The sequence below is a fragment of the Antedon bifida genome, chromosome 5, assembly GCF_963402885.1.
Source record: "Antedon bifida chromosome 5, ecAntBifi1.1, whole genome shotgun sequence".
Lineage (NCBI taxonomy): Eukaryota > Metazoa > Echinodermata > Crinoidea > Comatulida > Antedonidae > Antedon > Antedon bifida.
Genome location: NC_136230.1, coordinates 22,681,440 through 22,825,618, shown reverse-complemented (window position 1 = coordinate 22,825,618; position 144,179 = coordinate 22,681,440). Strand labels below are relative to the sequence as shown.

Below are 144,179 nucleotides of genomic sequence, written 5' to 3'. Positions count from 1 at the left end.
AAATATCCACATAAATAATCTAGTTACTATACAAAATATCAATTAAATCTATATAAACGAAAAATGTATATCCCGCTCTAGCATGCATCCCGCTCGATCCATACAAAATAGCGCGACCGATTTCAAACGCGACCGATTTCAAACGCGACCGATATAATCAAAAGTATAGCTCTAGCGGCGCGCCATACAAAATACCGGAAGTTGATTTTATCGCGACCGATTTCAAACGCGACCGATTTCAGACGCGACCGATTTCATCGTAAACCGTAGCCCTACATCTGAGACAATAACTATTTGTTGTCTCATTTGTTGTAAAATTACAAAATCAGCAAGCATACTAGCCTAGCTAGGCCAATGCCTTCTAGGCTTAAACTAGTAAACCCTATGATTTGCCGACATTGATACTGCCTAGGTAGGCCTATAGGCTAATCTTAAGTGTAGTAGATACAACGTGTGATATGATCTATATACTCACCGTTGTCTACTTCTTGTGTGAATAATAATATAGTAATAGACAAGGTACTTCGTTTGTTCGTTATTAAAAGTTTGCCTTGCGTGTACTTTCAAAACGACCGCTAGGTAACGTATCGCAACTATACATAGCCAGCCAATCCCGGATCAGGGATCGCTGTTTTCATTCGATTAGGCCCTGTGATTAGATGTGATGTGGATGACATAACCACTAGCCAATCACCAGAAACTACAGTTTAAATATAATCACATCGATAATTAAGGAGATTTATGAAGAAACCACTGCTTATCCATATATTAAAAACACGATTGTTGTATGTGTGGACACAGGACACGCTAACAACATACATGGTCAAATGCATAAATTAATGTTCTATAGATTAACGCAATTTTTAATGACAGAAGATGGCAGGCTCATATGGTAATATCAAATGTAAAAATTGCATATTTTATTAATATCACCAACTACTTAAAATTAACAGTCGTAAGAAAGTGAACTTTTCGTAGTCCGATTGTGATGAAACTAAAACAGAATTGTTCAGCAATATATTGTTGTTGTCAATTAATCATCAACGCAGACATGTCAATAGCACATTCAGACTGCGCATACGATTTCTACATGGCAACGTTTTGTTCTTATAAAATGTAGCAGTTGATTCGCAGCGTTCTACAGAGGGCCGCGGCTAGAGACACGGAGTTCAATGAGCGTGTTTGTGTGAGTGGCAGCAGTGCTTTAGTATAGGCAAGCGCGTTGGAAAATCGTTTGATGTCACTGTCGATGCATATCCTTCTATTCTTTAATCCATGGTTATACCAAAATGCCAAACTGGGGCGGCGTATTTGTTATGTCCTGTATTCTTGATACTGACAAATATAATGTGACTACAAAAATAACGTTGCTCACACTGTGATAGCCATTTCTGAAGTGAGGTAACTCACTGTTTATTGACCAATAGAGGGCGGTATACATGTTTAATGTGTTTCAGTATTTCAGTATTTATTGGTACTCACTTTCGAATCAGTGGCACACACCTTTCGGTGGTGCGTCCATACAAATATAAACAACAACATATAAAAGGTAAATGATGATAAAACTTACATAATTAACTTACATTGGAAAAAAAAAACAAAAAACAAAACAAAAACAAATGTACAGTAGTAATTGCACACTTGAGTAGATACTTAAAAAAAATTGTATTACGAGCAAATCAATAAATCGATGCAATAGGTCAGTAGTAAATACACATTAGGGCCTACTTACAAAATGTCAGACAGAAAAAAAAAATACTTATACATAGTAAATAAAAAAAAACTGAAAAACAAAAAAAAAAGAATAAAGGTACAATAGGTGAACAGTATAAATAATACATAATCATGATAAAATTACTACATAAATCGAAATAAGCACAAATATATGTTTATATGTACTTGAAATTATAGATATAGCAAACTATGGCAAGCCTCAGCTGTCTGAAGTATTCAAAATAGTATATTATTATATCATTTTTTATTATATTATATATTGTATTGTAATGAATTATAGGTTTTGCGTTATATTACTTGGTTTTAGCATTATATTATATCTATTTCTAATATATTATGTGAAAAATGTAACAAATTATTGACTTTTTGTATTATATTATTGGGTTTTAGCATTATATCATGAACATTTACTATTATATTATTAATAAAATACATTATATTATAATATAATTGTATTATATTAAACGCATTTACCTTATTTTATAACATACAACATTATTATATTATACGGATTCGTTAGTTATATTATTATTTTGTATGATGTTATTTATACGTCACGGCTTATTTCACTTCTTCTAACTCTTTCTCTCCCTCCCCCTGTTCACTAGCAATCAGCGGCAGAATCTGAATTGTGTGACTGTTGAAGAATAACTAATTATCTTTACTACGTACTAGGCCTAGGCGTAGGCCTACTATTAGGGGATCTAGCCTAGACGTAGCTAGTTAGACAAGTGACCAATGACCACCGGACAGCTATAACTAATACTACAATACAATAATACTACTACAATAACTATAACTGCTACTACCTAGGCCTAGCTAGTAGAGTACTAGGTAGCCTACTACTAGGCTCTAGGGCGTATGTTATGATATTAACTACTAGGCCTAGGCCTACTAGTACTAGGCTAGGCCTAGACTTAAGTTGTAGTAGGCTAGGGCCGGGCCTGCTGCCTTAGGCTAGGCTACTACTGTACTACTACTACTAGGCAGCCAGCCCATGATGGGTACGAGTAAGCCAAAATGTTGGATTTATAAGTAAACCAAAATGTGGGTACGAGCGAGTTGGCATGGCCCGGGTACAGGTTGACCTGTATCCTTCTAGCTAATCGTACTAGGCCTAGTCCTCAAGTAAGTCTACGCTACCCAGTCCGGCTACAATATGGTCTATTTTGTTTTACAGCTTTATTAATAGCTGGGTTCAAATCTGGGTTGGGACGGCTTTTTCTCATTCTAAAACAGATTTCCTTATCATAAAATAATATATGAATTTATTTGTAATATTGTAATGTATACATAATATAAGTAATTGCCATTGCATTTATTATTATTAATTATATATTATACGGTTACACCTTAATTATACTATAGTATAATTTCCTTGTTATATTTTACAATATTTTCTTCATAATTCTACAATTTTGTCTTTCACAGCACAAATTTATCATACTGAATCATCACACACCAAGTCTCATAAATCTCTACTGTATTTGTCCAAGCTACTCCAGCTACATGGTATTGCCTTGAGGCTAAACTACACACGGTATACTGGCACTACCATCATTCCTGGCTCGTCAACCTGGACAACATAAGCACAGTTTCAGTTTATTTACCATTTCAATTTCTGAACATAAGAGATGAACAACTTATATGGATGGATAACCGTAAGACAGGACAAAGGTGCAATACATAACAAGACATGTGAACACTTGTGTTTGCAACCCCTTGGATAAAATAATATATTTATATAAAGGAGAAAGTTAGATATTATAATATTTCTTTTCGATCATAAAATGATAATTTTAAAATTACTTCCTAAGAAGTCATACTACTAATGCAAAATAGTGACTTACACCCTGTGGTCAAGGCTTTATTTTCTCTTATGCTTATTTCCTCCAACATACAGAGTACATAGGACTTTTTTTATTCATAACTGTTGAATTGCATCCCAATACATAGTACGTATTGGTATTATATCTAAAAATACAAAGGCGGCTAACACAGATAGTTCCATATATACAGTACTCTTTTATAAATAGATGTATCTCTCCAAACTACTCCCAACTACCTAATCTAATAATAGTAATATTAGCATACTACTATACACTTTGTAGACAAGAAATAAGTTGTATACACCTAGAGGACTTATGGTAGTACAGTCGATCGCCCTCTCACTGGCTCGGTCAACATAATCTATGCCTAGATTATTACAGTAATTAAAGTACATTATTACAGAGATTTTTTTTTTTTTTTTTTGCAGAAATCAAAGTTATGTGTATAGAAAGCAGTACTCGTATTAAAACTAAGCATTTTCAGGTCTTGAACGCAAACTGGCAGGATATTTTTTATTGTTGAAATGAATTGAATCCTAACTTATTTTCTACGAACTGGAGACGAAGACATATTATGACCCTTTTATTTAAATTTATTTGAATAGACCTCCATGTAAAGTCATTAAAGGCTACATGATTGTTTTATATTTTAATATGTGATAGTAGAAAATCATTGTGTATAATGAGGACTATGAATCTTATATTTACTTGCATTCTCATCTTTTTTAAATATTATTTATAATGCTGGTAATGAGTTTAAAATTTAATTATATTGACTATTTTTGATAATCATCATGTCCTTATAAATTCATTTATATTTCTTTTGTGTAATATATTTCATATATTATGTATTAAATAAATTGGTAAGGCCCTATACTGTTATTATTTAAGAAAAGTTTATATACACTATTATTTAAATGCCTACCAATATTAGTATTAATTGTTTATGTAAATATTTTGTCTAGTTGTCTTGATTTTTTGTATAGGCCAATGGCATCAATGTTTTTCTCAACGCAAATTAGCCTAATAATGCCACATTTAGACACATGATTCATTGATTTCTGATATTCTGTACTTGTGTTTGCATTACTAAAATAGTAGTTAATATATTTTATTTATAATGTATGTATAAACATATATTCATATTTTTTTTAACATTTTTAATACCTATCTACCTTTCTGATATTGTTACTATTATATAATATTTGTTGAGGCAGCAATAAAAAGAAAATTTAATTTGACCTATACTGTACTATGTTAGTTCAGGAGATAAAGTGTGTGTGGGCAGAAACTAGTGTGTTGGAAGTTGGTGGTGTGAGGTGTATAGTTGTCACTTTAAGACCTAAATTAGATGTTTTCTGAAGAAAAGAAGTAAGCGGATACGCTTTCAAACAACTCCAAGAAGATTCACACAAAAATAATTACTTTCCAATAAAATAGTATAACAGTGTATATTACAGTAGGCCTACATTGAATAAACTCAAGCGGAAAAATAACGCACATAAAAAAACATTCATTTTCTTGTCGAAAGTGCCCTCTCTAGTTTTCTATTAATTTATTAAATATTATTATTAATTAATGAGTAATATGAATATATTTTTAACATTCAATGCTGGAAGCTGGTTCTACTCCTAACAAAGTTTCATACCTCCAAATTTCATCAACGTATTCAAAGCACTTCAATATTAAATATCACATTTAACATAAAAAATCGGGTTTTGGATAGAATTTTGCTTAAAAACGTATACAAAAAACATCGATAAAAAATACTTTTCGTATTCAAAAACATTTGATACTTGGTATAAATGTTTAATATAGGTTGCTCTATTCACAGAAACAAAATTGCATCCATGAACGTTTTTTGTTGGTTGTTTTTTCAAAATCGTTATTAGGTTGAAAAAAATGAGTTGGAATTATATGGTCTTTCATAAGTGTACATTTTGTAAAAACGTAAATTAAAAAAAATCAGTGATATGGCTTGATAGTTATTTTTTTGCAATATGGATGAAGCAACCTATATTGAACATTTATACCAAGTATCAAATGTTTTTGAATACGAAAAGTATTTTTTATCGATGTTTTTTGTATATGTTTTTAAGCAAAATTCTATCAAAACCTGAATTTGTAATGTTAAATCTGATATTTATTTAAGTGCTTTGAATACGTTGATGAAATTTGGAGGTATGAAACTTTGTTAGGAGTAGATACAGCTTCCAGCCTTAAATGTAAAAAATATGTTCATATTACTCATTAATTAATAATAATTATTAATAAATTAATAGAAAACTAGAGAGGGCACTTTTCGAAAAGAAAATGAATATTTTTTTATGTGCGTTATTATTCCGCTCGAGTTTATTCAATGTACTGTAATATACACTGTTATACTATTTTATTGGAAAGTAATTATTTTTGTGTGAATCTTCTTGAAGTTGTTTGAAAGCGTATCCTTTTACTTCTTTTCTTCAGAAACATCTAATTTAGGTCTTAAAGTGACAAATATACACCTCGCACCAGATTCTGCCCACACACACTTCATCTCCTGAACTAACATAGTACAGTATAAGTCAAAGTAATTGTTTAAAATCTTTTTTTATTGAAAACAATCTGCCTCAAAAAATATTATACAATAGTAACAATATCAGAAAGGTAGGTATTGTAATAATGTTTAAATTTAAAAATGTGAAAAAAAAACTGAATGTTTATACATACATTACAAATGAAATATATTAACTACTAGGTTATTTTAGTAATGCATAAACAAGTACAGAATATCAGAAATCAATGAATCATGTTTCTAAATGTGGCATTATTAGGCTAATGCTTTGAGAAAAACATTGATGCCATTGGCCTATACAAAAAATCAAGGCAATTAGACAAAATATTTATATAAACAATTATACTAATATTGGTAGGCATAAAATAAGTGTATATAAACTTTTCTTAAATAATAACAGTATGGCCTTACCAATTTATTTAATACATAATATATGAACTATATTCCACAAAAGACATATACATGAATTTATATGGACATAATGATTATCAAAACTAGTCAATATAATTAAATTTTAAACTCGTTACCACCAGCATTATAAATAAAATTTTAAAAAGATGAGAATGCAAGTAAATATCAGATTCTTAGTCCTCATTATACACAATAATTTTCTACTATTAGTATCACATATTAAAATATAAAACAATCATGTAGCCTTTAATGAATTTACATGGAGGTCTATTCAAATAAATTTAAATAAAAGGGTCATAATATGTCTTCGTCTCCAGTTCGTAGAAAATGAAGTTAGGATTCCATTCATTTCAAAAATAAAAAATATTCAAAATATCCTGCCAGTTTGCGTTCAAGAGTACAACCTGCTTAGTTTTTAATACGAGTACTGCTTTCTATACACATAACTTTGATTTCTGCAAAAAAAAAAAAAAAATCTCTGTAATAATGTACTTTAATTACTGTAATAATCTAGGTATAGATTATGTTGACCGGGCCAGTGAGAGGGCGTTCGACTGTACTACCATAAGTCCTCTAGGTGTATACAACTTACTTCTTGTCTACAAAGTGTATAGTAGTATGCTAATAGTACTATTATTAGATTAGGTAGTTGGGAGTAGATTGGAGAGATACATCTATTTATAAGAGAGTACTGTATATGGAACTATCTGTGTTAGCCGCCTTTGTATTTTTAGATATAATACCAATAGGTACTATGTATTGGGATGCAATTCAACAGTTATGAATAAAAAAGTCCTATGTACTCTGTATGTTGGAGGAAATAAGCATAAGAGAAAATAAAGCCTTGACCACAGGGTGTAAGTCACTATTTTGAATCAGTAGTATGACTTCTTAGGAAATAATTTTAAAATTATCATTGTATGATCGAAAAGAAATATTATAATATCTAACTTTCTCCTTTATATAAATATATTATTTTATCCAAGGGGTTGCAAACACAAGTGTTCACATGTCTTGTTATGTATTGCACCTTTGTCCTGTCTTAATGTTGTCTGTAATGTCACTGCACTAACGGGTGACCGGTAAACGAGCTTCGCTCTTACGGTTATCCATCCATATAAGTTGTTCATCTCTTATGTTCAGAAATTGAAATGGTAAATAAACTGAAACTGAAACTGTGCTGATGTGGTCCAGGTTGACGAGCCAGGAATGATGGTAGTGCCAGTATACCGTGTAGTTTAGCCTCAAGGAAATACCATGTAGCTGGAGTAGCTTGGACAAATACAGTAGAAATTTATGAGACTTGGTGTGTGATGATTCAGTATGATAAATTTGTGCTGTGAAAGACAAAATTGTAGAATTATGAAGAAAATATTGTAAAATATAACAAGGAAATTATACTATAGTATAATTAAGGGGTAACCGTATAATATATAATTAATAATAATAAATGCAATGGCAATTACTTATATTATGTATACATTACAATATTACAAATAAATTCATATATTATTTTATTATGATAAGGAAATCTGTTTTAGAATGAGAAAAAGCCATCCCAACCCAGATTTGAACCCAGCTATCAATAAAGCTATAAAACAAAATAAACCATATTGTAGCCGGACTGGGTAGCGTAGACTTACTTGAGGCCTAGGCCTAGTACGATTAGCTAGAAGGATACAGGTCAACCCGTACCCATGCCAACTCGCTCGCTCATCATGGGCTGACTGCCTAGTAGTAGTAGTAGTAGTAGTAGCCTAGCCTAAGGCAGCAGGCCCGGCCCTAGCCTACTACAACTTAAGTCTAGGCCTAGCCTAGTACTAGTAGGCCTAGGCCTAGGCCTAGGCCTAGTAGTTAACATCATACATACGCCCTAGAGCCTAGTAGTAGCTACCTAGTACTCTACTAGCTAGGCCTAGGTAGTAGCAGTAGTAGTTATTGTAGTAGTATTATTGTGTTGTAGTATTAGTTGTAGCTGTCCGGTGGTCCTTGGTCACTTGTCTAACTAGCTACGTCTAGGCTAGATCCCCTAGTAGGCCTAGGCCTAGTACGTAGTAAAGATAATTAGTTATTCTTCAACAGTCACACAATTCAGATTCTGCCGCTGATTGCTAGTGAACAGGGGGAGGGAGAGAAAGAGTTAGAAGAACTGAAATAAGTCGTGACGTATAATAAACATCATACAAAATAATAATATAACTCACGAATCCGTATAATATAATAATGTTGTATGTTATAAAGTAAGGTAAATGCGTTTAATATAATACAATTATATTATAATATAATGTATTTTATTAATAATATAATAGTAAATGTTCATAATATAATGCCAAAACCGAATAATATAATACAAATAGTCAATAATTTGTTACATTTTTCACATAATATATTAGAAATAGATATAATATAATGCTAAAACTAAGTAATAAAATGCAAAACGTATATTTCATTACAATACAATATATAATATAATAAAAAAATGATATAATAATATAATATTTTGAATACTTCAGTATGGCAAGCCTCAGCTGTCTGAAGTATTCAAAATATTATATTATTATATCATTTTTTTATTATATTATATATTGTATTGTAATGAATTATACGTTTTGCATTATATTACTTGGTTTTAGCATTATATTATATCTATTTCTAATATATTATGTGAAAAATGTAACAAATTATTGACTTTTTGTATTATATTATTCGGTTTTGGCATTATATTATGAACATTTACTATTATATTATTAATAAAATACATTATATTATAATATAATTGTATTATATTAAACGCATTTACCTTACTTTATAACATACAACATTATTATATTATACGGATTCGTTAGTTATATTATTATTTTGTATGATGTTTATTATACGTCACGACTTATTTCAGTTCTTCTAACTCTTTCTCTCCCTCCCCCTGCTCACTAACAATCAGCGGCAGAATCTGAATTGTGTGACTGTTGAAGAATAACTAATTATCTTTACTACGTACTAGGCCTAGGCCTACTAGGGGATCTAGCCTAGACAAGTGACCAAGGACCACCGGACAGCTACAACTAATACTACAAGACAATAATACTACTACAATAACTAATACTGCTACTACCTAGGCCTAGCTAGTAGAGTACTAGGTAGCTACTACTAGGCTCTAGGGCGTATGTATGATGTTAACTACTAGGCCTAGGCCTACTAGTACTAGGCTAGGCCTAGACTTAAGTTGTAGTAGGCTAGGGCCGGGCCTGCTGCCTTAGGCTAGGCTACTACTACTACTAGGCAGTCAGCCCATGATGGGTACGAGTAAGCCAAAATTTTGGATAAGTAAACCAAAATTTGGGTACGAGCGAGTTGGCATGGGTATGGGTTGACCTGTATCCTTCTAGCTAAGTGTACTAGGCCTAGGCCTAGGCCTCAAGTAAGTCTACGCTACCCAGTCCGGCTACATGAATATGGTTTATTTTGTTTTATAGCTTTATTGATAGCTGGGTTCAAATCTGGGTTGGGATGGCTTTTTCTCATTCAAAAACAGATTTCCTTATCATAATAAAATAATATATGAATTTATTTGTAATATTGTAATGTATACATAATATAAGTAATTGCCATTGCATTTATTATTATTTATTATATATTATACGGTAATTACCCCTTAATTATACTATAGTATAATTTCCTTGTTATATTTTACAATATTTTCTTCATAATTCTACAATTTTGTCTTTCACAGCACAAATTTATCATACTGAATCATCACACACCAAGTCTCATAAATTTCTACTGTATTTGTCCAAGCTACTCCAGCTACATGGTATTGCCTTGAGGCTAAACTACACGGTATACTGGCACTACCATTATTCCTGGCTCGTCAACCTGGACCACATAAGCACAGTTTCAGTTTATTTACCATTTCAATTTCTGAACATAAGAGATGAACAACTTATATGGATGGATAACCGTAAGAGCGAAGCTCGTTTACCGGTCACCCGTTAGTGCAGTAACATTACGGACAACATAAAGACAGGACAAAGGTGCAATACATGTGAACACTTGTGTTTGCAACCCCTTGGATAAAATAATATATTTATATAAAGGAGAAAGTTAGATATTATAATATTTCTTTTCGATCATACAATGATAATTTTAAAATTAATTAAATCCTAAGAAGTCATACTACTGATTCAAAATAGTGACTGACTTACACCCTGTGGTCAAGACTTGCTCTTATGCTTATTTCCTCCAACATACAGAGTACATAGGACTATTTTTATTCATAACTGTTGAATTGCATCCCAATACACAGTACCTATTGGTATTACGGTATAACTAAAAATACAAAGGCAACTAACACAGATAGTTCCATATATACAGTACTCTCTTATAAATAGATGTATCTCTCCAATCTACTCCCAACTACCTAATCTAATAATAGTACTATTAGCATACTACTATACACTTTGTAGACAAGAAGTAAGTTGTATACACCTAGAGGACTTATGGTAGTACAGTCGAACGCCCTCTCACTGGCCCGGTCAACATAATCTATACCTAGATTATTGCAGTAATTAAAGTACATTATTACAGAGATTTTTTTTTTGTTGCAGAAATCAAAGTTATGTGTATAGAAAGCAGTACTCGTATTAAAAACTAAGCAGGTTGTACTCTTGAACGCAAACTGGCAGGATATTTTGAATATTTTTTATTGTTGAAATGAATGGAATCCTAACTTCATTTTCTACGAACTGGAGACGAAGACATATTATGACCCTTTTATTTAAATTTATTTGAATAGACCTCCATGTAAATTCATTAAAGGCTACATGATTGTTTTATATTTTAATATGTGATACTAATAGTAGAAAATTATTGTGTATAATGAGGACTAAGAATCTGATATTCACTTGCATTCTCATCTTTTTAAAATTTTATTTATAATGCTGGTAATGAGTTTAAAATTTAATTATATTGACTAGTTTTGATAATAATTATGTCCTTATAAATTCATTTACATTTCTTTTGTGTAATATAGTTCATATATTATGTATTAAATAAATTGGTAAGGCCCTGTACTGTTATTATTTAAGGAAAGTTTATATACACTTATTTTATGCCTACCAATATTAGTATAATTGTTTATATAAATATTTTGTCTAATTGCCTTGATTTTTTGTATAGGCCAATGGCATCAATGTTTTTCTCAAAGCAAATTACCCTAATAATGCCACATTTAGACACATGATTCATTGATTTCTGATATTCTGTACTTGTGTATGCATTACTAAAATAACCTAGTAGTTAATATATTTCATTTGTAATGTATGTATAAACATTCATTTTTTTTTCACATTTTTAAATTTAAACATTATTACAATACCTACCATTCTGATATTGTTACTATTGTATGATATTTTTTGAGGCAGATTGTTTTCAATAAAAAAAAATTTTAACAAACAATTATTTTGACTTATACTGTACTATGTTAGTTCAGGAGATGAAGTGTGTGTGGGCAGAATCTGGTGTGAGGTGTATATTTGTCACTTTAAGACCTAAATTAGATGTTTTCTGAAGAAAAGAAGTAAAAGGATACGCTTTCAAACAACTCCAAGAAGATTCACACAAAAATAATTACTTTCCAATAAAATAGTATAACAGTGTATATTACAGTACATTGAATAAACTCGAGCGGAAAAATAACGCACATAAAAAAACATTCATTTTCTTGTCGAAAGGTGCCCTCTCTAGTTTTCTATTAATTTATTAATAATTATTATTAATTAATGAGTAATATGAACATATTTTTAACATTCAATGCTGGAAACTGGTTCTACTCCTAACAAAGTTTCATACCTCCAAATTTCATCAACGTATTCAAAGCACTTAAATAAATATCATTTAACATTACAAATCCAGGTTTTGATAGAATTTTGCTTAAAAACATATACAAAAAACATCGATAAAAAATACTTTTCGTATTCAAAAACATTTGATACTTGGTATAAATGTTCAATATAGGTTGCTCCATCCATATTGCAAAAAAAAAATAACTATCAAGCCATATCACTGATTTTTTAAATTTACGTTTTTACAAAATGTACACTTATGAAAGACTATACAATTCCAACTCATTTTTTTCAAGCTAATAACTATTTTGAAAAAACAACCAACAAAAAACGTTCATGAATGCAATTTTGTTTCTGTGAATAGAGCAACCTATAGTGAACATTTATACCAAGTATCATCTGTTTTTGAATACGAAAAGTATTTTTTATCGATGTTTTTTGTATATGTTTTTAAGCAAAATTCTATCCAAAACCCGAATTTTTTATGTTAAATGTGATATTTAATATTGAAGTGCTTTGAATACGTTGATGAAATTTGGAGGTATGAAACTTTGTTAGGAGTAGAACCAGTTTCCAGCATTGAATGTTAAAAATATGTTCATATTACTCATTAATTAATAATAATTATTAATAAATTAATAGAAAACTATAAAGGGCACTTTTCGACAAGAATATGAGTGTTTTTTTATGTGCGTTATTTTTCCGCTCGAGTTTATTCAATGTACTGTAATGTACACTGTTATACTATTTTATTGGAAAGTAATTATTTTTGTGTGAATCTTCTTGGAATTGTTTGAAAGCGTATCCTCTTACTTCTTTTCTTCAGAAAACATCTAATTTAGGTCTTAAAGTGACAAATATACACCTCACACCACCAACCTCCAACACACCAGATGCCCACACACATTTCATATCCTGAACTAACATAGTACAGTATAAGTCAAATTAATTGTTTTAATTTTTTTTTATTGCTGCCTCAAAATATATTATAAAATAGTAACAATATCAGAAAGGTAGGTATTGTAATAATTTTTAAATTTAAAAATGTGAAAAAAAACTTAATGTTTATACATACATTACAAATGAAATATATTAACTACTTGGTTATTTTAGTAATGCATACTCAAGTACAGAATATCAGAAATCAATGAATCATGTGTTTAAATGTGGCATTATTAGGCTAATTTGCGTTGAGAAAAACATTGATGCCATTGGCCTATACAAAAAATCAAGGCAATTAGACAAAATATTTATATAAACAATTAATACTAAGTAGGCATAAAATAAGTGTATATAAACTTTCCTTAAATAATAACAGTAGGCCTATAGGGCCTTACCAATTTATTCAATACATAATATATGAACTATATTACACAAAAGAAATAATGATTATCAAAACTAGTCAATATAATTAAATTTTAAACTCATTACCAGCATTATAAATAAAATTTTTTTAAAGATGAGAATGCAAGTGAATATCAGATTCTTAGTCCTCATTATACACAATGATTTTCTACTATCACATATAAAAATATAAAACAAACATATAGCCTTTAATGAATTTACATGAAGGTCTATTCAAATAAATTTAAATAAAAGGGTCATAATATGTCTTCGTCTCCAGTTGTTGCAAAGAAGTTAGGATTCCATTCATTTCAACAATAAAAAATATTCAAAATATCCTGCCAGTTTGCGTTCAAGAGTACAACCTGCTTAGTTTTTAATACGAGTACTGCTTTCTATACACATAACTTTGATTTCTGCAAAAAAAAAAAAAAAAATCTCTGTAATAATGTACTTTAATTACTGTAATAATCTAGGTATAGATTATGTTGACCGGGCCAGTGAGAGGGCGTTCGACTGTACTACCATAAGTCCTCTAGGTGTATACAACTTACTTCTTGTCTACAAAGTGTATAGTAGTATGCTAATAGTACTATTATTAGATTAGGTAGATTGGAGAGATACATCTATTTATAAGAGAGTACTGTATATATGGAACTATCTGTGTTAGCCGCCTTTGTATTTTTAGATATAATACCAATAGGTACTATGTATTGTATGATAAAAAAGAAATATTATAATATCTATCTTTCTCCTTTATATAAATATATTATTTTATCCAAGGGGTTGCAAACACAAGTGTTCACATGTCTTGTTATGTATTGCACCTTTGTCCTGTCTTTATGTTGTCCGTAATGTCACTGCACTAACGGGTGACCGGTAAACGAGCTTCGCTCTTATGGTTATCCATCCATATAAGTTGTTCATCTCTTATGTTCAGAAATTGAAATGGTAAATAAACTGAAACTGAAACTGTGCTTTTGTGGTCCAGGTTGACGAGCCAGGAATGATGGTAGTGCCAGTATACCGTGTAGTTTAGCCTCAAGGCAATACCATGTAGCTGGAGTAGCTTGGACAAATACAGTATGATAAATTTGTGCTGTGAAAGACAAAATTGTAGAATTATAAAGAAAATATTGTAAAATATAACAAGGAAATTATACTATAGTATAATTAAGGGGTAACCGTATAATATATAATTAATAATAATAAATGCAATGGCAATTAGGGCCTAGGTACTATTACAAATAAATTCATATATTATTTTATTATGATAAGGAACTCTGTTTTAGAATGAGAAAAAGCCGTCCCAACCCAGATTTGAACCCAGCTATCAATAAAGCTATAAAACAAAATAGACCATATTGTAGCCGGACTGGGTAGCGTAGACTTACTTGAGGCCTAGGCCTAGTACGATTAGCTAGAAAGAAGGATACAGGTCAACCCGTACCCATGCCAACTCGCTCGTACCCAAATTTTGGTTTACTTATATCCAAAATTTTGGCTTACTCGTAACCATCATGGGCTGGCTGCCTAGTAGTAGTAGTAGTAGTAGTAGCCTAGCCTAGCCTAAGGCAGCAGGCCCGGCCCTAGCCTACTACAACTTAAGTCTAGGCCTAGGCTAGTACTAGTAGGCCTAGGCCTAGTAGTTAACATCATACATACGCCCTAACCCCCCTAGAGCCTAGTAGTAGCTAACCTACCTAGTACTCTACTAGCTAGGCCTAAGTATTAGCAGTAGTAGTTATTGCATTAGTAGTATTATTGTATTGTAGTATTAGTTGTAGCTGTCCGGTGGTCCTTGGTCACTTGTCTAACTAGCTACGTCTAGGCTAGATCCCCTAGTAGGCCTAGGCTAGGCCTAGTACGTAGTATAGTTATTCTTCAACAGTCACACAATTCAGATTCTGCCGCTGATTGCTAGTGAACAGGGGGAGGGAGAGAAAGAGTTAGAAGAACTGAAATGAGCCGTGACGTATAATAAACATCATACAAAATAATAATATTATAACTAACGAATCCGTATAATATAATAATGTTGTATGTTATAAAGTAAGGTAAATGGGTTTAATATAATACAATTATATTATAATATAATGTATTTTATTAATAATATAATAGTAAATGTTCATAATATAATGCCAAAACCGAATAATATAATACAAAAAGTCAATAATTTGTTACATTTTTCACATAATATATTAGAAATAGATATAATATAATGCTAAAACCAAGTAATATAATGCAAAACGTATAATTCATTACAATACAATATATAATATAATAAAAAAATGATATAATAATATAATATTTTGAATACTTCAGACAGCTGAGGCTTGCCATACTGAAGTATGGCAAGCCTCAGCTGTCTGAAGTACTCAAAATATTATATTATTATATCATTTTTTTATTATATTATATATTGTATTGTAATGAATTATACGTTTTGCATTATATTACTTGGTTTTAGCATTATATTATATCTATTTCTAATATATTATGTGAAAAATGTAACAAATTATTGACTTTTTGTATTATATTATTCGGTTTTGGCATTATATTATGAACATTTACTATTATATTATTAATAAAATACATTATATTATAATATAATTGTATTATATTAAACGCATTTACCTTACTTTATAACATACAACATTATTATATTATACGGATTCGTTAGTTATATTATTATTTTGTATGATGTTTATTATACGTCACGACTTATTTCAGTTCTTCTAACTCTTTCTCTCCCTCCCCCTGCTCACTAACAATCAGCGGCAGAATCTGAATTGTGTGACTGTTGAAGAATAACTAATTATCTTTACTACGTACTAGGCCTAGGCCTACTAGGGGAGCTAGCCTAGACGTAGCTAGTTAGACAAGTGACCAAGGACCACCGGACAGCTACAACTAATACTACAATACAATAATACTACTACAATAACTAATACTGCTACTACCTAGGCCTAGCTAGTAGAGTACTAGGTAGCTACTACTAGGCTCTAGGGCGTATGTATGATGTTAACTACTAGGCCTAGGCCTACTAGTACTAGGCTAGGCCTAGACTTAAGTTGTAGTAGGCTAGGGCCGGGCCTGCTGCCTTAGGCTAGGCTACTACTACTACTAGGCAGTCAGCCCATGATGGGTACGAGTAAGCCAAAATTTTGGATAAGTAAACCAAAATTTGGGTACGAGCGAGTTGGCATGGGTACGGGTTGACCTGTATCCTTCTAGCTAATTGTACTAGGCCTAGGCCTCAAGTAAGTCTACGCTACCCAGTCCGGCTACAATATGGTTTATTTTGTTTTATAGCTTTATTGATAGCTGGGTTCAAATCTGGGTTGGGATGGCTTTTTCTCATTCAAAAACAGATTTCCTTATCATAATAAAATAATATATGAATTTATTTGTAATATTGTAATGTATACATAATATAAGTAATTGCCATTGCATTTATTATTATTTATTATACGGTTACCCCTTAATTATACTATAGTATAATTTCCTTGTTATATTTTACAATATTTTCTTCATAATTCTACAATTTTGTCTTTCACAGCACAAATTTATCATACTGAATCATCACACACCAAGTCTCGTAAATTTCTACTGTATTTGTCCAAGCTACTCCAGCTACATGGTATTGCCTTGAGGCTAAACTACACGGTATACTGGCACTACCATTATTCCTGGCTCGTCAACCTGGACCACATAAGCACAGTTTCAGTTTCAGTTTATTTACCATTTCAATTTCTGAACATAAGAGATGAACAACTTATATGGATGGATAACCGTAAGAGCGAAGCTCGTTTACCGGTCACCCGTTAGTGCAGTAACATTACGGACAACATAAAGACAGGACAAAGGTGCAATACATGTGAACACTTGTGTTTGCAACCCCTTGGATAAAATAATATATTTATATAAAGGAGAAAGTTAGATATTATAATATTTCTTTTCGATCATACAATGATAATTTAAAAATTAATTAAATCCTAAGAAGTCATACTACTGATTCAAAATAGTGACTGACTTACACCCTGTGGTCAAGACTTGCTCTTATGCTTATTTCCTCCAACATACAGAGTACATAGGACTATTTTTATTCATAACTGTTGAATTGCATCCCAATACACAGTACCTATTGGTATTACAGTATAACTAAAAATACAAAGGCAACTAACACAGATAGTTCCATATATACAGTACTCTCTTATAAATAGATGTATCTCTCCAATCTACTCCCAACTACCTAATCTAATAATAGTACTATTAGCATACTACTATACACTTTGTAGACAAGAAGTAAGTTGTATACACCTAGAGGACTTATGGTAGTACAGTCGAACGCCCTCTCACTGGCCCGGTCAACATAATCTATACCTAGATTATTGCAGTAATTAAAGTACATTATTACAGAGATTTTTTTGTTGTTGCAGAAATCAAAGTTATGTGTATAGAAAGCAGTACTCGTATTAAAAACTAAGCAGGTTGTACTCTTGAACGCAAACTGGCAGGATATTTTGAATATTTTTTATTGTTGAAATGAATGGAATCCTAACTTCATTTTCTACGAACTGGAGACGAAGACATATTATGACCCTTTTATTTAAATTTATTTGAATAGACCTCCATGTAAATTCATTAAAGGCTACATGATTGTTTTATATTTTAATATGTGATACTAATAGTAGAAAATTATTGTGTATAATGAGGACTAAGAATCTGATATTCACTTGCATTCTCATCTTTTTAAAATTTTATTTATAATGCTGGTAATGAGTTTAGAATTTAATTATATTGACTAGTTTTGATAATAATTATGTCCTTATAAATTCATTTACATTTCTTTTGTGTAATATAGTTCATATATTATGTATTAAATAAATTGGTAAGGCCCTGTACTGTTATTATTTAAGGAAAGTTTATATACACTTATTTTATGCCTACCATTATTAGTATAATTGTTTATATAAATATTTTGTCTAATTGCCTTGATTTTTTGTATAGGCCAATGGCATCAATGTTTTTCTCAAAGCAAATTAGCCTAATAATGCCACATTTAGACACATGATTCATTGATTTCTGATATTCTGTACTTGTGTATGCATTACTAAAATAACCTAGTAGTTAATATATTTCATTTGTAATGTATGTATAAACATTCATTTTTTTTTCACATTTTTAAATTTAAACATTATTACAATACCTACCTTTCTGATATTGTTACTATTGTATGATATTTTTTGAGGCAGATTGTTTTCAATAAAAAAAAATTTTAACAAACAATTATTTTGACTTATACTGTACTATGTTAGTTCAGGAGATGAAGTGTGTGTGGGCAGAATCTGGTGTGAGGTGTATATTTGTCACTTTAAGACCTAAATTAGATGTTTTCTGAAGAAAAGAAGTAAAAGGATACGCTTTCAAACAACTCCAAGAAGATTCACACAAAAATAATTACTTTCCAATAAAATAGTATAACAGTGTATATTACAGTACATTGAATAAACTCGAGCGGAAAAATAACGCACATAAAAAAACATTCATTTTCTTGTCGAAAGGTGCCCTCTCTAGTTTTCTATTAATTTATTAATAATTATTATTAATTAATGAGTAATATGAACATATTTTTAACATTCAATGCTGGAAACTGGTTCTACTCCTAACAAAGTTTCATACCTCCAAATTTCATCAACGTATTCAAAGCACTTAAATAAATATCATTTAACATTACAAATCCAGGTTTTGATAGAATTTTGCTTAAAAACATATACAAAAAACATCGATAAAAAATACTTTTCGTATTCAAAAACATTTGATACTTGGTATAAATGTTCAATATAGGTTGCTCCATCCATATTGCAAAAAAAAAAATAACTATCAAGCCATATCACTGATTTTTTAAATTTACGTTTTTACAAAATGTACACTTATGAAAGACTATACAATTCCAACTCATTTTTTTCAAGCTAATAACTATTTTGAAAAAACAACCAACAAAAAACGTTCATGAATGCAATTTTGTTTCTGTGAATAGAGCAACCTATAGTGAACATTTATACCAAGTATCATCTGTTTTTGAATACGAAAAGTATTTTTTATCGATGTTTTTTGTATATGTTTTTAAGCAAAATTCTATCCAAAACCCGAATTTTTTTATGTTAAATGTGATATTTAATATTGAAGTGCTTTGAATACGTTGATGAAATTTGGAGGTATGAAACTTTGTTAGGAGTAGAACCAGTTTCCAGCATTGAATGTTAAAAATATGTTCATATTACTCATTAATTAATAATAATTATTAATAAATTAATAGAAAACTATAGAGGGCACTTTTCGACAAGAATATGAGTGTTTTTTTATGTGCGTTATTTTTCCGCTCGAGTTTATTCAATGTACTGTAATATACACTGTTATACTATTTTATTGGAAAGTAATTATTTTTGTGTGAATCTTCTTGGAATTGTTTGAAAGCGTATCCTCTTACTTCTTTTCTTCAGAAAACATCTAATTTAGGTCTTAAAGTGACAAATATACACCTCACATCACCAACCTCCAACACACCAGATGCCCACACACATTTCATATCCTGAACTAAAATAGTACAGTATTAGTCAAATTAATTGTTTTAATTTTTTTTTATTGCTGCCTCAAAATATATTATAAAATAGTAACAATATCAGAAAGGTAGGTATTGTAATAATTTTTAAATTTAAAAATGTGAAAAAAAACTTAATGTTTATACATACATTACAAATGAAATATATTAACTACTTGGTTATTTTAGTAATGCATACTCAAGTACAGAATATCAGAAATCAATGAATCATGTGTTTAAATGTGGCATTATTAGGCTAATTTGCGTTGAGAAAAACATTGATGCCATTGGCCTATACAAAAAATCAAGGCAATTAGACAAAATATTTATATAAACAATTAATACTAAGTAGGCATAAAATAAGTGTATATAAACTTTCCTTAAATAATAACAGTATAGGGCCTTACCAATTTATTCAATACATAATATATGAACTATATTACACAAAAGAAATAATGATTATCAAAACTAGTCAATATAATTAAATTTTAAACTCATTACCAGCATTATAAATAAAAATTTTTAAAAGATGAGAATGCAAGTGAATATCAGATTCTTAGTCCTCATTATACACAATGATTTTCTACTATCACATATTAAAATATAAAACAAACATATAGCCTTTAATGAATTTACATGAAGGTCTATTCAAATAAATTTAAATAAAAGGGTCATAATATGTCTTCGTCTCCAGTTGTTGCAAAGAAGTTAGGATTCCATTCATTTCAACAATAAAAAATATTCAAAATATCCTGCCAGTTTGCGTTCAAGAGTACAACCTGCTTAGTTTTTAATACGAGTACTGCTTTCTATACACATAACTTTGATTTCTGCAAAAAAAAAAAAAAAATCTCTGTAATAATGTACTTTAATTACTGTAATAATCTAGGTATAGATTATGTTGACCGGGCCAGTGAGAGGGCGTTCGACTGTACTACCATAAGTCCTCTAGGTGTATACAACTTACTTCTTGTCTACAAAGTGTATAGTAGTATGCTAATAGTACTATTATTAGATTAGGTAGATTGGAGAGATACATCTATTTATAAGAGAGTACTGTATATATGGAACTATCTGTGTTAGCCGCCTTTGTATTTTTAGATATAATACCAATAGGTACTATGTATTGTATGATAAAAAAGAAATATTATAATATCTATCTTTCTCCTTTATATAAATATATTATTTTATCCAAGGGGTTGCAAACACAAGTGTTCACATGTCTTGTTATGTATTGCACCTTTGCCCTGTCTTTATGTTGTCCGTAATGTCACTGCACTAACGGGTGACCGGTAAACGAGCCTCTTATGGTTATCCATCCATATAAGTTGTTCATCTCTTATGTTCAGAAATTGAAATGGTAAATAAACTGAAACTGAAACTGTGCTTATGTGGTCCAGGTTGACGAGCCAGGAATGATGGTAGTGCCAGTATACCGTGTAGTTTAGCCTCAAGGCAATACCATGTAGCTGGAGTAGCTTGGACAAATACAGTATGATAAATTTGTGCTGTGAAAGACAAAATTGTAGAATTATAAAGAAAATATTGTAAAATATAACAAGGAAATTATACTATAGTATAATTAAGGGGTAACTGTATAATATATAATTAATAATAATAAATGCAATGGCAATTAGGGCCTAGGTACTATTACAAATAAATTCATATATTATTTTATTATGATAAGGAACTCTGTTTTAGAATGAGAAAAAGCCGTCCCAACCCAGATTTGAACCCAGCTATCAATAAAGCTATAAAACAAAATAGACCATATTGTAGCCGGACTGGGTAGCGTAGACTTACTTGAGGCCTAGGCCTAGTACGATTAGCTAGAAAGAAGGATACAGGTCAACCCGTACCCATGCCAACTCGCTCGTACCCAAATTTTGGTTTACTTATATCCAAAATTTTGGCTTACTCGTAACCATCATGGGCTGGCTGCCTAGTAGTAGTAGTAGTAGTAGTAGCCTAGCCTAGCCTAAGGCAGCAGGCCCGGCCCTAGCCTACTACAACTTAAGTCTAGGCCTAGCCTAGGCTAGTACTAGTAGGCCTAGGCCTAGTAGTTAACATCATACATACGCCCTAACCCCCCTAGAGCCTAGTAGTAGCTAACCTACCTAGTACTCTACTAGCTAGGCCTAAGTATTAGCAGTAGTAGTTATTGCATTAGTAGTATTATTGTATTGTAGTATTAGTTGTAGCTGTCCGGTGGTCCTTGGTCACTTGTCTAACTAGCTACGTCTAGGCTAGATCCCCTAGTAGGCCTAGGCTAGGCCTAGTACGTAGTATAGTTATTCTTCAACAGTCACACAATTCAGATTCTGCCGCTGATTGCTAGTGAACAGGGGGAGGGAGAGAAAGAGTTAGAAGAACTGAAATGAGCCGTGACGTATAATAAACATCATACAAAATAATAATATAACTAACGAATCCGTATAAACTTATAATAATGTTGTATGTTATAAAGTAAGGTAAATGGGTTTAATATAATACAATTATATTATAATATAATGTATTTTATTAATAATATAATAGTAAATGTTCATAATATAATGCCAAAACCGAATAATATAATACAAAAAGTCAATAATTTGTTACATTTTTCACATAATATATTAGAAATAGATATAATATAATGCTAAAACCAAGTAATATAATGCAAAACGTATAATTCATTACAATACAATATATAATATAATAAAAAAATGATATAATAATATAATATTTTGAATACTTCAGACAGCTGAGGCTTGCCATAAATGTTGGTAATTTCTTATATATATCTAACCTGGTATCCCAGGCACTTTGTAGGTATTTTTTACAAGCCAAGTCAAAAATTTCCCCAAGAACAACGTTTTCATTATATAAATTGTCTAATAACAAATGTAATTTCATTTCAGAGGTTCCTTCGTAGAAAGATTTCCAATAATGTTCAAACCCGTTATTCATTAATTGTAATTTCATTGGGTAGAAGATTTCTTCTCTTAATTTACTAAATGTATTACATTCTAACATAAAGTGTGCGATAGTTTCAGTGTCATTATTGCAGAGTGCACACATACCCGTACTCATGGGTGACCATGACTGTTTCCTACCTTCAAGGTTTAGAGAGTTCGATCTCGCCTTAAATTTCAAACAACTTCTTTTAAAGTCATTTTTGTAAAGAAGGTATGGTTCTAGTATCGGTTTATTCTTGTACAATATATATTGTGTCAGAGATGATTTTGATTGTGCTCTCTTCTGCCATTCGTTATTATCGATATCTTTGTTCTTGCATTTAAATTGAGTTAACCAATTACCAGGTGATTCGTTGGTGAACATATCACCCATGTTACATTTATGTAAGGCTTCTTTAACTTGATTTAACCATCCCCATTTTAATTTATCTTCAAGAATGTTTATGGCGTTAAAAATCACATTGGACCATCTGTCCTTCTCCATGTTTTTTAGGCGGTTAAAATATTTAATCCGAGAGTAGTTTTGAAGCGATTCTAGTGATTGCCAGCCCAAGTCACCATATAGAGCCTCTTTTGCAACGTTACGCGGAGCCTTAAGAATGGTTCTCGCCATTAAAAACTGCAGGTTTTCAACTTTTGCCATTGTTGTTTTTCCGTTACAGTACCAAACTGAGCATGCGTAATTAATGGTAGGGATTCCGATAGATTTCCATAATAGGTCCCCGTAATAAATTCTGTTAAAATCATCTTGTTCATTTATAATGGATTTAATATACGCAATGATGCGATTACCCTTCTTGATAACTTCGTCTATGTGAAGATTGTCCGACAACGTACGAGAAATATATACTCCCAAGTATTTGTATTTATCAGTTTCTGTTATAGAATTGTTTCCTAACCTCCATTTTCTATATAAGTTGGTCCTTTGTCCTGTGATAAGGACATTTGATTTATCATAATTAAATGACATTTTCCATTCTTTAGCGAATTCTGTAGTAGTTTGTAGGAGCATTTTAAGTTCCTTCTCGTTTTCTCCTATTAGCACGACGTCGTCGGCCCATAATAAACAATTAATTTTAGTGTTAAAGATGTTAACACCTAGATCTGAGTTGTTAAGCATTATACGTAATTCATTGATGTATATTGAGAAGAGTGTTGGCGATAACGAGCATCCCTGTTTAACACCTTCATCGATATCAAATAACTCCGTCTCTAAATTAGCAAATTGGACCTTACATTTAACATTCTCATATAAATTTTGTACGATATTAATTAGGTTACCTTTTATACCGATTCGGCGTAATGCTTTTATTAGTCCTTCTCTCCAGACTGTATCGAATGCTTTTCGGAAATCGAGAAAAGCCAAAAATGTCTTTTTACCCTCGGCTTGTCGAGTAGCTATCAAGCTTTTAAGGGTGAAGATATGGTCTTCACATCGTCTATCTTTACGGAAGCCCCCTTGTGCTTCGGTTAATAAATCATACTCTTCAAGGAATTATTCGACTATAGATCTTAGCAATGCATGAGTTTAAGGTAATTCCTCTATAGTTATCTAAATTTCGCCGGTCGCCTTTTTTAAATATAGGAACTATTGTGCCGTTGTTCCATTCATCTGGTATACATTCGAGATGGGAGAGCCTTTTAAACAGTTTATACAGTGTTGCAACAATTGTGTTACCGCCGTTTTTTATCAATTCGTTAGAAATATTATCATTGCCCGGGCTTTTGTTGTTTTTACATAGGGAGACTGCGTATTTCACATCTTCACATGAGAATTCGAGTTTATCCAGAGTAGCGGTTTGAACATTTATGTTGTAGCTGTTAGCTAAATTGTCATTAAATAGACCATTCTCTACATCTAAGTTTTTCTTACCTAAGGTATTAAAGTAATTGGTTAACGAAGACTTAATTATGGGTGCGTCTGATGTTACATTGTCCGTTCCCGGAATTATTATAGATGTAACATTGTTTGTTCGTTTATTTCCTTTTAAAACTGACCAGAAGTCTCTAGACTGAGGTCCGCCTTTTTCCATTATTTTTGAACATCTATCCATCCGGATTTGCATCATTTTTTGTCTAATTAATGTTTTACATTCGTTTCGTTTAGTTTGATAATCTTTCCAGAGATTATCCCTTATAGTTTCATTAAAGTCAGAATTAGTTTTGTTCTTACAATATAGTCGGTGTGCTCGACACGCTTTTTTTCGTTTTTCCATTGACTGTTCAATATCACAATCAAACCATTGTTTACTTTTTCTGGACTGTTTTTTATAGCCTATTGTCTCTTCGGCAGCAGACACTACAAGGCGTTTCCATGATTCCCAAGCTTCGTTAGCATTTAAATGGGCTGGGTCCCAGTTAGTGAATTTAGATTCAAGGTCCTCTTGGAACGTTGTCCAATCGTGGTTATACTTTATATCCCATCGTTGTTTAAATGTTTCAGGGATTGTGTTATTATTATTAAATGATTCCACATTCATATCAATTATAATCATGTTATGATCGCTACCTATGTGAAAGTTACATTGGTCATCTATCATGAATTCATTTATATCGTTTTGAATATTTGTTGATACAAGACCATAATCCAAAACACTTTTATGTTGATTCTTTACCCACGTAAATACTCCTGTACATTTTTCACTACCGTTAAGGATAAACAGATCACCATCATTACTAAAATCAATAAGTCCTTGACCATTATAGTTTATAGATTCGTCTCCATCGTTAATCAAGTGACCAATTTTGCCGTTGAAATCTCCAAGAATTATTATTTTAGCATCATTGTCATTTTGAGAGATCTCTAAATTTTCCGCTAATAAGGAGACAAACATCTCATCAGTCAAGTTGCGATCGGTTCCTTCACATGGAAAATAAACTAAAGCTATATAATATATTGAGTTGGTAGAACTATTAAATTGCACTTTTACCCATAGTCGTTCGAGGGTATCACATCTCGTATCTAATACATTGTCATCTATGATCTTAATGTCGTCCCTAATTAGGAAGCCGATCCCGCCTTGACTTTTTTTAGTATATGATGATCTATTTTTCCCAATCCAATTGTAACCTTTGATTTGTATTTCTTCCTTATCTTTTAGAAATGATTCGACTATTCCAAATACATTAATTTTATTGATATTTACAAATTTTTGGATATCATACTTTTTGCTTTTGTAGCCTCTGATATTATTGTATGCTATTTTAATGTTAGTATTAGTATTACATGATTTAGATTTCTTTTTACCTCGTCTAACTTTAACATGTTTATGATTAATCTTATTTGGAGGCACGTTGTTTAACATAGGATCAGGATTTACACTATTGATACTAGCGATATCTTCGCTATTTTTGTTAATTGTTATCTCATTTATACAGGTATTGTTATTACATTCGTCAATTAAGAAATCGTATATATTGTCATGATTAAAAGACATTACATTACCCCGCAGGTTTCTCCCTGTTATCAGACATTACATCTCTCCCTTTCTTTAGTTAGTTATTGCAGGTCTTGTGATTTGTTTATAAACATCAACATCAATACAACTCAAAGATATATATGAAAAATAAAGGTGCTACCATTCTTACACTGAGCTTATGTGTACATATTTAAAGTAGTTGAACTTTACTGTGATATATATATTTGCCACTGGCCATTGTGTACTGTATGATACTGTACTTCATTGCATCTCAATGATTATTATGTTTTTAACTCTAAACTATAATTTTTTTTTTTTTATTATTTATTCATTTATTTTTTTTGATTTATTTATTATTACAATTTGGTTTTAATTATTATAAACTCAAATTTTTTTTCAATGTCCCTCTACCTTGTTCACTAAAATAAAACAATCGTTCGTCTTTAACACTGTTCAATTAATCGTTCTGGTATTTTCTTTATTCGCTTAACTTTCACATTCTCATCATCTCCTCCTTCCTTCCTTTGGAACTTTTCAAATTTCTGTTCATCCGAATCTGGATGAAGTCGCTTGAAGAATGACGAATTTCTAACAATTGTGCCATTCGAACCACGTGCTGTGATTAGACTGTGTTTCTTATCTATCTATACGAAAAGATATTGAAACTTATAAGTGACTTTATTTCTATTTTATATCACTGTGCTCCACTGGCGCCAAATTGGGTCCACTTGAGCATAGTGTATTAACATACAAAAAGATATTAAAATTAATGACTTATTTCTATTTTATATCACTGTGCTCCACCGCACTATTTCTATTGCGGAAGTTAATAAAGGCATAAATGGCGCGCCGTAGTAGAGAATGTTCCAGTCGTCAGAATGACGCTCAGAGCTCCTGAGTCTGAATAAAAACGCGAAGTGGCTTTCCCACCTGTACACGTAGGCCTACATTTTGATTTCTAAGCTTCCTATACTGTAAAACGAGGAATTATATACATACTCTTCAGGTTTGTTGTTTTTCTTTTACTATTAGGTTAGTATGCTGTAGGTGAATAATTCCATGCGCTCCCAATGTTAAAATACTGATAGGCCTAAAGCAACAAACAATACTTCGCTGGCTGCCTATATATGGTTGCTTCTATATATAAATTTACGTAAGGGCAAAATTCGGTAAATCGCGCGTTATTTCTAGAATGTTTACCCGATGGTATATAAAGTTGGATCGTACTTTCGATACTGATTTTAACCACCTGATGTAACCCTGTTTACTAATTAAATTGAGTTCGATAATTAGTTATTGACAATTAAAACGAATTTAGGTTCAACGATTTGCCCCAAATAGGGTGTTTTCCGATCGTGATATACACTGTCTAATGCATGTCCATCTTGAAAAATACCCGTACACAATAATACGAGAATGCTTCGCATTTTCCTATCTCCTCCTACGATAATTGTTTTTAATGGCTGAAAACCGGTTGAACAGCTCGAGTACAGCATCATAATGTTGAAGACAGGTCGATTTTCTTAAAAAAACACTATTTTGATAGATTTAATAATACGTTTATAAAAATGTATTGATTTGCAATGAATGGAACATTCCAAATTAGTTGGTTTAACCATGGATGCATACCTCCGTGGTTTAACACGTCCAAGTAGGTAAAATTTGGACTCATTTTGAAAGTAATTCCAGGGTGCTAATTTTGGTTGACTACATAAATCATTGTGTCTATTTATTTGTTTCTGTAAACGACAATGTTTTATAGTCCTGCGGTACATACATTTGAAATCACCAGTTTTTTTACGCTGAAATTACTATGTATTCGAGAACCATCTAGTATATATAACCTATGAGAATTTTGTTTTATGATGTACACAATACAATATAGCCAATGGGTTTTTGGTTGAATTTAACCATTTATTTTGTCATTTTATAAGTAAAAACATTTTTTTTCTCTACGGAAGTGATTAACTTTATTAAAAAATACGCAAAGTATGATTTATTTACACCATCTTCATTTTTCATGCTTTTGGGGGACAATACATCTGTAAGAATGTACAAGTCAATAATAAAATGAAATCCTATTATTAGACAACCATTAGTATATTATATTTAAATTTTAGCATATACATTGTATAAGCTTACACTAAGGTTGCAGTATTACTTTTCTAAAAATAGTCATAAATTTGGCTACGAATGAACACAAATTAGAAATTGTTTAAATTTATAATAGTATTGTGCTCGTCGATCGTAGTGCCAAATACCGTCGTGTTTGGCCGCCAACGAGTTCCGCCGCCTGTATTTAGTATGGAACGCCAGGGTTGCTTGCATGGTATTTATTTATTTGGAATTACACCTTTAGATCGGTGGCACACTTAGCACAAAGGTGCATCCGTCACAATATAAAATATAACAATTAACAGAAAAGTAAAAAAAGGCAAAAGCAACTATCAACCCCTATCCTACCCTCCCCCCACCCCCAATTTACATCGATACATACAGTAGATCATTACTTTACACAAATGAATACAAAACAAGATATAGTAAAAGTGTATTAAATAAAATCAACTGATAAACACAGCTTATTACGAAAAACCCACCAACCCCCTCCTCCCCACACCTTTTTTTTCAATTTACTTAATGTAGCAATGTAGATAACATAGTTATTGAGTCATAGAATTCAGTGAATCATTTCGAAATTCCCATGCTTGTTTTAGGTATCTTTTACAAAAACTATCCAAAATATTTTCACACTCTTCATCAATTAAATTATCTGAGTATCCCAAAATATATTTAGGTTTGTCATTTTTATGAGAAGTATAAAAAGTATCAAACATATCTTTGCTGCCATTTCTATACATATCCACATATAAATTAAATAATTCCTGATTACGTATATTATTTAAAGCTGGACAATTAAGGATGAAATGATGGATGTCTTCGTCCGAATTTGTACCGCATAATTTACATTTTTTATTATTATCAATATTCCAATTTGCAGTTCTATCATTCAAAGGTAGAGTAACGAGCTTTAAATTTTAATGCAGCACCTTCAAAATTAGTTTTATCAATTAAGTAGTTTTCAAGTCCTGGTTTTGATTTTAATGTTTCATAGATATGGAGACTTGATTTATTTTGTAATTCAATTCTCCATTCATCTATCATTATAGAGTTAAGTTTTCTTAAGATTTTAGAAATTGGAAAGTAGACTTCTTTATAATTTGAGAGAGTGGTGAAAATATTTTTGGATTCACAATTACACTTGAAGAGAATATCGTTTATACAAGATAGAAACTTATACTTTAAGTCTTTAAATTCACAATTAAGTTGTAGCATTCCAATAAACATAATTTTTGGCCATCGATAGTTTTCCATCTTTATAATTCTATGGAAGTATTTCATACGAAGAGCGTTATGAATCTCGTTAATTGGAGACCAACCAAGCTCTCCATATAAGGCGGCACAAGGTGTATTTCGAGGTGCTTTTAAGATATAACGCGCCATTTGGAGCTGGAGACGCTCTAGTTTATCTATATCTATTCTACTTAAAGAGCACCATACTGAACAACCATAGTTGATAGATGGGAGAACTATCGATCTCCACAGAGTATCCCCATAATATACTCTGTTAAAGCTACTGATAATTGATTTAACGTACGCTATTATTCTTTTACCTTTTGTTTATATTGAATGCATATGCATTGTTTAGATGTGTGACCTCCGTGGCATGGCTTATTCCATTAAAAAAAATAGGGGTGCATTGCTTTACCGATTTTTCTCTACTTTGTATTATCTATATATAAATTTACGTAAGGGAAAAATTCGGTAAATCGCGTCTTCTAGAATGTTTACTCGATGGTATATAAAGTTGGTTTGTACTTTCGGTACTGATTTTACCCACCTGATGTAACTGTAACTACAAATTAAATTGAGTTAGATAATTAGTTATTGACAATTAAAACGAATTTAGGTTCAAAGATTTGCCTCAAATAGGGGTGTTTTCCGATCGTGGTATATACTGTCTAATGGATGTCCATCTTAAAAAATATCCGCACACAATAATACGAGGATGCTTCGCATTTTCCTATCTCCGCCTACGATTATTGTTTTTGAATAGCTGAAAACCGGTTGAACAGCTCGAGTACAGCATGATAATGTTGAAGACAGGCCGATTTTCTAAAAAAAATACTATTTTGGTTTAATAATATTAACGTATATTATACGTTTATACAAATGTATTAATTTTCAATGAATGGAACATTCCTGTCAGAAATAGTGTCGGGTGTTAAACTTAATCAACACTAAGAGTGGATTTCGGATAATTTTAGATCAAACGACCGATAAATAAAGATTCATCGAACTGGGAGTGTAGTTAGGCTTATAAGAACTAAACTAGGTCATTTTTTGCGGCTATAGCTCACGTTTTCGGTCACCATCCAACCAGCGAATTAGGCCTATGTACATAGTTACATAAACAAGAATACAAAATAAACTTTAGGCCTACTCATACAACATCAAAAGTTATGAAATCAAATGATTATCGTAGAGTATATAATAGGCATCATGCAGTTAAACTAAGTCCCATTTGAGGCTTAGGGAGTGCAATTGAAAAAGTGTGATAACCATATAATGGCACTAAGATTAAACCCCGGACCTTGGGATTGGATGGCAAACACCAACCTCCATGATACAGCTCCACTCTTTCCATGTAGGCTTTCTCTGTCCAGCCCTCGGTTTTCTCCTCTCCACCTCTTCTGTTAATCTATAAGAGTTCCTTTTTCATCTAACACCTTCTCCTTTAAAGCAAATTGCAGCATCCACTGTAGTATTTTTACTCTACTCTACAGCTCACTATGTCGATCGGTTTTCGGTAAACACTAACTCAAATTTGACAACGCGACTGCAGCCATGTATATGGCCTTGTTTTTATTAGTTTACTAATTTTATTTAATTTAATTTTTTTTACTTGAAACAACAGATTCTGATACTTTTTATAATTTTTCTTTTATCGGAGGTTGGCAATTCTCTGATTTCTTTTCTTTCTTTTTTAAAACTCTGATTGCTATCGTAAAACCGAATTTGCTCACAGTCGCTTATCAAAACAACAAAAAAAGCCTATATATGCCTACACTAATCCCTCACTATTCAACCTTTGTGGATTGCCTGATCAAGATGAGTTCATAATAACATATTACGTTCTAGTCTGATGACACCAGTCTTTTTGTAGTGTGCCATTTGTATTTAAAAAGAAGTATTTAGAGTTTTGAAAAAAGTTAAGTGGATGGCGCCCAGCATTAAAAAAACGTTCATATACAATGATAAAAGGAAGGTAGGCCTTATATGTGCTTTAATGCAATCATCAATAATTCGTTTCACAGTCTTTCGCTAACCCGTTATGCACCTATTATATGACTATTATTCGATATTATCTAAAATCTATTGACAATTTCTTGTTAACAAAATTTAAATTTCCTTTGAAATTTTATAATTACAATTCCAAACATCGTCGTTACTTAACACTCAATGAGATATAAACAGTGAGTTTCTGTATACTCTACTAAATTTTAGAAATGGATTCATTTATAGAAAGTTCAAGAAGAGAACACAGCTGAGTTTAGGCAGGAGAAGAATATTAATTATAGCATTCCTGGCTCTCTTTATCCATTATTTTCAACATATTGTTTTTTTTTTAAACTAAGAGTTACCAATATTTATGTTTCAAATAACAAGCAATAACATGAGATACATGAGTCGTGCCTGATTATGAGTAATCATCCTATTATTTACTTGTTGTGAAAATTGATAATAAACGATGTCAGAGAATAAATACCCCTGATACTAAGTTCAGTTTTTTCCTATGAACTTTTTACTTTGTCTTGTTTAAAAGCAGGATATGTCATGGGTCGGGCGGAACAACGGGAAATATTCGGGACAATTCTGCCAAAAGCGAGATAATTTTTTGTATGAATTTATTGAAGTATGCACATTTTCCAAAACAATTTGCTTATGCATGATTAAATAATTTTAATACAAATTGGGTAGCAGTGGGTAGCATATTGTATATGTTTTCATTTAATACCATACAATTTGTCCATTGACATTTTCAAGAATAATTTAACACGAAAATGTGTTTTTGTTCATTTTTTCGGGTCAATTGTCAGTAAAAGCAATTTTTCGCTAAATGTTGTTTTAGACCGAATATAAATATGTATATTCTCACCAAAAGCAAATCTGTACGAGTGGTTGTCGAGATATAAGAACCACACATTTTTTACCTTTGACCCAGATTTTGGGCATGCTCGCCCCGGATGCATTATTTTTTTTTTTATTCAATTAAGGCAGAAATCATGAATAATTCATTAGACTAATTAGAGTGTCTAGAAAACTCAGATCTCAGATATATCTGAGTTTTCTAGATCTAGAAAACTCAAGTATCTGAGTTTTCTAGATCTAGAAAACTCAGATATCTAACTTTTCTAGATCTAGAAAACTCAGATATCAAGATCTGAGTTTTCTAGTTCCAAAATGGAACTAGAAAACCCAGATCATCAAATTGATCGTTCCATTATTATCAGAGGGTAGCTTGTTTGAAATACTACAATATTATACGTTTTCTTTCTAATAATAATAATTATTTTAACTTGTAGTAGCGGCCTATGTTAAATCACAAAGAAATACAGTATACACAGGGCCGTAGCCAGGATCTGTCAAGGGGGGGTTCGGACAATAAGTATTTGGGTCACTGCGCCGCGGGTGGGGTCTGAGGCGAATTTAGTGACACCCCTTGATGGCCGGAAATGGTACTCTCGTACATAACATTCATGATAAATGGCACCTCTAATTGGCCGGAAAAACACTCTCATGCAGCATGCTACGATTGAACAAAACGATCGTACTTTTTTCCTCCTCCTCACGATAACATTTGTTGCCGCCGTATGTTAGATGCGCGTGCTCTGTGTGCGGAACCACCGCCGATTGTTTGATCATTCACTCGGTATTTTGTTTTGCGTTCAAGTTACAAGCCCCCCAAAAAAAGCACAATTTGGGTGAGAAGGCAAATTCAATGATTATTATAGCCAGGGGCGGACCCAGGGGTGTTTCCCTTGTGGCCCGGGCAACAGCCTTAATTTCATACTAAATGTTGTTTCTGCCACTAAATTAAAATTGAGTTCCATTTCATCGTATACAATATCCATCCGGACCCGGAACTTGATAGGCTTAGTCATAAAGTAGTTACAGAGTTGCAGGGCATTTTATTATTGTTGAATGTTTTGATATTAGCCTAATTGTTAAAACAACCTTCACAACCAAAATATTTCTTTTCATTTTAAATGGAACGCTACAAAAATAATCCTCTGCTTCATCGGAGCATGAATACCTAATAACCAGACAAGAATGTATCTTTGTTACGTTTTACTATCAATCCATTTTCATGTCACGCAATCCATTTTTCAACAATATAGTAGTATAATAATAACATTTTGATTGAATAGTGAGGGATTAGTTACAGTTTGACTTTGAATAAACCATTGGTAATTTACTGAAAATCCAAAATTATTCAATTAAAGAAACGCTCAACACATGAGAAATAGATGTCGGTCGATAAACTTCTGACGACGACTAAAACAATGACAATCAGCTAAATGTTAGTGATTTTATTTCATCTCTGGCTTGTTACATTTTTCATGACACATTACCGGACTTCCCCCTCCTCTCGCAATGAACGACAGTACAGATCTTCCCTATCTAGGCTCGTGTATGTAGCATACTACGTTATTCACAAATTACCCACGCATAGCAGTGTTACTAGAGCCATCACAGATTACCTCTAATAGATCAATCATTCATACATGAATTCAAAAATTCATCGACAAACGAAATATAGCCTATATTCATTCCTTTTAAATATTAGGCATATTGCCAAGGCTAATAATCGATTTGTCCATAATTATTGCGTTTTGCCGGGGGTTTTCCATAATCTAAGGCCAATTTTTAGGCCAAATCATAATTGTGCGTATTCTGTATTTCCGATGCGTGTAGTACCCTATTTATCTTCATTTCCGTACGTTCGTAAATATTAGGCCGAATTTCCGTAGTAATTTATAGACGTTCCGAAATTTGAACCGTGTTATACCGGTAGCAGAGCAAAGTTTGCTTCTTTCTGCAAATGTCCTATCATTCTTTTCTATGTTTTATTTGGAGTGTGGTTTAAAACAACACTTTTGTAAAGTTTATAGTGGATAAATAAAAATGAATGTTTGGAAATGGTGGTTTTAACATCTGACTTTATTTAGCATTTTTAAATGAATTAAAATTCCAAATTATACAATTTAACCTTTTGCTCAATATATTTATAGCAACAGCTTCATATTTTTTGTATAACTTTTTAAAATTATTAACTGATAATTAATTTACATTAATTGAGTACAGTTATTAGAATGTATTACCGTACCAAAAGTACCTTCATCGGGGACCTCCCCGTGACGTTCGCATTGAACGAAAAAAAAATTATCATGAATTTTACGTGCGAGAGTACCATTTGCGGCCATCTAGGGGTGTCATTTAACAATTTTCTTGCTCAAATACTCAGTGTCTACAGCCCTGGAGTCTTTGGGCAACCCTCTTAAAATAGTCCTGCGACCGCCCCTGATAGCTCTATCTATATTTATTTACAGCAATTTGTTGAGGAAACTAAATATATCAATGTAAATAGGTGGTATTGATACAGTTGAGTAGGCCTGCGTATCGGCTGGTGGTCTAGAAAAAAATAATCGAATGCTATAGGTGTAAACTACAGTACATGATACCATAGATATTATAGTGTAATATATTAAATTCACTATAATCCACTATACTTCATAGCCACACATACATATTGTAGGTAACCGCAGCGTTCCATTTTTTGATGTACGTCGGAAGGCTATATATGCATGCTGACTGCCAGTGATCGAAACAATAGGTACGCGGTTGTCTAGCGGTGTCCTTTGTACGATTCGTTCGTGCCCAAGCTCACGTCAATATCATGTTACATCCTGGGACCAAAAATTCGTATTATTTTTCGGCAACCAATTCATTTGTTTAACAATAAGGTATGAGTTATTCACGAACGAGTTAACGAATTTTTCAATTTACAAATAACCTTTTGTATTGTGGGGCACGTATTTGGAGGATTTTCAGAGATGAGGGTGGTGAGGTATTGGGGATGTCGGGGATGGGGGTTCGCAGTCGGTTAAGGGGGGGTTCGCTGTAAAGGGGGGGTTCGCCCGAACCATAAACCCCCCCCCCCTGACTACGGGCCTGATACACCTTTTAAAATGTAGGCTTAGCATTTAGGCCTAGCCTAGCAAACTCAATTGAATTCAAGGCTCAACGTGTGGGCGCTATCGCGTTGTATCGCGAAGAGTAGGCCTGGCCCGGGTACTAGGCTAGAAGTGGTCAACTTGTACCCAAAATAACTCGTACCTATTCCCAACTTGGCTAACTCGTACCTCAACCAACTCGTACCCACACCAACTCGTACATAAATAATTTTTAAGCCTACATTTTAACGGTAACATGCACTGTATTTTCTTTATGATTAAAGCCGTAGGCCGCTTCTACATCTGCACATGTTACAATATTAGTAAGAAAACGTACACAGTAATCAGTTTTAATAAAACCTGATTAATAATGTAATGATTCAAATGACCTACCAACCAATCATATGATGATCTGAGTTTTCTAGTTCCAGAATGGAACTAGAAAACTCAGATATTGATATCTGAGTTTTCTAGATCTAGAAAAGTCATATATCTGAGTTTTCTAGATCTAGAAAACTCAGATATATCTGAGATCTGAGTTTTCTAGACACCCGAATAATTATGATACAGTATGGGACATTATAGAGGGCGCTATATAAGCATGCAGAGAGAATAAATAATTTTTGTAAACAGCGTTTGCCAACCACAATGTTGGTCTAGTGGTAAAGGCTTTAGCCTATTACACTGGAAGTAGATCAGCTATTCTTTATAATAGAAAATAATTAAGGTAATGAATTATTCATGATTTCTGCCTTAATTGGATAGAAAAAAAATAATGCGCCCCGGATAGCGAATTTGGTTGAGGTCAAATTGTCCTATAAATAATCTATTGTAATAATGTACTTTGTCCTTTCAAGGCTAAGGTATTTATAATTGTACATCATCATATCGCAAAGACAAATTTGGAAACAGCGCATTCCCGAATTACCAAATATCTTTAAAATAATTATTTTGAAAAGAAAATTAAAGGATCTGCACTCGCTCAACTTCTATTTTTGGATGAATGTTGATCAAGTGTTGCCAAACTTCGACATATCCTCATCATCATAATCATCAGTAGAACAATAATAGGCGGTCGTGTGTGTAAACACGGTTTATTAAACCAACTTGTCATCAATAACATTACCATTATTATTACCATTATTTTTATTATTACCATTATTGTTATTACCATTATTATTTCATATAAACATTTTGTTCTTGTGTTGTTGATAGGCCTACAAAATAAATATGAATGGAAATAACGGAACAGTCAACAAAACTCCGAAGAAAGAAAATAAGAACAGCCCTGATGATGTTTCAGTAGTAAATTATGAACAGTAAGATTCATTTTTTCTCTTTGCTTCATGAAATCTGTCTCATCTCATGAAATTATTTTTTTTTAAATATGTTTAAATTACATCGTAGTATAAACAAAATAATTTAACTTAAAATATAAAGATGAACATTTCATTTTACCGACCTACCTGTATAGGAAATATCGTGAGTCATTTTTTCATGGCCAATTATTCTTCGTTTGGAGATGAACTAACTAACTTTTCAATGTTATAGTAGATAAATTGTTTTTTTAAAGAATTAAACAGGCTGGACTGGGAGAAATAACTAGTACTAGTATAGGGGTGTCACGAAACATAAAATCACGAAAGCTAAGACCCCCTAAGACCGAGGATCCCGAAACCTAAGACCCATTATTACAACTAATTCTCTTTCGCACCTGCCTTGTATTTTAACTCTACATTTGTTACTCTCAACTTTATCCTGAATACCAAACCTTAGAATTAGATGAAGAAGAATCAATAAAATAAATAAATCTTTAAATAAATTGATGATTTTACAGACGTTTTTCTCATGAGAATTTCGCATACTCTATGTTCAATATTTTGTTTCTGTGGAACGCAAAAAGAGCAACATTAATACAGAGCTAAAAACTATGCGGAATCCATCTATTTGACTCATTTTTTGGTGAAAATCATGAGAGAGAGAGAGACAGACAGACAGACAGAGACGAATGTGGGACATATAATATAAAACGCTATATTAAATGAACATATACAAAATAGAAAAGAGATATTAAAGTGAACATAGATAAAGCAGTAATTGGAAGTCATTATTATCATGGATCCCTTCTAGAAGTTAAAAACTTGTCTCGCAGGGATCCACAAACAAAACACATTACTAAAAAAATAAAATAAACCTAGAGTATTATAATTATATAATTTGAGGATAAAAATTGCAGTATAATAACATAACTAACATCTTCTTTATCAAAATTATTTAAAATTATATTTCAATATTTTCATGATATAAATGAAATAAGTACCGACATCGGTAAATGAAAAAAATATATACACATATCTATATTATAAGTGAGAGAGTTTGTACGTCTGTCTGTCTGTGTGTTTGTTTGTTTGTTCGTTATACAAATTTTTGTTACTGCACGTAATCTTACATATGGGGTATCAAAATGACCGCAATTGTACCGGGAATGTTCTAAGCTATATTTGAACATCATACGCCATCTAGGATCCAAGTTAGGGGCCAAAATGTGGTCAAAATGGCCCACTTTTCCCCACTTTCGATTTTTGTTCATTATACAAATTTCTGTTTCTGCATGTAACCATACATATGGGGTATCAAAATGATCGCAATTGTACCGGAAAGGTTTTAAACTACATTACAAAAATTCCCGAGTCCTGGGGTTTTTGTGGGAGGGTTGGGAGGGGGGGGGGGTGGGGTGGTTTGTGATGTCATTTTTGCTTGGGCTCGGGGTTGTAGGCTATCGAATTGTAAAATTATACTACAAATGTTTTACAGTATTTGAATTATCCTCAGGAAGGCGTTTGGGGAAATATAGATATAGATATACATATTTTAATCATTAACCAATATGACACCTATTCATTTACACATTTAGCAAAGTACTTTAACCATATCCAGCTATGTATCGGTCTCTTTGATTGTCTCATTACAGACATCCATTCCTGTCTGAACATATACACGTTCTTTACTGTTACTGTGTTCTACTACTATATTTGAACATCAACCGTCTAGGATCCAAGTTAGGGGCAACAATGCATGGTCAAAATGGCCCACTTTCGATGTTTGTTCGTTTTACAAATTTCTGTTTCTGCATGTAACCATGGGGTATCAAAATGATCGCAATTGTGGTTGGAAAATGTTAAAGTATTTTAATTATCCATGGAAAGGGGCTGGGAGTTTGGGGACTGTATTGGGAATGTTTTAAACTACTTATGAAAACTGCCACTGAGGGATTATGGGTTGGGAGTGATGGCTAACATAACTTTTATTGGAACCTTCTTAAACACATCACCCAGTATCTGGGGTGTGTTTGAAGTGGGAGGAGGAGGACCGAAAATGCTGGCGTAATGAAGTAGCCTATATGATTGGAATTGTAATAGGAAAAGTTACTACATTTGAACTGTCCAGGGGAGGAGTTAAGGTTTGTTGATTGTGGCTTGGATGGTGAGAGGAGAAACAAGGCTAGGGGGCCGCAGTATCAAAATTAGATATTTTAATTATCAGCCAATATGAAACCTATTTATTTACACAGTTTACAACGTACTTAAACCAGGCCTATCGTAGCTATGTATACCCTCTCAATTTGAAGCTGAAGTTGAATTGAATTTTTACTGGGAAGAATTTGTTTTTAAAAAAGAGTGTGGGGTTTTATTGAAGAGGGGTGGGGGTTGGTGAGTATATAGGGAAGTAGGCCTACTGGCGTCGGGTGTTATGTACTGAGAAGGCTTTAAACTAATTTCAAAACCCGCCCTGGGGCGGGTATAATTGCTAGTACATACATATACACATGGCTTTACATTAAATTTTAATACGTAATAACTGTTTAATTGCATCAACATGTTAGCCTTGACCTGCTCTACTTCTTCCGGTCAAAGTTCAATAACATTTTATGCATTTACGCCCTCTACGGCGAATAAGTAACTAGCTTTTACAAACGTTATAACGCTTGACCTACTTGATATTTTCAAAATATTGTGTTAGAGAACGATGACTCTTGACCTATTCTACCACTTTCCACCCTAGTTCCGCGAACTTTTTTGCATCTACGCCCTCTACGGCGAATAAGTAACTGGCTTTTACGAAAGTTATAACACTCGACCTACTTAATTTTTTCACAATTTTTTTGGTATGGATCGATCACCCTTGACTTACTTAAATACTATTTGCCACCGAGTGTCTAGAAAACGCAGATCTAGAAAACTCAGATCTCAGATATTAATATCTGAGTTTTCTAGATCTAGAAAACTCAGATATCTGACTTTTCTAGTGTATACTGTATTTCTTTATGATTTAAGTCGTAGGCCGCTACTACAAGTTACAATAACTATTATTATTATTAGTAAGAAAACTGTACTATTTCAAAAAAGCTACCCTCTGATAATAATGGAACGATCCGTTTGATGATCTGAGTTTTCTAGTTCCATTCTGGAACTAGAAAACTCAGATCTTGATAACTCAGATATCTGACTTCTAGCTCTAGAAAACTTTCTAGATACCCTTTGCCACCCTAGTTCCGTGAATTTTTGTTGCATCTACGCCATCTACTGCGAATAAGTAACTGGCTTTACAAACGTTATAACACTTGACCTACTTAATTTGTTCACAATATTTTGGTATGGATCGATTACCCTTGACCTACTTTACCATTTGCCACCCCAGTTCCGCGAACTTGTTTTCATCTACGCCTTCTACGGCGAATAAGTAACTGGCTCTTACGAACGTTATAACACTTGACATACTTTATTTTTTTTAAATATTTTGGTATGGATCGATCACCCTTGACCTACTTTACCTCTACACCCTCTACGGCGATTAATTAACTGGCTTTACGAACGTTATAACACTTGAACTACTTAATTTTTCACAATATTTTGGTATGGATCGATCACCCTTGACCTACTTTACTATTTGCCACCCCAGTTCCGTGACTTTTTTTGCATCTACGCCCTCTACGGCGAATAAGTAACTGGCTTTACGAACGTTATAACACTTGATCTACTTTAATGATGATTTTTGCAAAATTTGGCCGCGTTTTAAGGTGTACAGCGCACGTGTCGCTTATTTACGGAATGAAATTGATATGGATCTCTTATTTTTAACAATATCGTTGTAATTGGAGAAGCTATGGCTATTCAATACACTCTTACACGAAAATATTTCCCGAAGCGAAGCTAAGAGAAATATTGTATGTATTGCCTTTGAGAAAAATATCATTCCCATGATGATGTCAAATGTTTATTTTACCTCTTAACATGCAATATCTGTATAATAAATAATGAAATACCTTCATATTCAATTAACAGAATTGGTCTTGCAAACCAAGCAATGAATAAAATATTCGAAACTTTGGAATGCGAGTATAACATGGAAAAAAATGGATATGCAATTATTTTCAACAACATTAATTTCAACAAAGAACTTGGACTAGACAGCCGTGAAAACGCAAAAGATGACGCTAACGGTTTACGTGATGCCTTTATCAAGCTAAACTTCAAGGTACCCGAACCGAATGTCAACCTTACTGTACATGAAACTGAAGACATATTTAAAAAGACCAAAGACTTATTTATAAAAGGTTTGTATTATACAACTTTATTTAAAAATGCATATCGCTTATTGTTTTTTTGGGTCATTGCATCGTGCTGGCCACTTTTGAAAAATGTTACCAAGGTGTTGTTGTTGCCGTTGCTTACTTTGTAAGTCTTCGGGTTTCACTAACTATACACCGTAATATTTGAACTATGCTTTTACTGGTTCATTTTGCTAATAGCTGTTTTGTCCCAACTTATTTGCAACATGTAAAAATAACATAACAACATACCTTCTCTTTTGTTTACCTTGTTGTTATAATTTCAATGAACATCATAGTCAACGTATATCAAACGAAAGCCAAATGAAAGTGGGTTAACTAGCATAAATTAAAATATCTCCCTCCGTAACGGTTAGTTTCAGAGCACCTAATGCATTGAGAGTATAGTCTAAGATAAATAAATAATTTGGTACATATACTTACTTACTTGTTACTTGTTTGCATAGCTATCCCCATTATTGGGGACATTTCGCCGTCATTGACATTATGTTGACATAGCACAACAATGAGAGACATTAATTTTGATGAGAAGGTCATGTAACACTAATTAATTTAAAAACTTAAAACCTGAGACCTGTAACCCTAGGTAGGGACCCTGACGGGTACTCTCCCTCTGGGTCAAAGGGATCCCGAAACTCATCGGTGGGCAGGGGCGCTCATCTCCCTGTTCAGGACTATTCCTTATGATTACCCAGGCTATTTACATTTAAAATTAAACACCAAGACATATCAATTAATTAATTAACTTAATGACTACTGGACATGGTAGTTATTGTCTTCTATAGAATATGCTATCCTTATATAGTCTTCTCGGTCTATTTGACTATCGTTTATCATATAGGGGCATTCCACAGTATTTTACGGACGGGACATTTTTGAGAATATAACTAGACATATCTTAGAAATAATAAAGAATACAAGATTCAAAGTAAAATAAATGTATACATATATGGCCAATGTTAATTATGAAAGTCAAAAAAAGAAAAAAGGCTGTACAAAATAAATTTGTATTATGAAAATTGTATGCGTCGCGAATGGGACGGCAAATGGACTTTTGAGAAGGTTTACGTATTGTAATATTTATCCTCATTTAAAAGAGATTTTAAAATTTGTTTTATATTATTATGTTGCCAGATAGTTCTTTTAGATAACTGAATGTTAATTATACAAATTTAACTGCAAATTTATTAATAAATATGATTTATATGTCGTTACGGACGGGACATTTCTAACGTCGCGGACTGGACAACTTTGTCCACGTTAAACAATTGTATATTTTTGCTATTAAAAAAATTTAAAAATAAGTTTTTTACATCAATGTAATCTTTTATTTACAAATCAAAATATAATTCAACCTTTGAAACACTGTTTAAAAATTTATGTCAAGTGAAAATATTAAAATTCATAAATATGAAATATTATTTATAAAATTAATTATTCGAAGAGTTATAAAGAGAAGCAATATTGTTAAATGTTATCAAAATATTTATTTACACTAATATAAAAGTTATGCTTGGCATATTACACAAGACTTCAAGATAATAACACATTTAAGGAGAATCTTTCAAAATTGGCGTTGGCGTTTGACGTCTGAATTTGTTAGTGGATCCAAGTTGCATCTGAAATTTTCTTCTATCCTTGCTTGGATTTAATAAATTAGGCCTACTTCTATTAAAATTCAATCTTAATTATGTAGTATCTGATTTATAAAAGGTTCTTGATTGCAAATTCACCAAAGAATGAAATCTACAAAGCGATGACCACGCCCAATACTCCCATTCATACTGGTCATGTTGTTTTGGATTTAGGTGTTGTTCTTTTGTGGATTGTTATTTTAAATACAGACCACAATGTTTTGTGATTAATAAACACCTGTGTACAGTACATCTCAGCCTACAGTACAAAAACACTTTTTAATTCATTACAATATTGTCATCACATCCATAAAAAAAAATGTCGTTTTGTCCTATCCGTAACATTCAATAAATTTTGAAATACAAGTTTTCAAAAACTTGTTTAAATCTATTGCAATTTAGTATCCTTAGGAGTTGAAAATTAAGATTTAAAATTAAGAATTAAATAACAATTTTAGAGCCATTACTTCAATAAACACAAGTGAGGAAAAAACCCCAATCGAAATGTCTCAGAAGTAACAATTATGAATTTTGAAATGCAAGTATGAAATTAATAAACAATTTTAATGAAATACTTTATTATGAATAATTGGAGCTTACTTGAAGTTGAAGTAACTGCAGTATATTTATGGGCAAAAATGTTAACAAGATGCATGGTTTTATGAAATAAAAAGGATTTAAATGATATGTCCCGTCCTTAACAAAAATGTCTGTCCCGTTCCTACGAAAAATGTCATCAATATATTTTTGAATATGATATTTTTACCCAAAATTTCAAAATATTTGTTTATAATGTATTGCATATAGTTTTAAAAAGAGAAAACAAAATATTAAATTATGGTATCAATACTTTTAACTGAAATGTAAAAAACACCATAAAACTACTATTAAAATGTCGCAGATAAGACAATTATGAATTTTGAAATATATATATAAAATTTAATAAACAAAATATGTGTTATAAAATGCTTGAATATGTAAAATATTTTTGAAATATGATATTTTCATCAAAATATAAAATTTTAAAAAAATGTGTTCATAATACAATGAGATATAGTCCTCATGAGAAGAAAATGAAATATCAAGATTTTTGCATCATTACTTTTAAAATAAATGTAAAAAAACCGCATAAAACGTCGCGGACGGGACATTTATGAATTTGAAATGCATGTATGAAATTAAAAGTTCCAGTCGCATGCGATTGGCTACTCACTCGAAATTATTTTTATATGCACTTTTGGAAATTTCAAAGATGCAACAACTAAGATGATGCGCATGCGCTATGTTACTTTTCGGCGATATGAAGACACACATGTGTGTACATTTGTGTACACAAACTCCGAATCGTTTAATCGCGAAATGATTAATACGGTGATGATGAAAGTTTATGAAGGCTACAAATGATTTTATAGGCCTGGTAGTCTAGTACAGATTTGATGGGATTTTCTCCGCAAATCAAACATTGAATGGATTGATCTTATTAATTCCAATCCACAGACCCTGCCCTGCGTGTTAGCTAATGGAATGTTCTTTGGAGTGATTACTTCTTCGCATGTAGATAAAGTAAAATGACGTCACGTTAAAGCTTGTCGTCACAGAGTCTCATTCATATGCAAAGGAATGTTTTGTCTCTGCTGGCACTTATGATTTTATAAAATGTTTTCATAGTCTGGTAGTTGAAGGGTTTAACTGGGGAAAAATGGTAAAAGACATTTTTACATCATTGAAAGCGGAATTTTATGGAGAACAACATATCCAAAATCGACACAAACATTGGGGACAATTTTTTAGACTCGTTTTTCTTTTTTTTATTTTAGATAAAAATTGCCTACTGTAATTAATATGATTTTATATCTTGGCAACCGCTAACTGTAGAGGCTTCTATTTGGCTGCTTCAAATTGTTTACAACATACATATTTATAATTGCTCTAATTAAAATGTTTGTCAAAAAATGGCAGGAAAGGTCATTTTTCTAAATATTGACCTCATAATAATATCTCAATAAATATTAGTCGTACACACTTAACATTTGTCTTAAATTGTTCATAAAGTGTATTTTTACTCTAATGAATAACTTTGACAATAAATGTCATTAGAGAGGTAATTTTGACCTCTGACCTCATAGTATTAAAACTCGATAATTACTGGTCGTACACACTTAAGATTGATCTTAAATTGTTCGTAAAGTGTATGTTCCTATTTAATACTCTAACGATTAATGTTGACAATAAAAGACACTAAAAATTTCATTTTGACCTCATAGTATTATCTCGTACACACTTAAAATTGGTTTTAACTATTGTTTATAGTATGTATGTTTCTATATACTTTCTTTCTATATACTAAATAATGTTGACAATTTCTCTACATTTTTTCATACATTCATACAAATGTATTGATTTTCATTCCAATCTCTCTTCCACAAGTGTATATTCAGGCGTCGTAAATAACACAAAGGCAAGTACACTCAATTCGATCCATTTTTTTTCAATCTGTGCTGCAGAGGTTGGATATAGGTATTTTTATAACAGATAATGAGCTAGCGTTTTCAGTCGCCTTCTATATATATGTACAATCAACATTATTATTTCAGTTAAACCACCACCCACACCACCACCCCTCCCCCTAAATGGCATGATGGGGTTGTGAAGCCAGTAGGCCTATAGGATAGGCCTACAGTACGAATGATCACATGCCCTAAACGCAGAACAACTTTGGTGGGTAGGAACCAACATAAGTATGAAATTGTCTCTAAGAAACCATTGCAAAGCATTACGCCTACTAATTAAGCTGAGTTAGATAAATTTTTTTGACGATTAAAGCGAATTTAAGATTTCAATCGACTATGACGGTGACAGTTTCAACAAAGCATTAAATCGGAAATGTTTTACTGTGTTTAGTGGTAAAACGTGACTGAATGGATAAAGAACATATTTAAAAATTGTTCCTCTTTGCACCCATCTTCTTCCCCATCCCTCAATCCTAATGTTACATACAAAACAAATTAAGTTTGTTTAAATTTGACTCAAACGAGTGGTCTCATTTTGTGACAAGTTTCTCTTTCGGAAGTAATTCCCAGGGTGCTAATTTTACATAAATCACCGTGTCTATTTATTCGTTCCTTTAAACGACATTATTGTCCTGCGGTACGTACATTTGAAATCATCAGTTTTTAACTCTGAAATTACTATGTATTCGAGAACCTTATGTGGGCACGACCGAGATTAAATAAGTAGTTTACTGTACTGACACCCTGTATTAATATTTTATAAGTTCATGTTATTTTTCTTCTAAAAAATAAGCACAATGATACTAATTTAATTGGAATCATGCAATTTGTGATTGAAAACGTAAATGTTTTACCATACCATATCTAACCTAGCACCATGTTCCACAGGACGTTGGCTCCACGAATGTCCTCTCTCTATTTGCATCTATCTTGTGCATTGCTGTAAGCCGAGTAGATAGTTTTGTTGTTAATGATATCACTCTCCCATCGTTTTGTCGGTCTGCCCTTCCAGATCATTGTTTCTAGTACAGTAGTATGCATGTTGGTAATCGGTTTTTATATATCCTTGCAACGTGAACTATGGACACGTGTGATTAATTCTTGTGGATTCCCGTCTAATGTGATTTTACTTAACACTTCGTTGAGCACCTTGTCTTGCAAGGAGATTTTACAAAATGTTTGATAGCAGCGCTTTTGGAAAGCTTCTAACTTCTTCTGCCCGTATAGTAGTGCATTTACAAGACACCTTCATCTTTCCAAAGAAAAATAAATATAAATAAACATTTCAAGAGTAGACAGAAAATAAGCTTGATGGTAACTGTAACTTGCTCTTACAGAGTAAATTCCATTACTTCGGTCTTTGGTTTGCTAATTTTCATTTCATAGGTTTTACTGGTCTTGTGCAGTTTATCAAGCGTAATTTGGAGAGCAGCCTCCGTCTCGGCTAAAACTTTATGTGACAAAAAATGTGATGTACCCATATATGGACATGATGATGTCATATCACTACCTTATTCGAGTATATGAAGACCATATTTAGGCACATCACACTTTTTTTGCCAAACTAGTTTGATAGTGTAGACATAGCTTAAGAGTACGATGTCATCTGCAAATTATGTAGTTGATAAAGAAACACTTCTTCACAGCTTTTACACAGATAAATATATTTATGAAAAGCATATTTCATTTCATTTTCATTTATTCCACATTTATTTAGTCATCAATTACAGTACATCATAATTACAGTACAACTGAAAACAGGGATCCTGCATAAAAAAGCTGTAGCTTCGTTTTTTTGTAGGACCCTTTTACATATGAACAAGTATATAGAACTTAAATAAAACGTGCTGTTAATCAGCATATAGTGATAAAAAATATTTTTTTACCTGTTTTTTTATACATTTATTTTGTTTCTTTAAAATAACCGGTTTATTACCACCATTACAAGTGAATTCTTTCCACAATTTTGGTCCATATATGTGTATAAACTGTTGACTGCAAGTTAGTCTTGTGAAGGGAATTTCGAATTCAGTTTCTGTTCTGAGGTTATGAGTAGGCCTAATACTGTCACAGTAATTAAAAATATTTAAAATGTGATGTGGTAATTCATTGAATTTTACGTTTGCCATAAATCCTATGACGTTTACTTTGTAAATATCATAAACGTTTAATATTTTTAGTTTCTTAAACAGTGGCTCTGAGGCTTGTCTGGATTTAGAGAAGGTAATGCATTTTACAGCTCTCTTTTGGAGTTTTAGTATTACTTCTAACGTGCTCTTGTATGTATTTCCCCATATTAAGTTACCATACTGAAGGTGAGGCAATACTAAGGTGTTATAAAGACTAATACGGACTTTATGAGGAAAGAATTCTCTTACTTTTAAAAGTATACCAGTTGCCCTAGACATTTTTTTCCTAATAAGCTGTATGTGATGTTTCCAGTTAAGATTTTCGTTTAAAATTACACCTAGAAATGTCACATTTTCCTTTCTATGTAATAACACATTATTCATTTTTATTTTAAACTGGTTTTTGTCAAAGTACTTTTGGTTAGTTCTAAAAACAACGTAATTAGTTTTGCTGACATTCAGTAACAGCTTATTTGCTTTAAGCCATACGTTTTTTTTTTGTCTACATGAATAATAATGATAACTGTTATTATATTTAATACTTTTTTATCTTGTTTTACTGTAGCTGCTTTTGATAAAAAACTTGCTCAGTTTTCGTGTCTAGTTATTGTGTTTATGAGTCATGGTGAGAAAAACATCGTTTACGCAACGGATGGCAAACTCAAAGTGGATAAGCTGGCAGATCAATTTAAGGGCGATGAATGCCCATATCTTGTGGGAAAGCCAAAATTGTTCTTCATACAGGTAATGTTAACAAATTCATTAATTAATTAAATAATACATATAATATTATAGAAGATAGAGTTTAACGTTCTTTTAATTGATTAATTGTTTGAGTAGGATAAACGATGACAACATATGCAACATGTGGTCTATTTGTGGCTGTCAGTAAAACAATTTACTTACTGAAATATGAGATGTTTCTTTTGATTTTGAATCTTTTTATCTTTAAGTAACCAAATTACCACGCCTTCACTCTTGTCTTTTATGATTTTTATTTTATTTGAGTAACGATTTGAAATTGTACTTTACGTACGTGTACTGATTGACAGTTTCTGTAATTTTATTTTTGTGCAATTTTCAAATTTATTTACTACTGTATGTCAAGCAGTAGTTCCTACTTTATAAGGACAGGATTCTTGTTATTTATTTGCCTAATCAGAGGTATTGAGTACAGGTCTATACAAACATTAGTTTAAAATGAACTTACGTTATTCAATAATACAGGCTTGTCGAGGACATGAATATGATAAAGGAGTTGATGTTTCTCCCTACACAGCAGGTTGCGATGGGGGAAAGAAACCTATCCTCCAAGAACCACAGCAAAAGATTCCAGCGGAAGCAGATGTCCTCTTTGCATACGCATGCCCACCAGGTAAGTAGTAGGATAAAAATGCTAATGTGTTGAATTGATTTAATTGTGTCAACATTATTTAGACCATACCATTAAACAATACAACTATCAACGTTAGGACATGTTAGGAAATCATGATTTAGCGGTCTAATTTGCATAATTAAAAATGGTAGTTTTTAATAAACACCTCATATCTTGGAAACCGCTGGTCATAGATAATTAATGTTCAAGTTTGTTTATATACACTTTTATATTTATCTAATAAAATAGTTCTCAAATTGTTTAGAAACTATTTAGTCTAATGTTTCCTTTAAAATAATCCGGAAGTGCAGTTATTTAACATTTTGCCTATGAAAATGAAATTGTTCAGTATAATAATGTAGACCTATATTTATTTGGTATACAAATAATGCATGTTTATGAATTGGATAGTGAGATTTCATGAGTTGAAAAATTGACTGCTCTATTTTTAATGAGGCAGAGCCGAGTTGAAAATAGAGCAATCAATGCTTCAGTTATAGACGGCGTGCACAACAAGTTGATGTTCAAACGCGATCAGACAAAAACATTCTCCAAGTGTTTACAAAAGCTGAACGTACATAAGAGCGCGTTAATTATCACCACAGATAGATAGATAGATAGATATCACTTTTTAGTTATGAAGGGATAATTCTAAATGACACGTGATGCCTAATTAACAATCACATTGCATCAATACATTCAGTTGTATTACAAAATTATTAGATTTTACAGACGTGTATCCTTTTCGCGAATTTCATATAATTCTGGATAAAATTGAAAAAATTCATCTCCTTCCCAAAATATTTTTGATATCAAATTTTCGTTCTATGTCAAAACAATAGAGGGCTAAACACTTGATGGAATGCGTTTACTTTGAATGCATTTATATGTGAAATGTGGAGTTAATATACAAGGCAGGTGCAAAAGTGAACTATTGGTAATCTTAGGCCTTGTGTCTTAGGTTTCGTAGCTTTCGTGATCTTAGGTTCCGTGAAACCTGGTGGTTGACATAACGACATATGTATAAGAATAGCATAATGAACTAAAATTGCTACTGTATGTAAAATAATGAAAGAATTAAGCAAGTGTATAGCACACAAATGCTAGGTGACACTTTATGTTTAATGAGCAAATGGCATAAAATAAGAAGTAAATTAGTGTAATGTCTAGTAGGAAATGCGCCCATTGAGGTATATTTTGTATGTGGTTTTTTATAATCCCAAGTATGTCTATTTAATAGATCAGGTTGTTGATATTTTCAAATCGTTTCCCATAGGGTTGTTTTTGACCCATTTAGTCAGCCATGTTGGTTTTAACAAATTAACATTTTTTCGCATTTCTCAGGAACCAGAGTTCGTAGAAATATAATTTTGGTACCAAAGTACTCACAATATGTATGTTTGTATACGCTACGATACGAGTACGAGTTTTTTTGCAGAAAATTACGGAAAGTAGGATTTTTGACTTATGACCTTGCTTTTATATGGTGTCCATATCTAAATAACCGCTAGACATTGAAACTTTATTTTAGACTGAAATCATGTAGAATACCAACATTTATATTTATGGTAATGCAAAAGTTTGGCCAAAAATGACCGGAAATGATATCTTTGATCTTTAACATAATTTCATTTCAATTTTTACAAATTTTTATGTCAAAGTACTCTCGATATGCATTTATATATTCACTCTAATGGCAGTTTTTTTTTTGAAAAATTACCAGAAGTAGAACTTTTGACCTATGACCTAACTTTTAAAGATACCATTATTTTAAAAACCGGTTGTCATAGAAACCTGGTTTTTGTCTCAAATTGTTCAGAATACCCATATTTTATATTTATGGTAATAAAAAAGTTCGGCAAAAAATGAACGGAAATGATATTTGTTACCTTTGATATAACTCACTCAAATCGACGCCTATCCATCGTTTCCTTGTTCTTTGGTCTTCACTTTCTTCCTCTCTTAAAGAGAGTATGTCTGTCCTCTCTTCTCTTTCTGTTTTCCTTATGCAGTTAAACCAACGTTTTACTGATTCTTAATTCAAATCATGTGTGCAATCTTTTTCTTTTACCAGTTTTATAATTATGTTCTTAAATTATGTATTTTGTATATTGATATATAATGTTATGTAGTTAAGTTCTTCTTTTGGGGTCCCATGACATTTTTGATGAAAATGAATTAAAAGAAATGAAATTGGTTACTGAAGGGCTAAATGTCGAAGCTGAATCTGCATTGGTTACTGAATGGCTGGATTTCGAAACTGAATCGGCATTGGTTACTGAAGGGCTGGATGTGGAATCTAAATCGACATTGGTTTCTGAAGGGCTGGATGTGGAATCTGAATCGGCATTGGACTGAAGGGCTGGATGTGGAATCTGAATCGACATTGGTTACTGAAGGGCTGGATGTGGAATCTGAATCGACATTGGTTACTGAAGGGCTGGATGTGGAATCTGAATCGGCATTGGTTACTGAAGGGCTGGATGTGGAATCTGAATCGGTATTGGTTACTGAAGGGCTGGATGTGGAATCTGAATCGGCATTGGACTGAAGGGCTGGATGTGGAATCTGAATCGACATTGGTTACTGAAGGGCTGGATGTGGAATCTGAATCGACATTGGTTACTGAAGGGCTGGATGTGGAATCTGAATCGGCATTGGTTACTGAAGGGCTGGATGTGGAATCTGAATCGGCATTGGTTACTGAAGGGCTGGATGTGGAATCTGAATCGGCATTGGTTACTGAAGGGCTGGATGTGGAATATGAATCGGTATTGGTTACTGAAGGGCTGGATGTGGAATCTGAATCGGCATTGGTTACTGAAGGGCTGGATGTGGAATCTGAATCGGCATTGGTTACTGAAGGGCTGGATGTGGAATCTGAATCGATATTGGTTACTGAAGGGCTGGATGTGGAATCTGAATCGATATTGGTTACTGAAGGGCTGGATGTGGAATATGAATCGATATTGGTTACTGAAGGGCTGGATGTGGAATATGAATCGATATTGGTTACTGAAGGGCTGGATGTGGAATCTGAATCGGCATTGGTTACTGAAGGGCTGGATGTGGAATCTGAATCGGCATTGGTTACTGAAGGGCTGGATGTGGAATCTGAATCGATATTGGTTACTGAAGGGCTGGATGTGGAATCTGAATCGGCATTGGTTACTGAAGGGCTGGATGTGGAATCTGAATCGGCATTGGTTACTGAAGGGCTGGATGTGGAATCTGAATCGGCATTGGTTACTGAAGGGCTGGATGTGGAATCTGAATCGATATTGGTTACTGAAGGGCTGGATGTGGAATCTGAATCGGCATTGGTTACTGAAGGGCTGGATGTGGAATCTGAATCGGCATTGGTTACTGAAGGGCTGGATGTGGAATCTGAATCGGCATTGGTTACTGAAGGGCTGGATGTGGAATCTGAATCGGCATTGGTTACTGAAGGGCTGGATGTGGAATCTGAATCGGCATTGGTTACTGAAGGGCTGGATGTGGAATCTGAATCGACATTGGTTACTGAAGGGCTGGATGTGGAATCTGAATCGGTATTGGTTACTGAAGGGCTGGATGTGGAATCTGAATCGGCATTGGTTACTGAAGTGCTGGATGTGGAATATGAATCGATATTGGTTACTGAAGGGCTGGATGTTGAATATGAATCGGCATTGGTTACTGAAGGGCTGGATGTGGAATCTGAATCGGCATTGGTTATTGAAGGGCTGGATGTGGAATCTGAATCGACATTGGTTACTGAAGGGCTGGATGTGGAATCTGAATCGACATTGGTTACTGAAGGGGGGGGGGGGTGGGGGTCTGAATCGGCATTGGTTACTGAAGGGCTGGATGTGGAATCTGAATAGAGGGCGCTTCATGGTGGTTGGACGTGTTTCTGAAGTTGTAAAAGTTTTGAATCTTGTTTGCTGGTTTTGTTTAGTTTTTTCACGATTTTTACTTACATAAAGTCTCCATCACTCTTCTTATTGCCACAAATGTGGCTTAAGCCCTTGTATTATTCGATTTATCTTTCGATTGGAGAGATTTTTTGAGATTGTCTTTGCTAGGCCTGGGTTTGTGGTTGGACGAATATCTGTAATCGGAAAGTCTTTGAATCTTGTTTGCTAGTTTTGTATAGATTTGGTATTCTTAAAAAATATAAAACTCCCTTTGCTCATCTTTTGATTCAATTGTTGCTTGTGCTCTTATTTTACTTGCCTTAGCTGCTGATTTTACCAGGCTTCTAGCCTACCTAGGCACCATACGCTAAGAAATAGGCTAGGCCTAGGCCCCATAGTTTATTGTGCGCGCTTTATGGTAGTGGGACGTGTTTCTGAAGTCGGAAATTTCTTTATTGTTGCTGGCGGGGTTTGTAAAGTTTTTTTACGATCTTTTACTTTCAAATCATTCCTATTCTTATTGCTTCAAATTTGAGCTTGAGCTCTTAGTGTTTCTAAGGACTGGTGAGATTTTTCTTTTTTTTAGATTGTCTTTGCTAGGCCTCTGCCTTGGCTTCATACGCTAAAAAATAGGCTAGACCTAGGCCCCCTAGTTTATTGTGCGCGCTTTATGGTAGTGGGACGTGCTTCTGAAGTCGGAAATTTCTTTATTATTGCTGGCGGGGTTTGTAAAGTTTTTACGATCTTTTACTTTCATATCATTCCTATTCTTATTGCTTCAAATTCTGGCTTGAGCTCTTAGTGTATTCTAAGGACTGGTGAGATTTTTCTTTTTTTAGATTGTCTTTGCTAGGCCTAGGGTTGTGTAAGCAGTTAGGGCATGGCTTCAGCAAAAGCAAAGACCAAGGTGCCAGGCCTAAGCCTAGATCACGTAATGCAGGAGGCACAGTTGATAAAACGGTAGTAGATATCGAGGGTGAAGACGAATGTTGTTCATGTGGTGGACATTTTATGTCTGGTGGCAAATCAGTTTTATGCGGTCTTTGTAAGCTATGGTTCCACATAGATTGTCAGAAAATTAATGAAGCCAAATATAAGTGGCTATCCAAAGATGACTCATCCATTGTTTGGTACTGTAGGAGCTCAGTCGCAGTAGGCAATTTCATGGGTCTTATTAATAATGTTAATGAGACACAAAAAACCATGAATAAATTAATTGAAGCAATTAAATCTGAGGTAGAGATCAATAAAGAGGATATTAAAAAGTTATCCCGGTCATCTAGGGTTGTTAATAATGAGGAGGTTAAGACAATAATTGAAAATAGACTTAAGGATGAAAATGAGAGATTGAAAAGAAAATCTAATTTGATGCTATATAGAATAGATGAGTCTAAGAGTAATGACTCAGATACAAGAAAAAATGATGACCTCAGTAAATTGACAGGTATTTTCGAGGATATTGACTTAGAGGTCGAAATGAGAACATTTTTTCCGGGTGGGTAAACGCAGTGAAGATGGGTGCCGCCCTATAAAGGTAGTTTTCAAGGAGGAATGTACCAAAAGAGATGCCTTTGAAATTGCTATACAAAAAAAGTGCGCAGTAAGTAATGATAGAACAATAAAAGAACGTGATGAGTATAATAAACTTAGGGACATATTGAGGGATAGGCAAAGCAAAGGGAAAAAAGACTTGGTAATTAGAAGGGGGAAAATAACTCGGTTTCGTTCCCAAAGCACTACCCAATCGGAAGAGAACACTGCCTAACAATGTAAGTTCCACGCAGTCAGAAGATGTTAATGATTTTTTTAATGTTTTTGTGATTCCCTTCTAAATAAGAAGAATGAGCTTCTGTTGCGTTTATCTTCAGAGAAAGTTGATATCATTGCTTTGACTGAGATTCTACCAAAGAAGTACTTTTTTGAATTGTCTATAGAAGAGTTTCATATCCCTGGATATCAGATGTTTTTGCCAAATGAAAAGCTTTCATCTGATAGAGGAGTCGTTATTTATGTTCGAAATGGGATGTCTGCCACTCCTGTTTTGTTTAAAGATATTTTGTTTGAGGAATCCATGTTTGTTGAGATTAGAGTCAAAGATCGCACCTTTTTAATTGGATGTGTGTATAGAAGTGACGCCGGATCTAGTGTCAATAATTCTGCTTTGTGTTCTCTGTTTAGAAAAGTGGCATCCTTTTCTTGTTCTAATTTTATTATAGTTGGAGATTTCAATTATAGGAGTATTAATTGTGAGCTAGGATTAGACTTGTAAGCTAGGATATGTGACTGGTGAAGATGGTAAAAATAGTCATAATTTTTTCGACACCATTAATGACTTATTTTTAGCTCAGCATGTACGAGACCCAACCCGTTATAGAATAGGAGAACAGCCCAATGTTCTGGACCTGGTACTTACATCTAATGAGGTCCTTCAAGCTCCACCATTAGGTAAGAGTGATCATATGGTACTTCGATTTAAAATTCCAGTTAATTTAATCAAAGATGAGGTGGTTGTAACTGCGGCCTCACTGGCCACTTCTTTGAGTTGAGAATAATACGTAATAAAGAACACGGAAGGCTTGTATCATGCAACAATCGAAATATTTTATTGTGTACTTCTCCATATAGTGTAACTTCTTTATACTAATAACTAAGACCTCCGGTCTATACGCTGGCATCATCTCAACTAGCCACACTAGCCAGTGAGATTCTATTATACGTCGCCTGGTCTGGTATTTATGCAAATTAACCCAGATACTACAATTACGTAACTGTTTGCTAGTCTACGCATACTGCCGTTACAGTGGTAGAGGTCAGAAATTATTTTCATGCTGATTATGGTAAGTTTCGTGGTTTTCTTGATAGTGTCGATTGGGACACTGAGTTATTGGATAAGGACGGGTTACACTCGCACGGTTCTTTTGATGATATTTTATCTAGAGGTATGGAACAGTTCGTTTCAAAGTGTAAGAAACACTTGTCTGGAAATTTTAAGAGACCTTTGTGGTTTACTAAGGAGGTTGATAAGTCTATTAAACAGAAGAATAAATGCTGGAAACAGTATATCAAAGCAAAGCGTAAAGGGCATGATTGTGCTAGTGTCAAATGGAACACGTTTATTAGAGTAAGGAATGATACTGTCAATTTGATTAAGAGTTCTAAAAGCATCTTCGAAAATAAGATTGCAAATGAGGTTAAAGTCAATGAAAAGTCTTTTTGGCGCTATGTAAATTCTCAGTTAAACACAAGATCTGGTATTCCAACTCTTAGAAATTTTGAAGGTAAACTTGTTGTAGATGACCAAGAGAAAGCCGAGTCTTTTAATTCTTTTTTTAGCAGTGTCTTTTGTAAGGAGAACTTATCGAATGTTCCGAATCTTGATAAAAAGATTGAGGCTTCTTTGTCAGATATTGAGTTTAATGTAGAAGATATTCAAAAGCTGTTGTCTAACTTAGTTATAGATAAGTCAACTGGCCCTGATGGCTTTCACCCACGGATTTTGATTGAATTAAAGGATCAAATTGCTTACCCTCTCAGTCTAATATTCACTAGATTATTCAATGATCAGAAGGTCCCTCTATCGTGGAAGGAGGCAATTGTAATACCTATATTTAAAAAAGGCAAAAAGGAGGACCCGGCTAACAACAGACCGGTTAGTTTAACGTCGGTCATAGGGAAAATGATGGAAAGGATTATTAGGGATAAACTTGTAATGTATCTTGAGAGTAATGGTCTTTTGTGCAATGAACAATTTGGATTCAGACAAGGTAGATCATGTGCATTACAACTACTTGATGTCCTGGAGAGTTGGACTACTAACCTGGATAACCATGATAGCTTTGATTGTGTCTATTTAGACTATAAAAAGGCTTTTGATAGTGTGCCACACCAAAGGCTTCTAGTCAAATTGAAAGGTTTTGGTATTACGGGAAATCTACTAGGTTGGTTCTCTAATTATTTGTCAAATAGAACGCAACGAGTTAGTGTCAATGGTCAATTATCATCACAGGCTCCAGTATTAAGTGGATTCCACAGGGTAGCGTTGTGGGCCCAATCTTATTTTCAATCTTCATTAACGATCTACCTGATGTTGTCGAATCTAGTATACGTTTATTTGCAGACGACACTAAGTTGTATAGAGTGGTCAATAACATTGATGATACGGATTTATTTCAGAGAGACATTGACAGTGCTTCCCATTGGTCTAATGTTTGGCAATTGCCATTTAATGACACTAAGTGTAAGGTATTTCATTATGGTCGTGATAATCCCAAGTTCTTGTATTCAATGGCTGGTAATTTACTATATGAGGTAAAGCAGGAGAAAGATCTAGGTGTTACCTTTGATCCTAGTTTAATCTTTAATTTGCATGTAGCGGATATTTGTAAAAGAGCTAATAAGAAACTAGGAATGATTTATAGATCTTTTAAATTCTTGAATAAAGATGGATTTTTGAAGCTGTATAAGTCTATTGTCAGGCCAACGCTTGAATATTGTAACACTGTTTATAATCCTATTAGAAAACGAGATCAGGATGAAATAGAGAAGGTCCAGCAAAGAGCAACAAGATTGATTCCTAGGTACCGAAATATCCCTTATGAACAACGTTTGAGAATTCTTGGTCTTCCTACCATGAGATATCGAAGGCAGAGAGCGGATATTATCCAAGTTTTTAGGATTGTTAAAGGTTTCGATCGTATCTCGATCAACACATTTTTTGAATTTGATCTAGAATCTCGGACCCGTGGACACCCATATAAACTCAAGTTTAAAAGCTCTCGTCTTAATATTAGGAGGGACACGTTCTCCAGGAGAGTTATTCTCTTATGGAATGCTCTGCCTACGGATGTAGTTCCATGTGCTACGGTGAACTTGTTCAAAGCAAAACTTAACGTCGCATGGTCTAACCACCCGCTGAAGTTTTCACCCTATATAGAATATGATTTTATTGCTAAGAGGGTCTTTTAAGCACTGAGTGCTTCGCCTCGATCCCGTAGACGAAAGTGTACGGGAAACAAGTAAACAAGTAAATCGACATTGGTTACTGAAGGGCTGGATGTAGAATCGATTTTTTTGCTAAGCAAGTTTGATAAATCCGGAACCGGATTTAACTGGAAACTGAGGAAATTCGGATTAGGTCCTCTACGGACCAGCCAGCAGTGCAGCGCCTAACAGATCAGCACACCGGGAGACGATCCCCTACTCTTTTCGAATAGTGGACCAAGTTCTTTAACGTGCACTGTTAAGTACACGGGACCAATGGCTTTACATCCCATCCGAAGGGTGAGGCAATGAGAGTAAAGAATCTTGCCTAAGGATGCAATTAGTATGGTAGAGATAACCTCTAACCCATGCCTATCACATGCTAGTCCGATATTACCATTACACCCTCACTCTCTGGTGTATATACAGCACCCGCCCGCTATTTCTAGACGGTCTCCATCCAGAACACAACCGGGCCCAACGTTGCTTAACTTCGGTGATCTGACGAGAACCGGTGTTTCAACGCAGTATGGCCGTATTTTTGTAACGCGTGATTTCCGCCCATGCCCTTGTGTATGCGTACGTTTTCAATTGGTAATATTTTTACCCTTGATCTGAAGTTTATGTATAGTGAATTTGATTGTTATGTAATGACGAGTTATGGAGATATGATTGATAATGTGATTCCACAAAATAGGCGTATAAATGAAGTCACGGATGAAAGATCACGCTGAAACGCTTATTAGGATTAAGTTAAATTATTTTAAAAATATTGTGAAATGTTGGTGATGATTTATATTTTTTTAGATAATTGTCTCACAAAAATAGTGTACAGAAAGAAACAAAGAAGAAAAATAACTAGATTAGAACTCGTCACTTTGACGAGTTTGGGTCATCCGCAGAAACGCAACATGCACATACGTTAAAATGTGAACGCCGTCAATTATTATTCCATCCAATGACATGAAATAAATATGTTTACAGTGCTGAATTATACCTATTTTGTGTCATAAAGCATAACCGTTTTTACAGAATACACTGAATGTTGAAAAAGCATAGTTGAAATTACGATAACAATATTTTAATCCAATTTTTATCATGATGAGTCATCAAAATGTAACATGAAGATAGGAATTTTAAAAGATAATTATCTAAATAATTACATTAATAAAAATTTGGAGAATTAATTCTGGGCACGAATAAAGAAAGAGAGATGAAAATCGGACTTTTTAAATTCAACTGGCCATGTGATGACGTCATGACATCCGATAGACAACATTGTTATAATATGAATTGAAAACACCTTCTATAATGAGTTTTATTCAAGAGGATTAAATCTACTACAAAAATCAATATTATTGCAAAAATCTTATATCTACCCTACGTTCGAGCTGTGCGCACAAGTGCGTGCGCGCAATGGCAACAAATTCGAACATTTTGAAATATAATACTCAAAATGATCTTAAATGCGCAGAAAATAGATTAGAACTTGATTTTTCACAATATGAAATTTTAATCGCGCGTGTGCGTGCGTGTAATTTCTTGTGCAATAAGTCATTTTTATTCCATACAAAGTTAACCCCTTATATAGATTATGATTTTGTTAAGTTTCAATAAAAAAAAAATGTCTGTGGTTCTGAATATATTTATGATCAATCATAGAATTTCATAAAATCACACGTACGAATATAGATAGTATTCTGTAAGGCCTTTAAGGCACCTCATAGTAGATCTATGACCTTGTTCATCGCTACCTAGTTACTGCCTGAAACTACCTTACCACATGATGTAGATATTCAGACATGCGTATGCGTAAGTTAAGAATGTACGCTAATATTTCATTTTACGTTTTTATTGTTGTTATTATAAGGAGCTTAGCTAGTTATTCTAGCATTGTAGTATCTACTGTGCATATTTCGTTAGTGTTGCCCTTTGACCTTATATATTGATAGTTGGAATATGTTATTGTTTTACACTTTAAACTGTTAGTTGAATTGTTATTTACTATTACTGTGTTTACTGAAACATTTATATTATTATTACTGTTACAGCTTATTAAACCATCACCATTATTACTGACTACATCAATAAACAGGCAGTCCTGTCAGAACGTACAGCAGATTATTAGTACTTTATTACATTAGTTACGCTGCGCAACTCTGGCGTTAACGAAAACTTTATTACGATATCTTCAGATAGAAAGAAGAAAGAGAATAATAAGATGAAAACAAAGATCCTGACAATCACAAGGGTTATCTGCAACAAAGTTGCGAATTGACCAATAAATATTTCATACAATAAACATGCATGACATGCCACGTGTACTATAATACTATTTTTTTGTTCATTGTAATGAAAAAATGTGATAAATTACCATTCCTTAAACTATACAGTAACACAGAATCTTTTTTTTTTCTCTTTTGTGGCGTTAACCACTATTTATTCATTTAATCTTCAACAGATTAATACAATTATTTCTAATAATAATAACTATTTCATTGTTATTCTTACTTCTGTTTGGTTTATATAGAATTAATGTTCCGTACCACGCCGAGAATGTTAAAGAGTCGCTATCCAATCGAGTTTGAACAATACCATGAAAGCCCCAGTGGTCTAATGGTTAGGGCAACTGCATATCAAGCAGACGGTCCGAGTTCGAGTCTCGGTTGGGGCGACTTTTTCTCATTCTCACAGATTTCCTCATCTTTATCGTTTCAAATTAATTAATTAAATTTCAGTATATCACCGGGCGGTTTAGAATTAATGTTCTTTGCCTACTGTGTTTATATATATAAAAGTATCTCTTTGGAGATCCCGCCTCGTGAATAAAAATACTGAAAGATGAGGGCGTATCAATTTGATCTCTGTTGCGCGTGCGTACAACTGAGGACTAGTGCTGTTCCGCCGTACCACGCCGAGAATGTTAAAGAGTCGCTATCCAATCGAGTTTGAACAATACCATGAAAGCCCCAGTGGTCTAATGGTTAGAGCAACTGCATATCAAGCAGACGGTCCGAGTTCGAGTCTCGGTTGGGGCGACTTTTTCTCATTCTCACAGATTTCCTCATCTTTATCGTTTCAAATTAATTAATTAAATTTCAGTATATCACCGGGCGGTTTAGAATTAATGTTCTTTGCCTACTGTGTTTATATATATATATATATACATATATATGATTTCTTTTATTCCTGTCCACCCAGGCAGCACTTGCCAACTCATATGCTATGACTTTATCCAAATTCCCTCACTTGCACTGATGAAGGGCTAGTGTTGCCCGAAAGCTCTGCTAACTTTTCTGGCTGTTTACTTTATCGTTTTGATTTAGCTTTTCGCTTTTTTATTTGTATCTCCATTGAGATCCAGCCACTGATACCCACAGCATTGTCATTTTTTTCAGTAATTTGCCTTTGGATTTATATATATATATAATTATATGAAAGATGAGGTTGTATCAATTTGATCTCTGTTGCGCGTGCGTACAACTGAGGACTAGTGCTGTTCCGCCGTACCACGCCGAGAGTGTTAAAGAGTCGCTATCCAATCGAATTTGAACAATACCATGAAAGCCCTAGTGGTCTAATGGTTAGGGCAACTGCATATCAAGCAGGCGGTCCGAGTTCGAGTCTCGGTTGGGGCGACTTTTTCTCATTCTCACAGATTTTCTCATCTCTATCGTTTCAAATTAATTATTTAAATTTCAGTATATTACCGGGCGGTTTAGAATTAATGTTCTTTGCCTAATGTGTTTATATATATAAAAGTATCTCTTCGGAGATCCCGCCTCGTGAATAAAAATACTGAATGAAAGATGAGGTTGTATCAATTTGATATCTGTTGCGCGTGCGTACAACTGAGGACTAGTGCTGTTCCGCCGTACCACGCTGAGAGTGTTAAAGAGTCGCTATCCAATCGAGTTTGAACAATACCATGAATGGTTAGGGCAACTGCATATCAAGCAGACGGTCCGAGTTCGAGTCTCGGTTGGGGCGACTTTTTCTCATTCTCACAGATTTCCTCATCTCTATCGTTTCAAATTAATTAAATTTCAGTATATTTGTTCTATAATTCTCAACATCTAAAATTGTAAACACTTAACTAATACATGTACTGTAGAAGATACATTTACTAATGTTATATAACTATTTTCGGTAGTATTTCTTTGATATATAATTCATTTATACCCTATATATAAACTATATACATTATTTTAAAATACGAATATAAAACAAACATTGGCGAAACAAAAATATAAAAAATTCTTTTCTTACTCCTGTGTCTAGTTTTATGTATCATGGTTATATTTGTTTGCTTCTTCTCGTGCGTTACTTATGTTTCGTTACGTTTTTTTTTTGTTTTCATTATTAATTTATACAATTTTTTTTTAAATTCATACTTCATATAAGATAAAATGAAACTGCCTATTTGTATTATACAACATTATTATGTAAATATCTGTATATTTATACCTGTAGTACATAACTATTCTCATACATACATATATATTTTAAATAATCAGATTCAAATATAAATTATAACAGGCGGTTAAGGTAAGATCTTTTGTTTTTTCCGCCATCAAAAGACGAGACAGTGATCCGGTCCATTTGTTTACATTGTTCAAAGTATGTGCTTTGTAAACGCATGTGGTCCACATATTTGTTTCCTGTACCTAGTACAATGTTGCCTCGATCTGACTAATATATCACTAAGGTTGGGAGGTCTGCGAAATGCAATAAAGACGTTTTGTGGACTGTATAATGGGCATATGTTTCTCAATAATAGCCCGCAATTTTAGTTGTATGATAAAAAGACCAGTAAAGCCTCCACTGATTGTGAGGGCGTTTGTTGTATGAGAGAATGTATCTGGTGGGTAAAAATCTGTGATAATACCACATATGGCTAAGTGGTCCAGTGGTATGATACTCGCCCTGTAAGTGAGAAGTCACAGGTTCAAATCCAGCCAGAGACATTTTTTCATACTAACTAAAAATACGGAACTTTCGCCAATGAGCTATGCTATATACTCTTTCCCCTACCTGCATAAATGTACAATTGAGATCTTTTAAGCATTGATTTTACCAGAGACATTGATATATTAACAATTATTATTATTAATAACTCTATTTGCATCCCATCATCATCTAGTTCTGCTTTTTACTCTTAGTTTCCATATTGTCAATCATTGTATGACTTGTTGATTTTTAAACGCATAATCCAGCAGGCCTAGAATTCATATATTATAACATGTATATTGCATGAAAATCAAAGCGCTTCCCATGGTTCCGTTCATAAGCATAATCGTTCAGTTGGTAGATTAGCACAATGATGTATTAAATGTTTTTGTCTCTACACAGGGTATTATTCATTTAGGAGCGAGGATGGTGCATGGTTCGTTAAAGCACTGGAAATCACTTTAAAAAATGTACCACAACATGGACTTGACATTCACCAAATACTTACAAGAGTAGCTTACCTCGTTGCTTTTGGATGCAAGTCAGATACTAACTCTACAGTGTCATCAAACAAAAAACAAGTTCCATACATCGTTTCTACGCTGACTAAAAAAATGTGTTTAAGGTCGATAGATGGGGAGCCAGAAAGGGTTTACGTGCACCCTCAAGCAAACTATGGTATATTAACAATGCTTTTTTTGCTTCCTTATATCAATACAAATCAATTTGTTGCTTTTGCCGAAAAAAAAACCGGGATGCTTGGTCAGTACAGGTGCCAAAAGGTTAATATGGTCAAAGTTAGGACTTTGCGTAACTTGGTAACTTCTGGGTGTATTGAAACCATTTTTATGTCAAAAGACCAGTATTTCTATTCACTCTAATAGACAACTTTTGCCAAAAGTGAACGGAAACGCTTTTCTGACGACTGATCAAGAAATTGGCCATATGAATACCTCAGCAACCACTAATCAGAAAGTGATTTTTTTGTACTCACAATATTCGCTCTAATGTAATGAAAATCATAAAACTGTTAATTAACCCGTAATTTTGACGGCACAAACATTTTTGGCTTAGAGCATCACATTTTTTATATTTCATAAATTGTTAGGCATATTTCACTATAATGGACAACTTGTGCCAAAATTGACCATGACACATTATTATTGATCATTGGTAAAAGAAATGGTCATGTCAATAGCTCAGCAACCACCAATTACTCTACTATATTTGCTTTAATACAATAGAAATACACAGAATGTTAAAAAAACAACTTATTTAGACAGTTTCTTTCTTCCTTGTGTTTCAAATTATGTAGACGAAGACATATCAAGTAAACCGTAGTATAAGTATGTTATTATTAATCCTAAATAATCCTATAATAATCTTAAAGAACATTATTGTTATTTACTCGTCCTCCCTTTTGTTGCAATCACTAATAATTTAAGAAGAAAAAAACTCTTACGAGATTTGTTATACAATTTGCACAGTAATTGTACAACATCAGTATAAATGTAATATTAATTAAACTATCCTAAATAACTTATGGTTTTGAATAAAGATTACTATACACCTAATTTACAATGTGTATTTATTTGTACTGAAAAGATTCAATATAAAATATGACTAAGTATGTTGCATTAAATAGCTTATTGTTACTTAATCATCTTCACTTTTATCCAAATCATTGTCAAACTCTGATTCGTGATATTTTTATAACTACTGTATCTGTACTTTGGAACATTGGAACACCTGACAAAAACAAGTTCTTTAGAATTGTTGTTGAAGATATTAATATTTAGTTTTAGTTTTAATTAAAATCACATAACACTGATGCATTTATGATGTTTAGCTTGGTTTACTGTGCAATTTTCATAACAAACCTGGTAAGAGCTGTTGCTTCTTAATTAGTATTAGTTATAAATTATTATTATAATTTAGTGATTCCAACAAAATGGAGGATGAGTAAATAAACCATAAGCTACTTTCTAACATAATATACAGTATAGTCACACCACGGTTACTTTGATTCGTTTATATTGTTTAACTGTGTTTTAAAAATAAATAACAATACATTGCATAGTACAGTTGATGTTATTCATTAGAATGAATAGAATAGTGTATTTACCGAGGACTCCGGATACAAAGTATCCGTAGTACAACCATACTCTCACAACAGTCAGTCACTGAGATATAATAAAAATGAAAAATAAAGGGGTTTCTTTTGTTAATTCGCCTTTAAAGTAACTATAAATATATATTCCTAGTAAGTTGAGACCAAGTTGCTAAATATTCGTATGACCATTTTCTTTACCAACTATATACTCATTGTCTTTGGTTCAACAAAAAAGCTACATTACTATAGTATATTTATCATGCTGTAACTGCATTAAAATATTTCATTGAATGAGTTTTAATTCTACTCTATTTACAAAGTAGATATGATTGACGAAACAATCGACAGGCCCCAGAAGACTGATGATGTTGATGGCCTTTCGGACGAATTTATCAGGTAAGAAATCAGCAATACAATGCAAATGTAATTTTTGCTCTGCTTCATGAAACCAGTCTCGCCCATCATTATTTAAATTATAATATTATTTTAATATCTCATAATTATATACCTACCTGGAGTCAATTATATTAATATATCGATACATCCTTAACTCTCTATTGGAGGCTGTTACCACAGTTGATTTGAGATCAAATTTAAGTAACTATAAAAAATAATTGTTGTTGCTAATAAAAAATAAAAACTGAAATAAGGAATTTATTTGTACTCATAGCATACATACAGATCCTGCAAAGCAAACACTGAACAACAAGAAAGAAATCTTCAAAAATATTTTTAAAAAATCTTCGGAATTTAAGTATAACATGGAGAGAAAGGGGTATGCAATTATCTTTAACAACATAACGTTTGACGAAGAATTGAAAAAGGAGAACCGTGAAAGCGCAACAGATGACGCTAATGATATATACGATGCCCTCGTCAAAGTCAACTTTGAAGTCGAAAAACACATTAATTCCAATATGGCTCAAACAAAACGTGTATTAAAAAAAGGTTTGTACTATACGAATAATTTATATTTAATTTCTGTGTATGTGTTCCCGATACCGGTATTCATTACAAGCTAGTCACACTCTTCAGGTGAATGAGTGATGCAATTTGTCTGCAGATAATGAATGACCAAGAAGTTACGTTGTTATTTTTCATATTAAGATAATTTTCAAAAGTCTATTGCTTACGGATGTGCTGCCTATCTAATGTAGGCCACTATGTAATTTCCAGCTGATTTAGTGTCTTTAGGATGTAAAGTAATGAAAAAAATATGTTGCCATTTTTTAAAAAAAGCTTAAGGGTGTCAAATCCAAGATGGCCGCCAATACGTAAAATATCCAATAAATGTACCATATTGGACAAAGTAACACCCATTATGAATAATATTTTAAGTTCATATGGGTTCTCTGCTATATAAGAATTATTATAAACCTATATTCATTAGTATTCTGACATTTTGAATTTCAAAATGGCCGCCATTTTTTAAAAATAGGTTAAATTTCTTATTAAAACGTGTGTAAGTTAAATAAAATTAGATTGAAATACACAAAATGATATGCTTATGACAACAACATGGTGATTAACACAAAATGTTGACCATCAGGAGGTCTATAGTACTGACAGTACACTTCTTCATATTAAAACATCGCATAAACTTCTTCAGTTAAATGACAACTAACTCTGCCAAAGTCCTTCAATGAAATATTTCTAATCTTGAATGCGATACAGTAAGTTGACCTTCCTTCGTTTTCTACTACTGTATCCATCAAACTTCAACAGACTGATCTGCAATCCCAACAAGCTTGTTCAGAAACAAATTGGCAAAAGTACTGCAATACCTCATTTCACCGCAAAATAATCTCTATAGGAGTCCTCTTTTACTTTGATAAGTTTGTCACCTGTATTCACCGTCATATATATGTTTTGCCAATGTTCGTCTTATCTTAGGATCCCATATAGACAGTTTGCCTTCTACAAGACTTGTACCAATACCTCAAACATTTTCTGTCCAATTTCATCATCATGCCATGGCCAACAAACACCTTTGTGCGAATTGTAGCATTCTTCATTAATCGGGATATCATCTCTCTTTAAATGTTGGCTTTCAAACTCATCAACTAGATTTTCCAGCTCTGATGAAATCATTAATTTATGTTATTCCAATGATACCATGCTCAATGACCCTGATCAATTGATGTAAATCCAGCAAGTCCCACACATACATGTCCTCTCATAAACTCCAATATCTGTAATTTGTTTCCGTAATCTGTTGAAATTGATACAGCGGAAGTAACCGGTCGTAGTTCAGGTGGTCATGAGCGAAGAAATATTTGATAAAAGCGTGTGTACTTTCCTTGTGTCTTCTCGGACATAATAATAGGGATATAGTTTAACCACATCATTTAGATTTCGTCGACTCTCTGTATTCAAGTTAATATCTTTATGATCAGCCTCTTTCAAACAAAATGATACTTCACTTAGAATCTCTTTCTCTGTCTGCATTTGTAGAAGCAAGTTGTAGAGAGAAAGCAGAATTAGTGTGCGTCTGTCCTTTAAAGATGTTTTCCATTTAAGATATTTGTGTCACTGATTGTATAGGTAATACAAGTTCAGTTTCAACAAAAGCACTGGCCTCAACACTATTTTCACAATGCTACATGTCCAAAAGCCATATAGTTCACCGGGTTGACATAATAATTGCTTCTTGATGTCATCTCTGTCCACCTCCACTCATCTCGGGCAAGAGTTACCAGGCATTCTTGTCTTTCCCTAGTACATGAGTTTTTAAACCACAACCATGTGCACTCATCAAACCAGTGTATAATAGTGGTCTATCTGTAGGTGGTACATATCTAATGAAATCGGTTGAGATTGTAGAAAATGAGTAGTAGGAGTTAATGCTGCCTATGAATCTTGTGAATGAGCTGTATCTGTATTGCCTTCAAGCTTCTGCCAAAAGTTGACAGGTTGAAAACTTACCAACCATACTGGTGACTATGACCCTGAAGGTTCAGACATTGAATTACATAACAATAACGCATTTATTATTTAACATCATATTTATACAGGATTTCACAATAAGGTATTAATGCACTTGTTTTATATTGTGGTCCTGTCTCCTGTCAAGTTTCAGTTTCATGAAAAGAAATGAGATCTGTAATTTAGAATCTATATATAAATTATGGTTAATTCTGACATAGGCGAGCACAATGGAAAAACTTTGGAACAAATCTCTGCCTTGGATACCTACCTGAACTAGGCCTATCCCAGATGTACCGCGAAATGTAAAACAGTTTTCACAATTACGATATTGTTCCATATTTCTATCTTAGGAATATATTATAAAGAGTTTTAAAACCTTTCTGATTTCATCGGTAGATTTTCAACTCAATTTCGATTGTACGCGGTCAAAGTAATTTCCAGGTTCACGATGAGTTCACAGGTTCACCTTGCATCTACCTGGTTTCAGTTAAGTTGGTCGTTAGTGGCTATAACCATTTTAGTTTTTTGTTTATTTTCGGATCGGACCGTGCGTGTGAAGGTACAGTAGTAAAAAAATAAAATCCCGATAGCCGAGTTTTATTGAGTAAGCTGGCAGGAATAACTGTAGGCTATCTGTGTCCCATTAGGGCCCATATTGCAAGCCATCTAAAACATCTTCCTTCTTGGACCGAAACGGCCTACACTGTCGCGGAAGTTAGTTTCAAAAGATGTTTAAATTAAATAATGTATTATGAGATGGTTTTTATTTGAATAAACGCCTCCCCAATAAAACATCACTTTGAATAATAATCGCCTACACCCACCTACCCAACTATCTAATAAACGCCCATCCACATTTATACACACAATATTGTATTATATTTATAATAACACAATTATACTATTTGTAATAGAATTCATCACACTGTTAGCTACAATTTACCAAGCATTTGTTATTATTTTTTATTTGTTTATAAATGTTACGATATTATTAAACTAAAAAATCCCTCGAGTAAGCATCTCCCTCAAATGAACTCTGCCTCCCCACCTCCGCCCTATAAGGGCTCTACCAAACAATAAATACTATACTTTAAAATGTTATTAATCATCTAAGACACTGTGAAACAGAGTAGGTTTAGTTTTTCGAATGTCAAGCATTTTCAATAATGGTGACCGACAGAAAACGTACAAGGAGAACGTCCTTCTAAAACCTTTTTACCCGAGTCATTATCATTCCGAGAACCATCGTTTACACTTCCTAGAGGAAAGCGAGCTCACCTTCTAGTTAGACGTAATTGTTGTTGAATATTTGATATAAATTGGTAAGTTGTTCCATACTTTTGCAACTCCAATTTTGAATGATTATTTAATTTAAGAGTCATAGTGGGGTATTATATATCTGTTATATAGAGAACATTGACAACTTTAGACAGCCTTATATTTAGACAATCCTGTGAGAAGTGACAATTTTAGAACATTGTGTACAAACAACAATTTATGCACACACTAAAAAAAAGTATTTAAAGAATTTAATTTTTAGTGGCGGCCATTTTGAAATCCAAGATGGCCGACAGATTATCGCTTTACATAGTTAAGATTGCATAATGGGTACAGTAATACCATCAAAACGGACTTGTTCCACATTCATAATTTGTATTATTGGTGATATTCTGATTTTTAATAGGGTTATTTGAATGTTGGCGGCCATCTTGAATTTGGTCCTTTAAATATCTTTTGAAAAAATGGCAACATATTTTTTTTCAATCCTTATATTATCAAGATATGAAATAAAGTCAAAGTTTGCTTTTAACAAAAAATATACACGACATTCATATAAACGACATCCCAGCCTACACTAATCGTTAATTAACTATATCGTTTGTGTCTACATGTTGATACTAGCTAATTGTTGCTGTTGAGTGAGCATGATTGGCAGTTAATTACATATTTTTAGTACATACATTAATTACAACGTTTGCCAACACTATTCGTATTCGTCGCTCATCACACGAACCGGCGAATCCGCAAAATGTCCATTTATTTCGAGAAAATCGCGATTGTAAAAAAGGCACTTTTTGCACGGTCATTTCTCGCAAGAAAAAAAGCGAATGTCCATTATTTTTGTGGTAATTATGTAAAAATATATCAAATGAATAATTTTAAAGTGTCCATAAAAAAATTCACTCATTAATTAAAGAGTTATCACTTAATTATTACATTCGTCACTTCGTGTGAAGATTATTTACCGCGTAACTTGCAGCTAAGCGATATTCGACGCATATTCACAACAAGAATCTTACGCAATGACTATGAAATATGCGGTATTCGCCGCGATTACGTGGTAATGAATAGGCAGTCCCACGTAAACATCTTAGATAGGGCCCTAACGATAATAATATAAAGTAAACAAATTATTCTGTTAAAAATGCAAAAGAACAATCACAAATCAATTGCAAAATATAATTTATAGTAGCCTAACTGATGTGAAAATATCATTTTTACTTGTAAATAGGCCTAAAGCAAATACGTAAACATGGTTCATTTAATTAAATTTAATTATTAATTTATACATTATTTGATCTCTACATACGGCAAGGCAATGTTAGATAGTTAGAATAAACGTTTTTAATTCAATATTCCCTTAGTAGTAGGCCTACGGGAACAGTTAAAACATAATTTAGGCAGTCCATTGTACAATACGGCGTTTTCAGCATATTAGGCCTACAATCATTTAGCCATTCATGGCCAATATAGAATTTATTTAAAAATATTGAATGTGTTATCTGCCTTTTCTAATAAAGTATCCGTATTTAAAGGCTAATTTAAATTATTTACTAATTTAATGTGATACTGTAGCAATGTGGTCTTATTGTATGGCATATCACAGGATAATGTGCAGACTATCCTATATAGTATACGATAGTATTTAGTATAGCCATGCCCCCAAAGATATTTAGTAACACACTGATTATAATAATTATACTGTAACTATCTAATTTAAAAAGCAAGAACACAAAATATAAATACTCTAACATCAAAATGTATAAATTGTTTAATAAAAATGTGTATACAGAAATGAAAGTTATTATCCATTATCCATTAACAATAGAGGTGAAATTTGATGTTAGAACTTATAACATTGATGTAGTCCTAATCGTTACCGTAACGTTTCGTGTGTTGTCAGTGCCATAATTTGATGTAATGTTCTTGCTAGTGCTCGAGTGAACGTACGAAAGAACAAACATCGAACCGTTGAATTAAATTTCCTGAAATGTATTTATATAATTAGCTTACTAAATAATTTAAACTAAACATATAAATCAGTTTTTACTGGGTAAAATACTGTTCAATATTCTATAATCTATGCTCAATCTAATTTCGCGGGACTGAAAATTGGCCATCAAATAATGGAATGTTCCAGATATGCAATAAACCAATCAAATCACATGCAATTAGTGACGAATTGCATATTCGCCGTTTATTGAGCACGTATCCGCGAAGTATGCGAAGCGCAGACAGAGTCTGTAATCTCTTTGAATTGCGCCCTCTATTGAGCACGTGACTGACATTCAGTTGACATTTAAAATCCGTTACTTCCGTTTCTCTCCCACGTTGTTTTCGTCACTTGAGGTTGGCATAACAATAAAATAACGAATTTGTTAGGCTTGTCATCAACACTTTAACTTATAAACATTCTAAATAACATTTAAAAAATACTATGAACACATTTTAAAGCAAAAATAATATTGTTTGAATATTGCTGTTTTTTTTGGTACAAAATAACATAATTTTTGTATGTTATTTAATTTTTTATAATACCAATTATTAGAAGTTTTTTGAAAATGGACTATGGTCTTATGGGTAATATGGATAGTTTCACTATGGATTGCACATGGTCATAACCGGGAAATAATTGAATATACGGAATGGGAACCGGGCAAAATGTGAACTTTTACTGATATTTACATGGAATATGAGCATTTACCAATTTGTATAAACATTCATTTTTTCAAGACGAAACTTGATATTGCTTACATCCGACACAATGAAGATGGCAATTGAGTATTTATAATTATAATTATCGGTTTGTCAAATTAAAACGCCATTTTTTAAAGATTGCGCAATCAACAGAATACTGCCGACCTCATTAAATAGTCGCATGTCTTATCTGTAAATACATACTTATCAGCGAGGAAATTGTTACCACACATTCTAAAAGTATTTTCTGTAATAGAGTGTTTTTTTTATAAACTAAAATATGTTTACGATTGTGTTTGATGCAAGTATATTATATATTTTTAAAAATGCAATTGTACTTACCCCTAATAAAACAAATGGAACGATCCAATTTACACTATGTGATTGGTTGTTGTGGATTATACCATTGTCAAATAGGTAAGTAATTATACAACATTGTTATTGTTAATCAAATATATTGAATGGCATGTAATCCAGTTTTTAAAAATAATTAAACATAATTTATTGATTTATAGACTGTTTTATAAGAATTGTTAACACTATTAAAATATAATATAACAAAATAACAGAGAACAAAATGATTGATATAGGTCATCAAATAAATCAAAGAATTTGATCGATGACATTGACGACATTTATTTCTAATGAGGTATTTGTTATCAGTAACTGATAATCTAAGATTGGAAAAATATTTGAATAGTTAGTTGTACATTCAGCTTTCAACAGAGATAGGAAATCTGTAAACTAATTCACATTACTTTCATATTTGGACAAGAAAGAAAGAATGTTCTTAAACTTCCTACTTAAATCCAGTAACGTAATACAGTACTTAGTAGTAGATGTATTGTCCTCAAAAAACATGAAAAATAAAGATAAAGCCAATTTGACTATTTTTTGCTTTAAATTACAGTTTTTTAGGTAAATACATTTTCTTTCGATCCAATTTTTGGTCAAAGTGGATACTATTAGGTGACATTCAAATGGCATATTCAACAAAAAATGTTTTAATAATTATTTTTTTCAGGAAGACAATACATCTTTAATAATTTGTTGTTGGGCACAAAGATTGCACATGAGATTTTTTGTTTTCTGTATTATCACAAATTTTATACTCTATCCATTAAAAAAACATTATTAAGATCAACTTCAAAACCTGTGAAGATACAACAATCTGTGAAGATACAACAGTGCCAGTACATTATTCCTCAATTTTCCTTTTATTGGCCTTCTTTTCAGGAATCGCCTTTAGAGTTGATGGACTGCACGAAACCCAGTGATTTTTCACCACTGACAGCAAAATGGTTAATCTGTCTGTTGTTCTGCCACGGTAGTCACGTTGGATGCCATTCAATCTTGCGTGCATTGACTCACCACCTTGTTCGCCATGGAATCCTAATCCCACCCCCCATTTCTTGATCCATGGTATGATATGCTCGCACAATATGTGAAATTTTGGAGGCTGCGTTTCATGGAATGTGGCGAAAATCTCTTTATAGATTGATATATTTTGTTCTGTAGGTAACAAAAGCAAAGTTGTCATTTATATTCTGAATGCTTAATATTTATTTAATAATAAATATGCAATTATTTAAAATTTAACAAAGATTTCTGTACTGTACATACGCAACTGATCAATTTCAGCATTCCCGAATTGTTCTGCTGAATTGTATAATCTGTGGCAGGCTCCAAATGCATTAAATAACTTTGTGTAGGCCACAGCTACATCTTCAGCCTCCTTCAAAAGAGTTGGACAAATGGCTTGGACAGTGTGGGTTATTCCATCCATTAAATATTTAATATTTGTTGTCTGAAATGATTTAATTTATTGTTTATTCAAAATGCAATTATTAAAAAAAAACTGAAACAGCCCATGCCACATTTGTAAGTCATCAACGTCAGCTTTATACCTACCATGTACAATTTATGGATATGGTTCCCAACAAAACACTGTCCCCAGTATGCCTGCCTTGTTATGCCCATTTTGATCAAGCGTTTGTCCAACTCCTCACAAATGGGACCCGTTCTCTTCAAAAAAGTTGGAGACGGTGGCGTGGCTTCAATATGTTCATTCTACAAAATAATCATGACATAATTCACATAGTTTTCTCATTCAATTTGCTTTGTTCAATAATAACAATAAAATATTTCTTATACTTACATGAGCATTTAATTTCTCCATTTTCTGATTAATCTGTGTAATCAGTTCAATTGCACAATCATCATTTCCATGACCAAGTAAATTAAAAGCATTAAAATAATCAGTCATTTGGCCTATCTCCTGTTCCAGATTTTCCTTTTCATTTAAATGGTAACGCAAACATTCATTATGTTCCACTAACTGAAAAATAGGGTTAAAAGGGTCATTGTAAGTAACATGGATGGAATGCTCTGTATACAGGGTACCAACAAATGAAATTATGATGTACCTTAATGTACTCTTTACGAGCAATGCTTGCATTGATGCCGTCAGCTTGTTGGGCCATCTTTTTATCGAGTGTGTGGCATGCATCCTCTAAACTTTGATAATGCTTCAACCCAAGGCCTAAGCTAATATGCAGTCCAGGTGGACAAACCTAATTGTAATGAAACATTCTTTATTTAAAACTGATGATGGTATATTTATTCAAACATTAATCATACAAGGCAGAAATTATATATATAATTTTTCTGATATAAAAAGCATCAACTTATCAACTCTTATCAAACAAACAGTTTGATCAATCTATGAGCTTTACAGTACTTACATGATCAATGTCAATGTCGAGTATTGGTGAACTTATTACGTTGTTGTGAAACTTTGCATTTTTCAACATGCTTCCATTGCTTGCAAAACTGTCCAAATCTTTCTTCATAGATTCTAGAGATCTTTTTGTTAAATCCACTTTACCCTTCGAACTCAGGCAATATAAGCAAAAGTGTCGTCCTATAAAAAATACATTTTTTTAGTATTAAACTATTTATGAGATATTGCCTAATATAATACTAGGTTCCAGTGTATTAGAATTACAGTACTTACCACTTGCTCCGGATAATCCGTAAACACGGCATTCATATTCGTAATCCCCGAAAGCAAACAATTCAATTTCTTTTCCACTGAAATAAAGGAAGAGGTATATATTATGTACAGAATTATGAAACATAAAAAATACATACTTACCACTTTGCTTCAGACAATCCATAAACACGACATTTGTATTTATAGTACTGTAGCTGAATGCAAATAATTCAATTTCTTCTCCACTGAAATAAAATAAAAATAAATCAAAACATATAGTGAAATCATAAATAGTAAATACTTTTATAAATTGTCAGAACTGTTATGATATAAACTACTTACTTCCACACCAATGTCTTGAGGTCTTCAACTTGGTTCCTAATTCTCTCCATTCCTGTTTTTAAATTGTAGGTGCAATCGCCTGCTTCCCATATCAAAATTGTAACTGTATTTTTCAAAGAATTGGGCCGGTCAACATTGCCAATTTGCAGCATAAATTTGTAAGTTCCTCCTCCTTTGTCTCCGCCTAGTTTAATCCATATTTTATTTTCTGGTATCAAACCATTGTGCCAAGTAAGCATATCAAGACTAAAAGCAATAATAAAACAATATTGTGTTCATATTTCAAATGCTTTGAAAAAAAAATCTAATGAAAAAAAGAAAGAACATTTGATAAACGTGTGTATTTATACCTTTGTAGCTCATCTAACAATTGTGTTACTTTCACTCTTAAGTTTTTCACTACAACTAATGGCACATCTGTGAGCAACAACTCATCTGTCTTGGTATCTTTCACTAGCAATGGCACATACTCAGATGTCAGATTGTCGCCTATGATCTCATCAACTTGACAGCCAATACTGGCTTCGCATTCACAAACGACCCGGTACTTTGCTAACCATCTAAAAATAGAAGAAATAATAGTTTGGAACGGATGCTTATTTTAAATGAAGTAGATTGAATAATAGGTTGAAATAATAATTTGGTTTTATTTCAGAATAAATAAATGTCTAAATAATAAAATATACCTTTTTAATAATCTTGTTCTAGAGCCACTTAGTCCAAGGTGAGTTCTCATTGAGAGTATATCTCCTTGGGGCATCCTAATGGGTGTTCGAAGCATAGTCTTTAATTCTTCATTTAATTGGGAAAATTCGTGTCTGTGTTGTTCTAATTCAGCATCTTCTCCACTTATCAGTTTTCTGAATTGTTGAATCTGTGAAAGCAAAGGTATCAGTTGTTGAAATTGACGATTGATTCAGAAGTTCCCTTATAAAACATTAACAATCAACTTTTGTACCTGGTGTGTCCTCCTGTCTTTGGTTTTTTTTGATGCTGTATTTGACGACACTCTAACTGCAGGTATCTTCATATACCTAACCGTCTTCAAAACAAAAAAGAAAATATGAATAAATTTAACAGTATAGTATGTACACGGTCAATTGTAATTATGAGAAAATAAAGAAATGTATTGTACCTGCCCCTTTGATCTGAAGGTAGCTATACCATTTTCTGCTGTTTTGGCAGACAGTAGTTGGTGCCCTAAAACTTCGACATTCGCTTGCACAGGGCTTGTGGAAGGTTGTTTTGCATAAGTGTGTTCTTTTAAGACACACACATGTGTATTACACTGTCGACATTCAAACTGACACTGACATTTCTTACATTTGACAGCAACAGACATATAACATTGAATGAAAAGATCAGGTACAGCAGTGACAGACAAGTAGTGTACATTAGTTAAACAGGTAGGACAAATCATGAACTCGACATCAACAAAACAAGTATTAACACATGCTTTACAAGCAACATGATGACATGGTAACTCGACAGGACATTCACACAATACATTACAGATGCAACACATGAATGGTCTTAGAGAACCGATAATGTTGTAAGAATCGGGAATAGTTGTTAGTGTTGTGTTTATTGGTTCAAAATGCTTGGTAACTGATGAGGTATGAGCCATTTTTCTTTGACACTCTGCATTTCCACGTCCCCTCTTCTTTTTCTTTGGCCTTCCACCTATGTGATAACAATTAACAATGGCTTTAAAAGTATTTGCTGTACATTAAAAATATAAACAAAATAAATTTTCTCTACCAGTATTAACTAACCTTTTCGTAGTTTATCTTCACAGATGTTACATCCTATTCGTTTATGTGGCGGCCAGTCCTTGCAGGAAATTTGTTGTTTTTGGACAACACACTTGATGTAGCAGAGATTACAGAATGACGATGGAGTTACGCTACTATCTTCATCTCTGCTAACATTAAGCTGTTCCCAATAGTCTGCCACTTTCTTTGACCGAGAGCCGGCTTTGTTTAATTTAATACCACACACTCTGCAGAGTGTACACAGTATTTGTTTGTGGTTTTCCATCAATCTGCCAAAAAAAAAAAAAATTATGATTACTCTATTCTAATGTACTTATCTGGTATACAGGTACAGGTCTGGTATGTCTATACAAAGCACATAGTAGGCCTACTTATGTTGATTAATACTATGCCTAGGCCTAAAATACTAATTATAGGCTTATTAAATAGCAGTAAAACATTCTAACATAATTATAAAAAAATAATTATTTCCCAAGTCTTACTAGGATATTTTGTCTCTATTTTAATACAAATTTAATTTAAACCATTTCATTTATTACCAAAAACTTCGTGTAAAGAAATATAAGCAGATACTTAAGTACCTAGATTAGTTTTGCGGACTTCGTCATTGACGAAATCTAGGCCTATCACTAAATAAAATGATCAAACTTTTCCAACATTATAAAGTTGAGATAAATTATAAATTTTACACGTATGTGTAAATCTTGTTTAATATATTTTAAAAATATAACTTACGTTGAGTTTGTTGATTTACTTTGTCTTAAAACAGGGAAACAAACAGGGGGTACTATTGATATTATACGAATCGGCGACGAAATTTCAAAACAAACCAGTGAAGCGTATCGCGATACGCGCTAACTGCCAAACCTGAGGGCGCTGTCGCTGAATGCGTCCGTTAACGCGGATACGTGTGAGGCCGGTAAACAGTGTGCGCGATGCGCGTTTTACTCACACGAAGTGACGAATCGATATTCGACGCTTCGTGTGACGAATGATTATTATACAGATATTGACTGCTTAGAGGTTAAATATAAGATTTGACATCCCCGAGGGAATGATATTATGTTCGAGGGAATATATATTTCCCGAAGCGTCAGCTGAGGGAAATATATATTCCCCGAGAACGTAATATCATTCCCGAGGGGATGTCAAATCTTATATTTAACCGATATAAAAGGCGATATATGTTATATTATATAGCCAAGAACAAGTCTGCTGGGTTGGGTGAAGCTAGGCTAGGCCTAGGCCTCCTATAGTATTTGTATTGTATGTAAACAAGCCTGCCTAGACACCTTACCTTGCGAAGAATAATATACAGATAATTACTAATTAATGATTTCTTGGCAATAAAATATTCACTTAGGCCTAGGTCGTTTAAATTAACAGAAGAATTTCCATCAATAAGCCTATTAATAATAATATTATAATCAGGTAGGCCGAATAAACAATTCGTCTTCTTCTCTTCGCGAGGAGCCGAATCACCGGATGTTCAGTGCGTACTATGTACTAAGTGACTACCGTGTGTAGTGTTTCATCACATTTAGGGAGGACTAATAACAAATGAGGGCGCTATGTATGCATAGTTTAAATAGTTTAGATGATTAATTTCTTCAAGCAAGCTCCGTGGCGCAGCGGTAGAAGCGTTGTCTTGCGATGGAGTGACAATTCCACCCAGGTTCAAGATCCAGTAGATGACTTTTGTTTATTTATCGGCAAACGCGAGTGTTGCTACACGAAAATTACACAGTCAATATCATCGAACTCGAGAATGTATATGTTTAATGACAGGGGACACGATAATTTTAAATTAATCGGTCAATATCACCGTTCTCGAGGATATATACGATTTACGATCCTCGCAGCGGTAGGCATGTGACGCAGTTTCAACCAATCACGTTCACGTATTTACATAGGCTATGTAATGTAATATCATAATATATTCGCCAAATTATAATTAAAATAACTAATTAATGAAATAAAATACGCATTTGATATTTGCAGCAATTGTTCTTTAGAATAAATACTTCGCGCCAAAATAACGATTCGCCGGTTCGTGTGACGAGTGACGATTTGAATAAGGCAAACATTTTCTTTTAATGTTCCATTTAATGGAATGTTCTTCATTATAAAGTCATTGAGATTTCAAATGTACTTGCTAAATTCTTAAATTAGGGTTAAAAACAACATAATTTGGCCAAATCTGGAAAAAATTATTTACAAAGCAATTTTTGCGGCAAATTCTTCATATGAAGTACCACCAATAAAAAGTTCTAAAGATTTAGTCCATGGGAAACTTACTATGGTGCCATTTTCAAATGGCCGATTCTTGTATCTTTGTAATCGTCAATTATAGAGACTTGGTTTTGATCTTAAGTTGTTAAATTATATTCCTATTCATTATAATGGAATATTTTGCCCAAAAGTGACCGGAAACGACATTTCTGATGTTTTGGTTATTTCAATAGCTACTTGTCACATAATCTTGATGTTGGTCTCAAATTGTTAAGAAAATGTATGTTTCTATTTTGTATATTGGAAAATGTGGTTATTGACCCTTGAACGTATAATCAAAAACAGCACTAAACTTGGGGAAAAATCCCCATTTTAAATAAATTACATTTCTAAGAAACTATTCATATGAACATGTAGGCCTATTACCACAAAACAAACAACTCTCACTCATCGAGCAATGTTTCATTATAAACACAATTCGCCACAAATATTGTCTACATCATACTGTATGTCTCAAAGACTCTATTCTCCCAAATGTGCTTTGGGGTGTACGCATGTCAAGTCTGATGTTTTCATAGATTCTCTTCTCTCTTTAGCTGCAAGTAAAGACCTTTCTAATTTTTCCTGTTTGGCTATTGTATTTATGAGTCACGGTGATGAATTAGGGCTCTATGCAACGAATGGTCCAATTACTGTCAAATTTATGACAGATCAGTTTAAAGGCGATGAATGCCAATTTCTTATAGGAAAACCTAAACTGTTCTTTATACAGGTAATTTTGTTATAACTTTTACAATTATGTTTAAAAATCACATACAATATAACGTTATAATCGAGTTTAACGTAATTTGAATATTGATTTCATTTGTACTGTAGATATACAGTAAGCTGAAACAGCAAATAGACCATGACCCGTAGGTCTACAAGCAATTGAATATTAATTATCTAGTCCTTTTAGCTCAAACAAGTTAGAAATTTGAAGAGAAATTCCTCCATTATACAGGTTTCTCTATAAAAATACGTTAATTTGAATACATTATTTGCGTTATTCGATAATATAGGCTGATCGAGGAATGAAACTGGACCATGGAATTGTGTCTAGGCCTACTGCTTCTCGGGACGAAACGGATTCCCGTGGAGGAAATGAAGTTAATTCTAATGAACAAAAGATTCCAGCAGAAGCAGATATCCTACTTGCATACGCCTGTGCACCAGGTAAGGATAAATAAAAATGTTTCAGTAAACTGTTGAATAATACATTGGTGACTACTAACAATACATATTTATACACAATTCAATATGACCCTCGCTATCTAAAGACACAATAATATACTTCTAATATGTTTTGCCATAGTCTGTCTTTACTAACATCTGTTGCCTAAATGGAATCAAACTGAACCTGATAATACTTAATTATATTTTTCTCAATAATATTATCTCATTGTGTACGATTATACGATTATCACGGTGCATTTGCCTATTGAAATTAAACACTTTGTCTAATACACGTAAAATACCCCTGGAAGTATTTTAAGCATATTTACTTCCATCTCATCCTTCAACTTATCCTTTCTACTGTAGTCTGATCATCAGTTACAGCCAAACTACGCACAGCAGGGTTCTTATTTCTTTTCCTTTACAACATTCCAACATGTAGGAAGTCACCTACCTTCTTCGGTAGATTGCTGCAAAGGCTCACACAAACAAATGGTGGTATTCAACAACGCCATTTGGTTTTAATGTGCGGCATTTTGTTTTTACACACAGGGTATCAATCATATGACGAACAGAAAAGAGCATGGTTTATTGAAGACCTGGTTTTTGTTTTGAAAAATATACCACCAGCAGGACTTGACATTCACCAAATACTTACAAGAGTCGCTTTTCTTGTTTCTTTAAAATGCAAGTCAAATAATGGCTCATCGGACAAAAAACAAGTCCCGTACATCGTTTCCACGCTGACTAAAACAATGTATTTAAGGTCGAATGTAGATCCTGGACAAGTTCAATCGTCTTATAATTAAAACAACAATATTTGTATTTTTTATGTACAAATTGTTGTGTAACGATTATCTAAAATTCCTATTCATGCTGCGACAGGAGTAAGACGTGTTAGTGTAGAGCTCCTGGATTACACTGCTGGATATGCTAATTAAATTCTTCAGTGAAATAGTGATGCCGAAACAAAAGAGCTATTTAGAAGGCAGAAAACAATTTGTTTCCATTAAATTATGTAACTCGTCGACGGAGGATAATCACATGTGGTGTCCCCCAGGGTCTGTACTTGGCTCACTCTTATTTTTAATTTATGTTAATGACCTGACAAATGTCAGCGAGAAGCTACAAGTGATATCCTTCGCCGACGACACTACCTTATTTTACTCATCTCAAAATGTTGACAATTTGTTTACTATTGTAAACTATGAATTATCTAAATTTAATAACTGGTTCATTTCAAATAAGTTATTGATTAATACCCTCAAAACTAATTACATATTATTCCATTCCTAATCATAAATTACAGATAGATGAAAACAAAGTGTCTCTAATGATAAAATAATTGAACGTAAACATGCAATCATCTTTTTAGGGGTTTACATCCAGGAACATTTGCAATGGATCAGTCATCACAAATATATCTAAAAAGATATCTAGATCTATTAGTATTATAAATCGAATTAAACTTTTTTTCCCGGAATGTATTTTACTATCTCTTTATAATACACTTATTCTTTTTTTTTTATCTTATGTGGGTTCATCCCACTTTTATTTCCATATATAATGTTCTCTTTACATATATTTTTCATTTTCATTTCAATACACTATACATATTATTATATTTCATTTGTTTACATAATTATTATCACATTCATTTTTGCTTTTATCTTTTCTCTTCATGGTTTCCTCTTTTTATACATATTATCTATAATACATTTTCTTTAACAAAGCTTTTCTTTTCTTACATAGCATATTTAATTCATACAATTATAGTATATTCTATGTTTAATAAATCCATCTAATTTAATATCTGTGTTTTCTTTGGCTTTATCTATGCAAACATATTTTTCATTTAACAATACATATTCTTTCTTATAAATTACTAACCTTGTAAACATAATATTTTTTACACCCTTCAACATTGATTGAAGTTTGTTTAATAATATTAACAATTATTAACAAACTATATGTCCACAGATTACCCTTTATAACCCATCACATTTTCATCTACCTTGTCCTCTTTTTTTTTTCTTATGTGTGTTTATTCCACTTTTTTTTTTTACTTTTTTTTTCTTTTAATATATTTCCATATATTCTTATGTTTACACATACATTATCATTTAACCAAATTTATGTTTAATAATCTATTTATAAACTTAGACATATTTTTTTTTTCCACAATTTTGTCATTTTAAATTTCACATGCATTAAGAATGTGCATATTTACATATATATACTGTACATACATAAAAGCTTTGATCACAATACACATTTCACAACTTATACATAAACCTTCTCATCCTTCATCATTTTTTTTAATCATCAATCCATAAAACGCTTCTTACATTTTGTCTTTTTTTTTTTTTTTTTTCAAATCATCCAGTTTTAAGACATATTTACAAAACATACAATATATAAGCAAAAAAAAAAACAAAAACAAAAACAAACAAAAAAACATAATAGATCATTTATTGAATCTCATTAACATTTTCTCTTACATGTAATCTGATTGAACATACACATGTATACCTGCAGATTTACATATTTCTTATCTCTTTTTCATATTTAAACAATTGTAGGAGATTAATTTTTTTTCTTTTTCCATTAAACTTATTATCTTTACTTTATAAATACAGAATGCTCCTAAAGTGTATAATTTGTTTACGTAATTGTTGTCAGTTTCAAATAAAAGCCTTTTGAAAGAAAAAACAGGAATATGTATGCTTACTTCTCTAGTTATTCTGTTTATCTCTCTCCATAGACATTTTACTGTTATACACTCTGCTAACATATGTTCATCATTCTCAATAACATTGCATGTGTGACAATTTGGAGAATTTACAAGGCTCCACTTATGTAATCTTTCATTTGTTGGCAATATTCTGTGCAACAATTTAAAATTAAAATGTGCCAGTTTTTTTTCTTTAAGTCCAGAAACTTTCTTAACCCATATTTTGTTCCATGGCAGATTACCAAATATGGATTCCCACTTAACCTGTGCCGTTGGAGTAAAATATTGAGCATCTATTATGAGTCTATATAATTGTCTAGACGTCATATTTAAGACCTTATTGTTTGTAATAGGTATAGCATCATTTACATTAATGTCACCTGTTGATTTTAGAATACATTTCCATTCTTTTGGAATGGCTTTCAATATACAAGAATATTCACTGATCCAATTTTGTGTACATCTTAACCCTCTTTTTATCTCTATCGCAGGCTTAAACACATTATTATTTATAACATCACTTATTTTTAAGAACCCTGATCTAATCCAGTTACAGTTATATAACGACTTCTTTTTAATACAGATAAATGCATTACCCCATAATGATTGATTAATAATATCATCATAGCTTATTGGTTTCTTATTTAATCTATTATTGCAAGCATTAGCTACAGAGATAGATTTAATAACCGAGAGATAAAATGGTGGTACGGATATGTTACATGGAACTTTTGATATATTTGAGGTTAATGATTTAGGCCTATATTTTCCATATAAAATGTTGGTAAATATTTCCATTTGGCGTAATCATTTTCATACAGTCTCCTGTACCATTCAACTTGGAAAGATATAACCTGAGATCTGAAATCTACCATTTTTAGACCACCTTGACTGTAATTTGCACACATGGTTTTTCTTTTTATTTTTTCTTTCTTAGTTTCCCAAATGAATTTAAAAATTAATTTGTCCACCTCTTTTATTACTTTTTCTGGTACTAGCAAAATGCTGGAATTGTATATAATTTTTGAGAGCATAATGTTTTTACAATAGTAATTCTTTCTCCCATGTTTTTAGGGTATTTTCTAATGCATCAACTTTTTCTTTCCAATTCTTTTGATAACAATATTCCTTATCATGTCCAACATAGATACCTAATATCCGAATTGGTGTGGATGTCCAAGAAATGTTACCATGTGTGTCCTTACAGTCTCTTAAACTGCCAAGCCAAAAAGCATTTGTTTTAATCTTATTTAATTGTAAACCAGACACCTCTCCAAACTTTTCAATAATATTTATGCTGTTATCTATACTGTTTATATCTTTTAGAAAAAGTACTGTGTCATCTGCTAGCTGTGCAATCTTAATATCTTTAAATATACCATTGCCTGCAGGAACAATTAGGCCTTTGACCATATCACATGTTCTTATTTTCGTAGCTAGGACTTCAGCTACTAAAATAAACAGTATAGCAGACAAGGGACATCCTTGTCTAATACCTTGATGCATGACAAAACTTTCTGATTGCCAACCATTATTTGTGAATATACAATTTGTATTGTTATACAGTGCTTTTACCCAGTTCACAAATGAAATACCAAAATTGAATTTATTTAAGGTTTCTATTAAAAATGATCTATTGACACTGTCAAATGCTTTTTGGAAATCTAAACTAATAAGTATACCTTCAAGCTGTTCATTTTCCATGTAAGTAATTATGTCATCTATTAATCTTATATTGTCACCACCAAAGCGACCTTTTACATAACCTTTTTGGTCATTATTTATTATTGACTTTCAACTAGATGTAATCTTGTTGTAAGAACAAAAGAAGCTATTTTGTAGTCAATATTGAGTAAAGTGATAGGGCGCCAGTTATTTAAATCTTTGTGATCACCTTTTTTGTAAATAAGGTTGATTATTCCTCTTCTTTGTGACACAGACATTTCTTGTGTGACAAAACCATAATTTAGTGAATCACAAACAAGGTCACAGATAAGGTACCAGAAGAGTTGATAAAACTCAACTGTTAAACCGTCACTTTCTGGAGCTTTATTTTTTTTCATTTTCTTTATTGCTTGCTCACATTCGAAGAGAGAGAGCTGACCCTCACATATCTCTTTTTCTGCCTCTGTGAGTTTAGTTAAATTAACATGAGATAGGTACTTATCAATTGATTTGTATGCAACATCTTGTTTAGCATATATTTTTTTGAAGAAGTTAACCTCTTCCTTCAATATCTCTGTGGAATTTGATATAATGGATCCGTCCTGTTTTTTTAATTTTTTAATATGTTTTTTATTACTATTATTTTTCTCCAAACCAAGAAAATATTTAGTGTTTCGTTCGCCATCTTCTATCCACTTTACCCTTGACCTAATTTGAGCACCTTTAGCTTCCAATAGGTAAATTTGCTCAAGTTCATTCTTTTTTTGATCTAATTCTGTTTCATATTGGATATTATTATCAGAATTATCCTTTTTCATAATTAAATCATTAATGATAGCAATTTCCTGTTGAAGTATTTCTTTTCTTCTGCATTTATTTTTATTTTTCATTTTCCCATATTTTATAAAGAATTCCTTTATTTTTACTTTAATCATTTCCCATTTATCTTTTGGGTTAAGTTCTTCTAATCTAGCTCTTTCAATTATGTTTTTGATGTTGTTTATATAATCTTCATTATCTAAGTGAGAATTGTTCATTTTCCATAATCCTGGGCCTCTTTCTTCATTAGTTAAACTTATTTTTAAGGATATGGCTTGGTGATCAGACATGATTGACGGCCTGATATCACATGTGTTAACATATTCACATAAGTCGTTAGATATAAAAAAATAGTCCAACCTTCTGTATGTTTGAGTTGATTTCCTTCGCCATGTGAATTGACATGTATCCGGATTATTTTTTCTCCAGATATCATTAAGATTAAGTTTTTTCATAAAATGTTTTATTGTAAAAACAGAATTATCTACTCTATAGACACTACCTTTTTGGTCAAATTTTCTGTCTAGAGCACAATTCATGTCACCACCTATAATTATTTTATCATTTTTGCTTTTTTTGATACACTTATTCTTCCTCATTTCCAATATTGTAATATTATCTAGGCACCTGATTATAAATCTAGTATTGATACACTTATTTTGTTACAAAAACGTATTGCTTGAATCATTAATTTTTTCCATTATCGAACCCCATCCAAACCTTTATTTAAACAACTTAATATGCTTAGTTTAAATGATCTTTAGAAGGTTCAAGTTGCTGTTTTTATGTTTAAATTTATTAATAATAAACTTCCTCATTGTATGCTTAGAATGTTATCGAAAAGTAATTTAAGTAATGATTATTATTTGAGAATAACACATTTATATGTTCCCTTTACAAGATTAACTAAAAAATCAATTTTTTATTTCAATAGCTGGACCTAAACTATGGAACGATCTCCCTGTTAAAAAATAAAACTTTCTGTAATCTTTAATTTTTATTTTGTTTAAAAGCCATTGCTCTTGCCCAGTGCTATCCACATATTATTACAATACTGTCCAATATAATGGCTAATTCCGTAATACAGCAAGATCTCAATGTGTTAGGCATATATCACGTGTATAGATGAAGGTTGGGGTTAAGGTTAGGTTATGGTCATGAGAAAGGCCATTGTGAAACATAACAGACGGAATTTACATATGATATTGGAAAAAATTAGACAAAACAGTAGCGAAAATCGGCTACTTTTGTAAACTCTAAAGATATGCCTAATCATTTTAAGAAATGAAATTTACCAAATGAGAATTTTTATATCAGAAAGAAGTATTCAAATAAGATTTTAAAAGACTTTTTTATTTCACAGATTTTTATTATTTATTTCAGTATTATTGCTATGTGGTTCAAATTGGTCTTTTTATGTTAAAATGTATAAACAAATTATAATACTAATTTTAATACCAAGTAGACTTAGGCTACATGTGTTCGGAAATTGCTTTGTCTGTTCGACTTGAATCGGGAATTCATCGTAGACCAGAGAGTAAGACGACGGTATATCATTGCTTGGTTATTTCTCATGTTCATTTTAGACAGCTGCAAACATATAAGTGATACTGTATTTTTAAATGATTTTATGCGATTCAAAAATAGAATAGCAGTTGTTTCTATATAGCCTAAACTCGCATAACTTCGCTTCTCATTTAAATAACAATATAATTCAGTGATACCAGTGAAATTCACTCTTCCCCTCGGGACGATATCCACGACCTTTCTTATCTTTCTTACTTCATTCTATTATTAGTAACATCAGTTAATTTCAAATTAGAGAACAAGAATGAGTAGATTCGCATTGGTACCATGCTGATAGTGATCAGAATTAGCGATGCAAACCAGCAGGAGACACTTTGGTTCAGTCATATCATATCCCTTATAGGCCTAAACGTCTTATAGTTTCAATTTCTTTGCGTAATTTGCCTTATAATACATTAGATTCTTCTATGATAGCACAGAGTAGGCCTAACTAATCGACGGTTTGTCGATAAAGGTAAGAGTTTTCTTTTAATTTGTACGGGAATGGTATTGTCATTCAGTTTTTAAAAATTAAATTGGTAGTTTAAGATAGCATTATGAGGTATTATTCTAACTGCACTACTCTGTACGAAACACAGAATAAGTGATAACATCAGAGAGGGACAAAAGAGAAGATTCAAGATATTAACAATGAATGTCTATATGTAATGTTACATTTTTTCATTATTAATTATTAAGAATACATTGTAGGGGGCATTACTTGCTGCAATCTAGCAATATCTTATTTGATGCTACGACAATCAGTTATGTCGATAAATCCAATCCACTGTGTAATGAGTACTAAGGTGGAGATATAATCGGACTTTCCTCGAAATTCGATTGCCATACTATCGTTTAATCATGAAGTAATATGTTTTTAGAGGTTACAACAGATATGAAAAGACATTTCATGATAGGAGTACACAAGTTCAAGATTTAAAATATAGTTGACTATATGCTTATAAGGGGTGACATGAGTCGAGTTAACACACATTATTCTTTCTTACGTTAAGTCGACATAAATTAGAAGTTTGTTATTAAATATGTTAATTTTTTCATTAAAATTTACATTTCAACAATGATAGGCAAGCCTAATAGCCTGCTTTTTATCACAGATTTGTATAAATGTACGTAGCCTAATTCGTTGTTTTTTTTTAGATTACAGTACATGGAAAATGAAAATACGTACGTTAGTGTTTATATGCCTAAATATTCTGCTTTTATTGTTACTCTTCATATGGCTTGTTATTTATCTTATTTATCCATATGTATCTTTATACAATGTGCAATTAAGTTTCCATGGTCACCACACAGTTGCCGCTAGTCCAATCGAAAATAGGTACGTATACAGTACGCCAACAAGTCTTGTATTTCCGTACCTAATTTGTTGTTAGCAAGACGTACAGTACATGCACGCCATCCACACTTTCAATCAATTGAATTCGAATAGAAGCTCGGATCAAATAAAGTAAAGTTAGATTTTACGTAGGCCTATTCGTTTGTTTTTAGTAAATTCGTAGTTTAAGTAGGAGGTCTATTATTGTTTTATTATTATTCTTTTATTTATTTATCATAACATTAAAACATTCATAATACAATGCATGAACAAAAATGGCAACAGCAGACATAAGCCTAAACCATAATAAAAACAAACTAAACTATTCCATCAATTCAAAGACAACATTGGAATCCATTTTGCCAAGTTTCAAGAAAAAGATAATTTATAGTATATTAAACCCAATGTCTGAAAAATGCAAACCAAAGAGAAATGCGCAAGTAGTACTGTGCAAAATATTATAATGCGATATGTGTTCAAGCATGACCTAATCTTTGCCCTAACATCGGGAAGATGTCATACTTTCAGTCTCCGAGAACCGTTCTCAAAAAGTCACGGAATTATGAACGAACAGATCGGAACGTTTAATGTATTCACACATCATGCAATATTTGACGAAAAACGTAAGATAAATAATGTAGAAATGATAATAATATTGTTCATTACGTCATTAGTCTCAAACATATTTCCATCTTAATGTGTCAGATATTTGCACTACTCAGACGTAATTATACTTTATACGTGGTTTCGAGTCCCACTCGGATGTTGCTTGCTAATTTGCATAATTGCTTGTATAAAGTACAATTACGTCAGTATTGTGCAAACATCTGACCAATCAAGTTACTTCGTACGCGTATTTTCACAAGTGACATAAAGTCGCGTAATGCTAGTCTATTTTCACTTTTCCTTTGTTTCCATTACTTTTGAACATTTCTTTTGAAGTTATGTTTTATTCTATTTTCAGAAATCCGAAAAATTGTCCGTTGAACCCACAAATGTGAATACGCCTACAAATGTGAAAACAACCACAAATGTAAAAACGTATCACCCACAAATGTGAAAACAACCACATGTTATATCATTGTGGCTTGTAGTGTGTAGTTGTTAACTCGTTGGCTTACTATTATGTAGCATAGTTCTAAGGCGATGCAAAAAACATCGAACATCGAATAATAATAATATTATAGTAAGCCAACAACCACACACTACAAGCAACATTATCGTGCAAGTATCGTGCACGTGCGCAGCAAATAACAAATATCGTCTTGAACTATTACGTACATTAAACCAACGAGTTAACATGCAAATATCGCGCGCATGAGCAGCAAATGGTAATAATCCAACGCGTTTTCGACGACCCTAACAGACGTATCGTGAATACACAATTATTGAAACAACTGAATACAATCATGATAATATATTAACTCGATCAAAATTGTTTGAGTCTAGCACTAAATTTGATTTAATTTTTTTTTAACATTTGTGGGCGATGTTCGTTTTCATATTTGTGGGCGCTGTTTATTACATTTGTGGGTGATGCGTTTTCATATTTGTGGTTGTTTTCACATTATTGTGGGCGTTTTCACATTTGTGGGTTCAACATTGTCTCTGATGACACCTTATTTGTTACTATTTTACGCAACGCAACTGAAATGTTCGAGTCTATATTCTCGATTCTCGCATGTATTTGGAATTGAAAACCAAAAAGATCCACTGGAGAAGTTTCTAAGTACTTCAAGTGCATTTTGAGGGCGCTAAAGCATAGTGAGATGGTTTGGCACCCAGAAAACATTTATATCAGGAGCTTTAAATTAAAGGAATCCGCAAAGGAATCTGAAACGTGCATACAGGTGACTACAACAGAAAAAGTATATACAGACTACATAAAACGGTGGCAAAATATCCGGTGTAATAATAATGTCAAGTGTCAATTTGTTTTCACTTAAAATTGACCACAATTTTAATAGGGTTTTTTTTAAAAGACAAAGCTGTATACGGAAATTAAATATGGGGTAGTGTTTTAAGATTTTGTATTTCATGTTTATGGCAAGCTCTCTTAAATTTTAAACTATACCGATCGTTATTGACTATGCAACTTTGTAAATATCTAATAATAAAGGAATGTTATTGGGCTTTGTACTCGTCAAATTCGGGAGTGGGTTCAGCTGAATTTAAACTATGGTTATTATGCTTATCTCTCACCTTAAAAAATATATCTAAAACAAGCCCTTATCAGATTTGCCATCTTCTGCTTTTATTGTTACTTTTCATATGGCTTGTTATGTGTCCATATGAATCCTATCTTCATTCTCTCTTAAAACTCTAATCGTCGTTAGACATTGCGCGTCTCACTTGTGTTCGCCACTCAGTACGTTTTTGAGCAAGCATGTGTATAGGTCCGCGTGTGAAAAGTTCTGTTTCATTTTTTATGTTTGCCATCCATGTTGTTTTTGGTCTTCCTTTTGGTCTTTTGGTCTTTCTCTGAGCCTCTCCGAGTGCGATCTTAGCTGGTGTGTTTTCATTTAAACGGAGCAGGTGACCATACCAAGTCAGCCTTCTTTTCTTTACGTTCTTACTTCACTCAATTTCTCCTGTTCTTTTGTACAAATCTTCATTTTTTATTTTCTCCGGCCACCTTATACCTATTATTCTCTTTAGGAATTTTCTTTGAAAGACATCGATTTCGCTTTTTAGTGATGCTGTCATGAGTACCGGTAAATAGTAGGACACAGTGGTAAACTTCTCACTGATTTTAATTATATCATATTCATTATCAGTGGGCGCTGGTACAACCAAAATGGGTATAGTAGTGCACATTAAGCATCACTGAGCGCTAGTACAACAACAATGGGCCCAGTAGCGCAGTTATAAACTTCTGACTGATTTTAATCGTATCCTGTTCGTTATCACTATGCGCTACTGTAGTAAAACCAAAATACGTGTTCTTTCTTCAATGGTGGTGGTTTACTTATAATATTACCTATAGTTGTAACTGTTTTTCTCCTGCCTTGGTATATAATGAAATTTGTTTTGGACGAGTTTATTGTTATCTTATTTGCGGTGCACCACTTTAATACTTTATTTAATTGAAAAGATACTTCATCAAGATTGATATTAGTGTGTTTTCCATCATAATATGTGTGAAAAAGATTTGAGTCGTCTACAAATAATGGAAAAGTGTTGGTCCCAGGACAGAGCCCTGAGGCACACCATGTGTAACACGTTCTTCGGTGGAGTTGCATCCACCATAATTTACACACTGTTTTTTGTTTGTTAGATAACTTTTAAACCAATCCAGGCAAGTTCCTCTTATCCCGTAGTGATGAAGTTTGTTAAGTAAAATATTATGATCAATTGTATCAAATGCCTTTGCCATGTCAATGGAGATTCCAATAGTGACTTTACCTTCATCCACTTTCTTGATAATTGAATTTACTAGATTTACAAAAGACAATGTAGTGCTGTAATTTTTCTTAAATCCATATTGGTGATCATACAGAATATGGTGCTTTTCGAGGAATTCTAACATTCGGACATTAACTAATTTTTCAAATATTTTGGCTAAAATTGGTAGAACAGAAATAGGCCTGTAATTGTTTATAACATCTTTTTCTCCCTTCTTAAAAATAGGATACACCTTTGCTATTTTTAGAGCATCTGGGAAGATCCCATTAATAAATGATAAATTAAATACATGCTCAAGTGGTCTACTAATATGGGAAGCAGAGTCTTTGACTAGACGCCCAGATCATACCCAGATGACTTCTTTATATCTATATTTTTAATTTGAAAAAAAGAAGGCGTTATTATTGAAAGTTGAAGCACAATTTTCTGGACCGTTACTTATTTGTTCACCCATGTCATAGAACACTCTGAGCGTATCGAGAGGATTTCCGTGATCATTAGAGTTAGATCCATTAATTAGCATGTTTATATTGATTCATATTTTTCCACTATCATTTTTACAATTTTTGAACAGTTTACCGTAATATATTTTTTTAGCCTTTCTGATTACACTTGGTAATATATAGTACTTCTTATAGCGTGAAAATATCTCTGGATTAAAATTTCTGTTTATACACTTTGAGTACATTTTGTTCTTTTTGTTTATGCTTGTCTTGATTGCTTTGGAAATCCAAGGTTTATCCACATGCTGTTTCTTTGGATTTTGCGTTGTAATTGGGGCATGTTTATCACAAACATTCATATGAAAGAAAATATATCATTAAAATTATTATAGGCTGTATTTGTATCATTGGTATCATACACTTTTACTTTTACATACATATTACAATAAGCCAGTTCAGAAATAAAATTTTCAACTTTATAATTTTTAAAGTTTCTGTTTGCTATAGTTATTGGCTTATCTTTTATTCTTAGGCCTAATGTAAAATATTAAAAAACAGCAAAAATAGGGAAATGGTCAGATATGTCTGTATAAATTGTACCGGAATGTATTTTAAATTTATGAATATTTGTATAAATGTGATCAATTACTGTACTAGTAGTAAGTTTTTTTCTTGTTGGACTGTTTATAAGTTGAGTCATGCATATGCAATCCATTATTGAGAAAAAGTCATTATTAAGTGTGTTGTTTTTATTTGCATCCAAATTAAAATCCCCTAAGAGAATACAGTCCATTTTATCAATGCTATTTTCCTTTAATGTATAAATAAGACTATCTTGAAATTCTTTAATATTAGTATTTGGTTTTCGGTAGATAACACCTACAAGGATTTCAGTATTATTACTATTTGCAACTTTTAACCACAAGGACTCAGCATGGGTAACATTGGATTTTACAAGTTTATAATTTAAAGAAGAATAAATGTAGGCACCTACGCCGCTCCCACGGGAATCCTCTCGACATATAACTTCTAAATTATAATTCTGTAGCCGGTAAAGCTCAGGTTGGGAAATATTCTATACCTTTGAAATACCGATAATATTAAATTTATATTTAATACAGGTTTCATAAAATAAATTGAGATTGTCGTAATTTTTACGAAGGAACGAATATTAACGTGTGAAGCGGAAAAGGCTTTATCTTGATAATTCATAAAATTTTGATCAAAGTTATATGCATTTTGAACTGAATGCTTGACATTAAAGATATTAATTTCATTTTCTATGTTTTTATTCATTTGTTTTGTTAAGAATGAAGAAAAGAAAAAATAAAAAGAAACAAAACATTTTCGAAAAGTGATGCTAACGGTATAATAATCGAGGTCACATTAGTTTCAATTTCAAAATCGTGCTTAGTGAATATACCTAATGATAATACATTTAAAAAAAATTAAATTACAAACAGTTATAAATAGTATTGTAAAAATCCGTGCGTAACCATCGTATATCTATCTATCTTTGGATTAAATAACATAATTATAGATTGTTTAGTTCAGCCAATGTAAGAATGGTTAATTTTACTTCTCTGTCATTTCTGACTACTGTCGCCATCACCTTTCCATCGAATGACCATACGATATTTGTGCTTGGGTGCTTCTTGGCTTCAGCAAGTAGATTCCTTCTGTTCCACGTCAGGTCCTCTTGGATTGAAATGCCACTTCCTTTCAGCTTTCTACGTGCTGTGATGATTCTGTTTCTGTTCCGATAAGAAGTGAATTTCACGATGATTGGTCGTGGACGATTCGATTTGCTATTTCTTGCTCCTGTCCGATGAGACCTATCAATTCGTGCAGATTAATGTCAATTCCAAGTTTACTATTTGCTATGTTTACCACAATTTTATCAGTATTGTCTTTACTTGTCTCCGGGATTCCGAATAAGCGTAGACAGTTCCTACGAGAATATTGTATTTTGTATTTTGTGCTGTAATTCATCAATGTACGAGGTTTCCGAAGAAGGATTGGTTGCAATTTCATCTTGTTTGCTTTCAATATCAAACATTTTCCCTTCCAAATAATCAAACCTGGTTTCTATTTTCTCTACAGCTTTGTTCACAGATTTCTCCAATAGATCCATACAAATCTTGGTTTCGAATGCTGACGTTATAGATGATTTAATTAAATCAGCCATCAAAGGACCCGTAAATGCCCTACTAATGCTATCATCAATTAGCTTTACTAGATATGGGCTGTACTACACGTCTGTTAGCGTCAAACGTTCGACCGTCGGTCACGCTACCTTGAATGTTGTCACCTTTATTTAAAATAAATGGTTTCGGTATTTCTCATGAATGTTTACATTAAATCATGTGTACGTTATGTAAAAAAAAGCCGGTAAAAGAATATTGGCAGCGTTGGGATTCGAACCCACTCCATCTAAATGACTGGTGCCTTAAACTAGCGACTTAGACCGCTTGGCCACACTACTGTGAATGTTCTTTCAATTATGATTTCGGGTTTTCTCATGATTTTATCATTCATATTATTTGTACGTTATGATGTGAGCCTGTAAAAGAATATTGGCAGCGGTGGGATTCGAACTCACGCCATCGAAATGACTGGTGCCTTAAACCAGCGCCTTAGACCGCTCGGCCACGCTACCGTGAATGTTCTTTCAATTATGATTTCGGTTTTTCTCATGATTTTATCATTCATATTATTTGTACGTTATGATATGAGCCGGTAAAAGAATATTGGCAGCGGTTGGATTCGAACCCACGCCATCGAAATGACTGGTGCCTTAAACCAGCTAGTACCTTCAACGTACCTGCTTTGAATGTCTAGTGTTACCCGCTGAGCTCAACTCGTTGACTGGAATGTCCTTTTTACTAGACATCACGTGATCAGCCTAACTGTTTTGGTTACAGGTGGTGTTGACAAAAATACATCAGTTTTCGTGATAAAATAACAGTTTTGTAGTTTGAAAATTGGGTATTCAGGTATTCAGGTAGATGCTACTCGGAGACCTTCGATCAGTATTATTATTTATCTCATCATTATTCTTCTTTTCAGCTTTTATACCGATTTTTTGGCGAGCAGTTTCGGCAGGCAGATTCGTGTCTCGCTACCGTTTAGCAATGAGACTACGTAAACGAATTAAAAAAGGTGACACCGAGAACAGAAATTAATAAAGCCGATCAAGTTACAATAAGCATGTCCAAATGTGTATTAATTTGGCATATGTTCTCCTACATGCCTGTTTCGATGCGATCTTGACGGAATTCCAAGCGCAGACGGACGTTGTTTTCTATACGATGACAGGCGTTTGCTTGTTAAACGTGGTGATCGTGTACTGAATTTCACCTACGAACGTGCTCTTGAGTCTTGCGTTGCCTGTATACGATACGGTATGATATCGATGAATTCGCCCACCGTGAGGCGCGTACTGTTCCATACTGGCTTCGATGACGATGACCGTCACCGAACATGATCGCCAGACCGATGACATTTGCGACACGAAAATATTTTGCCTAAGAAGGATAGGCCTATGCTGTTCCACCAGAGCCAATCGATTCAGAAGGGCCCCACGCCGCGAGACAGAAGAGGTCGTCGTCTTTGCGCAAGGGTGCGTAACTAATAAAACGGCTATGTTGACTGTATCTGATGTTATGCTCTAGCAAATACAGGATATTCGTCGTCCTCCCCTAACCGTCGTGTTTCGTAAAGTCCCTAGTATCTGATGAGAGAATATTTAAGCCCATTGAAAAACGTTATCACAAACAGAATTATATTGGACATCAACAGTTGTTTGTAGCTTCCTTCACCTCATCGTACGTATCTCCATGCCAGTTGTATTTCTACATAAGACTGTACAACACAACGACGAATATCGGAGTAAAGCGCAGGATTTAGGCGAATATCGTCAAAGTCTCTATTATAAAAAACGAGTAGAATCCACGCGTAATGTAATATAATGTTATTGTGTGTTACTTTGTAAGGAAGACTCTTTACTCGCTTTGCTGTCGTAACATATATTATTTATTCGGAATATACTTGATACAATAATAATGATATGGATGCAGCTAACTAACTGACTAAGGAACAGAGGATTAGTGATGCTGGCTGTAAGGTGTGCGCTCTGTAAAGTGGCTGTAAGGTGTTCTTCTGAAGAAGTGGCTGTGAAGTGTGTCTGGGCTCTTCTGAAACTTGGGAGTATATCGGCTTCGGTTCATTTGCATATGTCACTACGTAATCTGTGAGGGTAACGATTGGTTCTAAGTTGGTCCAGGGGTGTTTAAGTGGGAGTGATTAACGGTATAATAAGGTATTTCAATGATGGATGACACTGTCAAATCTGTACTTAAATAGTGTCAATCTCTCCTGGTTTAACGATGGGATAGGTCAAATGTTAAACTAAGTGTTTTCTTTAGAGATTCTTTTATAAACTAATGGTCATTAAAAACATCTGGACAAACTCTCCTCTGGACTTTCTGGGTCAAGTTTGTGAACTTATTGAATTCTGATACAAAGGTTGATTTCTCAATTATAAGTGAATATCGTTACATTACATCCCTCTGTTTCCCTTTTTTTTTTCTAATCTATTTAAAATATAAAAATGGTTATAATAGTGGCATGCAAAATTAAAGTTATATAAAAGGAAAAAAAACATGATTATACATATAAGCAAAAATTGAGTTAGCCAAAACCATTGACTCTGAAGTGTAACCTTATCACTTTCACTCTCTCTCTTCTCTCTCTTAAAAAAAATGAATTTGGTATAAAATTTCCGGAATTTATAAAAAAAATATGTATAAAAAACAAAAGTTTTCTTCAAGATCGACATAATTGTGGGTCCATTGCTTTGGAGGCATGCTACACTCGGATTACCGAAATAAAGACATCACAACGGTTGGGTTTCCCTAAAGAACATCGGTCAAGAAGGCAACTCTTGTTAAATATGCACTCTAATCTATAATAACGGTATTCGCGTAAATCAAACAAAATCGGTCAAAATAAAAATACAAAACTTAAAAATAGTATCTTACATTGAACATACATCAAATCGTGCGACAACTTATCGCATTCTAATTGCCTTCGAACATAAATCAATCAAATTAAAACGTAAAACTTAAGAAAACTGTGGCTGATTAGCCTAAAATCAAAATATCAAACTTAATCACTTAAAACTTTAAAAACAAATGTGTGTCCCGTTGACACAAACTTATCCACAATATATCGTTATCATCACAACTTTATCGATTTAAGCATTTATATTCACAGGTAATTACGATTTCAATCGGTCGACAAATTCGACTTTTGTACTTAATGTCAAAAAATACAATTAAAAGTACTAAGAAAATCTCCTGTTCTTATATCAATTAATTAATGCTTGAGATTAACGACTCAAAGGTTAAACAAAATATTTGTTACAAAATGATTGTCGTTCTTTTCAATATCTCAATATATCGATCATCAAAATTCAAAATTAATCATTATCAAACTCGTTACAAAATCAATACTTAATCATAAATTCAATCCACTTTTGACTGAAATCACATCATTACTAAACAAATCTTATCAAATACGTAGACTATGCTATCATATATTTAGCAAATGTCGTAATTAAAAAAAATTCTTGCAAAAAATTAAATCAGTAATTTGTTGCATTATACAAACGTTTTATGAATCGTTTTGGCGATCCACTTATCGGTATCTGTTTATCATTAATAATCTCTTTAATCAATTTATCTGTATCGTTATATCTGTCGATATTCCACCAAAATTTTCGAACATTGGATTCGTGTTTTGTTTTATTGGTGTTACGTTTGGCTGAAGTCGGTTTAGAATACGAAACTAAAACTTGGAAATGTCCTGCTTTAAATCTACCTCGGTTTAATGTCATATTTGAATCATTAGGTGCTGTCATAATTAAATTAGTTTGTTCCTTAATTTGTTGTTCTTTCATTTGGAATGGGGCTGCTAATCCCATGTTATTCTCTACACAGTCAATGTAAGGTTGCAAGTCAAGGGGTTCTACTTTAGTTGGGTGTGTAAAGGTATCTGATTGCAATTGGGTGGGTGTCCTATCATGTTCGTCGACAAATTAAACATTGTTTTCGTCATTTACTACGTTAACGGTATTCTGAATTTTCTCGTTATTATCGGTGGTTTCATTTTATTATTATGATTATTTTAACAATTTAAAAAAAATTTTAAGTGTATACCATGAACTTTCACACAGGGTTACAATTCAAAATGGTTTTGACTTACCCCAATGCTTCGGATCCAATTAAAACGAATTAAAGGAAATGCAAAAAGTGTTCAACAATGTTCAAATGTTCAAACAACGAGTTAAAGAAATGTTAAAAGTGCTCATCAATGTTCAAATTTTCAAACAACGAACTCAAAAAATGCGAAAGGTGTTCATCAATGTTCAAATGCTCGAAGTTCAAAATTAAAAAAAAGTAAATGTTAAAAAAAAACGTTCTAAAAAAAACTTGAAAGTGTCCAAACGAAACGTTCTTGTCCGCTTGCTTCTGTTTTCCGTCTTGAGTCTTCTTGTGTCTTCCTTGATTATCTTCATCAAACGGTTATACTTGTTCTGCTTGTCTGATTAAAATATAAATTTTAGCTTGTCTTCGTGTAATTTTCGGTTTTCTCCTATCAAACAATTATCTGACTGGTGGCTGGTTTTCTTCGTCTTCGTCTCTTGTTCTGTTTCAAGAAATTATCTCTTGCTTTTATTTTCTGCTTCAATTGTCTTTATGTTAATTTTCTTGTAAATTTTGGTTTCCTCGCTCTTTTCCTTGTAAAATTTGGGTCTTCCACCATGTAATATAATGTTGTTATGAGGTACTTTGTAAGGAAGACTCTTTACTCGCTTTGCTGTCGTAACATATATTATTTATTCGGAATATACTTGATACAATAATAATGATATGGATGCAGCTAACTAACTGACTAAGGAACAGAGGATTAGTGATGCTGGCTGTAAGGTGTGCGCTCTGTAAAGTGGCTGTAAGGTGTTCTTCTGAAGAAGTGGCTGTGAAGTGTGTCTGGGCTCTTCTGAAACTTGGGAGTATATCGGCTTCGGTTCATTTGCATATGTCACTACGTAATCTGTGAGGGTAACGATTGGTTCTAAGTTGGTCCAGGGGTGTTTAAGTGGGAGTGATTAACGGTATAATAAGGTATTTCAATGATGGATGACACTGTCAAATCTGTACTTAAATAGTGTCAATCTCTCCTGGTTTAACGATGGGATAGGTCAAATGTTAAACTAAGTGTTTTCTTTAGAGATTCTTTTATAAACTAATGGTCATTAAAAACATCTGGACAAACTCTCCTCTGGACTTTCTGGGTCAAGTTTGTGAACTTATTGAATTCTGATACAAAGGTTGATTTCTCAATTATAAGTGAATATCGTTACATTACAGTAACCTTGCCGTCATGCAACACAATTCGAAGAGAAAATGATGTCAATGCAAGAAATTATGCAATCAGGCTTGAAGAATGGAAACTCTTAATTATGAACGACTTTGAACTCGTCTCAGAACGCCAGGTTAAAGTTGAGAAAGAAAGATGCACTTTCGTCTGAATTAAGAACGTTTGACAGATTGCACTACGATCGACTCAATGAGGAAGATTACTCTCTCAGAAAATCAGAAAAGCGCATGAATCTCAATAGGATGTATGTTCATTTTTAGCAAACGTTAACAGACGACTTGGACACAAGACTGCATTGGAATCGATTCAAGAAATGTTGGACGATGATAGCAGAGATTAATTGGACGATGATGACGACGTAGTTAACCTAAAATGTTTATTTCAACAGTATATTAATTACAATGTAAACGTAATTTAACGCTCAAATAAAGTTGTCGAAAACCAGACATTGTATGTGTATTTTCCTATTTGTAGACTTGATTTTGTTTATTGCGTGGTATCGGCTTTCGAAATTCATACCTTGGTACATTTGACGACGGAGTGTCATTATCTAATGATATTAATAATAACCATCTCATCAAGATTTATCCTTACACCCACGTCTTACAATTAGGGAATACGACGTATCTTTTTATATCTTCTACTGAAGTTTATCATGTAGTGTATTGGGGTTTATATACTTCGATCAATTGGAATTACAGAAGAACTGGCTATACAACGCTACAAGGATCGGACGGAGGCTCAGGTGTTGAAAGCTTAGGACCAAAAGTCATAAATTTATCCCAGTGGGTTCATTTTCTATTGAATATATTATCTCTAGTTTCGTTTTTTCGTCAAGGACAGCAGTTTCAATTCTAACATTAAAACACAAATTATAATAATAATAATAATAATAATAATAATAATAATAATAATAGTAATGAAAAAAAAAATAACATTCAACGCTAGAAAATTAATTTTCAGGCTATCAATATTTCTTTCAACTTTATTGTTTTCCAACAATCGTCGTCACTAACTTTTCACGATAGCGTGACTACCTAACATGCGTTATGCTCTTAAAAACAGGCTAGTAGGCCTATAGTGTGTGTTCGCATTTAATTAAAATCATCAATGCATTATTTAAAGCACGTTTTACACGAAGAGAGTATTATAACAATATCGATATTTTAGGACTCTTTATTAAAAATGAATTGCTCTTGATCATCGTTCACAAACTAGCTGACGGTAATATTATATTATATTCTATTAAAAAAAACAGAATCATTATTAAATATTGGGATAGTGGGAATAAGCAATTTTTACACAGAGTTCGTTTCCGATGGACGGATTTTAAACTGTTGATTACTGTGGATTTGGAATGTTTCGTTTTTTAATAATGGCCTGGACACTGGTCTTGGTTTTACTTTTAGTTTACGTGCGTATGAGTCTAAGTAAGTATTGTATTTCAATACAGTAGCATTTAATTTTGTTTATAAAGTAAACAATATTATTTTGTTTTTTAGGTATTGAAATAAATTAAAAATTATTATTTTACAGGTGATACTATTTTCGTAGCCAACAATAACCCACCAGGAGTTTACATGGCAAATATAGGTTCCAACAACAGAACAAATTTAACTTTTACGGTAGCCATTCATAATGTTATATCAGACCGTCTCTACGTCCTTGATTATGATGCATACACCTCGTCACTATACTGGTATGACGGCGGCGGTAGGAAAAGCATTGAACGGTATTCACTTGTCACTAATCAACATGAAGTTTTTGTTTCGTTTGAATCAGAATGTAATAACCACTATTAATTTGCTTATTTTACTAATTTATTTATTATTAGAAGAATTAGTTTCATTGTCATAAAAACAATTGTCATAACTTTTCAGAATTGTTTACGCAAAATAAACTATTAAATAATTATTATACACTTTGGGTTAGATAGAGACAAGACATATTATTGTTAATTGATCAAATTTAGTAGATAGCAGGAGCGGATGGTAACACTAGATTTGAAGTGGGATAGACCGAAATAGTTCAAAGGCGTCCCCTTTCACAACGGCACTTTAGATCCGTTTTTCTTTCCCTAAAATATGTAATAATATTTTTAAAAGGTTTCTTTCAAATTAGTTTATAGTTAAAATTATTACATTTTGAATGTTTGTTCTATATTAAATGTGTATACCTTTATGTGGTTTAAGGAGTTTAACATTTTGATTAAACAGTACAGTTTTAGTCTTTATAATTGTAGCTGAGTAAGATGTCATATATAATTTGTGATTACAGCACAAGGGTTTCATTTTGTAATTATTAAAGATGTGTATGGTTTAGCCGTTGATGGACCTGGAAGTAAGCTTTATTGGACAAGTCGTTATACAAAGAAAATTGAAGTAATAAATTTGGATGGAACGAACAGGAGAATTCTGTTTAACACATCGTTAATAGTTCCACGTACAATTAGATTAGACAAAACCAACAGGTACGGAACTTTTTTATCACTGTAAAATAATATTCACAAACCTAAAGCACTATCAAACTTTATGTGATAAATAATGTGATGTGCCCATATGTAGACATGATGAAGTCATATCACTACCATATTTGGGAATATTACTACCATATTTGGGCACACCACACTTTTTTTGTCAAACTAGTTTGATATTGTAGACAGAGGCTAAGACAGATCATCAACTTTCCATCACACATTCAATATATAATTAGGTAGTCAGTTTGTTCTTTTATTTTATAGGTTTATTAGCTCACTGTGTCGGTCCGTTGGTCGGTCGGTTGGTCGGTAAACACTAACTTGAGCACGTGACTGCAGCCATGTATTTTTATGAAATATATGGCTGTAAGCTATAGTACAACATAACTTTAACAGTAAAATATATTTTACTTAAATAGATACCTGTACTGGACTGATGTTGGAACCGATATGATAGAAAGGGCAAGGTTAGATGATCTGAGAAGAACCGCTTTAGTAACAACTGGACTCTACCAAGCATACGGACTTGTTTTAGCAGTTCCCGGTTAGTTATGAGATATTATGTAAATATTTATAGAAAATTGTACTGATTTGGCGCTCCCTAACAATTTCTGTATTAAAACATACCGTACAGCCAAGCATGTTTTATGGACGCGATGCGACTACATTAAAACTGATATTGAAGAGATGCGATGAAATATTGTGTCTACTTCTTTAGATACCTATTTAAGCTTCATATTCGTAAAAAACAGACACATATGACCATTTAAAGTTCCAAAATACGATTAAATTGTATATTGTATTAATCACCGCAGATCACGAGCCCAGCGTCCTGTTATTAGATTGCCTTGATTTTATCATACCCGTTATTAAAAGTTAAACTCTCTCATTGCGTTTCACTAATATTTTGCAAGATGGAAAGATGTATTGGTGCGATGCAAAAAGTGATGTAATTGAGGAAGCTAACCTGGACGGAACTAACAGAAGAACGATTATAACACTTGTGGACATGTTTCCGCTTTTTATTGACATTTATGGAAACTATCTGTACTGGACAGATTTAACAGGTGGCATACATCGAGTGGACATAAAAACTGGCCTATCTTCAAAGCAAAGTAACGATATTCGACTAGATAATCCAAGAGGAATATATATTTCGAAAAGTAAATATTCTATTTAATTATGTATTTAAAATCGTTTAATTCCTGAATTCAATTAAAACGAAATAATTACGAAAGTTATTTTACAAATGAAATCAATATCCTTTAGATGAATTAATTACAAATAATTTAAATATAAGCACTAAAAGTACTTGGTAATATATCAGGTGAATATATATTTGGAGAGAGAGGGAAATTTCGGCCAATTTTAACAGAATACAGAGGGTGTGCTATTTATTTATTTAATAATCTATTTCATTCCAATCCAACAGCGAATCATCGCCACTAACAGGCTGATTGAAATGTTAATATTAGAAACTACTTAAGATAACTAATATAATTCTTATAGTATATTTTATTTAATATTTAATATTTAATATTTCAGCTCATATGGAAGATATAGGTAAGTCAGATTTTATTATAATAAGCTTTTGTGACGTCACCAATATATCAATTTTCCTGAAAATCACTGAGGTATGTTCTGTATATACCTATTAACACCAAATTCAGGACGATAACTTCAAAATTGCAGACGCTATCGTGCTAACAAACAAAGCAAGTACGGTACTATACTAAACAAAATAATTTTTGTCCTAGTAACAAATTCAATTATTTATTGCAACAAAGTAAGCATTGTTGAACTTACAATGTCAAAATATCAATAAAAAATATATAAAAATGACATTAAAATATAAACTAACTTATCTTATATAAAGTAATATGATAAAATGTTAGCGAACCATCGTATGATACATCTGTATCCCCCTCTAGGAAGTGTAGACGATGGTTCTCGGAATGATAATGACTCGGGTAAAAAGGTTTTAGAAGGACGTTTCTGGCTTGGACGTTTTCGGTCGGTTACCATTATTGAAATGCTTAATATTTGTAAAACTAAACCTACTCTGTTTCACAGTGTCTTAGATGATTAATAACATTTTAAAGTGTAGTGTTTATTGTTTGGTAGGGCGGAGGTGGAGAGGCGGGGTTTATTCGGGGGAGGTGCTTATTCGAGGGATACGTTTAATGTTTTAGTTTAAATAATATGGTTACATTTATAATCAAATAAAATCCTCTAATATATATGAAAAGTGGTAAAAAAGAATAACAAATGATTGGTAATTTGTAGATAACAGCTCCAATGAATTATACTACAAATAGTATTGCGTTATAAATGTAAACAGGTGATTAATTTGTCCTTCATACATAGGCCTTAAATATACTCCTGTGTGTACAGTATATACCCATAATTATATATAATTATTATAATAATGAAATCAGAAATTTTGTTTTAAAACCTTTTATAATATCTTCCTAAGATAGAAATATGGAACAATATTATCGTAATATCCGCGTACGGTTGAAAATCTACCGATGAAATCAGAAATTTTGTTTTAAAACCTTTTATAATATCTTCCTAAGATAGAAATATGGAACAATATCGTAATAGTGAGAACTAATGTTATCAAATCTACGTTTTGCGATACATCTGAAATAGATGAGGTAGGTACCCAAGGCGGAGATTTGTCCCGAAGTTTTTCCATTGTGCCCGCCTATGTCAGAATTGAGTATAATTTATATATAGATACCGGCAACGTCTACTTTCAGCTCCCATTATGGATGCGAGCGCAAATGTTGAGGATTCGACAACTTACTACGAAATTGGAGATAATGTGAAGACGGACTTCTTAGTTAGCACTACTGGATTGACATCCGGAAAGGATTTTAGAGTCACCCTTACATCTGAAAATATGGAGGTAGGAAAGAGCACTCTTAAAGTAACAAGTAAACTAAAATCGCATTTTCTCGAGAACTACTTGTCCAAAAAATTTTTCTACAAGAGGCAAGAGTTATAATTTGTGATTTGTAATTTTAAAATATAATTTGATTTAATGTACAGGTTTTTTGATACGAGTAGTTAAGTTAAAATATATTTCTTTTAAAAATTCCCCCGTTTGTTTTTGGCGTTGCTGTTCTATTTTCTATCTAGTCAACTGAAACTGTTGTTACTGTAGTTGAAAGGCTGGCTACATAACTATTACACTCGCATACACATGGTTGTAGTGAAATTAGCCCTAATCAGATAAAGCATTAAGACACAACAATAAAAAATATATAGTTTCCGGTGAATATTTTGTAGGAAAATGTTACAGTAGTCGGAGGTATGCACTCTCAGGGTGCCGTTATAGTTGGGAGTGAAGTTGTAATTTGTCATTAGAAAAAATTCCTGATGCTAGCCAAGCATCATAACCACCAAGCCACAAGTCTACTCCATCCACTCGAGCCTGTTTACTGACGTACGTAAACTTACAACTGTCAAATTGAAAAGAAATACACATTCAATTATATCCGTTGAGCTTCGACACGAATACGTTCGTTAAATGATTAAATTATGTAATAGTAAGCCTTTTTTTTTCAGTTTGACATTTCTGCAGATTCTTTTATATGGACTTTAACAGGAAACGGAAATACCGAATCAACCATGACGGTATGGTTCTGTCTTGTATTTTCTCAATATACAGTATTGGTCAATGGGGCAATGTGTAGTCATAATAAAATTAGTGTGACTTTAGCAGTGACTTAATTTTTGGGTTTCTTCTCGATATGACTGATCTACTGTGTTTTGTTTTTAAGTCAGATTTGCTATCAGATGTTGCTACGGATTCATTGTATTTTTCAGAGCGACTTCACGGTCACCCTGGTCTCACCTGCAGCAGAAATTAATTTGTCTTTTAGTAATAATGTTTACTTTTCATCTGACATTCAATTTGAAGGGACCATCAATTCTACTGTTAATGGTATTAATGAAATCGTTTTTTACTTCAATAAACCAACATAAAATTTAGAGTCGCCACATTATAAGTGCCGATATTACCATATCATATAGTTGCTATAGCCTTTTTCAGAAAAATTACGAATTATGGCGCTAAGTTTTATTTAAACTTGCCCTTATTACAACTATTTATTTAAGACGTTTTTTTTTCAACGTTTTTTTTTTTAATCAATTTATTGTAGCCAATATAAAACCTGGAGCTATTTTACGTGTAACTATTTATGCCGAAATCGATGACGCTGGTTTAATCACGGCAGAGGGAGCTACCGATGCAGTCTTCAGTAAACTACCGCATTTCGTCATGAACATCACTGAGCAGTCTGCAGATGGTAATGTATATGCTAAAGTTGGTCAAAGGGTGCATATTAACCTTATTGTTGAGTTTCCAAAAGGTACCGCTGATCCTAAAATTGAAGTCACACTACCATACAACTTCACGACTAACAAGACAAGCGAGCAGTGGAGCATTAGCACGGTGTCCGTTTCGTATGTCAGTGACAGTTTATCCTGTACATATTCGACAGAGTTCTGCTACTACGCTTCTCAGACGCAGTACATTGCTAACGATGATGACTTCGGCATTCTTAAAGACTGGTCGGTGACACGGTTTGACGGATTTATTGAAGTGAACGACCCATATGCTTCCAATAACATCTTAGCGTTAGAAGTTGAAGTTGTCCTAGACGATACAGATGCGGTGGTCAATGGATCAGAGCACTGGTTAAGACTTGGAATGCAGATTGGCGACGGAGCTCACATGTGGATTGGAGAAGTACCAGTTTATACGCTGATTAATGAAGTCCCGAAACCTAAGATGTCGTTCAAGATAACATACGAAACTAATTCCTTTTATAAAGGGTAAGTTTGGTATCGAATACAAGCAATGTAAAACTAATTGTTCTTATTATTGTAGAATTGTATGAATAAAATAAGATAAATTATTCAAGCTGACACTGGCAACATAATCAGAAATGATATACCTCTTATTGATACCACGGTACTTTAATTAACGGTTGTAATATATTTTGCTTATAAGTTCTTTACCATTGTGATGTGCATTTTTAATTGGGAAACAATTGCATTCGTCGTATTTGATCGTTGTCAATCATTGTTCATGTTTGGGGATTTTTAAATGTAACCAATTTGTACATAAGCATTTGACATTTGGGTGGCGGCATTTGAAATTTGGTCGCGGCATTTGACATTTGGGTTCGCGACATTATATTCACATAAGCACTCTTTGACTTCCTATAAGTATTGGGATATAGTGATTGTGGTACCACTCTAATACGATTTTGTATTATTTTAGTATATTTTGGTTGTTATTTTTAGTGATGATGTAATACTACTGATTACTATTTGGCACGATGACGATTCAACGGGAAAGGCAGTAGATGTAACTTTCACAATAATGACGTCGAAAAATGTGCGATATATTAGCCTTGAATTAGAATACACAGAGCTGTTTCAGCCACCAGCGGTAAACCCAAGCATGTCTGGACCAACCCCTGTTAGATTTAATGTAAGTTTACCTGCAGCGCTGATTTGAAAGATTAGGAAATGGACGAATGGCCGGTGTAGTTACCTTTAGTAAAATGTTCCGAATACATTCATACCTATTAGTCAAGTGTAGCGTCTTTCTGCATCAGGATAAAAAATTCGATCTTGGTGGCTGGGTGCGACTTTTTAACTCTTGCAGATTTGTTACATTGAACCGGTTTACAAGTATTACTTATTTCGCTGGGTGGTGTGTTCTCTTTCTTTGATAAAGTTTTAAATGACTTACAGTATGATATAAGTGGACAGAGGTTTTCTAAATGAAGTCAAAGACAGGCGTAAAAGACAACATTTTAGGTTTTTTTTTATGTTTTTTACAGCTTGGAACCATTCAGATTGCTGCAAAACCAACTTTTCGTGTACGCATAGGAATCGACAAAAACGGAAAAAGTGCTCCGGGAACTCATCGCTTTGTTGGCGTGGCTGATTTGCTGTGGTTCTCGACTGTTAATAGCGCTAAAGTTCTTGGTTCCACAAAATATTTTCAATTTAAGTATTCTGACAGACCACGTGTTGGTGGTGGTAAGTGTACGTTAGTGGGTTAGTTTAATTTTTTTAAGAAGACATACATAGTTTGCCTAATTCGAACCATTTTGAAATAAATATAGGTCCATCTCACCAGGTTTGGGGATTGCATGACTGATGTTTTTGTCCACAACTCGCCAAAAAATTGACAATGTGTCTTTCACAACATTAAACTATTCTTATCAAATCTGAATTCTGTTTATTATGATTGTAATATATACGATGACTTCTTCAACAAAACCAACTTTCATTGATACAGTATTTTACATTTGATTGATATATTGCCTTGTAATAAAGACTGTGTCTATGATTCTTACAAACATGATCGGCTGATTGCTTTATAACTCTTACACTGCACTTGTAGATTTATGTCGGGCTGGTTATACACCTTACAAAGAAACGTGTTACCGAGTGTTCAACGACACGCTAGAAACTTGGGATGCAGCAAAGGCGGCATGTAAAGCAGACAACGCACAATTAGTCATGATCGAAGATACGTTTGAACAGCAGTTTCTAAGAGGCCTCGTTCCAGCACTCTCGCCATACAAATACTGGATTGGGCTAAAAGACGTTGAGGTTAGTATGGCTCTGAAATCCCCCTTAATGAATCGGCCATGCTAACTACACGAGAAAGGGGACGTAACTTCGATAGGACAAGTCTATAATTAATCACATGACATGTCGTTTATTATGACTTTTCAATTATAACAATGTATATGTTCTAGGGTACTGATATTTTCAAGTGGACAAACGGGTCATCGGCGTCTTTTACAAAATGGCTACCAAACAGACCTGGAACAAGTGCGACTGAAGACTGCGGAGCTGCGGCTTTTGTAGATGTATACGATACCAGGGATGTCAGTATTGATCTTGGTGACTGGGACATAATGGACTGCACCTCTATCCTGCCAGCTATCTGCGAGTATCATATGTTAGATTTTGAATACGGTACGCTAAATTCACAAGACCATTTTTCCGCAGCCAAAAAATAACCGATAAAAATTAACCGATATTTAACCGATAAAGTTCATGTGAAAACGGGTTTAACTGATTCCGCGCGCCAGAAAAATTAACCGATAATAATTTGTAACTGTAATTTGGTAATGAAGAAGCACAAAAATAATTGTTATTGTCTGGTATAAAAATGGTTTTAGCTAAATAAGTAAGGTTGTCCATTATTGTAATACTTTTTACCTTCAGAAACAGTACTAAGATATGCAAAAGAAGCTGTGATGAGGTACAGTAAATGGACCGAATCTCAGACAGACGTCTGCCATTATGATGGGGGAGCTAGCCAGTGCGATGCTTGCGTAGCCGGTGCTCATAAGTGTGAAAACGGAAAACATACTGTGTGTGTCAGTGATCCTAGTAAATGCCCAGTTGCAGGTAAGTTTGAAATACATCACAAGAAGTTCCGTTGTTTATGAACTCACAATACTGTGTCAACACTGATACTATACATAACCTATATGAAAAGGAGACAATAACTCCTAAAATGTATATATATATATAAGGCCGACAATGTCAATTAGTCTTACATTCATCTGATTGATGACTAAGCCAGGACTGTTAAAAGCACCTTTGGCTTGTCCCAACATTGACCAAGGGCTTCTCTCGTCCAGTGTTTTTATCGGTTTGCTGTATTATTTTAACAGATTATTATGACCGGGGTTTTGTCATAACTAAGAAGTTGGATGATCCGGATAATGACGTCATTTTTGCTTGTAATCCTTCAGTTGGACGTCTATCAGACAAGGTTGTTCCGTCCTGCTATGTACAAGATAATCCACCAGACGGACGCTGGAAAGGTAAAACAAGAGGATTGTTTTCACAATGTCCCTCAAAGAATATCACTGACCTGAGGCTGGCTGATATATCAAAACACTTAGAAATTCCATACTTATAGCTTAACTGCCACGGGTCATATTCAACGATATGGACAAGAAGAGAAATCTCTGACTTGATAGATCAATAAGTAATCATGCATTTCCTCCCGGATCTGTAGACACTTAACAATGAATGGTTAGCCCCAGGCCTACATTTCTTTTGTCAATACATTATACTTTGAATGCCTAGCGCCAACACAACAATTTGCCCTTTTCTTTTTATAACTTTACAATTTAAAAAAGGCACATAAACAGAACATTGCATTTATAATATTTTTCTTATGTCAAAATGAAAAATCCGTCCCATTACTATTACCATAATAACATAAATAATATGTATAAAAATATAAATATTTTTCAATAGCTCTACCAATGAGCCTGCATAACGTCATTGGATCTGACCAACGCACGGGAATTATCTATGGCATTCACATGGACATGCGCAGTTTCATGCGCAGTAAGGATCATGGTGCAAAGTGGGAGTTTATCAGTAAAGACGTATGGAACTCGATAACAAAACGTTTGCCGGATTTCAAGACGGCTGGAACTAGGGAAGGCAACTGGCTGTGTGAGTTATTTTATATCATTACTCACGGAACTTGAGTTACCTCTATTTGCTTCCTACCGTCGTGTTTAAAAACTGAAATAATTACACTATAGTATATTGTTGTATAAGTGCGACAATCTTAAATTATAACAATGGGCTGACCATTGAACAAAACCATTGAATGGAACGAAATAATCAACTAACTAATGAAGGATGTATTTAGGTGTATTATAACCATGCTTTATATCTCTTTAACAGATGATGACAGTGGCCTGACGTATAATGGAGTTTTGAAAATGAAAAATGACTGCTGCTAAATCATGACATTTTAGCTCAAACTCGAAGTCATTATTCAACTTTCGCAGTTATTATGCAAATTAGATCCGTCCTATTGTGGTTTTTACATTTATTCAAAAATTCTCTTTTGGAATTTAGATAGAAAATATTTTTTAACATATTTAATTGTATTATTCATGATAATTTAAATTGCGTACTTAAATATCATTATTCAAAATACATAACATTCCAGAAATTAATTGTAAACAAATTACCTTGAACATTTTATAACATTGTATCAGTTATTAATCAGTTACGGAATCAGTTAAAATTCAAATTTTTTCCACACATGAGTAAACAATTATTGTATGTTGTAAGTAGTTTGTATGTCTTACCGTAGTATAATATTAACGTCGATCCGGCATAATAATAAAATATATTTTGGCACGTATGAAATTTTGATACATATATTAAATTCTGTTTTGAAAAGTCAAAATGTCCACTGGTGGCGCTTCGTAAAAATAACAATAAGATTCTGAATTCTAGGACTAGAAATCGTCCTGATTTTCGGGGGAAAATAACCAATTTTCGGGTAGGCAGGGATCTGCATAAAAAATTGGGGAAAATCGGAAAAACCCGCAAATTTCGGGGAACTTCTGTTTCATATAAATTACGCATATTCATATTTATAGCTAGATTTGTTGAATGATAGTACTTAGTACTGTAATATAAAAATGTAGCAGACTGTATCTTTTACGTACAAACACCATTGTTGGTTATCGCGTAGGCCCCTACGCTGGTCAGGGGTCAGGTGCAAGAAGACCAATTAATAGCGAAGTGCGCTTTCCGAAAGTATTTTAAATGACAATGATGTTCCATTTAATCTTATTAATCATGGTATGCATTTGTGTTTAAAAAAGATATATAGCCTACTACGCAAATTGCTTAAATTAAATTCCTTTTCGCATTACAATGTCTTAATGTTCGGTATGAATTTGCACAGTCTAACGGTTGAATTGAGTGAATACGATAGTGTTATGTGGATATATATTATTTGATCGAGTAAGGCTATTAAGTGTAAGTGCAACTTGCCTATAAAAGTGCAACTTGCCTATATTGAGTGACGTCTATATGGACTATGTGAATTGTGTGGATTAAACCATAGGCCTAGTTTTAATAAAGTGCACACCCTATATTTTGGTAATGTCAATAGTTAGAAACATATTGAGGGTTGGAGCTTGTTCCGTGACTTGCCGTGTACTCAGGCCTAAGTCATCTTCTGATATCGAATTCGAGTTCACGAAATCATAACAAGTTAAACCCGTGTTTAAGATTGTATTATTGTTAATTGTTAAATGGTGTAGTGAACGCCTATGCCACGTCAGCTTAAAGTTCCCGTAACTACCGACTAATTGAGGCCCTGCGAAAAGATCTAAAAGAGAGTGTTGAAATTAATAACAGATTCGTCGATCAAATCCAATCAACAGGTATTAATAGAAAGAATAACAAACGTAGAGGAAACACAACGTATTATGGACCAGTCATTGGAATATTACACAATATCCACCATAAACTCAAGCTAGTGTAAGTAGATTAAATACACGTACGTATTGACAACATTGAAACTGAACGGAAGGAGAAAAATAAGCAAATTAGTAACCTAGAAGGGATATTCATAGAATAGACAGATATTCAAGAGGATTTAATTTACGATTTGGAGGAATAAATGAATAAGAGAACGAAAATACACTAGGTAAACTAAATACATTTATAGGCGATAAACTATTGTCACTTGAATGATATTAACAGACATGACCAGAGGAGACCAAAAACTTAGGCAAATAATTGCCAAAATTATCTATAGGCCCAAACGAAACGAGGTTCTTAAGAAGGTGAAGTCACTGAAAAATAAAGATTGTTATGTAATGGAGGACCTTACAGCATCAGATGAAGAAACGTAAGTACCGAGACATAATGTTGAAAGCATACATGGATCATATATATGGGAGACTATACCGTGAACCTACAAAGTGACCAGACCAAACTCTGTTAGTAAGAAACACATTTATTTAACATGAGATCGTATTTATGTAATTTGGACAAAATAATATCCATGTCATGTTATTATACACAACTCAACATTGCTGTGAACCGTTGCATACAGTACATTCATAAGTCGGGGTTGAATTAATTGTATATACATTTGTATTACTACATTCATTAATAAGGGGTCACGGTAAAATAAAACACTTTATGACGGGTAGCTAATAGTACAGATATAGCAAGTAAGGTTATATTTATTACCAAATATTTCTTTTGTCATTGGGCCCTACAATTAACTAATATTTATTTATATTAACGAAATTATATGTTTTCAATTCTAAATATTAATTATAAAGACGAAAATAAAACCGCATTTAAATATAAGTAAACCTATTACTTTAGTTTCTTTTCTTTTTTTTATATTGATACATTTAAATCCACGTTCAGTCAAACGTCAACTAATGTATTTTCTATGTTTGCATTAAATTGCAGAAGTATTGTTAATACGTTTGAAAAATTATGTTTCCTCTCTCGATTTTGAATTTTATGTAATAGGACTTGGTCACCTTGATTTATATACACTTCCAAACTATACACTTATCTTTAAAAGCAGAAAAACCCAGACAGGGGGATGTGTAGCATTGTACATACACAATATATCAAATAAGAAATGACTTCACCTGCTATGATAAACGAGGGATAGTGCATCTATTATAATTTAATTAAAGAAGCAATCAATCAAATGACATTTATTTCTCTTATAATCTCATAGTAAATAAAAATTAGCAGTAAATATGATTAAAATAAGAGGGGCAAAATTAAAAAAAAAGTGAAGCTTGTATAAGGTAGCCCATAAAAACTGAAAAAGAAGACATGAGAACACGGGAACCAGAAACAGGACAAAAACAGTAATGAAGACTTTTAGTTTCAGTGTACCGAAAAATGCAAAATATAAAAACTACAATAAGTGAAAGGATAATTACAAATAACTGTATAAGTGGTTTCGTTTCAATTTAAAAGAAAGCACTTTTTATAGGAACTACGCTAAACCCAGAGTTTTGGACCAGTTAACTTAATGCTATGTTTAAAAGAAGTAGTTTTAAATACGTATTTGATTTGCGCTCCGAGTTTTGTGATTATGAAAATTATGATTAAAACTAAATAAATCATCAACGCGTGATGGAAGGATCGAGTTTAGGTAAGGGAGGGAGGATTAATTAACAGTAAAGAGTTCGGAGTATGTTTTGACGAATGAAAGATGATAATCTATATATGATATCAGGACTTTTGGATATTTTGTTTTCGACTTGAGTCATCTGATGTTTCCAATTTAGTTTACTGTCCAGATAAATATTACGAAATTTAGTTTTCTCAACAATAGGTATTAATTGATCTTTAATTTTTAATTTAAAAGTACTGGTATTTAGTGGTATTTGTGAATTTTTGAACACCATACAACAACACTTCTTTAAATTAACAGAAATTTTGTTTGCAGAAAAGTATGTTAACATTTTGGGTAGATTTTCCGTTGGGTAGCACACAGTGGTAAACTTCTCACAGATTTTAATCGTATCCTATTCGTTATCACTGGTACAGATTTTAATCGTATCCTATTCGTTATCACTGGTACAATCGCTAGTACAACTAAACGGGTATAGTATAGTGCACAGTGGTAAACTTCTCACTGATTTTATTCATAATGTAAAGTATGTGCATATTGAGGGCGTTAGAACATAACGAGAACATTGATTTAAGGAATCCGCAACAGAAAAAGTATTTACAGACTATAAAACGGTGGTAAAATATCCGGTAATGTCAAGTAGGCCTACGTTAATTTAACTCAATTTATTTTCACTTAAATTGATGTCACCAACATTTCAATAGGGGTTCTTTAAAAGACAAAGCTGTATGGAAATTAAATAGGGACATGCAGCAGTGTTTTAAGATTTTGTATTCCATGTTTATAGCAAACTCTCTTAAATTCCTAACTATACTGATCGTTTGGCTATGCAACTTTATAAATATCTAATAGTAAAAGGAATGTTATGGGTTATGTACTCGTCAAATTTCGGGGTGTGTTCAGGAAGTCACCTCATTATAAACTATGGTTTCTGCATTTGCGATGAGTCGGTTGAATAAAACTATGCATCTAAACCGTCAAAATAAAACCATCTTAAGCCCGGAATATCAGATTTGTCATTACCAGATGTATTCTTTCTGGTCATGTCTTATTATTTCAAGAAATTATCAAATTTACAATTTTGTTAAACTATTTTTTTAGAAAGTTAATATATAATTTACATTTTTATTTACATTTTTTTTTATCAACACACAGAAAACTATCAAACATAACGCACAGTAATAATGTAATGTAATTAAATTCTAAACAAATAGAAATCGAAAATATGTTATTATACAACGTCTTGCTGAAAATCCAAATATATTTGAAAACCGGAATAAAATCGATAAATTTAATATAACGTAATATTATCGATCATTTTGTTTATATTTTTCATTATTTATTAATTTTTTTCTAGATATAATTTTAAATTTTTACGCACTTGATAACCACAATGTTTACAGTAAGTTTCAATAGTTGACGGTTGGTGTTTCTATAGACTTTTTTTTTTCAATACAGACCACAGAATACCGCCTACTCGTAAAGTTCAGTTCTACACATACACCATGTACTAGATTGTAGATTCGTATGACGAATAACATGTATTGAAATTATCGGAGTTATTTCGTAAATTGTTTACTATGTTGTGAGTAAGAAGTGGAGTTTGTTCATCAGGTGTCTCTGTTAGTCTTTCAATGCTATACCGATATCCATAAAATATGTAGAGTAGTAATCCTGCAAAAAAAATAGGGATTAAAAATAAAAACTATTAAATTATGCAAAAAAAAAAAATCACAATCTAACTGAACATGATTTATATACCCGGTTACGAACGGGTGTATGATTAAAATGTATATGATTAAAATTCGTCACGGTGTTAACGAACGATCTTTATGTCATCATCATTTTCTTACATTGGGGTCGATCATCGATCGGTTTATTAGTCAGTTATTCGAAAACGGGTGTATTACTAACCTACACTGTTCCAGCAGAAAAAACAAATCCAAGTTATCGGCTTCATAAGAAGAATAAAGATTATGTTGATGATGACGGCAAGTAGAGGAATATATGGTGTCATTGGAACCTGAATGAAAGAAAGAAATTATTGTAATCAATTACTATGCAACTAATTTGGATCACACGTCAAAAAATGAATAATAAATATCAGAAAAGAACAATAAAAACTCAGAAATATATGGAGTCATTGGAACCTGAATCAAATTAAGAAATCTTTGTAATCAATTATGTAACTTCTATAATTTGGATCACACATAAAAAATTGAATTAATAACTTAATGAAAAAAATGAATAATAAATAAATAAAAAATCAGCAACAAAACACATAAAAGAAAGAACGAAACAAAAACGAAAAAGAAAAAAAACTGTATAGTTATACATTAGTACTTTGGAAAAAGCCAAAGCAGGAGCGAAAAGAATACCTTATATCCAGTTGGTATATTCAATTCTTTACACTGTGCCAGAACGAGAAGCAGAATTGCAGTAGCAAAGCACATGAAACACATCAACATGATGACACATAAATTAGGTTGTATCCACAGGAAATTATGAAAATGTACAAGTACAACGAAAATTGCTATCAATAACAAAACAATCAGCGTAACACACCACGTTGCGATCAATTCGACGGAGTAACTTTCCAGCAGTGTGTCTATGTAATATTTGGTTAGATTTATTTTAAATTTTTGTTTACCATTTAATTTGGTTTTGTTACTACTCGTAAACAATAGCGCATATTCGTTATTGTTTCCGTATTGAGTAGGAGAAGGGCTATTGAAACCATTAACATTTGGATCGCGGTATCTTATGATTATAACTCCAATTGATGTTATTAAATAAGCACTCAGAGCGCTAAGAACAGAAAATTCTACCAGCTTTACGACGTCAAATAGCATGGCCATAATGGAGCAAATCAAACCAAGAGAAATGGTGGATCGTGCAGGGACCAACGTGCGCTTATCAATTAGCGCAAGTGACTTGAAAATCAATCCGTCTGCCGCCATGTTTTGAATGATACGTGCAACAGCGGATAGCGTAACAATGATTCCGGCAACTGTCGTCATAACACCTACTACAATCACTATACTCATCCATGTATTGCTGTGTGACGTAAACACAGATGTTAGCATACTGTTCTGGTCTATTTCCTGGAAGGGTTGCACCAACGATATCACTAAAATAACAATTATATTTATCACTCCTGTGGCACCGATTCCCACATTAGTAGCAATAGGGATGCTATTTGCTGGATTAATAATTTCTTCGCTGTATGATGTAATATCATCGAATCCTGTAAATACCCAGAAACAGCTGGTAACTCCAAATATTACTCCTCTTGCTCCTTGTGGAAAAAATCCTCCATTATCCGCCCATACCGAAACATTTGCATAATAAACACCTGTACTTAATATAGTCAAAATAACAAAAACGTTTATAACTACAAAAGCAGTACTAACACGATAAGACAGTTCGGTACCAAGAGCTAAAACTATGCAAACTACAATCACAATAAAACTGGCTACAAAATCCGGATAATTCACCAACACCGGATGATCCCAAGCATTGCCGTTTAAAATATACTCGATGGTAAAATTCTGTATTGCTGAATCGGACAGGTAGTTAATGAAGTTACTCTGGGCTTTTGCTATAGCTGCACACGTGATCAATTTCTCAAAACAAGCATTCCAACCAGTAAAAAATGCACACAATTCTCCAAAAGCAACGTAACTGTAGTAATATACAGATCCCGCCTTAGGAAATCTTACAGCAAATTCAGATATACACATCGATATAATGAAAACTGAGATACCAGCGAATAAGTACGAAAAGACGGCTGAAGGCCCGGTGGCACGGGTGACTTCTGCCGTTACTATATACAAACTACAGCCAAGGATATTTGCAATTGCTAAAATTGTGAGAGTCCAGGTTCCTATACAACGCTTCATTTCAGATTTCAAGCAATCCAGGTGAATACATTTCTTTCGTCGAATATTGCGCAAAATATTGCTTATTTTTCCCATTTTTGTAAAAATATATTTAAAGGTAGCGACGTGATACGATGTAGTTTCTGCGAGTGGGTTTGGTGCTATGCATACCGCACCACCTCTTATGCAAATGAAGGGCGGAGTGCTATGCGACGGTTGAGGGCGCAAAGTAAAAAACGTAATATGATCTGCATCGTCAGTCGTGTCATTTTACTCGTCGAAATACCGGGTTTCTACGACGACAGGCTGTTGGAACAAAAATAAATTTCTAATCAACTTTAAAATATCATAATATGTAATTTATTTTTTTTATTATGTAGGTAAATTGCCAAAGATAACCATAAGCGAATTCATCATTATAGCTGGCAATCTTGTTCACAAGACAAGTCTTATTGGAATTGATTGTAATTTGTCATGATGAGAAAAAATCTTGATATAATGGCAGGAATTTAATCGATGTAATTTTTATCCTCACAAATTACTGGCGTAAACGGCGTTCCAAACTCCAGAACCATATATAGAGAGAGTTACGACTTCGAATGGATTAGAAGCCATGTTTGTGTCCAACTATTCCTATGTACCGTATGGAGTTGAGTCTTTTGTTTTGAAAATGTATAACGTTCAAAAGTCTTTAATTATCGAATTTAATATCAAAACAATCAATTTGATTAAAGGTTTTTGTTAAAATAATAAAAAAATTATAAAGTTACTGCGAACATGATTAAAAACAACAAAAATAGCAATTTCGGAACGGCTCTGGTTGTGCGCTCCATGCACGCTCTACGCGTGCGCGTTTAGTTTGTACAGCGATTCTCTATAGTAATGCATTGTTTTTACATTTTGTTGTTTAAAAATCATGTTCGCAGTAACTTTATGATTTCGTTATTATCTTAACAAAAACCTTTAAACAAATTGATTGTTTTGATATTAAATTCGATATTTAAAGCCTTGTGAATGTTATACATTTTTTAAGCAAATGACTCGACTCCATACGCTACATAGGCATAGTTGGACACAAACATGGCCGGTGTGCACACCACGTGACTTTCTAAAATCCGTGAACGCAATGCCGTAACTCTCTCTATATATGGCTCTGCCAAACTCCAGAGCCATATATAGAGAGAGTTACGGCATTGCGTTCACGGATTTTAGAAAGTCACGTGGTGTGCACACCGGCCATGTTTGTGTCCAACTATGCCTATGTAACGTATGGAGTCGAGTCATTTGCTTTAAAAATGTATAACATTCACAAGGCTTTAAATATCGAATTTAATATCAAAACAATCAATTTGTTTAAAGGCTTTTGTCAAGATAATAACGAAATCATAAAGTAACTGCGAACATGATTTTAAACAAGAAAATGTAAAAACAATGCATTACTATAGAGAATCGCTGTACAAACTAAACGCGCACGCGTAGAGCGTGCATGGAGCGCACAACCAGAGCCGTTCCGAAATTGCTATTTTTGTTGTTTAAAACCATGTTCGCAGTAACTTTATAATTTTTTTATTATTTTAACAAAAACATTTAAACAAATTGATTGTTTTGATATTAAATTCGATAATTATAGCCTTTTGAACGTTATACATTTTCAAAATAAAAGACTCAACTCCATACGCTACATAGGAATAGTTGGACACAAACATGGCTTCTAATCCATTCGAAGTCGTAACTCTCTCAATATATGGCTCTGCCAAACTCCATAGAACAGCGCCACCAATATTATTTGGAATTTCCCATTCTGATAATAGAATGTAACTAACAGAAAAGAAATCCAAATTGCTATAATAGCTCATAGGTACTGTATAAGTTAAAATAAATTAAGAACTAATCTAGTTTCTCACTTGAGCTGGTAAGTAAGATTTAATATAATCATCATAACATAAATGATAAAGAAGCCTTGCTATGCTAGCTAGCTAGCTAGTAGGCTAGCTAGGCCTAGAATCTAGGCCTAATGTATAGGGCTAGCTAGGCCCTGCCCCTGTCTGTGTTTGTGTAGAGTAGGCCTTACCTAGCTAGGCCTAGTTAGGTCATGGCCTAACACCGAGGTCTACTCAGTTTTTCAGAACTAGAGATAGATGCCATGTGTAGCGTCTGGCCAGATGAAAGGGGCTACCTGTACATTTATAGATGTTATGCCGCTGCCCTATAATTAAAAGATGAAGGTTTTAGTTAGCAAAATGACCTGGCTGGGGTGGATTGCTATAAAACAGTCTTAACTGATGGATTAAAGCCGGCTTTATCAGATAGACTGTCTTACTAAAGCCACGTACCCCTGTTAGACCATTGCTATAAAACAGTCTTAGATAAGACCCCGTAAAGTAACAAATTGAGGGCGTACTTTGCGCATAGAATACCAAATAAGGTAATTTTCGTCACCCTTGTTCAATTCACAATTATAACAGTACTGTATGTACATTTCTACGCGAGAAAATTCATTCTAGGCCTATATAAGAATAAAATCACCGTTATTATTTTATTTAACACTTAAAACTTGTTCAATTGGTTTTCTTTGACGATAAATAATACGTAAAAGCAACAAAAAGAGAGGTTTTTAAGACTGTTTTAAGACTCCTTCGAGTAGGCTTTAATTTTAAAGACTGTTTGCAGGTTAGACCGCGGTATAGCAATGGTCTATTAATATTTAAGACTACTTGCTACGAATTATAGACGGCTAAGCGCTAAGACCGTTTATAGACCGCTATAGCAATGCGCCCCTGGTACAATAAGGTTTATCGCAAATAGCGTGCATGACGCATGATGGGAAGGGTTTGGGAGCAAACATCACGACGCGTACGTACATGATTTGTTGTTTGTATACATACGCGTTGTGACGTTTGCTCCCAAACCCTTCCCATCATGCATTGTGTAATGACGTTTCTCGAAGCTGTTTGCAAAACCTTATTACTTTGGCTACATGCAGTGTATGTTGAAGGCATGGTTTCATTCATTCATTCATAATGGTATATTAAAATCATCTTCACAGAAAAACTGAATTGTGACAATTTTTTACATTATTAAAAGGTACTTAAAATATTTAAAATGTTTTAAAAAGATAGCATAAAATAACATCAAAATTTGAGAACCACACAATACATCATATAAAAACATTAAAATAAACGAGCACAACATCAAAACAAGTAAAAATCTAAATGACTGGCCAAGTGAATTGAAAAAATTACCTAACATATTACCGTATATTTTATTCTTATTACTTCAAACATATATTATACAGAGGAATAAAATTATTTTCAATACAGTAGTAAAATCAGTGGAAGTTCCACTGCCTAATCATGTATGGAATGGAATGGTGAAGGGATTTCAATGTACTGGTACATGTCTTGATGTTGCACATAATTCTGTGTTATGTTCCTGTGCTTGGAGGATGACTGTTAGTTGATGAAGGATTTTCTGGTGGTGAGAGGATGCATTACCCATACGGGGAATGCATCTCTCACCTACTGATTTTGATGTTGAAAGTGAATGTTGGGATATATATAGTGTCTGTACTCACATTGGTCATGTATGTGGTATCGTTGTTTAGTCTAATAAGTGCATCTATCTGTCTGACGGCTTACTTTTATCAACTATGAACTTGTCTTGATGAAAAACATAAATAACAAAACTCGTCTTAAATATTAACAAGGCCAACAGCCATAAGTCGCGTGCTCTCATAAAAAAATGAACTTTCAAAAAGTAATGTACTTTAAAACTTGTCTATACATCAAAACAGTTCATAAAGTACAGAAAAGCGATAAAACGCATAGTGATACCGGACCGACAGACAGACCGACCGACCGACCGACATAGTGAACTATTGAGTCGCGTCCACGCGACTAAAAACCTAACCATCTAAATAATCTCTCCCAAACTGCTTTTGGGCCGCCAGTCATTTCGGCCACCAGTTATGGAACAGCAAAATTCATGCAATGCCACATGTATCATGCGTTGATGACCAAAGAGTCTTTTTAACACGACATTATTATTTTGGTAGTGATGACGTTTTTTAATACTAATTTGTAATATTGATAATAAAATAAACGATTTTTCCTTTGTGTACTAAAATATCAAAACTGTATGATATGAGTTTATATTTCAGGGAATATAAGTAAAATTATAAATATTTTGGCACACGTGGCTGTCATGCCGTTCCATAACGAGTGGCCGAAATTGCTGGCGGCTGAAATCAACCATCAACTGCCCTCGTCTGCTAGCATTGTATAAATGCCAATGCAATTAGTTCTAAATACTGTTTTTCCACTAGGCGATTTTGTTTGCACCAATCCAACGTTTCGCAGAGAAAAAAATCGCACTACCCTTTCAACATTTTTATTTTCACGTTCATCGCATGTCTGCTGAGCTTTTTGATTTACATGAGTGTTCATGAATGTATCATACAGTAGCTCATTTCATGATCTTTGATTGGTTGTGCAATTTTTTTCTTTGCAAAAAGTAGAAACGATTTGAACACAAGGAACTAAAATTCGCAGAGAGGGATTGGATGACGAAAACTATGTACGAATATGCATGTGTGTACAAGCTGATGCTTTTGATTCGTACGTACAAATTTGCCTAGTGGAAAATAGGCTTAACGCTTGTAGGTTTAGTTCAGAAACAAAAATAATGAACATACCCTAAAGAACCTACAGTAGCAATAGTATTGTCAACATTGAATGCCAGCTGTTTCTGAAGTCAAGGTCCACCGATAATAATTTGTTTAAATTAATCAATTGAAACACATAATTCTTTGTTTCAACAAAAAATAACCAATCTATACACCTTTTAGCTGTAACACATAATAGTGATCATTAGTTGAACATTTTAAATCGTCTTTTGATCTTGTATTATTATCACAGATTGATTATTGTATATTAGATTTAAGATAATTTTGTAGAGGAGCATAACATTTGGTGCGCATGATATGTGCTGATATAATTGCCTTGTCCAAATATCAATTTGTTAATTGCTGTTTATAGCATTTACCATAAAACCTCGATTTTTAGACTCTTGTGTAAGGCTTCTTTTTGAGATTGGCTTCTTTGCATGATGGGCTTCTTTTCAAGATAACTTTTGCGAAGTGAAGAGGGGATTCTTTTCGAAAGTTTGGCACGGACGTGAGCGAAGTCAGGGTCCAGGGAACAAAGGTCTCTGAAAAATGTGCATCTATAGCGCTCTAAGAACAACAATTAGATGGATTTTAGATTGTAATAATAATATAAAAATACTTATTACAGTGCTCTTTACCAAAGTCTTACTCATTATTTGAAGGTTAAATATGAAAAACTGTTAGTGATGAATGACTTAATTAAACTATGAAAATAGTTTGAATTTTTCAACAAATTCGCCAAATGCAAAATCAGCTGAGGCAGGTTTCTCTTGAATAGAGGTTTGCCGTAGTAGTGGTAAAACATATTTTACCCTCATTTTTTTCTTGAGAAAGTGTTCCCTAATATGGATGTCTCCTGAATTGGGTTGTACCGAAAAAAGGGATACTATTATCTAATAAAGAAGAATTTATTTAATGCTATTTTTATTTAGACTTGAAAAGCCATGATGCAAACAAGTTTGCAGCAACGTCTCAACAATTCGGAGTACAAGAATTGGATGAAATCTGGTCAAGCACTTAATCTATTAAATGAAAGTTTAAAACCATTCTCAGAACAAAAGATAACACAATTTCATGACCAGTTAAAAGCAGATAAGATGCATCTTGGACAATGCAAATCATGTAAACCAAAAAAAGAACCACCTGATAATTGTAAAATATGCAATGCATGGAAAACTGATATATTTGAGAAACACAGTAATAGAAAAATGACATATTGGTCAAACGTCGACCCAAAGGACTGGCCAATAAACAAGTGGGAAGTTGCGAAGACGTACATGCCACGTGGACAAAAGCCAGGAGCTAAATACGAACCAGATATAAGCGCTATCTTAAATCTCATGCATACATGTAAAATATTTCAACCTGATGTTGCAAAGAATCGAATTGAAAAGGTAAGTTACTGTAGATTATTGATTAAATTGAATTTATTTTCTCCCTTTTGAATTTTCTAATTTCCATTTCCTTTTTATTTTTGCTATTGGAAATGTGTTTAAGTGTTGTTATCACCAAGAATAATTTTTTTTCAGTTAGCATATTTTGCTGCACTTTTTATATTTTCTTTGTGAGTTCGGAAAAACCACTGCCACCATGTAACAATAGTCGTGTCGAGGGCCAAGACAATAACGATGGCACAAAATTATTCAATGTACAAAATATAATATTTATTCGATCAAAAGTAAGATGATAAAACAATGTGAAAATGTAGTGATTCTGACTGATGTTTATAGTCTCAAGAATCAATAACCGAACTAACTAACTTAACTACAAAACATATATTTATATTAAGGGGACAGGAAGGATGACTAATTAAATGGTACCACATTCTGATTGACTTTCCTTGGAAGACCCACCTCAGGAATGTAGTGTTCCAAGTTAAGTAGGCGTCAAGGAGAGTAAGGGTTGAATAGCCTGTGTCACTAATAGGGTTTGGTCCCACCATGTTACAGTGTTATCACCAAGAATAATTATTTTTCAGTTAGCATATTTTGCTGCACTTTGTTTATTTTCCAGGAGTTGTGGACACTGGCAATCTACGACAGGAAGCTGAGCTCAATTAGGTCAATGTTTTATGTTTGGTTGCGACATGATCAGTTCCACGCCCTAAACAGAAACCGGAGAATAATGTACCGTACTGTAACCGCAAATAGTATTTGTCGCATCCAGACATAAGATCAAAGGACTGTTATAAGCTCCTATCATGGCAAGGCGAGCTCAGCTTCCTGTTGTTAGATTGCTTTCGTTCTTCAGTAATGGTTTAATTTTGTTGACCCAGCATAAGTTTTATAGTAAAGAAATGAAATTATTACTACAGTTATTTCACGTACTAGAATAGTGTTACTTAATTCTTATTACAAATGCTGTTTTAGATAATTATAAAGTATAGTAAACTTTACCGATTTTACTATTTTTAAATGATCAAATATGTAGAAAGCTTTCCAGAAAGTAGATGATCAGAATATTCAACCGAAACCATCCCATGGTTGAAGTAGAGGTGAGAAATAGTGCATACCTCCTAATGTTGAGGAACATTAAACCCTTCAAAGAATGAATAAATTGTGATTGGTTCCCTATTCACTCTAAATGCACTGTATTTTACTCTACTTTTATAATTTATATTGGAGATGTTAATATTTAAACTATACCATAATAATATGTTCTACCTTTTGAATTTTCTAATTGCCATTTCCTTCTATTTTGTAAACTTGAGCGAGTGAGTGGTGGGAGCGAGTGAGTGGTGGCCGAGCAGTTAAGACAGTGGAACCATAATTACGTTGCCATAACATCGGCAAGGGTTCGAGGCTCACTCGCTCCATGGTTCTGGTGGTAGAACGAGTCTTCTCGGATAAGGACTATAAACCGTAGGTCCAGTGTACACATAGCTCATGTGCACTTTAAAGAACCTAGTACATCTTTCAAGACGAGTAGGGGTTACCCCTGTGTACTAGTCCACACAAACACAGCCACTGTCACACACAGCCACTGTGCAATTGGGACTGGACCGTTTTAGAGGTGTTTACCACCTGTTGGTCCAGATCCTTCACTAACAGAGTTAGTGAGAAGTTGAATAAATAAAAATAAAATAATAAAATAACTTTAACCATTTAGAAAATTGTGTATTTTGTTGTATCATTTTTAATCAATCAATTTCAATTAGTTACCGTACTATTTTTAAATGATCAAATATGTAGAAAACTTTCTAGAAAGTAGATGATCAGAATATTCAACAGAAACCATCCCATGGTTGAAGTAGAGGTGAGAAATGGTGCACACCTCTTAATGTTGAGGAACATTAAACCCTTTAAATTAAATTGTGATTGGTTCCCTATTCACTCTAAATGCACTCTATTCTACTTTACTTTATAATTTATATTGGAGATGTTAATATTTAAACTATACCATAATAACAATAACAACTATTAAGATCGCACAACATCCACTTGTCTTAGAACTACTGTAGACCTCTCAACTCTCCCGATAATCGTGAAGACTCCCGATATTTTGTAAATATCTTCCGCTCAATTTCTTTGGGGATAGAAATAAAAATATCCCAATAATTTATTACAATTTATAATTTCTACTACTGTACCTCTAGACTTCATATGAGATAGGAAATTAGAAACTTATACCAATCGGTTGATAATAAAGATGTTTATAATACATGCATTGATAATAATAAAATATTGAGTTGTTTCTGCATTTTCTGGCTTTTAGCATTCTATGACATCCAACATGTTTACTTTTATAGGTGCCAATATCTTTCCATTTTTAAAGCAACCTCATGGTTTGATGTAATTTTTTGAAAACACCCTCTATAGTTTGGAAATGCTTATAAAAACTCCCAATATTTCATTTTTTCGAGTTGGGAGGTCTGCAGAACTACTGTAATATAGATATTGGTGAGTTGTAACTTACTAACCTAACAAACATTTTATTACAAAACAACTAATATTTATCTTATTGATTCATTCCTCTTGTCGAGGCTACCTGTGCTAAAAAAGGCAAGCATAAGATAACAAGAAATTGTGTTTGTAGATTACTATTTTGGATAATTACAGGAACACCTAACCCAATTGCTGTTCTATTTTCTTTTTTTTTTGGAGGGGGTGGGGTGTGGGATTGAAAATATTATAATTTAATATAAAATCCTAAAGAAATTGAAAAGATAGAGGACATTTTTAGGAGGATGTTTTATAAATCTTCTTTTATTGTTTTGTGACATTTGTTGAATTGTACTCATCTGTGTTTTTTTTATACTGTACTGGATAACGTGTGTATGTATTTTTTATTTTTATTTAAAAAATTTATGTTTTCCATTTATTACTGTAGGTCATTTCTGTAAGAAACTCTATAATGCATTCAACTGACATGAAAGTATCGGATGACAAATTGAAGGAGTATTTAGACACAATTCTGAAAATGTTTGCTGGATTAGTAAATTTACCAAATGCCAGCAAACAAGTTAGTCGTAATATGCAGAATGTTACAGAGGTACTCTATCAAAATACTAGTCAAATATCAAATGAAAATGACTATTATCAATCAATTAATGATCAAATGAAGATTGCTTTCAAATTATTTGTGAGGAAATATTAAATATTTCAGTTTTTAATTCTCTGGCACCTTTATATACACTTAGATATACACTTATAGAAATGACGGTACGTAACTCAGAGATATTAAAATCTATAATATATAATATAAAAATACATAAAAATTAAATGAATGGGAAAAAAAGAAAACAGTATTATATAATAAATAATAATAATACAAGTAACATTGTTTATTTTACTTTTCAGTTAGATACGTTTGAGTTTAAAGTATGCTCAGAAGCAGTTGATTCAGCTGAAAGTAAAGGGTAAATATACAAAAACAAAATTTAAGGCTGTGACACACTAGGACGATAACGAGTGACGATAAATGGATGAACATACATTTTTCTTACATAAACCAAAAGAAATTTGAAACTATAGGATAACCATTTATGATAATAACCTAGTGTGACATAGGCATTTAATCCTCCCACCATGCATCACTGATACTACAGGAGTAGTTTGTCAAACTGCTTTCCCCTGGTACCAGTACTCCATAGGATTTTTTTATGCACACATACATTCAGTCCAGTAAAAGAGCCGAAAAATAATGGTTGATTTTTCAACTTTATTACTTTTTATTTATAGTGCAACCTCAAGTGAATTTGAACAACTTGAGATAGATCTTATTTCTCAACGTTTCAAAGCATTGGAACAAAAATTTGATAGTATAGAAGATCAATTATCCACTCAGGTGAGATTGCCTCAATATAATCCAGATTCAAATACATCCAACTGATCTGTAGTTAAAACATAAAACAAAGACATTTATAGAGCTATAATAAACTCTATAATTTATTCAGAATGAGAAAGAAGACCTGAAGAAAAGCCTTCAGGAGTTTTTCAACCAGAACCCTGATTTGAAAGATATATTTAACAATGAGCTTGCTGAGATCTTTGAGAATCGACTGCAAGGTGTCGAAGGTCAAGTTAGTGAATTAGACAGCAGACTGCAAAATCTTGAAAAGAAATCATCTAAAGGCCAAGGTATTATACAGGGTATCATATCCTATATTGGATTTATATTTTATATACTGTATTTTAAATTTTACTCTTTTGGTACTCTGAAATTCTAAGTCTCCATTCCAGTTTTTTGTTCAGTTTCCAGTTCTCCTGTTGTCCTGTTTTTCTTTTTAAGTTTATGGGCTGTCTCTCTAAATACTTTGCTTCTTTAGGTGTGTGGTATGAGAGCTTTAGTCAAAAAGTGTGAGCCTGATAATTCAAGATGCGTGACACTTGACGTGTTTGATTGGTACATTAAGATGTTTTTTTTTTGTCTCCACTGTAGATTTCGACTACATTAGCTTTTTTCAAACAAATATATAGAATAATATGCTATTTATAAAATTTAGAATTATTATTATGTTAAAAATTATTGGAATATTGCATAACATTTCTTGTAATCTTTTAGGAAACACTGGTCAGCAAAAAATGTACAAGAACTTTCTGCAGGATTATTGTATAAAGAATAAATTACCTCCACCAGTTTATGAAGAAAATGTTTATGATAAAGGTTAGTGACATTTTAAGACTGTATGATGCATTTCTAGCTTCCCTTTTATCATGAATTAAACAAGTGAGCAGTAACATATATTATTAAAAGGCTGTAGGTAGGTTATAATTTCATTTCAGCAAAGTTTTCCACTTAGACGCAATATTTGTTGATGTGTGCATGCAATGCAAGTAATTAACCAATCATAATCAAAAGTTTTGATGATAGGTGTGTCCTGTCCTGTCACCCGGCTTCACGCACCTGAAGTGCAAAATCTATATAGTACATTTGATATTTGTCTGAAACATTTTTGGAGAAGTATTAATTTTACTTTTTTGTTGAAATTCCTAATTGTAAATATCGTCTTTCAGGGGGGCATGGTTGTGTTTTGAAAGTGAATGAAAAAACATTTGAAACGGATAAACCATCTCAGAAAAAAGTAGATGCACAACAGGAGGTAGCTAAGAAAGCATTGCGGTATTTTAGATGGCTTAGTAAGTTACACATTTCAGAGGAGAACATAAAGTGCTATTTAGATCAGGGTTCATACGGGTCATGGAAAATCTAGAATTTTTACTGTGAGTAATTTCCAGGCCTGTACTGTCATGAAAAATTTGAATTTCAATAAAAATCATGGAAAGAAACTTATATTATATATTTAGGCACAATTTTTGCTTTATTAACTAGTCATGATCATGATGAAGTGTAATTTTGGTTAGAAGGTCATGGAAATTAACTCTTGATAAAGTGTATGCTGCTAGGATTTATAAAAGTGCTGGTGCATATCAATTTTATTCAAATTGCTGCTTTTTCACTGTACGGTATTGAGGTTGAAAAAATATATTGTCCCCCTAATTGATCTTTAACATCTTTTTGTGTAATGGTGATTTTGATTGCCAAGTATTGATTGGTTTCCTTACTTTAGAATTACCTGATACTAGTTCGACATCATCACCTCACCAACCAGGCAAAAAAGAAACCACTAAAAAAGAAGAGTCTACAACAGCTAAAACAAATGATTCTGAAAGGGACACATTCCTTAAAGGTAAAGTTAGTGTTTTATTGATTTAATTATCTAAAATAAAAAACATACTAAAATAAATATATAAAAACATAATTCTTTTAACTTGTACGGTGAAGGTTCATCCAGTCATACTGGTTATACATTAGGTCTCAATTTAGCTCATTTTTGACAGTCAAAAAAAGGCCATTTTTGGTTATCCACACACGCGGATAACCCCTTGTTATTGTCTCCATCTTTTTTTTCTTCTATCTTCTTCTTCTTTCTTTCTCAGAATTGTGTGTCACATGTATCTCTAATTCTTATCAACAAGTGCAGGAAACTTTGTTTTATGACTTTAGAGTCGCGCAGCGTAAGTTACGCACAATTTTATGAATTTCGCGTATTTAACATAGATCGAAAACCATATAACAATTCAAATTTAAACAAAAGTTTAATTTATATCATGCGCTAATTTTCTGTGGAAAAAATGGCATGTTTTACAAAACGTTTTAAAATTTATATGCGAAAAATCAATTTCTAATCAACTTTCTACGCGTTTCATGTAATTTTAAGCATGTAACAATTTCAATGCGAGCGCAAATTTTTAGCACGTAGCGCTAAAAGCATCTTTTTTCGCGTAAATTATGTTTTTCCAGCCTTTTTCTAGTACTTTTACCAACTTTTAAACAATTTTGACTTAAAATCACTTTATATGAGCACTTCGAATTAGACAATTCGCGCACGTTAAAGATGAAAAATTAAAAAAATTCCTGAAAATTATGCCTTAGATTCAGTCATAGATTCTAAACTACATGGTGAAGTTTATTTTAATTACATATGCTGGAATTAGATGAGTTGTAGATATCGAATCATGCATCAATATGGCTAACCGGACGTTGTGATGTCATCGTATGGCCACTCGAATATATACTCGATTTTTGTCTCTTTCGTCATAGCTTATCACATTAGAGCGCATCTCCACTTATCTGTATTCCATTTTCCCCCATTTTTTTATATTGTCTAGGTCAATCAATTATCTTTCGAATGATTTACCATTTTTAAAATTGTGATGACGTCATCATGTTCAAAAGCGTGAATAACTTGGGTCACTTATTTTCATCATTCCATTAAATTTAAATATGTTATAGCTCCCCAGAATGAAAAGTGATACTCATGATTAAAACAAATTTTGCTCATCGGCTGTTGTGACATCATCATATGGCCAGTTGAGTTATAAAAGTCGTATTTTCATATTATGCGTCATAGTTCATGGCATTTAAAGGAGTGCGTATCCATATTCTACGTATCCAAATTTGTTCAAAACGTTAATTTGTTGTTGCTCAGATAATTCCTTTCCAAAATTGCTAACTACGTGTTTCATTTTGATGAAGTCATCATAGTAAAAATTGGAATAAAAGGCGGGTCCCGTTATTTTCATCTATTCTGCACTGTATGCAGTATGTATACAGTATATAGTGTATACTGTAGACACAGAATAACGTGACCTACTTTATTAAGTCTATACAGTATATTTCAATCTGTTATAGCTCCTCAGAATGAAAAGTGACCTGCATGATTAAAACTTATTATGGAAGCTGTTGAATTGTATGAATTCCTATAAAAATGTTGTCCATCTGATGTCATGACGTCATCATTTGCTACACGGTATATAACATATACAGATTATTCCGTAAATACTGTTATGCTTTATGACACCAATAGATGCAATTCAACACTGTAAACATATTTAATTCATGTCGTAGGATGGAATACTATAATAATATAATGTATGTGGTGCATGTTGCGTTTGTGCGGATAACCCCAACTCGTCAAAGTGACGAGTTCAAATCTAGTGTTTACTTTATTGTTGTGTATTTCTAATTTTCGTTTTAACAAAAAATTGAATAAATCAAATAAATTTAAAGAAAAGTCCCAATGATATCCAATTATAACTGCTGAAGATACCAGTATCATGTTTATTATATAAAAATCCTGAAATTTCCCGATTTTAATTGGCTAGCTCGCTATTTACATTTCATTTTGATTAAACAAGTTAGTTATAATGTATATTGTATTGTGTTTTCTTCCAGGGAAGTCCGCTGTGCAGTATCTCAAAGAATACTGTGAAAAAAACAGTAACTACAAGATTTTGCATTATACTGATAAAGAGGTAGCAACTGAAAGATTCTGTGCTACTGTTACCATACAGTTTGAAAATGGAGACCATGCTTTTCAAGGAGAAATTGGTAATTCTAAGAAGTCTGCCAGACAAAATGCTGCATGGAAAGCAATCCAGGAAATAGTAGTCCAAAAGGATTACCCTTCCAGTATAGAATCGACCCGCTCTGTGCCAGAAGCTTCTTTATCAGATAAAAAAGCTGTGACATCTGATTCTGTTGTGCCATCATCCAGTATAAAATCTCCTGCAGAATCCTTGCCTGCAAATATGGGATTAGAGAATTCCAGTATTAAATCTGCAAAACCTGTGACATCTGATGAATACTCTACATCAACTGTAGCAGCCTGTACAGAACCCATGATTGCAGATATAGTATTGGAGAATTCCAGTACTAAATCTGGGGCAAGTGGAGAACCAGGGCAATTTAGTACTACTAAACCAGATAATGTAGAAATGCAATCTAATGAAAAACTGGATTCTGAAACCACAAGAAATGTAGCAGTACCTGGAAAATTCAGTTCAGAAAGTTCCAATGAATTGTCATCTAGTGAAAAACCTGAAGAATTAAAAGCAGTTCCATCAAGTACAGAACCTGTGACAGCAAAAGCAGATGCCCCAGCAAATCAAGGTACAATCCATTTTTTTCCATTTCTTATTTTATTCAAAAAAATTAAGAAAAAAAATAAAATATCAGAAATCTTGAGTTAAATTGTTGGAAATGTTGTTGAAAAAATATCTAGAGACCTCCCAACTCTCCCGATAATGGTAAGAAACTCTAGATATTTCATGTCATCTCCCGATCTCTCTGTAAAATATAATTTCTTCTCGATATTTTGGATAAAAAAATATCTGATAATGATAGTCTCCCGATATTTCGTGTCATTTCCCGCTAAAATACAATATTCTCAATATTTTCCACCTTTGCTATGACATTAACTCATGTTCCCACTCTTTTCTCATGACATACTGTAGTTTGGTTGCGGGAGGATAAAATTCAGGTGATTATAATTTCGCTTTCTAATCTTTTAATTTAGAAATCACAATCCTAAAGGAGGTTGATAACATTTACAAGAACAAACTACAAGAACATTTACAGAAGCAAGGCGAAACAAGTATTAAACCAGACTACTCAAAGACGGAAGAAACAAAGCACAATTCTACAAAATGTTTCAAAGGAGTTGTAGAATTCAACTATAGATTTCAGTTCCCCAGCAACGAAGCTTCTAGCACTAAAAAGAAAGCAGTGATGCTGGCAGCGAAAGAAGTTTTATCTCAATTGGATATTACAGATTATTCAGAATCAAACACAAAGGGACGATTACTGGAGGTGTTTCCGCAAGAAGCTGTTATGTTTGTTGTTGAAGAAAATGACGCGACAAAGACATTTTCTTGCATAGTGATGATTCTAAACTTGCCTTTGAAAGTTGAAACAAGTAAATTAGCAGCAAAAAAAAAGCATGCTGAGCAGCAGGCTGCTAAAGAGGCATTCAAAAAAATTCAGGATAAGACACTATTCAATTGTAAATATTTCAATTTCAAAAAGTGAATTGCCATAATTATGCTTCAGGTTATTTAGAGAGGCAACACTTGCAGCTGAACCTGTAGGCCAGTTCAATATAATACATTTCATTACATTTTATAGTGTAAATAGGTATAATTTGATTTAAATGTATATTTAATACATTTTATTAACATTCAAAATATAAAAAGCAGCGATTTTATTGTATAATATATGTATTTATATTATTATTCAAAACACAGTATAAGAAACTGTCAATTTTATGTATTACAATAACTTTTAGAGTAGAGTATTTTGCAAAATATTAATTGACAATATAAACCGTTGATTATTTTTAAAAAAAAATGTGTCCATCACAAATTAAGTGTTGTAGAATCGAGTACATATTAATATTCAAAATATAAGCAAACGTCATTGATGTTTTTAAATAACTTATAAAGTAAAAATGTTGTAATTTACCGATGATTTTAATATAACTAAAAGTATTAAATGTGTCAAAGTGTCAAAATAATATTCAAGATACAAGAAAACAGTGAATTTTAACGTAGCCATATCACTTTAGCCATAATTATGTAATCATTTTTGTCTATGTTAATAAATATACTGTAGAAATATTGTTCTTGTTCATATTTTACCTACCTAATGCCAGCAAAATTCAGTTAATTCATTCACACACTAAAGGACCCACTGCCAGTGTACTAATAATAATAACCCCAGGACCAAATCAGGGAGAGGTCCAACTAGTTTACTCTCTTTAGATCAACAGTCATCTTCTTAATATACAGTACCATGACAACCATTAGAAAAATATCCAATGAGTGCCACTCTCCCATTAAAGCAACATAGCTATCCAGGCAGCAATGACTGCCACTCTCCCATTAAAGAAACATAGCTATCCAGGCAGCAATGAGTGCCACTCTCTCATTAAAGCAGCATAGCTATCCAGGTAGCAATGAGTGCCACTCTCCCATTAAAGAAACATAGCTATCCAGGCAGCAATGAGTGCCACTCTCCCATTAAAGCAACATAGCTATCCAGGCAGCAATGAGTGCCACTCTCCCATTAAAGAAACATAGCTATCCAGGCATCAATGAGTGCCACTCTCCCATTAAAGAAACATAGCTATCCAGGCAGCAATGAGTGCCACTCTCCCATTAAAGAAACATAGCTATCCAGGCATCAATGAGTGCCACTCTCCCATTAAAGAAACATAGCTATCCAGGCAGCAATGAGTGCCACTCTCCCATATGAGTGCCACTCTCCCATTAAAGCAGCATAGCTATCCAGGCAGCAATGAGTGCCACTCTCCATTAAAGAAACATAGCTATCCAGGCAGCAATGAGTGCCACTCTCCCATTAAAGAAACATAGCTATCCAGGCAGCAATGAGTGCCACTCTCTCATTAAAGCAGCATAGCTATCCAGGCAGCAATGAGTGCCACTCTCCCATTAAAGAAACATAGCTATCCAGGCAGCAATGAGTGCCACTCTCCCATTAAAGCAACATAGCTATCCAGGCAGCAATGAGTGCCACTCTCCCATTAAAGAAACATAGCTATCCAGGCATCAATGAGTGCCACTCTCCCATATGAGGGTCACTCTCCCATTAAAGCAACATAGCTATCCAGGCAGCAATGAGTGCCACTCTCCCATTAAAGAAACATAGCTATCCAGGCATCAATGAGTGCCACTCTCCCATTAAAGAAACATAGCTATCCAGGCAGCAATGAGTGCCACTCTCCCATTAAAGCAACATAGCTATCCAGGCAGCAATGAGTGCCACTCTCCCATTAAAGAAACATAGCTATCCAGGCATCAATGAGTGCCACTCTCCCATATGAGGATCACTCTCCCATTAAAGCAACATAGCTATCCAGGCAGCAATGAGTGCCACTCTCCCATTAAAGCAACATAGCTATCCAGGCATCAATGAGTGCCACTCTCCCATATGAGGGTCACTCTCCCATTAAAGCAACATAGCTATCCAGGCAGCAATGAGTGCCACTCTCCCATTAAAGCAGCATAGCTATCCAGGCAGCAATGAGTGCCACTCTCCCATTAAAGCAACATAGCTATCCAGGCAGCAATGAGTGCCACTCTCCCATATGAGGGTCACTCTCCCATTAAAGCAACATAGCTATCCAGGCAGCAATGAGGGTCACTCCCCCAGTAGGGGCTAATTTGATGAATGTTGCATCACTTGTGATTGCATAGTAATACATTGTTCCACAAAACAGGGTCATTCCAGTCACCATTAAACCTCCAACCTGCAATTATGTTAATTAATTATGATTAAATTACAGGTATTTATTAACACAGCTTATGTTTAATGATAATTAAACTAAATGTATAGTCAAGAGTCATGAATATAAAAGAAAGACTAAGATTGATTGGTACATTGAATTAGAAAACAAATTTTTATAAAATATAATTTTTTTAAATCCGACAACACTGAAAGTATAATCATCACACTTAAACCCTTTTCACATCTGCAACCAGGTTTGATCTGGTTTATTACATGTTTTCATACATGCATAAGCAGGCGCATAAGTTGTTAAGGTGTGAAAAGGGTATAACTTATTTTGGAACACTGAGGAGAGCTCATCTTCAATTCAATTCTGGCTTACCACATTTGGTCTACGACACATCGGAACACCAAGTAGAGCCAGGGAGTGGTAAAAATGATACCGATTTGCAGAGTCAAATGCCTGTGGAAATATATGTAATCAATTAAAATGTATTCTCTTTCTGTGTAAGTTACAAAATCAAATGCTTGAGCAGAGATAGACTTGCCCCAAGTCTGTATTAATTGTCTTTTTTTTTTAGGTGATCATTTAGAATAAAATGATCACCTATTGTTATTGTATAAAATCTTTATTATTATTTTTTTTCTTTTTTTTTTTCTTTTTATTGTTTCTGTACACTATTTTGTGTAACAATTATCTCAAAAAGTTTAATGTCAATGATGACAAAAATTTCAGAATATCTTTCAAATAATATAACTTAATCCTAATAAGCTTTTCAGCGTGATCACTCATCCGTGACGACATTTATACGCCATTTTGCGAAATCACATTATCAATCATATCTCCATAATTCATTATCACATATAAATGAAATTCACTACACGTAAACTTCAGATCAAGGGTAAAAATATTAGCAAATAAAAACGCACGCGCACGTAGGTTCATGCGCGTGATATCGCGCGTTAAAAATTTAAAACGCTCAAAATTAAGTTTTGATCAATTTAGAGCATGAATTAGGCCATTTGCGTGTTTCAAAAAATTACTGCGCAAAAATGCGTTTTTGCGCGCGCGATACTTAAAAAGCGTAAAAAATATGAATTTTTTTTACAAATCTCATTCTACTCACCATCCTTAGTACATTCACCAAATTTGAGTCAGTTCCGACTTAAAATAACGCTATACGAGCACGTTAAAAATGACAAAATGCGCACATTAATTTTACAAAAGTTCTGAAAATGGTGAAAAATAGGTCTTTTTTAAAATGAAAATAATTCTTCAGAATGCAAGATGACCCCCGATTTTTTTAACTTATTCTGGAAGCCATTGAGTTGTAGATATGAATTCATGTACACATTTTACGTACAAAATGTTTTGACGTCATCAAATGGCCACTTGAATTTAAAAATTAGGATTTGTTATCTTTTTGTGTAGATTATCACATTCAACAGAGCGCATCTTGGTTATGTGTGCTCGAATTTCGCACAACTTTCAGTATGTGCTTGCTTAATTAATTATCTTTATCATGAGTTGACACTATCTTCATTTTAATGACGTCATCATGCGTAAAAACTTGAATAACGTAGGCCGTGTAATTTCACCTTCGCAGTAAATTTGAATATCTTACAGCTCTTCAGAATTGAAGGTTACCTTGATGATTATAATTTATTATGAAAGCTGATGAAATGTAGATATTAATTCATATAAAAATTAAGCCTATCGGATGTTGTGACGTTAACATATGGCCAGTTGAAGTGAAAAAGTATTTTTTTCATATTTTTCGTCAAAGTTATACACAATTCAAAGAGCGCGCACAGAACTTCTACGTGCCAATTTTTTTTCCAAATCTTATATTTTTTTGCTCAATTAATTATCTTTCGAAATTGTCATCTTAAAGTTTAGTTTAATAACGTCATCATGCCAAAAAATTAGAAATGTGTGTCCCGTAATTTCACCTATGCTACACTGTATATAGATATACAGTATATACTGTACATATTGTATATGGCATATAGGCACAACTCAGCACTATAAGCATATAATAGGATGGCATACATCAACATTTTCCGATCGTATGTTAACGTACGTGCATGTTTAAAAAAAATTAATTTCAGTAAAATGATAAAAATGATCACCTATAATTCGTCAAAGTGACGAATTAAATTCTAGTTATTTATTTGTTTTTATTTCGATTTTTGTCTGAAACCAACCTCAAGTAGTATACGTATGAAACGCCATATGTGCCAAAATATTTATCTTTTTACTAATAATATATTAAAACAAAACGTGTAGAGAATGCTGAAAGAATGTAGGGTCTAACTGTATATGAAAAAGATGCACTACTGCTGCACACTTATAAAAACAATCCAACTTACAACCATTTCATGTTCTTTGCCTTCTTTGGTTTTCAATACTGAAAAGGATAAAGTATTTTTAGTAAAATAAGGTGTTATGTTAAATTGTTTGACAGTATGTACACTATCTAGTTCTAACAAGAATTTATCGTTCGAAACATCAAAAACTCAACAGTTCTTTTCAGAACTACGTACAGTACATGGATGATGTACCGCAAGCTTTATATTTATATCAACATTTGATTTTTGCCATGCAAACCTTCATTCAAACAATACAGTATTATAATAATAACATCTGATTTTATTTAGTTTACGGTGGTTTGTGTGGATTAAACGCTAGCACATCATTTCTTTCATTCTTCATGTATTGTATTGGTTGGAGTTAATAATAATAAAAAAACGAAGTAGCCCTGATGGTAGGAAGGAGTAGGCCTGTATGCTACTGCATTATGAGGCTATATATTAAAAATGCATGGGACCGGCCCTGCCTGTATTTAGGGCCCCTAAAATAGGGTGTCTAGACTAAAGTCTAGCCTAGCTAGGTAGGACTTACAATAGGACAGGGCCTGCCCTAGCTAGGCTAGCTCTAGTTTTCACGTAACGTAAGTTTTTTTTTCTTAATAATCTTTTTAACATTTCAACGAAATTAATAGTACCATGAGCGCCATAGGTACCGAGACCAATTGCTGAGGCCCCTGATAAACCTGCAATTCTGACGAACAATTTAGTAGTTGAAGCAGCAGCCATGATGATTTAACTACAGTATTTGTTATGATCACGTGACTGTACAATTTTTTTTGATCACCTGATCTTTAAAATACCGGCAGGAAGAGGCTGCAGATTCGCTTGAGATACTTGAATTGACCGAGAGGAGAGAATAATTTTTAAAATGGTTATTATCCACCCAGGACATTTGTTTGTTAGATTAGCAGGTGTTTCTGGTGCAATTGCTGTCACCTTAGGTGCATACGGAGCACATGGTATGTAGGCCTAATAATAGTATATTTTAGGCCTAGCTAGCTAGGTAACTTTATCATGCCAGTCAGCCGGTCTTAGTCATAGACAGAGAAGATACGGTACCGTCCCATCATGAGCCAATGCAATTATATTATAATTCCAACAGACCATAGAGTTATACCTCCATGTATGGACCCGTTCTTTTCATTACGCTTTTACCCATGTGCTGTAGTTCAATCTCGTGTAGACCTCCTACAATGTAACTAACTAATAAACGGCTCATTTTCATTAATATTAGACTAGAGACTAAACTGTTTTGGTGCCGCTCTGACTACTCTACCAAAACAAATACATAGGGCGTATCCACTTAACCCCTGTTGAAATAATTCATTAATGTGCTACAGCTTATATAGTGATAGATGATAGCATATACAATACAATATACATCGTCATAGCATACTTAATGCATGGCTCTTCTCCTCAAACTAATGCCATAGGCCTATTTAGGCCTACTGACGCAACATTTTAAATTCTTCTTATTTCACAGTACTAAAGAATAAAGATGGAAATGAACATAATAAACAAGTATGCAAACTTAGATATTTTAAAATTAAATATTGAAATAATTTTAAACATTTTTTTAACGTGCCATTTTAATGTCAATATAGACTGTTTTTAAAATGGGTTTAATTTGATCATAGGCATATTCAGCAAATTTACTATTTAGTTCACATTGTTTTTTGTAGGCATTGTATTTGTCGGCTTTGTATTATTATTATAATATATATTTTACAATTTTTGTCTCTGGGACAAGAATATTATATATTGCTTGTGTACTGAAACTTTTAATGGCGAATAAATGCGAGTTGATGACATTCGATTCTTTATCCGATCCTTTTGTTGGCAATTTATAGGTATTTGACACTGCAAGTCGATATCATTTCTATCACACTTTCGCACTGTTAGCAATGCCCCTCTGCAATAGACCAATGTTGGTAAGTAAAAATTATATATAAATATTCAATTCAATTCAATTCATTTATTTTCCAGAAGACATATAATACATAAAATACAAACACAAGAAAACTAACACCAGTCTGGCAGGACGTCGCGATCAGACGCGAATGAACGTGACCTCTTGATCACTGACTGTCGGTTGAATGTGTTTATTAATTATCGTGTATGTCAAATATATAATTTCATCCCAGATGCTGGCCAAAACCAACTTTTTCAAAATGTTTTTGGTCTGGCTTTCAACAGCGAATCTTATTGTGAATAAAACATATTCAAGTAGTCAATATTATATGGTCATAATTATAACATGGACATTTTATAGTTTAGTTGGATCGTAAAAAATGAACATGGTGTTGTATGATGAATGTTAGAAATACATAAGACAAGTTCCTCCTGTAAAAGACAGCGAAGTATTTGACGTCATCATGTCACATCTTGGCAGTCGGCAAATTGATGTTGGATCACGGACCTATATACATTAATTTAATTCATTTTAGGTTGGATTGGGTTTCGCCGGAAAACATGTGGGTAAAACAACAGAGTTAGCCAACGTTATATCTCACTTTATTCTCAAATGTTCTCTTCATAGGCCGGATCACTGATGGCTATTGGAATGATGATATTCTGTGGAACGTGTTATTACCAAGGACTAACCGGGGATTCGTCTCTTGTTCGGCTGACTCCATGGGGTGGAACAATTCTAATCATATCCTGGTTATTTATGGCTATTTAACGTCATTTCTTGTAACTAGAGCCAACGTTATTATTGCATCATTTCATTTGATTTGAAGATTTTATAAAAGGAAATTGTCAGTGTGACAGGCCGAGACACCGTCAAAACGTTTGTTTAAGAAAAAAACAATAAATAACAAATATTACAGAAAAAAAGATATATATAGTCACTGAGGGCGAGTGGTGTCATATTGGCTATCCGTATTTTTACTTGATTTTAAATAAGTTAGGCATACAGTATAGTTACTTACAGTAATTAAATGACCCATTGTAGACCGGAATATGTAGATAGGCCTACCCACTTTTTGTTATTCACAATATTTTTGAGATACGAAAAAAAATATACTCATGGTTTATAGAAGTTGATGTATTTATCTTGACAAATTAAAGATGGCTCATGTGTATCAGTAGGTTAACCCCTCTCCCTTTATAAAATTAACAGCGAATTTGCTTTTTCCGTGGTTAGAGATAGATTCTAAAAATACCGTATACACTTTAAAAACAATAACTTAGAACTTGATTGAATGAAGATTTATTTATAGATTGAATAATTGCCATCCGATAATCTATGAATTAATATCTACACAAAATAATCTTCAATGTTATAAAAATAACTAGGCAGTTACCCGTGCTCCGCACAGTCTTTTTTGCCTTAATAATGTGTGATTATTATACTAATTCGCATGTGAGGTGTAAGTATAATAAAAGTATTCTGAAATTAAGCATAATTTTTTTTGAATTACAACCAAATATGAGAGCCAGTGGTAAACCAATTCTATTTCGTAATGCGTTTTGTCGAATTGTTTTTCTTATTGATTCTTTTAGTTAAGCATCGGTTCTATGGTGTAATGGTTAGCACTCTGGACTTTGAATCCAGCGATCCGAGTTCAAGTCTCGGTAGAACCTCTGATATTTTGTTGGTCCTGCCTTTATTTAAAAAAAATAATGAAGTATGATGTTATTCTTTTTCAAAAGAATTATTACAACCAAATAGCGGCAGTGATCAACAAAATTCTATTTCGTAACACGTCTCGAATTATGTTGATGATTTCAAGTCTCCGATGTTTTAACTAAAACGTTTCTTCTTGCTTACGTGCATTTGCTTTAGTTTAAAATACAATCTTCAATGGATAACAAAAACATGTAAGTAGACCACCAGTTGTTGCAGCACACAGCGTGTTGCTCTAGCTGAATACATGAAAAATCTAAGGCACATTGTCTATAGGATGGATCACCATAGCAATAACGCGCAAATTACGCCCGCGTAGACAATGCATTGTGACGTTTATTCTATATCTAAGGTAACCGTAGAATAAACGGACGCCATTTTCTGTTTGATATTTCTCACAGAAAGCTTATTTCAAAAAAGCTCTTAAATTATTTGAATATTATCGATATATTTTTAATATCATACTAAGAAATATGATCGGAAGTAACAAGAAAATGATCAAGAACATCTTTAATGGTACAACTACTTCAAAAGGTAGTGAACAATATCTTAAATTGCTAATTTTAATATACAATTTTTGTAGCCACCACTCACTGATTTAATTTCCAACATCGGTTCATACGTACCGTGCCACTACTAGGCCTAGGCCTAGACGCCCTTCGGAGGTTGGCACTCAAACTCACGCCCGCACCAAAAACACCCCTCGCCCACAGCCCCCATATCCCCGCCCTCCAAAATTTACATTGGCATGTGTTGTATATACTGTATATAGGCCTATACCAACTAGGCCTAGCCTAAACAATGCTCAAAATGTGTATCAATTATTATTATTCTAGGCCTAGCCTAGGGCTAGGCCTATCAATTTTCAAAATTATGATTTACATCATTGGCATTGGTTATTGACATTGATTATCCATGCAAGTTTGGGTTTTTAAATTAAAAAAAAAAATTATAATTAGCCTGACCTAGGCCTACGTTAAAACTATAGTCTTAAACATTTATAATAAATTGATATATTGACATGTGACAGATTCTGGAGAGTTCCGTGATGTTCCTTCAACGGATGATGGAAAGTCACATTCTAATAATGCCCTCAGAAAGAAGCGAAAATGGCGAAACTTAAAGCCATTAACATCATCAGCCATAAGCCACAAAGGTCCAATCAAAATCAAGCGACCATGGCGGGAAATCAACATTACCAATGAATTAAGAAGTTCAACAACTAAACTGAAGGTGAGTGGTTTTTAGCATGCATTCAATTTTATAGAAAGATTGTACAGTCGACAAACAGTAAGAATGTTTCCCAAATGTGGAACATTATTTTAACATAAGGTTATATACTGTAAAAAGTTTTATTTCCATTGTAATTCTTAAAGCTTTAAATGTCTTATTAGTTAATTTATTTAAAGGTTATTTAATAATACATAGAAAATACAATTGAAAAAACATGTAAAATAGAAAAAAAAATGTTTTTATTGTAGAAAAATGAATCTATAAGTCATGTTGTTGAAGAAACATTAAAGATGTACCGAGCAGCTTCTTACAATATTGACGACTTTCCACAACTTTCTGACAGTAGGTTACAGTAAAGTCTTTATAATGTAAACTGTATTTGTATAACAATTATTATACTAACATATAATAATATATAATATTTATACATTTTGTTTTCATTGCTTATACAATCTACTACTGTACATTAGTCATAACTTTGATGGCGCCTTACAATGACATTTTTATTCCTTTTTAAATCATGGCAATTTAGGATATTTTGTTTGGCAGCTCCAATCTAATCTCGTCTCTCATGTGTAACTATCTTTTTGTACGACCAAAATGCCATTAAAAAAAAATTGTATATTTTAGGTATCCATGAGGAGAAGCCGAGTTTTGTCTACAGCGACGGAAGTGATAACAATTTATGTGCATCCTCTCGTTCGCCAGCTAAGAGTCTTTATGATGGTAACAATTTAAATGTAAAAAAAGATATAATAATTACAAATATAGTTCATCTTACTTTTTATTACAGATCTTTATCG

At 33.0% G+C, this 144,179-nt stretch overlaps 9 protein-coding genes and 2 non-coding genes across 14 annotated transcripts; 6 read left to right on the top strand and 5 right to left on the bottom strand.

Annotated features, from left to right (window-relative positions):
* Positions 1–24,760: 24,760 nt before the first annotated feature.
* Positions 24,761–26,710, bottom strand: LOC144843425 (uncharacterized). Its single transcript, XM_078700210.1, has one exon. It carries the CDS (start codon positions 26,708–26,710, stop codon positions 24,761–24,763), a length of 1,950 nt encoding a protein of 649 aa, XP_078556336.1.
* Positions 26,711–37,218: 10,508 nt separating this feature from the next.
* Positions 37,219–51,623, top strand: LOC144843424 (caspase-7-like). The gene is made up of 5 exons (XM_078700209.1): positions 37,219–37,307; positions 41,331–41,602; positions 48,456–48,634; positions 49,118–49,265; positions 51,472–51,623. Exons 1-5 carry the CDS (start codon positions 37,219–37,221, stop codon positions 51,621–51,623), a joined length of 840 nt encoding a protein of 279 aa, XP_078556335.1.
* An 11,989-nt stretch (positions 51,624–63,612) lies between these two features.
* Positions 63,613–73,483, top strand: LOC144842243 (uncharacterized). Of its 2 annotated transcripts, XM_078698654.1 has the most exons (4): positions 63,613–63,772; positions 65,531–65,603; positions 65,878–66,155; positions 73,350–73,397. In XM_078698654.1, exons 1-4 carry the CDS (start codon positions 63,709–63,711, stop codon positions 73,388–73,390), a joined length of 456 nt encoding a protein of 151 aa, XP_078554780.1. In that variant the 5' UTR covers positions 63,613–63,708; the 3' UTR covers positions 73,391–73,397. The 2 variants fall into 2 exon arrangements, 1 of the variants encoding a protein (XP_078554780.1); XR_013612110.1 differs by lacking the exons at positions 63,613–63,772; positions 65,531–65,603; positions 65,878–66,155 and adding an exon at positions 72,025–72,530 and having other exon boundaries at positions 73,350–73,483.
* LOC144842242 (uncharacterized) lies at positions 72,737–78,140 on the bottom strand. The gene is made up of 14 exons (XM_078698653.1): positions 77,961–78,140; positions 77,226–77,494; positions 76,586–77,133; positions 76,409–76,492; positions 76,137–76,324; positions 75,801–76,010; positions 75,451–75,696; positions 75,130–75,353; positions 74,858–75,036; positions 74,540–74,686; positions 74,272–74,451; positions 74,025–74,183; positions 73,737–73,920; positions 72,737–73,625 (listed from the first exon to the last, which is right to left on the bottom strand). Exons 2-14 carry the CDS (start codon positions 77,488–77,490, stop codon positions 73,312–73,314), a joined length of 2,928 nt encoding a protein of 975 aa, XP_078554779.1. The 5' UTR covers positions 77,491–77,494; positions 77,961–78,140; the 3' UTR covers positions 72,737–73,311.
* Positions 78,141–79,913: 1,773 nt separating this feature from the next.
* On the top strand, positions 79,914–81,481 carry LOC144843423 (caspase-7-like). The gene is made up of 3 exons (XM_078700208.1): positions 79,914–80,229; positions 80,519–80,672; positions 81,225–81,481. The coding sequence occupies exons 1-3, from the start codon at positions 79,915–79,917 to the stop codon at positions 81,479–81,481; spliced, it is 726 nt and encodes a 241-aa protein (XP_078556334.1). The 5' UTR covers position 79,914.
* Positions 81,482–95,217: 13,736 nt separating this feature from the next.
* On the bottom strand, positions 95,218–95,299 carry Trnal-aag (transfer RNA leucine (anticodon AAG)). Its single transcript has one exon. It is a non-coding gene; the product is annotated as a tRNA-Leu (tRNA).
* A 20,269-nt stretch (positions 95,300–115,568) lies between these two features.
* On the bottom strand, positions 115,569–118,624 carry LOC144842097 (cationic amino acid transporter 4-like). Its single transcript, XM_078698461.1, has 3 exons — positions 116,942–118,624; positions 116,478–116,586; positions 115,569–116,237 (listed from the first exon to the last, which is right to left on the bottom strand). The coding sequence occupies exons 1-3, from the start codon at positions 118,538–118,540 to the stop codon at positions 116,074–116,076; spliced, it is 1,872 nt and encodes a 623-aa protein (XP_078554587.1). The 5' UTR covers positions 118,541–118,624; the 3' UTR covers positions 115,569–116,073.
* Positions 118,625–118,696: 72 nt separating this feature from the next.
* LOC144841936 (uncharacterized) lies at positions 118,697–134,311 on the top strand. Of its 3 annotated transcripts, none has more exons than XM_078698238.1 (11): positions 118,697–118,799; positions 124,043–124,504; positions 127,440–127,601; positions 127,910–127,968; positions 128,291–128,396; positions 128,506–128,689; positions 129,114–129,215; positions 129,566–129,688; positions 130,120–130,239; positions 132,288–133,004; positions 133,411–134,311. In XM_078698238.1, the coding sequence occupies exons 2-11, from the start codon at positions 124,055–124,057 to the stop codon at positions 133,920–133,922; spliced, it is 2,535 nt and encodes an 844-aa protein (XP_078554364.1). In that variant the 5' UTR covers positions 118,697–118,799; positions 124,043–124,054; the 3' UTR covers positions 133,923–134,311. The 3 variants fall into 3 exon arrangements, with proteins under 3 accessions (XP_078554364.1, XP_078554363.1, XP_078554365.1); XM_078698237.1 differs by lacking the exon at positions 118,697–118,799 and adding an exon at positions 120,231–120,356; XM_078698239.1 differs by lacking the exon at positions 118,697–118,799 and adding an exon at positions 120,262–120,302.
* A 73-nt stretch (positions 134,312–134,384) lies between these two features.
* LOC144841938 (transmembrane protein 256-like) lies at positions 134,385–139,305 on the bottom strand. The gene is made up of 5 exons (XM_078698242.1): positions 139,148–139,305; positions 138,513–138,550; positions 136,522–136,602; positions 135,854–136,161; positions 134,385–134,721 (listed from the first exon to the last, which is right to left on the bottom strand). The coding sequence occupies exons 1-4, from the start codon at positions 139,236–139,238 to the stop codon at positions 136,018–136,020; spliced, it is 354 nt and encodes a 117-aa protein (XP_078554368.1). The 5' UTR covers positions 139,239–139,305; the 3' UTR covers positions 134,385–134,721; positions 135,854–136,017.
* Positions 139,306–139,307: 2 nt separating this feature from the next.
* LOC144841937 (transmembrane protein 256 homolog) lies at positions 139,308–141,537 on the top strand. Its single transcript, XM_078698241.1, has 4 exons — positions 139,308–139,471; positions 139,996–140,033; positions 140,363–140,443; positions 141,052–141,537. The coding sequence occupies exons 1-4, from the start codon at positions 139,381–139,383 to the stop codon at positions 141,193–141,195; spliced, it is 354 nt and encodes a 117-aa protein (XP_078554367.1). The 5' UTR covers positions 139,308–139,380; the 3' UTR covers positions 141,196–141,537.
* A 491-nt stretch (positions 141,538–142,028) lies between these two features.
* Positions 142,029–142,100, top strand: Trnaq-uug (transfer RNA glutamine (anticodon UUG)). Its single transcript has one exon. It is a non-coding gene; the product is annotated as a tRNA-Gln (tRNA).
* The last annotated feature ends 2,079 nt before the right edge of the window (positions 142,101–144,179 follow it).

Coding starts and splice junctions, on each gene's coding strand:
- LOC144843425 (XM_078700210.1), bottom strand. CDS start 26,710: ATGTCTTTTAATCATGACAATATATACGATTTCTTAATTGACGAATGT.
- LOC144843424 (XM_078700209.1), top strand. CDS start 37,219: ATGAATGGAAATAACGGAACAGTCAACAAAACTCCGAAGAAAGAAAAT. Junction 37,308..41,330: donor TCAGTAGTAAATTATGAACA/GTAAGATTCATT, acceptor TTCAATTAACAG/AATTGGTCTTGCAAACCAAG. Junction 49,266..51,471: donor TGCATACGCATGCCCACCAG/GTAAGTAGTAGG, acceptor TGGTTACTGAAG/GGCTAAATGTCGAAGCTGAA.
- LOC144842243 (XM_078698654.1), top strand. CDS start 63,709: ATGTGTTTAAGGTCGATAGATGGGGAGCCAGAAAGGGTTTACGTGCAC. Junction 63,773..65,530: donor GCACCCTCAAGCAAACTATG/GTATATTAACAA, acceptor TTTACAAAGTAG/ATATGATTGACGAAACAATC. Junction 66,156..73,349: donor AAAACGTGTATTAAAAAAAG/GTTTGTACTATA, acceptor CCTTCTTTTCAG/GAATCGCCTTTAGAGTTGAT.
- LOC144842242 (XM_078698653.1), bottom strand. CDS start 77,490: ATGGAAAACCACAAACAAATACTGTGTACACTCTGCAGAGTGTGTGGT. Junction 76,325..76,408: donor AAGACAGGAGGACACACCAG/GTACAAAAGTTG, acceptor TTGCTTTCACAG/ATTCAACAATTCAGAAAACT. Junction 75,037..75,129: donor CGGATTATCCGGAGCAAGTG/GTAAGTACTGTA, acceptor TATTTTTTATAG/GACGACACTTTTGCTTATAT.
- LOC144843423 (XM_078700208.1), top strand. CDS start 79,915: ATGTTTCATTATAAACACAATTCGCCACAAATATTGTCTACATCATAC. Junction 80,230..80,518: donor CTAAACTGTTCTTTATACAG/GTAATTTTGTTA, acceptor TCGATAATATAG/GCTGATCGAGGAATGAAACT. Junction 80,673..81,224: donor TGCATACGCCTGTGCACCAG/GTAAGGATAAAT, acceptor TTTTACACACAG/GGTATCAATCATATGACGAA.
- LOC144842097 (XM_078698461.1), bottom strand. CDS start 118,540: ATGGGAAAAATAAGCAATATTTTGCGCAATATTCGACGAAAGAAATGT. Junction 116,587..116,941: donor ATATACCAACTGGATATAAG/GTATTCTTTTCG, acceptor TCTTTCATTCAG/GTTCCAATGACACCATATAT. Junction 116,238..116,477: donor TTTCTGCTGGAACAGTGTAG/GTTAGTAATACA, acceptor TTTTTTTTGCAG/GATTACTACTCTACATATTT.
- LOC144841936 (XM_078698238.1), top strand. CDS start 124,055: ATGATGCAAACAAGTTTGCAGCAACGTCTCAACAATTCGGAGTACAAG. Junction 128,397..128,505: donor AAGATCAATTATCCACTCAG/GTGAGATTGCCT, acceptor TAATTTATTCAG/AATGAGAAAGAAGACCTGAA. Junction 128,690..129,113: donor GAAATCATCTAAAGGCCAAG/GTATTATACAGG, acceptor GTAATCTTTTAG/GAAACACTGGTCAGCAAAAA.
- LOC144841938 (XM_078698242.1), bottom strand. CDS start 139,238: ATGGCTGCTGCTTCAACTACTAAATTGTTCGTCAGAATTGCAGGTTTA. Junction 136,603..138,512: donor GCAAAGAACATGAAATGGTT/GTAAGTTGGATT, acceptor ATATTTCCACAG/GCATTTGACTCTGCAAATCG. Junction 136,162..136,521: donor TGTGTCGTAGACCAAATGTG/GTAAGCCAGAAT, acceptor ACATAATTGCAG/GTTGGAGGTTTAATGGTGAC.
- LOC144841937 (XM_078698241.1), top strand. CDS start 139,381: ATGGTTATTATCCACCCAGGACATTTGTTTGTTAGATTAGCAGGTGTT. Junction 139,472..139,995: donor AGGTGCATACGGAGCACATG/GTATGTAGGCCT, acceptor CTTATTTCACAG/TACTAAAGAATAAAGATGGA. Junction 140,444..141,051: donor TCTGCAATAGACCAATGTTG/GTAAGTAAAAAT, acceptor TTCTCTTCATAG/GCCGGATCACTGATGGCTAT.